Source organism: Moschus berezovskii, chromosome 5 (genome assembly GCF_049115385.1).
Source record: "Moschus berezovskii isolate FMDL1 chromosome 5, NW_MosBer_1.0, whole genome shotgun sequence".
NCBI classification, from domain to species: Eukaryota; Metazoa; Chordata; class Mammalia; order Artiodactyla; family Moschidae; genus Moschus; species Moschus berezovskii.
The window spans coordinates 98003458-98147636 of record NC_142464.1 but is presented as its reverse complement, the minus strand read 5'-3'; the positions used below and the strand labels follow the sequence as shown (position 1 = coordinate 98147636).

Sequence of the window (144179 nt, the reverse complement as noted above, 5' to 3'; positions counted from 1 at the left end):
ATCATAACAATAATATTAATAGTGGGGTTTTTTGCAATCTATCCTCCAGTCAAATGTGAGCTCCAGGAAAGCAGGGTCTTTTTGGGTAGGCCCAGCACATAGATCTACCTGCAATGTGGGAGACCTGGATTCGATCCGTGGGTTGGGAAGATTCCCTGGAGAAGAGATATGCTATCCATTCCAGTATTCATGGTCTTCCCTGGTGTCAGACAGTAAAGAATCTGCCTGCATGTGGGAAACCTGGATTCGAACCCTGGGCTGGGAAGATCCCCTGGAGGAGGGCATGGCAACCCACTCCAGTATACTTGTCTGGAAAATCCCCATGGACAAAAGAGCCTGTCAGGCTGCAGTCCATGGGTTCCCAAAGAGTAGGACAGGGCTAAGTGACTAAGCATAGCACAACACAGCACAGTTGCACACGCTGGAGGTCAATAACCATTTGTTGGGCTGAATGCACTTTTCTGTGGCCCTTGTAATAATGGTAACATAGTAGACATCATGTTGTAATTAACAGTTCCCAGAAGAGAAAATCAGGGACTTGATTACCACTGACTATTACAGCTATAAATGAATAACCTCTCCAAACCTCCCTTTGCTCATCACGGAGCAAATTGAGAGAGTTGGAGGTAGATTATTTTTTAAATCCCTTCCACTAGCAAGTGCTATCTCTCTCCATTTTCACTTAGGATAATTTAACACACCTTATCCCAGGGCATACAGACTTTCTTTGGTCATTGCATAGAACAGTATTTTTAATAGAAATGCTGTGGGAGTAATGATAGTGGACCCGGAAATGGTCACTGAGAATTCCTACTTCAAATCTACACACAGTAATTTGGACATACAGAATGCTCCATCAGTCCAGGACATTTGGGAAGGGATGTCCACAAGAAATGAATTCTTGATCTTTTAACATTTCATTTCTAGACCCTTTAGTCAGTTCAGTTCAATCGCTCAGTCGTGTCCGACTCTTTGCAACCCCATGAATCACAGCACGCCAGGCCTCCCTGTCTATCACCAACTCCCGGAGTTTACTCAAGCTCATGTCCAAGTCAGTGATGCCATCCAGCCATCTCGTCCTCTGTCGTCCCCTTCTCCTCCTGCCCCCAATCCCTCCCAGCATCAGAGTCTTTTCCAGTGAGTCAACTCTTCGCATGAGGTGGCCAAATTATTGGAGTTTCAGCTTTAGCATCAGTCCTTCCAATGAACACCCAGGATTGATCTCCTTTAGAATGGACAGGTTCGATGTCCTTGCAGTCCAAGGGACTCTCAGTTGGTGTCAAAAGAACCACCTTCACCAATAAGTTCATGAGGATAAATTCCTAGGACAAGCACTCTCTGCCACAAGAGCTGCCTGGATGGGTAAAATTAGAAAAATGAAAGCTAAGGAAAAAAATGGAGCCACTACATAGAGAGTGGTGCAGATGGAAGACAGAGGTCCCAGGGGGCAGAATGTTCATGCAGGGTGGCAGGTGGGACTAACTGACACTTGGAAACACATTGACCAACAATGGGCTCCAAAAGGACCTGGGGACTAGAGTTCTCCTATTGTAGATTACTTAACTTATTCTGGACATTTACTTTATTTTCATGAAACTTCCTTTTGATATTAATGGTCACTGTATTCTCACTTTAAGAAGTCAATGTTCAGATTCTATTAGTCATGAGGAGACAGTTTTTTGAGTTGGATTTTTAATATAATTTATTTATTCATTTATATTTTGATGGTCCGCACGGATCTTCTTTGCTGCAAGCTGGCTTTATCTAGTTCCGGCGAGCAGGGGCTTCTTCTCCCTTCAGTGGCTTCTCCTGTTCAGAACATGGGCTCTAGAGCACTAGGCTCAGTAGTTGGGGTGCACAGGTTTAGTTACTTCGGGGCATATGGAATCTTCCCAGACTAGGGATCAAACCCACATCCCCAGCATTGGCAGGTGGATTCTTAATCACTGGATCACCAGGGAATTCTTGAATCAGGTCTTGAGTAAAGCAATGTGGTTTCACCCTCAAGTGCCAGGCACCTCTGTTTCCAGGTTGAGATGATAACTACCATCCTTTAGCGAACCCTAGCTGCTCTGAGATGGGAAGGGGTGGTTGAGAAAGAACTAGAATGTCGGTGAAAACCTCCTGGTATTTTCATTCTGCCCCAGGACCTCTCTCACTCCTATCCCTGTTCACAGGGCCTTGGCCTTTCTGTGAAATAACCACTCCTTGCCCCTAGCTTGGAGGAAAATTGGAAGAGCTAGACTCTAAAAGAATGTCTTCCATAGCCTAGGCCAAAGAAAACCAGAAAACATTTGGCACAAAGACACTGCCTTCGAGAAATTTTTTTCCATGTAGTATTTGCATAAATTTGCCATGGACCTGCCACTTCAGTACAAAGGGCTAACAGCATAACCTTGAGTCTGATGGCATCCTGTTGCCCTTTGCAGCCAGGGTGAGACCATTTCACTTCTTGCTTCATTTCTCCTCCTCTTAGAGGACTCAAGGCTGCCAGATTTGATCAAAATTATATGTGTTACGAATGAGCAGGTTGAATTGTGCAACATTTCATTTGGCTAATATTTCAGTTTCTTGAGTCATAAGCCTGACAAGTAGCTACAGAACATGAAGCAGCATAAAGCAGCATATCCTGAGCTGGTGCTTGTAAGAAAGGAGTTTTAGCTAAAGGCTAAGTATAGCAGGCCCTCTTGGGACCACCGTCTGACTCCACAGCTTTATTCTAAGATGAAACTTCAGACCTTTGGAAACACGTCCTAAGACACATGATGAAGCAGTACCTCGTATGCAGTCTCCTCCTGTGCTAACTGTGAGTGTCTCTCAACAGGAAATGACAATAACTGTCAGCTTATTAATTCATGCAGTTTGATGTCTCTTTAAGTGATTCATGCAAGTTGAGAAATGAATTCCTACTGTTGAAATTCCAACACTTTAGAAACCGTTCAATGAACAAATATAAATTTGTTCTTTGTGTTAACAATGAAAAAACAGAAAAAGATTTTCTTAAAACCAAACAAATTGTCTTGACAAATGTCAGTGTATGATGGGTTAGGACCCTGAACCATCAATTAGTGGGTCTACAGTATGCTGCAGTTTTTTTCAAAGATCCATTGAGGATTCAAGACCGAAATTCTTCATTTTCCCAATCATGCCCCATTGTTCTATGCTATAATAAAATGACTTTAATTAAAATGTTATTCCATTAATTTTCCAAGAAATTATCCTTAAAAAAACATATGTTTACACTCCAGTGGAGATGTCTCATTTGGAAGTCTTAACCACTGAAACTGTACCCCAGTCCCTTCCTCAAAATTTCCCCTCCAATCTGGGTTCAAGGCACTGTAGTATGAAAACTGTGAGAAGAAAAATTATAAACTGAAAAAGCTTTTTCAAATATATAAAGCATTTAAAATGATAATAGCTGTTTTAAAAAACACAGGTCTTCCACTATTTCTTTTTTTTTTTTTTTAATTTTTTATTTCTAAAAAAGAATTTTATTAAAAAAGCACAAATGCAAAGATATGAACAGAGGAAAATTTATGCGTCGAACCTGGACTGGTCACTTATGATAATATCCAGAATTCCTTTTCACAACTCTTCTTCCAATCCAACACTCCCCATGGAAAGTTGCATATTATGCGCAACACTTTTTTTCCTGCCTTGATTACTCTAGCTTCTTGGTACACTCCTTAAAGACAAGGGTCATGATTATTCCTTTCTTTCTTCCCCAAAGGTCTGACCCAGATCCTGAGGCCTGGAACCCCCCTCACCCATTGATCTGTCTCCTCAGCCATAGTGTGAGCTCCAAGGCATGAGAGAATGTCTTAACAGTGGTTCTCAGAGCCCTGCTCAGAAACTTGATGTCTAACATATGCTTATAGTGTTGTTAAACTGAAAACATGTGGAGCCTCCACAACTGTGTTCGTATTGAGAGAAGCAGGGACAGCAAAGTCCTTGTTCTCATGGCCTAAATGTTAGTCTGACAAATGTCTGAAAAACACTACAAAAGAAATGCAAGAAGGGAATAGCTTAGGAGTCCAAGGTGGCTTCTACGCACTATTGGGGCACACACTTCTCTAAGGGTAGCAGTGTCACTATTGCTGACCCTCTGTTCACCTAGCTGCTCATCCCACTGAAGTCAGTTGAGGAAGTTCAGACACCTTCCTCTTATCTTTTCTCCCGTCACAAAGGCCCTTTGTCTTCTTGTACACCGTTCTCATACTCCTAGTGCTTCCCTCCCTGCTGAGCTCATGATCAACCCTTCATCTCTGGCTGTCTCTGGGATGAATCACAGAAGCGGGGAGGAAAACAAAGAGCCATGTGACCTGCAGGATAATCCGATCTGTTACACCGATCAGATCAACAATCTTCTGGGCTGTGTCCCTTTGTCATCTCAACCTGTATGAACTCAATAATAGGAGGAAAGGAATTTTAAAACCTCATTCTGCTACTGATGAGTTTTGTTTCAAATACATTGATTCTGAGGCACCTAAATGCATGCAGGAGAGAATGCTGTTCAGGTAGATTAAAACTTGGGCCTTAAAGTTCAGGTAGCACTTTTGACTTCCCAGGTGGCACTAGTGGTAAAGAACCTGCCTGCCAATGCAGGAGACTTAACAGATGTGGGTTCAATCCCTGGGTAGGGAAGATCTTCTGGAGAAGGGAATGGCAACCCACTCCAGTATTCTTGCGGAGAATCCCATGGACAGAGGAGCCTGGTGTGCTACTGTCCATGGGGTCGCACAGAGTTAGACATGACTGGAGTGAATTAGCATTCAAAGCTCAGAGGGAGGAAGTTAGCTCAGTTCCCCAGGACTCCTTAGGGAGAGAGATCAGAATCAACACCTCTCTGAATCACCAGAAGTCCAACCAGGACTCCAGAGTTCCCTGTTCAAAACCAGACAACTTGAGGAGACTTTTGCAAAATTTCATAGTTAATGGCTAAAAACCACATTAATAGTTATAAACAGGATTCTCTGATCCTCACTTTTGGCAGACCCTTCAAGGGCACACCCCTGAAGTCCCTTCTTCTCTGTCACAATACTTTTCTTTTTTCCCTCTATTTTTAAAATAATATAAAATTAAGTGGATAAGAATAAAAATCCCTAGCTTAAAATATTATTGAGAAAGTAAACATATGTGTAACCACCACCAACCAGATCAGGAAACAATACATTCCCAGCACCCTGAAAAAATCCTTTCCAATGCCAGCCTCTTGTCCTGCCCCTTCTGGTAACTACTTTCTGGTTTTTTTTGCCATGCATGCATTCCTAAACAATACAACTCATTTTGCCTGGTTCTGTACTTCGCCTAAATAGAGGCATACTGTTTGAATTTTTGTGCCTTGATTTTTTTGCTCCACAGTATATTTGTGTGATTCATTCATGACATTCCAGGCACTTATGGTGGATTTATTTTCTTTGCCATTAGTAGTTATGAACAGAAGCTCTATAGAGCTCGAATGAGCAGGCTTAAATTTCAGCTCTATCATTTTTAGATGTGTGAATTTGTGCAAATTCTTTCATCTCTTGGTACCTTTATTGTAAGTTACCTGGAGTTGCTTTTGAGGTATATATGGGTCAGGGGTCTCTCATAGGTAGACCTCCCTAGGAAACCCATTCCAGTGTTCTTGCCTGGGAAATCCCATGGACAGAGGAGCTTGGCAGGCTGCAGCCCATGGGGTCACAAGAGTTGGACCCAGACTTAATGACTAAACTACCACCACCACCCTAGGAAACAGATTCTAAGATAGTAATTTGCACATGTGTTGTTTATTGAGAATGCTTTCAGGGACAATATCCAGCCAAAAGTGAGGAAAGTAGGGTTGGACAAGGAAAAACTTGATTATAGAACAGATGCAGCAAAGGACCCAGCAGATTCCATGGGAAGCTGTAGATCTGGATTTGCCCTTTTTAAGATGCCCAATATTGATAGGTTTTTACTCCCACATCACCCAGACTTTGAAGATAGGCAACCCTCAGGAAGGGTCACAGCTTTGAACAAGGTATCTGCTTTAAGCCAAAGAAAATTCCTGAGGTGGGATTCTGCTTTGAGCTATCAGCTAGCAATACTCCTGGCAGCTGAAGGATTAGGGCTACCATCCTGAAGGGGAGATCTGGACAGACATCATAGCATCTAATATAGAGTCAACTTTAATTTTGCCCATGCAAATACTCAACTGTCCCAGCAGTTCTCTCCATGGATATGTAATACTACCTCTTTCTTATTAAGTGTTCATGCAGAAGTCAATTTCTGAGGTTGTGTTTTCAATTCTGTTCCATTGGTCAGTTATCTAATTATGATAGATCAGCACCAATACGTGCGTGGATAACTGACCAATAAAAAAGAAACAAAAGAAGACCTGATCTATTAGATATAAAGAGTTTCTATGCTGTTCCTGACCATTTGACAACCTCTCTCTCTCTCCTTCATGTACATAAAACATCTTCTCTTGTCTTGTTAACCTAGGATGACTAGTTCACCACTTAACCTTCAACACTAAACTGAAACATGATTTCTCCTCCAAAGGTTTTGTTAGTTTCAGGTCCTTCTTTCACTGTGATTCTTCATTGCCTCAAGAGATGCCTCATAGATTGTGTAGGTTCAAGTCATGACTCAAGTCCTATTGCTGTGTGATCTTAGATTAGTTATTTAACCTCTATATGCTTCAGTTTTCTCAAAACTTTCTATTATCATTCAACTTAAAATATTTTTTATATCACTATTTAGCTTTTATAATAGAGCTTGTGTTGTTCTTAGTTTCCATTTTAGATGACAAGGTTCTTCAGTGCTGGGGTTAAGGACCATTCACTCTCATCTCCTAACATATAGTTTCACCATATGGAAATGACAGAAATTTGAGACAGCACGTTTCATAATTTAGAATCCCAATAGCATATTTGCTTACCAGAATGGATAATCAAGGACATTCATACATAAGTCACTTGCTTCTGACAATAAAGCCCCAACACTGAAGAGTTTAGGTTAAAACCATAAAGTTAGCAATTTTTTCCTTAATCCAAAGCCCCATATCCTACCTATTCTTTTCCGCAAGTGAAGGACACCCCTCTCACCATCATCACTGCCTTATATGGAATCCCAGATTTCCCTGCAGACTAAGGGAAACTAATAAACTCAGGAATAAGAATAAAGAGAATGAGGAGAATGAAGGAGAAGAAGAAGAGGAGTAAGGAAAAGAGGAGAAAGGAAGGTGGAAGAAGGAGGAGGAGGAGGAGAAAGAGGAAGAGGAGGAAAGGGGGGAGGAAGGAGAGGAGGAAGACCAAAACTTGGAGAGAAATGAAACAAAAAGAAAATGTAAAATATGTTCCTATACCCTTCCCCATTAAACAACTTTTCTAAGATGATAAACAGGATATCACTTAATATTTCAATCTGATATGCTTTGGGCTATTTTTCTAAATAACTGTGCTACCCCCAGGAAAAAGAATAAACAAGTCCCAGAAATAAGGTTAACTATCTAGAAGATGAACTCCTTAGGACAATAAATGTTTGCCAAAGCAAACATTCTGCTTTTACCCTGGAAGTTCAGGAATTATATTTTTGACATTAAAAAAAAGTAGCTACCTGATCCCTGTTTTCAAGTATTGTACATCCAGAAACTTTGAAGTTCATATTTTAAAAACATGTCTGGATTTGTTCTGGTTTGAATTTGTGTTTTAACAGAAAGCTCAAACTTGGGACCATTTCAATAAGGGATATGTGTTAACTGTACCAGCCTGAAGAGACTAGAGATCTCTTCAAGAAAGTTAGCGATACCAAGGGAACATTTCATGCAAAGATCGGCACAATAAAGGACAGAAATGGTATGGACCTAACAGAAGCAGAAGATATTAAGAAGAGGTGGCAAGAATACACAGAAGAACTATACACAAATGATCTTCATGAACAAGATAACCATGATGGTGTGATCACTCACCTGGAGCCAGACATCCTAGAATGCAAAGTCAAGTGGGGCTTAGGAAGCATCACTATGAACAAAGCTAGTGGAGGTGATGGAATTCCAGTTGAGCTATTTCAAATCCTAACAGATGATACTGTTAACGTGCTGCCCTCAATTATGCCAACAAATTTGGAAAGCTCAGCAGTGGCCACAGGACTGGAAAAGGTCAGTTTTCAATCCAATCCCAAAGAAGGACAGTGCCAAAGAATGTTCAAACTGCTACACAATTGCACTCATCTCACACGCTAGCAAAGTAATGCTCAAAATTCTCCAAGCCAGGCTTCAACAGTACGTGAACTGTAAACTTCCAGATGTTCAAGCTGGTTTTAGAAAAGGCAAAGGAACCAGAGATCAAATTGCCAACATCTGCTGGATCATGGATAAAGCAAGAGAGTTCCAGAAAAACATCTATTTCTGCTGTATTGACTATGCCAAAGCCTTTGTGTGGATCACAACAAACTGTGGAAAATTCTTAAAGAGATGGGAATACCAGACCACCTGACCTGCCTCCTGAGTAATCTGTATGCAGGACAGGAAGCAACAGTTAGAACTGGACATGGAACAACAGACTGGTTCCAAATTGGGAAAGGAGTACATCAAGGCTGTATATTGACTACCCGCTTATTTAACTTATATGCAGAGTGAGTGAGTGAAAGTCACTCAGTCATGTCCGACTCTTTGCAACCCCATGGACTATACAGTCCGTGGAATTCTCCAGGCCAGAATACTGGAGTGGGTAGCCTTTCCTTTCTCCAGGGGATCTTCCCAACCCAAGAGTTGAACCCCTCTTTCCTGCCTTGCAGGAGGGAGTACATCATGAGAAATGCTGGGTTGGATAAAGCTCAAGCTGGAATCAAGACTGCCAGGAGAAATATCAATAAACTCAGATATGCAGATGGCACCACCCTATGGCAAAAAGCTAAGAGGAACTAAAGAACCTCTTGATGAAAGTGAAAGAAGAGAGTGAAAAGTTGGTTTAAAGCTCAACATTCAGAAAACTAAGATCATGGCATCTGGTCCCATCACTTCATGGCAAATAGATGGGGAAACGAAGGAAACAATGAGAGACTTTATTTGGGGGGGCTCCAAAACCACTGTAGATGGTGACTGCAGCCGTGAAATTAAAAGATGCTTCTTCCCTGGAAAAAAAGTTATGACCAACCTATGCTGCTGCTGCTAAGTCACTTCAGTCGTGTCCGACTCTGTGTGACCCCATAGACGGAAGCCCACCAGGCTCCCCCGTCCCTCGGATTCTCCAGGCAAGAACACTGGAGTGGGTTGCCATTTCCTTCTCCAATGTGTGAAAGTGGAAAGTGAAAAGTGAAAGTGAAGTCGCTCAGTCGTGTCCGACCCTTAGCGACCCCACGGACTGCAGCCTACCAGGCTCCTCCATCCATGGGATTTTCTAGGCAATAGTACTGGAGTGGCTTGCCATTGCCTTCTCCGGACCAACCTATACAGCATATTAAAAAGCAGAAATATTACTTTGCCAACAAAGGTCCATCTAATCAAAGCTATGGTTTTTCCAGTGGTCATGTATGGATGTGAGTGTTGGACTATAAAGAAAGCTGAGCACCGAAGAATTGATGCTTTTGAACTGTGATGTTGGAGAAGCCTCTTAAGAGTCCATTGTGCAAGGAGATCAACCAGTCCATCCTAAAGGAAATCAGTCCTCAATATTCATTGGAAGGACTAATGTTGAAGCTGAAACTCCAACACATTGGCCACCTTATGTGAAGAACTGACTCTTTGGAAAAGGCCTTGATGCTGGGAAAGATTGAAGGCAGGAGAAGAAGGGGACAACAGAGAATGAGATGGCTGGATGGCATCACCGACTTAATGGCCATGAGTTTGAGTGAACTCCGGGAGGCCTGGCGTGCTATGATTCATGGGGTTGCGAAGAGATGGACACGACTGAGTGACTGAACTGAACTGAACTAAGGAATAATAGAACCAACAAATTTCCTTCTTATTTCCAGAAATTTCTTTGGGAAAGTGGATTTGAAATAAAGTCAGTAAAGTTGAATTCATAGCTGTGTCCTTGCCAAGGCTACGGAAAGAGGACACAAAGCACGAGCTGACAGTGTTGTCCTCAAGGAAGGTCATGGGGCTCAAAAGTGAGTAGAGTCCAGGAAACTTAAGAGTCAAGGAGATATTTGGGTCTATTCACAAAGTCAAAAAGAATTGTTCCCTTTGTTATAAAGCTTATGTTGTGAACCCTGTGAATTAGGAGATTTTTCTTTCCCAGAACTCCCTTTGTCTTCATTCAAAGTACTATTACATGAGATCAACTCAGTGAAGCAGAAAATGTCTTTTCCTTTGGAGCTTAACCTCCTGTGGAGCTGTTATTTAGGTGATTCTATAACAAGGCTCAGGACCTCAGGAATGTCAGTAGGTCAGTAGGGTGTTAGGAAAGTAAGCTATACTGGCTACAGTCATGCAAGAACAAGCCTGGGGAGTTGGCTGTTGTTTTCCTCCAGACCCAAGTGAGAGAGTGCAGTGTTAACCCTGCCATGTGCAATTGGACTCCACAGTGAGTTTTAATGGCAAAACTCTAAGGATAAAGTGTCATACTGATGAAGTGAGTAACTGGAAAGACTTAAAATATCTGAGGACTTCAGAGTGTGCTGTATTTATTACTCTTCCTCAGCACACAACTATCTGAAGAGAAGATAATCAGGGCCAAGGTTCATATCAGTATGGTAATGGCCTTTCCAAGTGTGATGGGCTACTTCACAGGATTATTAGTCAATGGTTTATGCTCCCTGTGCTTTCTGTACTCTTGACTCAGGGAGGCTCCATGCTTATTTGTTCTAAAGCAGAAGTGGTCTAAAAACTAGCATTTTCTTCTCTTGGAAAAACCTGAAGTAATTAAAACAGTTATCCCAGCAATTCTGCTAGGGGGTGAGAAAGAGCAGTGTCTTTGAGGAGAGAGAGACCTGAGGATAGGAAAGAAGGCACATTATCCTAGACTAAGAAAAACAATAAGATTTGAATTTTGACTAGAAATGAGAACTCTGAATTTCTCTCTGATCCGGAGAGGTGACAGAACTCTGGAGAAATCTTCAATTTTATAGCTAGGAAAGTTAGATCGAGATTTGAAATTTCTGAATTGACAAAGACTTCTGTGTTCCCAGCATGAATCTCTGCACTTCACCAAACCATGTGGGCTTGTAAAATTGGCCTCTGGTAGATTTCAAGACCAGAGGAACATTCTCCAAATGTTTTCTTTTTCATATGTCTCCTGGGATCTTAGTCATATCTCGGAGGTGGGGTGGTAGAAGCCAAGGAGTCCCATTAATGACTGAAATTAAATCTCTTGCAATTCTGGGAGAATAAGGAATAAGGTCAGATTTAACATTATTTTTTAAGTGAATGTGAATTTTCCCATATACTTAAGTTTGTGGTGTAAGATTCATATTCTCTACACAGGTGTGACAATCAGAAAGTGCTTGCGAGAGAGTGGATAAGAGATGATTCTTAGTAAGGGAAGGTTGGGAACCCAGAATTTAAACTTAGGCTACTGATTTTGCTATGGGTATTAATCTTAAATGCATTAACCATAGAATTGAGCTAATGACCACTTCTTATCTCATAAATCTTTGCCTGTTATTCTAGGTGTGTTTTTACAACTTAAAAATTCCAAGCTCCAGTCTGCATGAGAACGTGTCAGTAAAGGGTTGCAGTTGATGTACATATATGAAAAACAGAAAGCTCTGTACAATCTGAGGATTTGCAAGGCTTAACAAATGACCTGTTGTGTTTTCTTTTATAATTGCATTTATTTATTGATTTTTTTTTTTTTTGGTCTGTGCCGGGTTTCCATTGTTGTGTGGACTTTTCTCTAGCTGTGGAGATTGGGGACTACTCTGTAGTTGGAGTATGTGGGTTTCTCATCACAGTGAGAAAGTAGTTTCAGCTCTTGGGCTCTAGAGCACAGCCTCAATAGTTGTGGCGCATGGGCTTAGTTGCTCAAGAGCATGTGGAATCTTCCTGGATCAGGGATTGAACCTGTGTCTCTTGTATTGGCAGGTAGATTCTTTACCACTGAGCCACCAGGGAAGCCCAACAGATGACTTATTTACATAAAATAATGTTGATCCGAACAAAACTTTATCATCAAATGATGAGGATACTCTTTAGTAATATGTGAATATAATATTTGATCTGTAGGGTTCTAAGAGTGCAAAACTGTCCTTCAAAGACAAAGCATGGGACTTCCCTGGTGCTCCAGAGGTTAAGATTTTGCCTTCCAATGCAGGGGGTGCAGGTTTTATCCCTGGTTGGGGAGATAAGATCCCATATATCTTGAGGTCAAAAAAACCAAAACATAAAACAGAAGCCATATTGTAACAAATTCAATAAATACTTTAAAAATCGTTTGCATAAAAAAAGAATTTTTAAGAATATTTTTAAAAAATGGGATGTTTAGGTACCATGAAGTTAGTAGAAAATGAAAATTTATCATTTTTTTTGTATTTTAAACATTAGACAAAATTTGTCAAAAGTGGTACTCTGAATTTTGAATCCAGAAACACCACCACCACATCCACCAACAAGGGAAATGTATATATACAGGCCAGACCTCTTTCTAAATTCCATATATGTTTATCCAACTGTTTCTTCGAAATCACCATTTGCACGCTTAAAAAGCATCTCAAGTACGGCATCTCCAAAATGAAACTCCCGTTCTCTCTCCTACATACAACCCTGACTCCCCTCGTGTTCCCTTTTCTGTCAGTAGCTAGTCCATTCTCTTGATGGCTCAAGCTAAAACTTGATTTTAGTCATCTCTGCTCCTCGTATCCTATGTCCACATTCAACCATCAAAAACTCCTCTCTGCTATTTAACATATATCTAAAATTCAACTACCTACTTCTCAGTTCCTCTCCTGCTGCCACTGAGGTCCAGGCCACTATCATCTCTCACTGGAAGCATGGCTATACCTCCTATTGGTTTATTTGGTGTGTCTACATCTTCCCTCCTACCCTTATATTCTGTTTTCAACTGAAAACCTATTTATTCTGAATGAATAAGAGAAACAAAGGATTCTGTTCACGTACAAGCCTCAGCCTGTTAGCTCAGTATCTCCAGCGGCTTCCCACCTCACTGCGATGCAAGTCAGAAGTCATGGTGGCTTTCAAGTTGCCATGTGATCTCCTCCTCCCACTCTCTGACCGTATCCTCTGCCATGTCTGTCCTTTGCTGCACATGCTCTATCTTCTTGCCCTGGCCTCCCTGCAGCTGCTGGCACATTCTAAGTGCCCCTCTGACCCAAAGTCTTCCTCACCTTTGCATCATCTTCCTTGTTTCCTTCTGTTCTCTGTGCGAATCTCCTTCTTCAGAGAAGTCTTCTAACTACACGTTAAGAAACAGCAACTCCACAGCACTCTCTATTTCTCCAACCTTTTCGTGGTATTTGACTTACTAATTTGCTTACTCTGTCAGTATTTTTTTTTTTCTTTTCAAATGAAGCAGTAAAATCATCAGGACTAAATAAACATTTAACAAAGAAACAGCCAATAAAGCTGTCAAAGAAGTGTCATGCTCCCTTACGTTCTCCATTTCTTTCCTTTTATCATCTATAAATCAGTCTGGTCTGTTTTCACTTATCCTGACATTGTTTTTTCTCCTACCGTCCACACCCAGACACTCCACTGGGCACTTCCTATGTGCAGTGGCTTATGAACTATTTACTTCTCTCAAATGTAAATTTGGTCCTTATAAATAGGCACAAGCATCTCTCTGTTCCATTATGTCTTCTAGTGTTTCTAAACCTGCACATTTATATAAAACACATATTATTTAATTATAGATTCCTTAGAATTGACTCATTAGAAAAGACTCTGATGCTGGGAAAGATTGAAGGCAGGAGGAGAAGGGGATGACAGAGGATGAGATGGTTGAATGGCATCACCGACTCGATGGACATGAGTTTGAGCAAGCTTCAGGAGTTGAGAATGGACAGGGAAGCCTGGCATGCTGCAGTCCATGGGGTCACAAAGAGTCGGATATGACTGAGCAACTGAACTGACTGACTTACATCTACTTTTGCCTTATGGAGAGAATACTATATCAAGTTCCACTGAATTGTATCTGTAAAGAGATTATATTGCTTCCAAATAAAATTTTAAATAATAGGAAAAAGTATAAAATATCTAACAATAAAGAGGAATTTCAATCTGTGTGGTTGTAGACAAATGTTCTCACACAGCTCCCCTCATTTAACAGATGAGGAAACAGAAGCAGAGCTTAAGTCCAAAGACCATAATTTTAGCAACAGAGGCAGGGCTAGCACAGTACAGTTGTGGAGTGATTTTCATTCAATCCTCTTTTGCTCTAGTAGATTACCTCGATATGGTTCAATTTCTAAAATCATTAATAGAAATATTTGCAAAGTTATCCTTCTAGCTTAAGAATTTTTCTTTCAAAGGGAAATTTTATTCCTAGTTGGATTATGTGAAGTTACGTCAATGAAAATTTTAATCCTAATTGGATTGTCTGAAATCACTTCTTCATTTTTTTATAGAAGTCTATAATTTCAAGACTTGACCTTTCATAAAAAATAAAATATACCAGCTCATAAATATAACTTTTAAAGGGCCATCACAGGTAGTCATATCATGCTGTTCGTTTTTAGTGTTTGGTTTCTACTGATTGTTCAGTGAGGTTACCCATCCCACACTCTTATATTTCAGTATCAAATATACACAAAATGCTCATAATGTGAAAATGCCTTTAATTCCCAAAGAATAATTCAGTATTGCAAACGTAAAATCAAACACTGCGTGGAGACAACAGCAAAGTAGCAGCTTTCACATTGAACATGTAAAGATGACAGTATCCACAAGACAGAAATGGCAAACTCAGCTCCAAATTGTAGACTAAAATGTATTTTGCTCATAAAAATGGTGCTGGTTGAAGCCCTACATCTTGCACAATACACTGCTGTCAGCTTTGAAAAAGTTGGAAACAAGAATTTGTATTCTGGTTTCTTGGTTATGTGCCTAGCCTCATTGCAGCATTCGTGGTTTTTAGGTTTGTGTTGATGTTTTTTTTTTTAATTGGACTATAATTGCTTTACAATATTGTTAGTTCCCTCTGTACAATGAAGTGAATCAGCTATTTGTTCACATATATCTCTTCCCTCTTGAACCTCCCTTCCACCCTTACCCATCCCACGTGTCTAGGTCATCACATAGCACTGAAAGGAACTCCCAGTGCCATACAGCAACTTCCCACTTGCTAGCTATTTTACATATGGTACTGTATATATGTCCAGGCTTCTCTCCCAATTCGTCCCATCCTCCCCTTCCCCCTCTGTGTCCTCATGTCCATTGATCACTTTCTATTTATGAGATGCTGGAGGTATGGAGATAAAAATGGTGAACTTTGCCTTCATGGGACCGTCTGCTTCTGAAGAAGTGAAAATCTCGTCTTTCCTGTAGAAAGACAGGAGGAGCTGTGCTCCTCCACAGCTTACTTAGTAAGCTTGCATGACATGTGTTCACAGAATTGAACCAAAGATAAGAACAAGCATAGTTAAGAAGAAAATAGCAAACAAGCTGTTGATAGCAAGTCCAGCAGACCTAGCCCAATCCCTAAGGTCCTTAGATCTTCTCTTGGTGTTTTTGGTTTCTCATAACTTTTTAAAAATAATACCCTGAATAGGGAATGAGAGAGTCTACCTCCTCCTCTGGGAGATATCGAAAGAGGCAAGGGAATGTTCCAATTTTAGACTATTAACATTCTGGCTTGAACTGAGTCAAAACAGTATTATGGAAACAAAGCTGTAATACACTAAAATAGTCTAGACTCCCTTTCGTACTGTTTACCACTGAGAAAAAAAAAAGGGATTAATAATGTGCTTCTTTCCTTCTTTTCTACCCAAGAATTATTAATGATAGGAGTCCACAGAGTGTCTAAGATGTTAGGACATATCTTGCAATCATTTCTGCTTTCTCATCCGGAAAGCTATCTTCCCACCCCCTAATTTCATTCATCAGTTTTCCTCTTCACCTCCTGCCCATGATCACTCCTAGGAGATGAGCTCAAAAACCTATCTGTCATTCACTCCCTAGGAATCCTCTGAGTTGGGAGGTTAGGAGCACCCCCTCCCCTCACCTCTGTAGCCCCTCACTCTGGTGCTTTGGGTCCAGTCAGCCCATCTCTGACACCTTTCCATGACCCTTCCGGTCCGAATGTTCACTCATGAAGATACTCAGTGTTCAAATGTTGTCAACCTCTTTCTCTAATAAAATATCATTTGAGATCCACACCATGTACTTAGTAGTGAATAAACTGTTCTCAATCTGATTTCGGTGTTGACCATCTGGTGATGTCCATGTGTAGAGTCTTCTCTTGTGTTGTTGGAAGAGGGTGTTTGCTATGACCAGTGCGTTCTCTTGACAAAACTCTATTAGCCTTTGCCCTGCTTCATTCCGTGCTCCAAGGCCAAATTTGCCTGTTACTCCAGGTGTTTCTTGACTTCCTACTTTTGCATTCCAGTCCCCTATAATGAAAAGGACATCTTTTTTGGATGTTCATTCTAAAAGGTCTTGTAGGTCTTCATAGAACCGTTCACTTCGGCTTCTTCAGCATTACTGGTTGGGGCATAGGCCTGGATTGAATGGTTTGCCTTGGAAATGAACAGAAATCATTCTGTCATTTTTAAGATTGCATCCAAGTACTGCATTTCGGACTCTTTTGTTGACCATGATGGCTACTCCATTTCTTCTAAGGGATTCCTGCCCACAGTAGTAGATATAATGGTCATCTGAGTTAAATTCACCCATTCCAGTCCATTTTAATTCACTGATTCCTAGGATGTCTATGTTCACTCTTGCCATCTCCTGTTTGACCACTTCCAATTTGCCTTGATTCATGGACCTAACATTCCAGGTTCCTATGCAATATTGCTCTTTACAGCATCGGACCTTGCTTCTATCACCGGTCACATCCACAACTGGGTACTGGTTTTGCTTTTGCTCCATCCCTTTATTCCTTCTAGAGTTACTTCTCCACTGATCTCCAGTAGCATACTGGGCACCTACCGACCTGGGGAATTCCTCATTCAGTATCCTATCATTTTGCCCTTTCTTACTGTTCATGGGGTTCTCAAGGCAAGTATACTGAAGTGATTTGCCATTCCCTTCTCCAGTACACCACATTCGGCTGTGGTCCATGTGATCAGATCGACTAGTTTCCTGTGATTATGATTTCAGTGTGTCTGCCCTCTGATGCCCCTTCACAATACCTACCGTCTTATCTGGGTTTCTCTTACCTTGGTCGTGGAAAATCTCTTCACAGCCGCTCCAGCAAAGTGCAGCCGCTGTACCTTACCTTTGACGAGGGGTATCTCCTCAAGGCCGCCCCTCCTGACCTTGAACGTGGAGTAGCTCCTCTCGGCCCTCCTGCACCCGCGCAGCCACTGCCTATTGGATGTGGGGCAGCTCCTCTCGGCCGCGCCTCTTTGCCTGGTCGGTTGCGCCAGGGCGGGTGTGTCTTGCGTCTGCACTGCCGGGGCCGGCGTCTCTCAAGTCATGCTCAAAATTCTCCAAGCCAGGCTTCAGCAATATGTGAACCGAGAACTCCCAGATGTTCAACCAGGTTTTAGAAAAGGCAGAGGCCCCAAGATCAAATTGCCAACATCCACTGGATCATGGAGAAAGCAAGAGAGTTCCAGAAAAACATCTATTTCTGCTTCATTGACTATGCCAAAGCCTTTGACTGTGTGGATCACAATAAACTGTGGAAAATTCTGAAAGAGATGGGAATACCAGACCACCTGACCTGCCTCTTGAGAAACCTGTATGCAGGTCAGGAAGCAGCAGTCAGAACTGGACATGGAACAATGGACTGGTTCCAAATAGGAAAAGGAGTACGTCAAGGCTATATATTGTCACGTTGCTTATTTAACTTATATGCAGAGTACATCATGAGGAACGCTGGGCTGGAAGAAGCACAAGCTGGAATCAAGATTACTGGGAGAAATATCAATAACCTCAGATATGCAGATGACACCACCCTTATGGCAGAAAGTGAAGAGGAACTCAAAAGCCTCTTGATGAAAGTGAAAGAGGAGAGTGAAAAGGTTGGCTTGAAGCTCAACATTCAGAAAACAAAGATCATGGCATCTGGTCCCATCACTTCATGGGAAATAGATGGAAAAACAGTGGAAAGAGTGTCAACTTTATTTTGGGGGGCTCCAAAATCACTGCAGATGCTGATTGCAGCCATGAAATTAAAAGACGCTTACTCCTTGGAAGGAAAGTTATGACCAACCTTGATAATATATTGAAGCAGAGACATTACTTTGCCAACCAAGGTCCGTCTAGTCAAGGCTATGGTTTTTCCCGTGGTCATGTATGGATGTGAGAGTTGGACTGTGAAGAAAGCTGATTGCCGAAGAATTGATGCTTTTGAACTGTGGTGTTGGAGAAGACTCTTGAGAGTCCCTTGTACTGCAAAGAGATCCAACCAGTCCATTCTAAAGGAGATCAATCCTGGGTGTTCATTGGAAGGACTGATGCTAAAGCTGAAGCTGCAATACTTTGGCCACCTCATGTGACGAGTTGACTCACTGGAAAAGACTCTGATACTGGGAAAGGTTGGGGGCGGGAGGAGAAGGGGACGACGGAGAATGAGATGGCTGGATGGCATCACCGACTCTGTGGACATGAGTTTGAGTGAACTCCGGGAGTTGGTGATGGACAGGGAGGCCTGGCGTGCTGTGATTCATGGGGTCGCGGAGAGTCGGACACGACTGAGCAACTGAACTGAACTGAAACTGTTCTCAACATTTGAGAATACTATAGTTCTAGAGGTTTGTGAATATTTACATTAAAATAGGTAAGATGGCTGTGTAGACAGATCTAGAACTTCTTTCTTACCACTCTCGCACACAGGCACACTTGACCCTGTTGCCTACACCTCTATTACTGAAAATCTCTTCCATTGGCTTCACCAGGATTAGATAATTCTGATTCTACTACTTATTCTCAGTTTATTTTGCAGGGTCCCCTTTCTCTTCCATGTTTTAAAACATTGCTACTTCTCTCTCAAGTCTTTTTCTTTTCATTAGAATTTCCTGTGCCCAAGTAGCAACAACCTATTTGTTAATAGCTCCTAACCTATATCTTCAAGACAGTCTTCTCACCTGAATTGAAGATCTGTGTGTCTACTGTCTTTTGGACACACCTACTCAGATGATTTATGGTCTACTCAAGTCAATCCCAAACTAATGCATCATCTCCCCACTGACAATGGATCTCCTCTTTTCTTGTTTGTAAAACAAACCACCAGCTACTTACTTATATAAGCAAATACACTAGACTCTCCCTGACTTGTCCTTCTCTCTTAATCCTCCAAATCCTATCAATAACCAAGACTGCTAATCCACTGCCATTTCATCTGTCTCATTTCAGTTCATTCGCTCAGTTGTGTCTGACTCTTTGCAGCCCCATGAATCACAGCATGCCCGGCCTCCCAGTATATCACCAACTCCCGGAGTTCACTCAAACTCATGCCCATCGAGTCGGTGATGCAATCCAGCCATATCGTCCTCTGTCACCCCCTTCTCCTCCTGCCCTCAATCCCTCCCAGATTCAGTCTTTTCCAGTGAGTCAACTTTTCGCATGAGGTGGCCAAAGTATTGGAGTTTCAGCTTTAGCATCAGTCCTTCCAATGAACACCCAGGATTGATCTCCTTTAGAATGGACTGGTTGGATCTCCTTGCAGTCCAAGGGACTCTCAAGAGTCTTATCCAGCACCACAGTTCAAAAGCATCAATTCTTTGGGGCTCAGCTTTCTTCACAGTCCAACTCTTACATCCATACATGACCACGGGAAAAACCATAGCCTTGACTAGACAGACCTTTGTTGGCAAAGTAATGTCTCTGCTTTTTAATATGCTATCTAGGTTGGTCATAACTTTCCTTCCAAGGAGTAAGCGTCTTTTAATTTCATGGCTGCAATCAGCATCTGCAGTGATTTTGGAGCCCCCAAAAATAAAGTCTGACGCTGTTTCCACTGTTTCTCCATCTATTTCCCATGAAGTGATGGGACCAGATGCCATGATCTTTGTTTTCTGAATGTTGAGCTTCAAGCCAACTTTTTCGCTCTCCTCTTTCACTTTCATCAAGAGGCTTTTTAGGTCCTGTTCACTTTCTGCCATGAGGGTGGTGTCATCTGCATATCTGAGGTTATTGATATTTCTCCCGGCAATCTTGATTCCAGCTTGTGCTTCTTCCAGCCAGCGTTCCTCATGATGTACTCTGCATATAAGTTAAATAAGCAAGGTGACAATATACAGCCTTGACATACTCCTTTTCCTATTTGGAACCAGTCTGTTGTTCCATGTCCAGTTCTAACTGTTGCTTCCTGACCTGCATACAGGTTTCTCAAGAGGCAGGTCAGGTGGTCTGGTATTCCCATCTCTTTCAGAATTTTCCACAGTTTATTGTGATCCACACAATCAAAGACTTAGGCATAGTCAATGAAGCAGAAATAGATTGTTTTTCTGGAACTCTCTTGCTTTCTCCATGATCCAGCGGATGTTGGCAATTTGATCTCTGGGGCCTCTGCCTTTTCTAAAACCTGCTTGAACATCTGGGAGTTCACGGTTTACATACTGCTGAAGCCTGGCTTGGAGATTTTTGAGCATGACTTTACTAGCGTGTGAGATGAGTGCAATTGTGTGGTAGTTTGAGCATTCTTTGGCATTGCGTTTCTTTGGGACTGGAATGAAAACTGAGTTTTCCAGTCCTGCGGCCACTGCTGAGTTTTCCAAATTTGCTGGCATATTGAGTGCAGCACTTTCACAGCATCATCTTTCAAGATTTGAAATAGCTCAACTGGAATTCCATCACCTCCACTAGCTTTGTTCGTAGTGATGCTTTCTAGGCCCACTTGACTTCACATTCCAAAATGTCTGGCTCTCGGTGTGTTATCACACCATCGTGATTATCTTGGTCCTGAAGATCTTTTTTGTACAATTCTTCTGTGTATTCTTGCCACCTCTTCTTAATATCTTCTGCTTCTGTTAGGTTCATACCATTTCTGCCCTTTATCGAGCCCATCTTCACATGAAATGTTCCCTTGGTATCTCTAATTTTCTTGAAGAGATCTCTAGTCTTTCCTATTCTGTTGTTTTCCTCTATTTCTTTGCATTGATCCCTGAGGAAGGCTTTCTTATCTCTCCTTGCTATTCTTTGGAACTCTGCATTCAGATGCTTATATCTTTCCTTTTCTCCTTTGTTTTTCACTTCTCTTCTTTCACAGCTGTTTGTAAGGCCTCCTCAGACAGCCATTTTGCTTTTTTGCATTTCTTTTCCATGGGGATGGTCTTGATCCCTGTCTCTTGTACAATGTCACGAACCTCCGTCCAGAGTTCATCAGGCACTCTATCTATCAGATCTAGTCCCTTAAATATATTTCTTACTTCCACTGTATAATCATAAGGGATTTGATTTAGGTCATATCTGAATGGTCTAGTGATTTTCCTTACTTTCTTCAATTTAAGTCTGAATTTGGTAATAAGGAGTTCATGATCTGAGCCACAGTCAGCTCCTCGTCTTGTTTTTGCTAACTGTATAGAGCTTCTCCATCTTTGGCTGCAAAGAATATAATCCATCTGATTTCAGTGTTGACCATCTGGTGATGTCCATGTGTAGAGTCTTCTCTTGTGTTGCTGGAAGAGGGTGTTTGCTATGACCAGTCGTTCTCTTGGCAAAACTCTATTAGCCTTTGCCCTGCTTCATTCCATGCTCCAAGGCCAAATTTGCCTGTTACTCCAGGTGTTTCTTGACTTCCTACTTTTGCATTCCAGTCCCCTATAATGAAAAGGACATCTTCTTTGGGTGTTAGTTCTAAAAGGTCTTGTAGGTCTTCATAGAACTGTTGAACTTCGACTTCTTCAGCATTATACGGACATATATGGAAGTCTTTTCTGAACATTCAAACTAATTTAACTCCCTTAATGTGAAATAATTCTTGTTCTCATTTATTTACTCTTTTTTGTCCTATCCCCTCCCAATCCCATGTAAACTCCAGTTGAGTGGAATTTGAGGGGCCTCGAATAGTCAGACACATTGTAGACTCTTTAAAAGAATGTGTGAAGTATTTTTGACCATTTTTTTCCCTCCCTTATCTTCCATCAGGGTAACTAAAGTATAAGGGGGGAAAAAGGCAGATGAATAAGAAAGAGATCAAGAAATAAGAGCCCCAAGGAAAATAGAACTGTTCTTCTAGATTCAGTATTTGACATGAAATGATGAGAAAAGAGATAAGTAAACTGTATTGGTGGTGCAGTGGTAAAAGAATCTGCCTGACAGTGCAGGAGACACAAGAAACGGGGTTTTGATTCTTAGGCAGAGAAAATTCCATGGAGTAGGAAATGGGAACCCACTCCAGTATTCCTGCCTGGAAAATCCCATGGACGGAGGAGCCTGGCAGGCTACAGTCCATGGGGTCACAAAGAATCAGACATAACTAAGCAACTGAGCACACACACGCACAAACTGTGTATCATGGATAGGCAGAGTTCAATGGAGTTTTATCTACTGATTTTGGTCAGTATGACTATTATGCAAATACTTATTTACCTTTATTGCAGGGGTATTATTTTCTACCACAGATTTTGGGTGGAGTATAACTATGCTTTGCAAAGATGTTAAGATCTTACATTTGAAAAAATGAAATCAAAACATTATTCACTCTATAACTATTGCCACACTGCCCAACTTCCTTCCTCCAGCTGCCATAAGAGTCTTTTCATTTGAAGTAACAAAAGTTTTTTCTATTTTAAAGGAAAATGAGAGAAAGAGAGGTGGAGATTTAGATGACCATCCATTGAACACTTTGCATATAAAGCAGGAATATAACTCATATATATTTGTGACCAAGACCTGCCAAAGGACTGGGGGATGTCTCATTCTTTTTCTGAAACATGTATTTGTTCTTTTTGAGTCATACATATTAAAAACTGGCCATTATAAGACTCTACTCCAAGTGATGAGTCAAAATCTTTTTCCTTTGTTTTTGAGTAGAGGTTTCTGTTTACCTAAGATGTGCCCTTTTCTCTGTAGGTAAATAACCGGCCAACATAAGTAGCAGTTTTGTTATCTCACTAGCCACAGCACACAAGAGAATAATGAACTCTGTTTAAAATCATTCTCTGAGACTGGTAGGAAAGAAGTTGGTCGTGTGTGCATGTTGAGTCACTCTTCTGCCTGCAGAAGACGTGAGAGAGGTGGGTTTGATCCCTGAGTTGGGAAGATCCCCTGGAGAAAGAAATGGCAACCTGCTCCAGTATTCTTGCCTGGAGAATGCCATGGACAAAGGAGCCTGGCAGACTACACTCCATGTGGTTGCAAAGAGTTGGACACGACTGAGCACAAACACAAGATACAAAGCTCGAAAAGCTTCTATAATTCTATCTAATGGTAAAGCAAATCAAGTCAAAAAAGACCTGAACAGTAAGAATAGTGAGAAAGAGAAGCAGTCACTTCTCTTTGTCTGAAATGAACACCACTAGCCTCAGCCTTGGGCTAAAGTATATCTACAGGTTTAATGAGCACTTATCTGTTGCCCCTAGAACTCCAGATTTTCTGGTCATGTATTTACTGCTCAAGAAAAGGGAAGATGTTTCTGGAATTGAAGCAATAACAGAAAACCATGAACAAAGTTGTCATGGAAAAAAAAATCCCAAGCTGAGAATCAGGAACCTTGTTCCTAAGCCTGTATCATGTCTGGTTTATTTAAAATGTCACTACCCTGTTGATCTCTATCCAACTCACCTGTCATACTATTTTCATAGCCCCAATAACCCATGATTTATAAATTTATCTAATATATTCATTGCTTTTCTTGTGTCCGTGACTAGAATGAAAACTCCCCAGGAGTAGGGATTCCAAATTGTCCATTGCTGTGTCCCAGCACCTATAACAGTGCCTGGCATATAGTAGGCACCTAAAAGACACTGTTAAGCAAATTAACTAAAGGCACATAATATATCTGATCATCCTTCAGAATAGGTAAAAGCATTGGACAGATGGAGAAATAAGTTGTCAAGGTTATTTTCTACTCCCTAGTTTTTCCTCTGCTCTCTCTTTCAAAGGCTTGATAATGGCTTCCTCTCAGGAGACAGTTATAGATTATGGACAATATGTAAGCTTATCTGTTTCTGACCTATAAATGACCATAAAACTGCAATTTTCCAAGAGGGACCATTTATAAGGCATGTTGTATACATTTAATTACCCTGATAACAAATCAATGACTATAGTTTAGGGATAGACCCTTGAGGGGTCAGTCAGTTCACCTGTCTGACTCTTTGTGAACCCATGAACTGCAGCACACCAGGCCTCCCTGTCCATCACCAACTCCCAAAGTTTACCCAAACTCATGTCCATTGAGTCAATGATGCCATCCAACCATCTCATCCTCTGTCATCCCCTTCTCCTCCTGCCTTCAGTTTTTCCCAGCATCAGGGTCTTTTCAAATGAGTCAGCTTTTCGCATCAGGTGGCCAAAGTATTAGAGTTTCAGCTTCAACATCAGTCTTCCCAGTGAACACCCAGGACTGATCTCCTTTAAGATGGACTGGTTGGATCTCCTTGCAGTCCAAGGGACTCTCCAACACCACAGTTCAAAAGCATCAATTCTTTGGTGCTCAGCTTTCTTTATAGTCTAACTCTCACATCCATACATTACTACTGGAAAAACCATAGCCTCGACTAGATGGACCTTTGTTGGCAAAGTAATGTCTCTGCTTCTTAATATGTGGTCTAGGTTGGTCATAACTTGAGGGGTAGGAATTGATACATAAGGTTCCCTACAACATATATGTGTATGTGTATGTGTCTGTTTGTGTATATACATATATATCTATATCTATCGATCTATTTATATTTCCAGCCTTGGTTTTGTTGATTTGGCTTAACTGCTCAGGTTCAGGAAACTTGTTTAAACTTTAAAAGTACTATAAAATCTAGTGATTATTTAGACAGTTTCCTCTTCCCCAACCTTTCCTGGAACCCCCTGCCAGCTGGCCTAAATGTTCAGTGCAATTTCCTATCTTGACAGGTCCTAAAGAGGATAGAGAGGAAAAAATAGAGAGGAAGAAGAAGAAAACGTTCATTTTCTCCTTCTTTCTCGGATTTGGATGTCAAGTCACTAACATTTCAGAAGCAAGGAGTTTTATTTTCCTGAGGGATCTTGGATAGAAGACATCCTCAAAGGAGATTTGTCTGATGTTTCATTGTATGTGTGGAAGTTGCTCAGCTGTGTCTGACTTTGCAACTCCATGGACTGTAGCTCGCCAGACTCCTGTGTCTATGGAATTCTCCAGCCAAGAATACTGGAGTGGGTTGCCATTTCTTTCTTCAGGGGATCTTCCCAACCCAGGGATTAAACCCAAGTCTCCAGCACTTCAGGCAGATTCTTTAGTATCTGAACCACCAGGGGAGCCCCTATTTCATTGAGTTCCAGCTTTGTATCGGAAATCATATCCTATTCAAATGATTTGAAATCATTGTTTCCATTTCCCCCACAAGTTTCTAGACAGCCTGTCATACTGGTCTGCTTAAATGTCCCATAAACATCTTGAGAACTTCCTTTCCCTGAATTAGACAATGGTGGAACTACACATACTTAATGTATCCTATGTTAGATAATACTTATGCCAAGAAAAACAAGTTAGCTTCTTGATCCAGGAAATACTCTTTTCTGGAAGTGAAGACTGAGAATCCAATTAGAAAGTTTGTTTATCAAGATTTAGCAGCTTCGCATCAGGTCAAGTCTTGCTTCAAGATCTGTGCCTCAGTATGCTCACCAATCCCTACCACCCCTCTCCTTGAAAAATCTACCTTAAAATCCCCCAGTCCAGGTCCTAAAATGCTATAGCTTTTCTGACTTAATGTAGTATATTTTGAGACATCCCTAAAACTGGGTAGTGTTCCAATGAACTTAACATTGCTTGATCAGCAGGTTTTTCTGGTTGAAATTTTGAGAATTGATGGTCAACATTTAAGTGCAATTTTTTGAATCTGACCTCATTATCTCCTCCACAAACTTGCTGTTTCTCCTTTGATGACATTAGAATCCACACAATATAGTCAACAAAAGACAGAATTATTGTTGACTATTCTCATTAACTCCCAATAACTAATCAATCTTAAAGTCCTAATCATTTTGTTTCTTAAATATTTCTCAACTTTCCCCTTTATTGCTTCTGTCTTCCACTCTTTTTTCCATCCCCATCCTGAGTTTTCTAAGCAATAATTACACCTTCCTGTCTGGAATGATTGCAGACTAGCATCTTGTGTGCTACTTAATGCCACAGATGCTGCTTAATTTTTTAATAATTTGTTAGTTATTTATTTTTGGCTATGCTGGGTCTTCATTGCTATGTGGGCCATCTAGAAACTTGTGGGGGAAATGGAAACAATGATTTCAAATCATTTGAATAGGATATGATTTCCGATACAAAGCTGGAACTCAATGAAATAGGGGCTCCCCTGGTGGTTCAGATACTAAAGAATCTGCCTGGAGTGCTGGAGACCCGAGTTTAATCTCTGGGTTGGGAAGATCCCCTGGAGAAAGAAATGGCAGCCCACTCCAGGGTTACTCCACATTGCTATGTGGGCTACGTGGGCTACTCTCTAGTTGTGGTGAGAGGGCTTCTCATTTCTGTGGCTTCTCTTGTTGCAGAGCACAGGCTCTAGAGCATAGGTTCAATAGTTGTGGCCCACAGGCTTAGTTTCTCCATGCCATGTGAGATCTTCCCAGATCAGGGAGAAAACCTGTGTCTCCTGAATTGGCAGGCAGATTATTTACCACTGAGCTACCAAGGAAGCCCCTCATAGATGTTGTTTAAATCTACATCTCCCAAGATGAGGGTTTGGGATTTCCCATCCCTTCACCTTCATCCACAGATGAAGAAACAGGATCCGCTGGGTACCCTCTCTCCTCCCTGAGTAATATATCCCCTCTTGGTTAGCAAATATGAGGGATTTTGCCTGGACCATCTTGGAAGGACGATGAGTTTGAAGCTCTGAAGATGCTTTTGATGGAAGATGATTTCGAAGGTGAAAGCTTTCATCTTCCCAGAGTTCAACATTCCTTCAGAGAAAGCAACAGGCTGTCACCCCACCAATTCTATAGTGGCAGGCAAGGAAATGTGCAAAAAAAAAAAAAAAAATGTGGTATTTATCTATTTACCATGTCAATGACATCATTTTATGGGCCATAATTTTTAACATTTTTACCAACCATTTGACATGTTATTGTCTTTTCTCTAAAACTGGCAAAGTGCCAAGTTGATGTCTCAAAATGGAAGCGTCTAGATCTTGGCTTACATAGTTCTCAGAAGAAAGAGCAACAACTGATAGCTTCAGTCACTTACCTACACAGGCAGCCCTGCTAGATGGCCTTGTCATCAACAAAATCTGAGCCCCACGTGAAGAATTCGCCAGTCCTGAGAACGCAGAAAACAATATCAGCTGCTTGTGGGCTGGGAGAGGAGCCCTCTGGACACCTCTCACCATTTAAAGATCTTCTTGCTGCCCTTAATGTTACATGTGTCTGCTCAGTCACTCAGTTGTGTCCGACTCTTTTCGACCCCATGGACTGTAGCCCTCCAGGCTCCTCGCTCCATGGGATTCTCCAGGCAAGAATACTGGAGTGAGTGAAAGTCACCCATTCGTGTCCGACTATTTGTGACCCCATGGACTGCACACTGCATTGAATTCCCCAGGCCAGAATACTGGAGTGGGGAGCCTGTCCCTTCAAGGGATCTTCCCAACCCAGGGATAGAACCCAGGTCTCCCACATTGCAGGCAGATTCTTTACCCTCTGAACCACAAGGGAAGCACAAGAATACTGGAGTAGATTGCTATTTCCTACTCTGGGGGATCTTCTTGACCCAAGGATTGAACCCAAATCTCCTGTGGCTCCTGCATTGGCGGGTGAACTCTTTGCCACTGAGCCACCTGGGAAGCCCAAGTGTTACATGCGTGCATGCATGCTAAGTCACTTCAGTTGTGTCCGACTGCAACCCTATGGACTGTAGCCTGCCAGGCTCTTCTGTCCATGGGATTCTCCAGGCAAGAATACTGGAGTGGGTTGCCATGCTCTCCTACAAGGAATCTTTGCAACCTAGGAATTGAACCCACATCTCTTACATCGCCTGCATTGGCAAGTGGGTTCTTTACCACTAGCACCACAGGAGAAGCTCAAGTGGTTATACAGTTCAGTGCTATTTTCAGTTTTATCATTAGGTCATCAGCACACTTGGGTATGGCTTACCATGAGTCAATGCTCAAGGTTTGTTTTTCTTTGTTTTGGGGAAGAGGTCCCTCTCAAGTCAGTAGATAACCATTTAAGAAGAAATAGGATTAAATTACATGAAGCTGAAGAAACTAACACAAATATACAACTAAAGCATCTTCTTATAAATAAACTGTTTATATTTAATAGTTAAATGCAGTCCCTCGGACAGCAACGAGTTCCAACCAGTCCATCCTAAAGGAGATCGGTCCTGAATGTTCATTGGAAGGACTGATATTGAAGCTGAAACTCCAATACTTAGGCCACTTGATGCAAAGAACTGACTCATTTGAAAAGACCCTGATGCTGGGAAAGATTGAAGGTGGGGCAAGAAGGGGATGACAGAGGATGAGATGGTTGGATGACATCACCGACTCAATGGACATGAGTTTGGGTGAACTCTGGGAGTTGGTGATGGACAGGGAGGCCTGGGGTGCTGCAGTCCATGGGGTCGCAAAGTGTTGGACACGACTGAGTGACTGAACTGAACTGAAATGCTAACGACAACCACACTTAACAAAACTTTATGAGATACATGTCATTATTAAATTAATTTTACTGATGAAGAAACAACAGATGAGTTTAAACACTTTCCTAAAGTCACATGACACCTAAATGGCAGAGCTTGGATCTAACCCTGAGCCTACATGCAGGATTCCCTAGTGGCTCAGACAGTAAAGATTCTGCCTGCAATGCAGGAGACCTGGGTTTGATCCCTGGGTCAGGAAAATCCCCTGGAGAAATAAATAGCAATCCACTCCAGTATTCTTGCCTGGAGAATTCCATGGACAGAGGAGCCTGGCAGGCTACAGTGCATGGGATTGCAAAAAGTCAGACATGACTGAGTGACTAACACTGTTTAGGTTAATGCCTATGATCAGTCAATGCATAACCATTTTTACCAGTTTGACAAAATGCATTCTGCAGAAAAGTTCTTCCGCAAGGTTCTCAATAAAAAGTTATTGCAGAGTCATTTAAATTACCTGAATTCATTGCAGTTCACCATTAACATTATCAAATAAAGACTTGAAGAGATCAGCTTAACTTAGTATTACATGCACTTTTATGGCTTACTTGGGCACAGAACACTCTTCTCCATAACCACCACTAACATCCCAGCAAACACACAGTTGCAGAAACACAAATCCACTGGGTGGCAAAGGATAGGATCCCAGGCTCCTTTCACATTTTTTCTGGTTCAGAAACAACATATCACAGAGGCTTGCTCCATATTTCCCAAGTGAGTCACAAAAACTCTTTCATGCAAATCTCTGAACATCTATGGCAGATTTGTGTATGTATATCTGTGTATATGTGTGCTCTTAAGTTTTACTGGGTTGGAAAATCCTCCAAGATAGATCAATCAAAGTCTTAGTGATAGGATCACTAAGCAAAGTGCTAGACATGGGTTGTAACTGCTCTGTGGCTTCCTAGTAATGGAAAAACAAAATTACAGGCAGTTGGCTGGCCTCTGAGGTCAGCGAAAATTTTCATAGGCAGGCAACTATGATAAAAATGGAATGAAATATTGTGTGTGTGCTAAGTTGCTTCAGCCATGTCCAACTCTTTGTGACCCCATGGACTGTAGCCCACCAGGCTTCCCTGTCCATGGAATTTTCCAGGCAAGAATACTGGGGTGGGTTGCCATGTCCTCCTCCAGGGGGAATGGAATACTATTCAGACACAAAAAATGAGGAAGTCTTGACGTTTGCAACAACATAAATGGACTTTGAAGGCATTATGCTAAGTAAAATAAGTCAGACAGGGAAAGGCAAATACTGTACAGTTTCACTTATATGTGTAACCTAAGAAAAGAACAACAATTAAAAATGAAGCAGATGTCAAACAAACAGAGCTCATGCACACAGATTGGTGGTTACCAGAGGCAGGGGGTTACAGAGTGGGTAAAATAGGAGAAGAGAGTTAAAAAGTACAAATTGCCAACTATAAAATGAAGTCATGGGAATATAATGTACAGCATAGGGACTATAGTTAATAATGTAGCGTATAGGTGAACATTGATCGGAGAATAGATCTTTGAAGTTTCATAGCAAGGTAAAAAACTTTTTAACTGTATATGGTGATGGATGTTAACTAGATTTATTGTGATGATCATTTCACAATATATACAAATATCTAATCATTATGTTGTACACCTGAAACTAATATAATGTTATATAAATTATATCCTACACCCATACGTACTTTTCGGTTGTTGAAATAACATGTACTTTCATACCACTTGGTGCATAGCCTCTGCTCTTGTTCTCTGAGTGCTTCCCAGCCATCCTGGAAGCCTGAGACATGCTGGAATTCCCCAGGATCCAGGAACTAAAAGGTTAATGGCCAGCACAGATGAGTTCCAAGCCCGTTCTTCTATATTTGGTTAGTGTCTTTACTAGTGACTGGGCTTCTCAGGTGGCACTAGCGCTCAAGAATCCACCTGCCAATGCAGAAGACATAAGAGGTGCGGGTTCAATCCCTGGTTCTGGAAGATCCCCTGGAAGAGGGCATGGCAACCCATTCCAGTATTCTTGCCTGGATAATTCCATGGACAGAGGGGCCTGGTGAGCTACAGTACTCGTGAAAACCAGCCAAATAAGTCCTATAAATCCTGTGCCCTCAAATCTTGCTCTTATTCAGACATAGGCATCAGTGAGGTTAAAATGTGATAAGCTGGCTCCCACCACTACTGATAACCCTTAGCTATACCTACCCATCTGGCTCAGTGGTAAAGAATCCACTGCAGGAGACGCAGGAGACATGGGTTCTATTCCTGAGTTGGGAAAATCCCCTAAGGGAGGGCATGGAAACCCACTCCAGTAGTCCTGCCTGGAGAATCCCAAGGACAGAGGAGCCTGGCAGGCTATAGTCCACAGGGTCACAAAGAGTTGGACACAACTGAAGTGACTTAGCCCACACACACACATACTACCAGTTGCTAAATATTTTTAGTATCAACCCTGCTCAAGATGTAAATTCTTTTTTGAAAAGTCTTTTGGGATCCAGAGGATGAAGTGATTAATTCCAATCCCGGAGATTTAGGAAGACTATGGAATGCAGTTGAAATGTGAGTTGAGTCTGTAAGTGACCAAAATAAAACCTTTCTTCTTCTATCTAGTCTGTTTTTTTGTTGTTGTTTTTTGCTTTGATGTTTCTAATTACCTCTATATTAATAAATAAAGCCATTACTTAGTTTTTAAAAAATCATGTATAAATAAAGAAAAGCAAAAAGTTCAACAGAAGTTCATCTTTGCCCTTCTAAAAATAAATACACCCTACAGACCTCAGAGAAACAATTTTTCAGACAGAATCCTTGCATCCATCATTGTATAGTGTTCAGGGCACACCCTTGTTCTTCCAAGTTGTGGGGAGTTTCAGTTTCTCAGCATGCAAATGAGATAATGAAAGTCCCATTGCAAAAGGTTGTTACGAATGTTAAGCAAGATGATGTATGTAAAGTGCTTAACTCAATGCCAGTACAAAGTAGATGCTCATTAAAGTCAGCTATTTTTTAAGATAAAGTAGTACTGCAGACATGTGGCCTCAAGCAAGTCACTTCCTCCTTCCAGGAACCCTCTGTCATGTGATGACAGTTTTCTCAATAGTTTCCATGGCCAATCAAAAAAGAAAACAACTTATGAAGCTATCTTCATTAGGTGGAAATAATATAAGAATATGGCAAGCAGCTAGTCTCAACCTGATTCACAGGTTCTGACAAGACAGGGTGGGTATTCAATTACTGAACCTTCTAGTCACAGGAGTAATAAAAATCACTTAAGGAAATACAAACTAGAATTCCCTGAATAAGCAGGTCTTGGTACTAATCAGAAGAGCTTTCTTCTCACCTTGTGTTATTTACCAATGTAGTGTCAAGTTGGCAACTGTCCTCAAATAATAGTAAAAGAGTAATGGCTAAATGTGTGAATTCTTACTAGACAGTCTCTGGGCTAAGCACTTTATTATATATTCTCAGATTTTATGATTACAGTAACTTAATGAAGTAGGTATTGTTTTATGCCAATTTTCCAGAAAACAGATCCTTACAGGGTGAAGGAATCAGTCTGAGTTTGCATATCAGTAATGCAGCATTGGAAGGACTGATGCTCAAGCTGAAACTCCAATACTTTGGCCACCTCATGCGACGAGTTGACTCACTGGAAAAGACCCTGATGTTGGGAGTGATTGGGGGCGGGAGGAGACGGGGACAACAGAGAATTAGATGGCTGGATGGCATCACCGACTCGATGGACACGAGTTTGAGTGAACTCCGGGAGTTGGTGATGGACAGGGAGGCCTGGAGTGCTGTGATTCATGGGGTCGCAAAGAGTCGGACACGACTGAGCGACTGAACTAAACAGAACTGAATGCAGCAGTGCTTTGACCTGATCATAGGAAGTCCAATTCCAGAGCCAGTACTTTTAATAACTCTTCTGCACTGTCTACCTGGGCCAAACCCACTGCCCTGCTGAAACATTTTGAGTCACCTACAAGAAACTGTGTACATGTGACATAGATGCAGCTTTTTGATGGCCAGAGTAACAACCAAAATGTTATTTCTTAAAACAGGACACACCGCTATGTTTCACCAACACTTTGCCCATATTGCGTAGTTTCCAGTGATCAGAAGCTCTTGTGTTACTTCAACAATGCCAACTGGATATTTCATTGGTTAAAATATATTCTAACTGCTTATGACCTGTTCATGAATGAGTCTTCTAACCCCTGCTGCTGTTGCTGCTAAGTCACTTCAGTCGTATCCAACTCTGTGTGACCCCATAGATGGAAGCCCACCAGGCTCCCCCGTCCCTGGGATTCTCCAGGCAAGAACACTGGAGTGGGTTGCCATTTCCTTCTCCAATGTGTGAAAGTGAAAAGTGAAAGGGAAGTCGCTCAGTCGTGTCCAACCCTTAGCGACCCCAGGGACTGCAGCCTACCAGGCTCCTCCATCCATGGGATTTTCCAGGCAAGAGTACTGGAGTGGCTTGACATTGCCTTCTCCTACATAGGGATTATTCCTCAAAACTGCAACCTCTGTCGTCAGTCAAACCATTAGTAATCCCAGGATTTCCTTTAGATGAAAGGTAATGATGAGGTTCAGTTCAGTTCAGTTCAGTTCAGTCGCTCAGTCGTGTCTGACTCTTTGCGACCCCGTGGACTGTAGCCTACCAGGCTTCTCCGTCCATGGGATTCTCCAGGCAAGAATACTGGAGTGGGTTACCATTTCCTTCTCCAGGGGATCTTCCCGACCCAGGGATCGAACCCGGGTCTCCCGCATTGGAGGCAGACGCTTTAACCTCTGAGCCACCAGGATATTAGGTGGGAAGATTATGTGATAAAGTAGTCAGATTAATGTACTGAAAACAATGGATTCAACCCTAGAATTTAACTGTCCTGAAACTAGGAGCTTTGTGACCGAATTGGTTATTTGTTTTGGCATAGTGAAGGACTTACCTCTAAATAGAATTTTTAAAATTTTGGAAACAGTCCATTTTATATTTGACACATATGTAGCGCTTCTGCATTGGGTATATGAAGAAATTAATAGAGAAAGTCTAAACCCTTGAAATTTCATATTTTAACCTTGAAAAAAAGAAACCATAGGAAAGATAATTAAAACAAAATGTTGTTGCAAAGTGGAGATCACAACCATCACCATACAGATTATTTTAGCACCTATCTCACATAGCAGATCAAATTTCTAAGTTGATGCCACTGGGGTACAGGCTCCATGTATAATTGCTAAAGTAGTTAGAGGTTTGCATTGGGATGGATACAAATGATGATAGTCTTACTTACTTACGCAGGGTTTTCTCTGTGGCAGACAGTGCTTTCATTTAATCTTCCGTACAGTCCTACGACATTGGGGAGGCAAGTGAGGCAATGAGGCTAAAAGAGATGCAGCAATTCACCTGAGGTCATAGAACTTGCGGAGAAGGTAATGGCAACCCACTCCAGTATTCTTGCCTGGAGAATCCTGTGGACGGAGGAGCCTGGTGGGCTGCTGTCCATAGGGTCGCACTGAGTCGGACACGACTGAAGCGACTTAGCAGCAGCAGCAGCACAGAACTTGCAGTTGACAGAGCTGGGATTTGAAGCTGGAAAATAATGGCTCTAGAATCTGAGATTGTCACCACCATACCTGGACTCAGTGTTACTCCTAAAAGGTCAGCTTGAAGCATAAGGCAACCACTACTCATAAGGAAACCTAGGGAGGAAGTTCGTGCTCTGGGAAGATTGCAAGAATTCCCCCAGACTGAGAATGATGGAAAAAGCATAAACCAACTGGTCAGAATGACCAGCCCTCATAGAACGGCCACATACAAAGAGAGAGGATAGGATGACCACCTAGGGGCGCCCCTATGTGCCAATGCCCCTCTGGCCCTGAGTGTTCATGTTTCAGAATAAAAGAAGGGAACCCGGCACACGTGAGCTCTCCTGAGCCTTCTCCCTACAGAATATAAGTGTTGCATCAAGTGACCAATGGGGACTGAAGACAAAGAAGTCACAGGTTTCTGTCTTCCAGAAAATTACATTCTAAAGTTCCTTATTGGAACCTACCCTTGAATCTCACTTCCTTCAGGCTTTCCTCATGTATCTGTAAGTATTTCATTTTCAAGAAATTTCTAGTATCACTTACACAGTGGTTCCGTCTTTTTCAAAGGAGAAATGAGCTCACTGTCCACATTAATATGTCAACTCATGAAAACCAGCCAAACAAGTTCTATAAATCCTGTGCCCTCAAACCTTGTTCTGATTCAGGCATAGGCATCAGTGATACTTAGGATATGATGAGCTGGCCCTCAGCATTACTGATAACCCTCAGGTGGCTCAGTGGTAAAGAATCTGCCTGCCAACGCAGGAGACATGGGAGACGTGGGTTCAGTTCCATCCCCTGGAGGAAAGCATAACAACCCACTCCCGTATTGTTACCTGGGAAATCCCCATGGACAGAGGAGACTAGCAGACTATAGTCCATGGGTCGCAAAGAGTCAGACACAACTTAGCAACTAAAAAACAACAACAACAAAGGACTCTGGGATCAATGTACAACAACAAACTTGAGACATAAATAGAGAGGGCTTTGCGCTACTAAAACAGTCTAAGCCCCACATCTGCTCTGTACATGCCAAGTAATGCTAATTCATGGGTTGACTCTGTCAACACCACTTGATATATTCACAATAAGCTGGAGGATCATCGCCAAGCTGAAGCATGGTAATTGGAAAATTAAGACGTATTCATTAATGCCAAGACAAGAACTTTGCCAAGTTAACTTTGCATGAAATCATTAATTTTGAGGTTACTCTCAACACAAAATTTATTGAACATCTACTATGAGCCAAGAAATGTGTCAACTTATTGGAATACTAAGACTAATCAGACACAGTCACTTCCAGTGAAGAACTTATAATACAGTATTAGTGGAAGCAACAAATGTCCATGATACATTAATGCAACAGAGGCAAAGTCTGTCCTCTTTCCTCTCTGATTTCAGTTTTTCATTGGTTGTTAACTTAGCAGTTGTTTATAAATAAAAACCTGTATGCAGGTCAAGAAGCAACAGTTAGAACTGGACATGGAACAACAGACTGGTTCCAAATTGGGAAAAAGGAGTATGTCAAGGCTGTATATTGTCACCCTGCTTATTTAACTTCTATGCAGAGGACATCATGCAAAATACCAGGTTGGATGAAGCACAAGTTGAAATTAACATTGTAGGGAAAAATATCAATAATCTCAGATATGCAGATGACACCACAATTACGGCAGAAAACAAAGAAGAACTAAAGAGCCTCTTGATGAAAGTGAAAGAGGAGAGTGAAAAAGCTGGCTTAAAACTCAACATTCAGAAAACAAAGATCATGGCATACAGTACCATCGCTTCATGGCAAATAGATGGACAGACAATGGAAACAATGGCAGACTTTATTTTGGGGGGCTCCAAAATCACTGCAGATGGTGACTGCAACCATGAAAATTAAAAGACCCTTGCTGCTTGGAAGAAAAGCTATGACAAACCTAGACAGCATATTAAAAAGCAGAGACACTACTTTGCCAACTGTCTAGTATAATATAGTCTAGTTTAGTCAAGGCTATGGTTTTTTCAGTAGTCATGTATGAATGTGAGAGTTGGACCATAAACAAAGCTGAGCACCAAAGAATTGATACTTTTGAACTGTGGTGTTGAAGAAGACCCTTGAGAGTCCCTTGGACTGCAAGGAGATCCAACCAGTCCATTCTAAAGGAAATTAATCCTGAATATTCATTGGGAGGACTGATTCTGAAGCTGAAGCTCCAGTATTTTGGCCACCTGATGTGAAGAGTCAGCTCATTGGAAAAGACCCTGATGCTAGGAAAGATTGAAGACAGGATAAGAAGGGAATAAGAGAGGACAAGATGGTGAGTCACTGAACAAAAAGTAAATAAAAATGCAATTTTGCTTTCTTAGTCTTAGATTTTGAAGAGAGCAACAATGATCATACTGTTTTTAATTTTTAGGTGAAAACTTTAAAAAGTTTTTTTCATGGCAATGCAATAAGAACTCTTTTACTAGAAACACAACTTCCAAGATACAAACTAAAGCCATTTTCATATAAAGAAATAAGTCATTTTGGAGATAACAAAATGATGATACCACATGGGCCAATTATTGTTTAGTCACTAAATCGTCTCCGACTCTTTGTGACCCCATGGACTGTAGTCCGCCAGGGTCCTCTGTCCATGCGAATTCCCAGCCAAGAATCCTGGAGTGGGTTGTCATTTCCTTCTCCAGGGGATCCTCCTGACCCCAGGGAGAAACCTAAACCTCCTGCATCTCCTGCTTTGGCAGGCAGATTCTTTACCACTGAGCCACCTAGGAAGCCCTCTTGATTTTTAGTTATTCATAAATTGTCTTCTTTAAAAACGTTTCAGAGCAAATTTCTGAAAGTGTCCATACTATGTCAAATACTTTTAGCAACTTTTTTTCCTGATAAAATTGTGAGTCATCTTGTACTGAAGACAGAGGTATGTTTTTTCACAAGTCAAAGTTATTTTAAGGAGGTTGGAGCAATTTGAAAGACCCTTAGAGAAAGAATAGCATTTTCCTACTGTGGATGAAGATGATGGTGACCTCTGAAGTAAAAGCAATTCCTGGGAGAAATGCATATCAGATCCAAAATGAGATACCATCTCACTCCTGTTACAATGCCATCATTAAAGAGACGAAAGGTAAGGCTGGAGAGGATGTGGAGAAAAGGAACCCAGATACCCTGTTGGTAGGAATGTAAATTGGCATAGACAAGATGGAAAACAATATGGAGGTTCCTCAAAAAATTTAAAAATAGAATTACCATATCATCCAGCGATGCCACTGCTGGTTATTTATCCAAAAAAAAAAACAAAGACACTAATTTGAAAAGATATATGTATACCAGTGTTCACTGCAGCATTATTTACCATAGCCAAAACATGGAAACAACCTAAGTATCCATCAAAAAATGAAAGGATAAAGAAAATACAGTGTACATGCATGCGTGCACACACAAATAATGCAATGTTATTCAGCCATGAAAAAGAAGAGAATCCTGCCGCTTGCGACAACATGGATGGAATTTGAGCACATTATGCTAAGTGCAGTAAGTCAAAGACAGATATTGCCTGGTATCACTCACACATTGAATCTTAAAAAAAAAAAAAATCATAGAAAAATAGAATGAGTTCGTGGTTACCAGAGGCAGGGGAAAGGGGTGTTGGAATTAGATGAAGGTCATCCAAAGGTACAAACTTCCAATTAAAAGACAAATATGCTTTAAGAACGTGAATTCCAACCCGATGACTACAGTTTGCACTGTTTCATGGTATTTTTGAAAGTTCTCATGAGTGTAGGTCCTAAAAGTTCTCATCAGAAGGGTAAAACATTGTAATTACATGAGGTGACAGATGTTAACTAAGCATATTGTGGTGATTATTTCACAATATATGTATGTCATCATTATGCTGTATAACATACAGTGATACATGTCAATGATAGCTCAATAAAACTGAAACAAGAAAAAAAGAAATTCCTGGAAAAGAGAAAGTGTCTTGGAAAAGGTTTCCTCCCCAGAATTGGGTGGTGGTGGAAAGAGAGCGGAAAACAAGCATCTTCGGGCCTGGTTACGCAGAGTGTGGTCCGGGAACCAGCAGCAATGGCATCACCTAAAAGTGGACTGGAAATGCAGAGGCTCAGGCCCCACCCAGGACCTACAGGACTAAACCTTTGGAGTTAAGGAGACCTCAGGTGATTCACACGCACATTACAACTTGAGAAGCAATAGCTGAGAGCAGTGATTCTCCAGCTTGACTGCACTTGGCATTTGCTGCAGAGTTTTATAAAAACACTGATGGTTGGGCCCAACTCCCAGAACTTCTGATTTCATTCTTCTGGAATAGGACTGGGAACCTGAGGTTTTTTGAAGTTCCCAAGTGATTATACTGTGCAGCCAGGCACAGCTTCAGTCTTCAGAGGGGGATAGTGGCATTCCAGCTTATTTGTTCTCAGTGACAATCTGCCTGCAATGCAGGAGACCTGGGTTGGATCCCTGGGTCAGAAAGATCGCCTGGAGAAGGGGTTGGGTACCCATTCTAATATCCTTGCCTGGAAAATTCCATGGACAGAGACACCTGACTGGCTACGTGGGGTGGCAAAGAGTCAGACACAACTGAGCAACTAATACTCACTTTCAGTAACAATAGGAAGGAAGTTTTCCAGTTTTAGACCTGAAGCCATGAGATCCTGTGATATAACAATACTTTATGATCAGATGTAAGATAGTCAACAAGAAGTCATAGAATTCTGAGTATAGACACACTTTATATAATAGATCTTTCCTTACAACTTACATGTTCAGGGAATCTTTATAAATAAGAATAATTTTGTGCTCTTTCTATCATTCACTGTACTAAACAATTCTTTTTTTAATTATTCCATAAACTCTTATAAAGAAAGTATTATTGTCCCTCTTTCACAGATTGGAAAACTGAGGGCTCAGAGATAAATGTTAGGGCATTTTCCAAGGTCACACTTCTGATAAACAGTGTTGTCAGGATTTAAGGACTGGTCTTTCTGTCTCTGGCCTTTCCAGGTGGTGCTAGTGGTAAAGAACCCAATTGCCAGTGCAGGAGACATAAGGGACATGAGTTTGATCCGTGGCTCAGGAAGATATTCTGGAGGAGGACATGTCAATCCATCCTAGTATTCTTGCCTGGAGAATGCCATGGACAGAGGAGCCTGGCTCGCTAGAGTCCACAGGGCCGCAAAGAGTTGAACATGACTGAGCACAATAGCACACAACTTTCTGTCTCCGAAGTGGATGTCTTTTCCCTTGATCCAATTGCTTCCATATACTGAAGCACAAGTCATATTCCAAATTCATCATTTGTCATTTCTGTAAATACATAAGATAGATCATTTGGAAAAACAAAGAGTTTTCTGAAGAAATCACCCTAATTTATCTACTTTATACTTTACAAAGTTTATATAAATTTTCCCAAGGGAGTGTAGTTCAAACTCCATCGTTAGCCCCTACATGGATGACTTTTAAGACAAATAACTAGAATAACTTCATCTTTCTCCCTGTTCTTCACTGTCCCCACCTCACCACTACCTTCAATGAAGATGCAATAAAGAGTTGCAAGCAAAAGAAATATTATTCCCATATGCATATATTCAGGCTTCCAATTGCTTTAGCCAAAGGAAGTAAGCAAGGAATAATCAAAACATTATTGCCCTGGATGGGTTTAGCAGGCCTCCTGTGGTGATTTTCCCTTCAAGAAACTAAGGAGACCCAGTAAGTTGCTGCTGGTACCCTGTATTCAAACAATTTCAGAATGAAATTTATGCTGCAAAGGAAACTCCTGATCATTAACACCTGGTGGGGTTTTGGGGTACCATTTATAGCACAATATACCACAATACATCGCTTCATCAGTATCAGACTGCTAGTCTCTGGATTAAAGAATTGAGTCTACTTGAATTAGTTAATTGATAAAATGTCCTAAAGATGGGAAGAAAAACCTCCAAAACATTCTGGGCAGATGGCAGGTATTCAAACAGATAAAAACAGTGCCTTAGAGAGGCCATCAAATGGCTACTTGACTTGCAAATATATTGTTGCTAGTATTAGAAATCAACAAGCACTATGCTAAGTGCTGTGTGTATGCATCTCTCCACTGAAAATTCACAACAGCTGTACAAGGAAGATTCCACTAATTTCATCTCACAAATGAAGGTGTCGAGGCAAGGAGTGGTTCAGCGACTTGCATAAAACCACATTGCTTGTAACTGTGGACCGAAGAACTGAACGGTTGCAGCCTAAGTAGTCTTCGTAGATGGCTCAAGTGCTAAAGAACCCAGCTGCAATGCAGGAGATGTAGGAGACCCAAGAGAGGCGGATTCGACCCTTGGGTGGGGAAGATCCCCTGGAGAAGGAAATGGCAACCCACTCCAATATGTTTGCCTGGGAAATCCCCTGGACAGGGAAGCTAACCGGGCTACAGACCATGGGGTCACAAATATTCTGACATGACTGAGCACGCACACTGTAGGCCAAGCTAAGTCTAGGCCCCATGTTTTTAGCCCAATACTGCCACTTATAGGTAAAATGAGATATTACTTCTAATGTGCTGAACTGTTCCGTCATGTCCGACTCTTTGCAAACCATTGGACTGTAGCCCACCAGGTTCTTCTGTCCATAGGGATTCTCTGGGCAAGAATATTAGAATGGGTTGCCATGCCCTCTTCCAGGAGATCTTCCCAACCCAGGGACTGAATGCAGGTCTCCCGAATTACAGGTGGATTCTCTACTGTCTGAGCCACCAGAGAAGCCCATGAATACTGGAGTGGGTAGCCTATCCCTTCTCTAGGGGATCTTCCCAACCCAGGAATTGAACTGGGGTCTCCTGCATTGCAGGCGGATTCTTTACCAGCTGAGTTACCAAGGAAGCCCGTCACGTCTAATAGGGAAATTAAATGCAAAGTCCTGGACAGACATGACCAGCATCCATTCCCTCTGTTCCCCCTACCCATGAAATCTCTGATTTTCTTTTAAGGAAATACCTGTCGTAAACATGTAGCAGTCACACAGTAAACATGATGTGAACGGGGATTTATCCTCTTCCGGGTCCAGGTGATGGTCAAGCAGCCTATTCTCATATCCATTGCAACTATGGTCAATGTATCTCAGTTCAATCTGCATGAAAGAACAGGAAATATCATTTGGTAAGGTGAGAAGTACCACTTTCTACCCTGGAAATGGACAAGGAAGTCTGTCCCTCTTTGTGATCAAGCATCTTTGTGACTGTGGGTGACATTCCAGCTTGGGATAAAGCCAGAATGAAGAGCAGTCTTAACCAAAACATATCCGATGTGGGATTGCCCTTTGACTTTCAGTTGCATGAGCCAATAAATCCACATTATTGTTCAAATCCCACTGACTCTGGTTTTCTGCAACTGAAAGCTCATCATTGATAAATAACCAGCACTGTCTACTTTGGTGTTTGAAATGATTTTAAATGAGGGATTTACTTTCTACATGCTATAGTATAAGGGCTTCCTTGTGCACATCTTCCTGGGGTAAAAGATACAGAATTCTCTCCAGATCCAAGCAGTGATCAGATCACTTTTATGCAGCTCATGTAAATTTTGTCATTTAAAATTCATTATGATAAGTTCATAAGAATAAAGGCGTTCATGCTGAGTCAATCATAGTACTATTCACCAACTTGTGTAATTATGTGAAATACACATTAAGTCAAACTCAAGGAAAACAAGCTTCATTTTCTGAGAATTTGGAGGAAAATGTTATCAGTCATAGGTACCTTTTAGTTGAAGGACAGGAAGCCATATTGAGAAATAAAACATGACCAAACAGATTGCTCCTCAGTTTGTTCAAAGCCATTTCCCCCATGAAATTTTCCTCTAGGAATTAACAAAACTTACATATATGGAGTATGACTCAGGCCCAACACTGACTTCACTTGTTGACAGCTGGAAATTTTGGCTCTCCCAGGTCAGTACCCTGACACAGCCCTTGCAGTCATGACAGACTACAACCCATGTCCAGTGTACATCTCCACACGCTTCCGCTCGGCCTTCCCTTCATGTCCCATGGATCTTTCTACTTACCTGCAGGGAGGTGGCTCAGAGGAAACCACAAAGTTTCAAAACACCTGACAAGCAAATGGCAAGACGTGCACCAGCCAAACAGAAACTGAACAGTCATCTCTCCATAAGCGTTTCTATGATAAATAAATAAATGCCACACTCATTTATCCAAACACTTGGGAAGGAGTAAGATTGTCAAGCATTTAACATTTTCTTGATCAAGAATACTGAAAGATTGAGCAATCAGGAGAGAAAATATTGTATAAATTAGAGACATTAGGGTTTCCCAGATGGCGCTAGTGATAAAGAACCTGCCTGCCAATGCAGGGGATGTAAGAGATGCAGGTTCCATCCCTGGGTCAGGAAGATCCCCTGGAGCAGGGCATGGCAACCCACTCCAGTGTTCTTGCCTGGGAAATCCCATGAACAGAGGAGCCTGGTGGGCTATGATCCAAAGAGTCCCAAAGAACCAGACACAACTGAAGAGGCTTAGCACACATGGAGAGGTGAGCCTGGAAAGCTGCTGCTGTTGATGCTATTTACTTACTAACTCATGTCCAACTCTTTTGCAACCCCATGGACTGTCGCAAAGGGGATCATCCTGACCCAGGGATTGAACCTAAGTCTCCTGAATTGGCAGGCATGTTCTTTACCACTGGGCCACCTGGGAAGCCCCAGCCTGGAAAGCTAGGGTAAGATAAATCAACCTTTGTCTGCAACGTTCTAGTCAAGTTAAGTTGAAATGATCAATAGGTGAAGTAAAGAAGGTGTCATGCCCTCCACTAGGAATCCACTGTGATTGAACAAGCAGTGTGTACTGCTCATTGTGTGAGAGAGAACTCACACCTTGGAGGGTGAACTCACAAGAAAATGGCATTCATTCGAAAGAATTTCTTTTAGATTTTGGGCTTGTGTTAGGTGATTTGGGGGAGGATTAGGAAGCAGGACTTTGCTTTAGGTTGGATGTTATTAGGAAGTGGGGCAATTCTATGATTAAAATGAGGTGAAGTTAAAGTCGCTCAGTTGTGTCCAACTCTTTGAGAGCCCATAAACCATACAGTCCATGGAATTCTCCAGGCCAGAATACTGGAGTGGGTAGCCGTTCCCTTCTCCAGGGGATCTTTTCCAATCCAGGGATCAAACCCAGGTCTCCCACATTGCAGGTGGATGACCAGCTGAGCTACCAAGGAAGCCCTAATTCTATGATAGGGTCTCTTAATAAATCCAGCCTAAACAGCGGAATGACTTGAGTTAAGCTAAAACAGTAACGAGTAAAGAAGCCGCAGGCACGCTCATCAGCCTGGATGGGGAATAGCTGATTATTTTTGTGGCTTAGTCCATGTTCATGGTTTAGTCTGTGCTCAGTTGTGGTTACGGCCTTGTTTGTGTCTGGGTCCATCAGGATCACAGAGCGGCTTGTCTGATGTCAGTGTTCTGTTAAATTGTTTATTTTAAAAGAAGGACATGAAGATCTCACTGGGAGTATGAGCCCAGCTCTTGGAATTTCAGGACAGATTTTCTCTTTCTTAACAATATGTGAGCTTTTCAGCAACAAACAATATAAAACACTTCTCCCTCATAAACATGAAACAGATCAAAAAAAGACCGAGAAGGAGATTTGTAAACCCAAAGTTATAATGTGAGTGAGAAGGAACTGGTTTCATCAAATTAACAGCAACTTTCAGCGGAGCAAACTGATAAAATCTCTCATCCTCATCACTCAAATTTGGATAAATTTTTAGACATCATCAACACAAAATTTCAAAATTAGCCAAATAAATTTTCTTTATGCCAAGAAAAACTGGGCAGAATTTTTAAGAATCCTCAAATACCCAAGCTGGAAATACTTGCAAGGTGTGAGCTGTACAGAACCATATATTTAGATGTATGCCCCTGTAAACTTTCATGGCCCTTTCGAAAAACAATTAGCCCATAGAAGTCAGGAGGTATAAAAATATACTTGTGCTTTGAGTTGTTAAGGCTGATCATAGGGATTTATTCTATGTAAATAATCTTTAAAAAGAGAAGAATTACATGCTTAAGATGTTACCATTAAACAACCAGTAAGAATTAAAATTTAATATATCCTAATTTCAAACAATAAGAGAAACTTTAAATTATCTAAGGCATAGCTTAAATGATAAGGCATAACTTAAATGATCATTACCGGGGCTGCAATGGTCCATCAGAGTTGTCCTGCTTCTAGTCCAATGGGTCTTTATATCTCTTTATCAGTCATTGAATGTGGGCAGGGCCAGGAAGGACATGACCTTGGGTGAGGTCAACTCTCCTCAGCAGGTCACCTCAGCAGCTGAGGCAATTGCTGAAGGGTCTGAGCTGAAGGCCGTCTGCTCACAATACTCCAGTGTCTGAGGCAATGAAGGAAAAACCAGGGCACAGCCATGTCCATTGCAGTCCACACCACACTGTTGGGATCCACTTGCTCACATACATACAAGGAACAGCTCTTCCATGAACCTTAAAATCTTTCTTCCTAGGGGATTGGGCAAGGAAATGAATGGAAAGAACTATGGTCCCCATCACTGCGACTAACATGGTCTCCCGCCTCCATTATCCATGGTTGCTGTTCAGTCGCTCAGTCATGTCTGACTCTTTGCAACCCCATGGCCCACAGCATGACAGGCTTCCCTGTCTTTCACCATCTCCTGGAGTTTGCTCAAACTCATGTCCATTGAGTCAGTGATGCCATCTAAACATCTCATCTTCTGTCATCCCCTTCTCCTCCTGCCTTCAATCTTTCCCAGCATCAGGATCTTTTCCAACAAGTCAGCTCTTCGCATCAGGTGGCCAAAGTATTGATATGAAAGCTTCAGCTTCATATCAATCCTTTCAATGAATATTCAGGGTTGATTTCCTTTAGGATTGACTGGTTTTATCTCCTTGTAGTCTGTTTTTAGCTGACATCTCTGCTTGTCTCAGAGGCTACCTGGTGATGTGATTCAGAAATCCATTCTCAAAAATACCTAAAGCCCTGACCACCAGGATCTTCTCAAGGCAGGATTACTATCTTTGTCTATTTTCCATGAAAACTGAGCCAAGAGGCACCTAAGTGGATCACCTGAGTTTGCTCCAGTGGTATGGGAGGCTGTAAAACACCACGTTCAATCAGAGGACACATTGCCAAAGGAAATGAAAGAGTCTGCCCGTGACCATGAGCTTCACTGGTACTCAGCACAGAGCCAGGCACCAAGAAAGCTTTCATCATCCTCAGCGAAGATGTGAAGGAGGAAAAGGAGCCTACTGTTCAGATGAAATTGCTTAGAGGGGTATGTGTGCGTTTGCGTGGGGGGTGGTATTTCATTTGAACCTGAAGCATAGCAGGTGCTCAATAAATATGATTTGAAAGAATTATGCACGTACATTTTGAAAAATAAGGAATTTGTAATCATTTACATTCTCCTTGCTATCTCCAAACAACACAGGAGCAGCTGATCTCTCACCATGAAGGAAGATGCTTATATACTACAGGATTCGGATTTTTTTTCTATTTCTATTATATTCCATTACATATTTTAGTTTTATATTTCTATTATGCTAATCCTTTGTGTTGGAGAAGACTCTTGAGAGTCCCTTATACTGCAAGGAGATCCAACCAGTCCATTCTAAAGGAGATCAATCCTTGATGTTCATTGGAGGGACTGATGCTAAAGCTGAAACTGCAATACTTTGGCCACCTCATGCGACGAGTTGATTCACTGGAAAAGACTCTGATGCTGGGAAAGGTTGGGGGCGGGAGGAGAAGGGGACGACGGAGGATGAGATGGCTGGATGGCATCACCGACTCTGTGGACATGAGTTTGAGTGTACTCCGGGAGTTGGTGATGGACAGGGAGGCCTGGCGTGCTGTGATTCATGGGGTCGCGGAGAGTCGGACACGACTGAGCGGCTGAACTGAACTGAACTGAACTGAACCCTCCTGCATTTGCCATTACAGTCTCCTATCTTCAGGCTGAAGAAGAGGATGATTACTATTTTTTCTGTGTCACAGATGAAAAAAAAATGAAAAGAGTAATAGCATGGACAGCACGATTAGTTACTTTAGCTGAAGTGGCAGCTTAGGCAAGTTTCTTAATCTGTGACCTCTGTAGTATAATAAAGCAGGCTGCTGGATATCATCTCCTTTCCATCCTTAGATTGACAGTTTTTTCATTAAATGAAAAGTGCATTTGTAGGAAATGGCAACCCACTCCACTGTTCTTGCCTGGAGAATCCCAGGGACGGGGGAGCCTGGTGGGCTTCCCTCTATGGGGTCACACAGAGTCGGACACGACTGAAGTGAGTTAGCAGCAGCAGCAATCACAAAAAGGTCTCAGTGTCTGCCACTAGAGGGCGCCACAACCCAATACTTGAGATGAGGTTGCTTCCAAGGCCACTGTCCTGCAGCCGCAGTGAGATACTGCACTGTATTACAATGCATCACTTTTTGCTGTAAAGTACTGCATTGAATTGCATCAGACTGTGTCTTGTGAATTAGATTTATATGGTATTTAATTCGACTGCCTTAGAGAAAGCCTTCTCTATTTGCTATTACATTTTAAAACTGATACCTATAATTCATGCCCATGATTGTCATGTTCTTAACAAAATCAGTGACTGAAACTGAAGTGCAAAAAGCATCATTCATTTCAGGAAATTTTTATCAGACTCATTTAGAAAGAGGAGGCATGTTCTAGTTGAAAGGGCATGGATGATGCAATCTATTTTGTGAACCACTGCCTCTTCAGAGCCTTCAAAATATTGCTTGCAGACAGTAGAAACTCAAGAACATATTTCAATGAATTAGACAAGGTTCTATTCCATGTGTGCTTTTATCATGGTGAACTTGGGCAAAATATTTAATCCAAGATTTCTCAGAGTGGGTACCCTAACTACCCATAGTTGAACCTGTTAGAAAATAGAAACAGCCTCACAGACCCAGAAAACAAACTTAGAGTTGCCAAAAGGGAAAGTGGGGGAGGGATAAATTATGAGTTTGAGATTAACAGATACATACAACATATATATTCATATATATATGTATATATAAGTTACTTTGCTGTACACCTGAAACTAGCACAAAATTGTAAATCAACTATACTGCAATAAAAAAAATATAAATTTTTAAAATAATTCTGTGAAGGAAATAAAGCAAGCAAGAAGGATGGGGAGTGCCAGCATGGGGGTGGGAGTGGAATTTTAAGTGAGGAATCTCTATGAAGGTAACAATTCAGCAAAAACTCAAGATAAGCCATATGCACGTCTCCTCTGGGGGACTGTATGTCGGGATAAAGGAAACAGCAACTGCAAACACTTTGAGTGATCATCAGGAAGGCCAGCATGGCTAGGAAAAAAAAAGTGTTGATTTTCCCTGGTATATAAATTTTCTCTTTTGATAAAGAACCCACCTGCCAGTCAGAAGACATAAGACACTTGGGTTGGATCCCTGGATTGGGCGATCTTCCAGAGAAGGAAGTGGCAATCTACTCCAGTATTCTTGCCTGGAGAATTCCATGGACAGAGGAGTCTGGTGGGCTACAGTCCACGGGGTCATAGTTCAACATGACTGAGCATGTGCAGAAACAATACACTTGTCAAAACTCATCCAATGGATCATCTAAGATTTGCACATTTCATTATACGTAAAAAAAGGGAATAGCGTTTGGTTTATACACAAATAATGAACTCTAATTAATCATGTTAATAATATTCACACAGAGGTATTTAGGGGTGAACAAGTTGATTTTTATAATTTATTTTAAATGGATTAAAACATAACATGATAAAGAATGAATAGATGGATGGGTGGATAAATAAATATACAATTTTTAAAGCAAGTATAGTAAAGGGTTGACTGCTAAATCCGTAGAGTGAGTACATAGATATTCACTGTAAAAGTCTCTCTACTTTTCTGTATATTTGAAATTTTTCATAACAAACTGATCAGTTCAAGTTTTCCTACCCCAGCACTGGTTCCAATGGAGATTTTGCTCGTGGGTTTCTGTTCTAGTAAGTCTTGATTCTCTGTCTCTTCAACTTTGTGGAAGTGGTTTGACGGTGACCTCACTTCTCTTACAGACCTAAGAAGAGTCGCTGCATTTTCAGCCTGATCAGTATTTTACTTGTTAGAACAAAGTGGTGATTTCCAAGCTCCTTAATCCTAAACAGAAACCAGAAGTCTCTACTTTATTCCGTAGATTTGTGACTGAGGCCATGAAGGGGAGGCGTGGTGGTGGCAGCTGAAGGGCCAGCTTCAGAGGGGGGACTTTCTGAGGCCTTGGACATGAACGGGACAGCTGGGGTTGGTGCCAGTGTGGCTGAGAGCAGTAACTGTCTCGTGCATCCGCTGACACATGCACCACATTGGAATCTCCACAGTGACGAAGTTGGAAACCTCAGGATGAAACCCTCAGGCTTCAGCCTCTTCCAAAGAAACCCAGCAGCAGTGGAACAGGGGTGACCTCGGATGGTTGTAGATGGAGGTCATGGAGAAGAAAATGGAGGACTCGGTTGAGATCCCTAGAGAAATCTAGAAGCCCTGAGATGGGATTTTTCTGGGACTGAGTTCTGGTGCTGTGTCGGTAGAGAACAAATCATAGTGAACCATGGGGTTATATTTACCCAGACTGACCCACAGCTTACCCTCACGAGTGTCCACATCTCCCTTGACTGAAGTTTCTGGGTTAAGACAAATTATTAGAGCAAAGAGAGTGAGGAACACAGCAGATTTCAGTGGCAGAAAAGAAAATGTGTTGAAGTTTGCAGTGTTAGCAAGCCCCAAGTAGGTCAGATAGTAACATGCTGCTGCTGCTGCTAAGTCGCTTCAGTCGTGTCTGACTCTATGCAACCCCATAAATGGCAGCCCACCAGGCTCCTCTGTCCCTGGGATTCTGGCAATGGGGTGGATTGCCATTTCCTTCTCCAATGCATGCGTGCATGCTCAGGCTCTTCAGCTGTGTCCAGCTCTGTGCAACTCCATGGACAGTAGCCCACCAGGCTCCTCTGTCCGTGGGATTTTCTAGGCAAGAATACTAGAGTGGGTTGCCATTTCCTTCTCTGAGTAACATGTGTAGAAAGCAAAACTGGTAATGTGTGTCCTGGAAGTACAGCCTGAATATCACTGAGCATGGGTGTCTGCAGACTCAAGTTCTCCAGCTTTATAAAGAATGGCAAAGAAACCAGACTCCAAGTGAGAGGTTGGCAGGAGCAAGTGCACCCTCTGGCTATAAAATTGCAACAGAAATGTGAGTCTCTGAGGTTCAGGTTCCAGGAAGATGTATCAATAGGAGCCTAAACATATGAATGCCAGTCCACTGCTTCTGATGACAACTGATGCGGATTTAGAGTGGGGTGGATGGGTGAGTTAATCCCTGCTTGTTCACTGGAGGCCTGGAAATACATGAGTCTCAGCCTACAACAGCTCAGCCTTCTACAAGCAAAGGTGACCACAGGACCTTGGTCTGGATGCAGGAAACTAAACTGTACACAGAATGAGGCAGTGGGTTCTCTGTTCCCACCCCTGCTGTCTCTCTACCTTTTCCGCAGACTTTAGCTTTGCTGGGCTGAGCATCACGGGACGGGGAAGTAGGACTGATATGGACTGCTGGACACACATGAAATTTAAAGAAGGAAGAGCTGCCCCCTAAATAACCCTCCTTCACTTATTTTCCCCTCATGACTCTTAAGAAACAATACTAGTCCCTAGAAGGATACTGTAGAAATGAAAACATTCTTCCCTTTGTCTATTGACCTTAATAGCTACAGTATTTGAAAACTCATTAAAATCAAAGCCTTTCTAACTGTATGGTGCTGGTGGTGGTTTAGTCACTAAGTTCTGCTCAACTCTTTTGTGAGCCCATGGACTGTAGCCCACCAGGCTATGCTGTCCATGGGATTTCTCAGGCAAGAATACTAGAGTGGGTTGCCATTTTCTTCTCCAAGAGATCTTCCCGACCTGGGGATTGAACCCTTGTCTCCTAGATTGGCAGATGGATTCTTTACCACTGAGCCACCAAAGAAGCTTGCATATAGGTATGTATGTGTCTATGTTTGCTTTCCTGGTGGTTCAGATGGTAAAGAATCTGCCTGCAATGAGAGAGAGCTTGGTTCGATCCCTGGGTCAGGAAGAGCCCATGAAGAAGGACATGGCAACCCACTCCAGTATTCTTGCCTGGAAAATCCCCTGGACAGAGGAGCCTGCTGCTGCTGCTGCTAAGTCACTTCAGTCGTGTCCGACTCTGTGTGACCCCATAGACGGAAGCCCACCAGGCTCCCCGGTCCCTGGGATTCTCCAGGCAAGAACACTGGAGTGGGTTGCCATTTCCTTCTCCAATGTGTGAAAGTGGAAAGTGAAAAGTGAAAGTGAAGTCGCTCAGTCATGTCTGACCCTTAGCGACCCCACAGACTGCAGCCTACCAGGCTCCTGCATCCATGGGATTTTCCAGGCAAGAGTACTGGAGTGGCTTGCCATTGCCTTCTCCGGGACAGAGGAGCCTGGTGGGTCTCAAAGAGTCGGACATGACTGAGTAACACGTTCAATTTCACTTTGTTGGAATGGGGAGGAGCTAAATTGGCAACTTCTTCAGGCATTAAAATAATAGCTAAAATGTACACATATGCATACTCTGTGCTAGGAACTGTTCTAAAGTCTTTGCACATTCACTCTGCTTACTCATTCAATCCTCACAACAATCCTATGAGGTAGATATAACTATTTTCATCATTGTCCCTGTCCCCAGATGAGGAAACCAGGGCAGAGAAGTCAAGAGTGGAAACCAGATTTGGATCCTGTTAGTCCCGCAGGCCCTGGGCCACAGGGGCTGTCATCCTGAGGTCCTTTTAAAAGGCACTGATGGGGTGAGTCTACCTAATTCCACAATTTGGTTCCACTGATGCTGCTAATGAGATTGTTCTGTGGTGGGGTTTCCTTGTTCAGAATGTGCTTGCAGGAACACGTTGGAAGACTGGAACCTTTGCCTGTGGCATAGAATGGGACAGATGAAGGGAATGGAATGTAACATTTCAAGACATGTTTGGGAAAAATATTTAGAACACGGAGCTTCTTTGACCTCTTCCCTCCTTCCTTTCAACTCTGCCTTTCGGATATTCCTCTTCTAACTGACAGGCATCTTACACAGCCCAAGACCACCAGAAAACACCCCACTTTCTCCCCAAAATACGGGTCTGCTGGGTAACCCAGGGACTAACATGCAATTGTCTTCTGGTGGCCCATCATCAAGTTCAGTCATGTCTCTTTTTCGACCCCAAGGAGTGTAGCCCACCAAGCTCCTCTGTCCATGGGACTTTCCAGGCAAGAATACTAGAGTGGGTTGCCATTTCCCCCTCCAGGGGATCTTCCCAACCCAGGGATCAAATCACGTCTCTCATGTCTCCTTCTTTGGCAGGGAGATATTTTTACCACTATCGCCACCTGGGAAGCCCCCACCCACCCCACATTGGCAGGTGGATTCTTTACCACTGAGCCACCTGGGAAACCCAAAATGTTAAAGGCATGGTTGATTTGACTTATGTGATTCAAGAAGTATCTTCCTTTCTGCAGCAATTACGTAATGATCATTGTAGCCAGCATCTAACTAGTAGCCGCTGCTGATGGGCCAGTATCATATGTTCTCACTAATCTATAAGACAATCCTCCACAGTAACAGCTCCGGTTCACAGACAGGGAGACTGAGGCTTCTGCATTCTCCTTGACTGTCTTGACTCCAGTGACCTTTGTTTTCTCAGTCATTTTTTGATTTTCCCTGTTCCTTCCTGCCCCAAATCTTTTTGTACATGCTGTTCCTTCTGACTATCACACTCTTCTCCCAATCCCCTTCAAATCATAGTACAGTTTAGAACTTATCTGTTTGTAATTATGCACTTTACTGTCATTTTAAAATAATGTCTGTGTCCCACTTGATACTCTGAAGTCCAAAAGAGCAGGAATTACAGGTGTTTTGCTCACCATCATATCCTCAGAAACTGGTGCAGTACCAGGGTCATGGTAGGAGTTCAATAACATAGATCACACTAATTAGTTTGCCCAAATTGGCAAGGCTAAGATTCAAACATAGTTCTGCCCTTGTGTACTGCCTTCCAGTGTATGCTTTATATTTTAATAAAAGAAATCAGCCCTAAATTAATAACCTAACAAGGCTTGCCGAGGAAAAGGATCCTGGCAGACAATGGCATGATCACAATTGCAAAACATCGGCCTTGGGCTGAATGACATTGCAAAGTCTTTCAACTTTTGAATTCTTGGAGACACCCTGTCCTTTCTACCTGTCTCTCGTGGTTATCTCTCCATCTGTATATCTGAGAATCTGTGGCTTTGGTTTGCACCACTCTTCTTGTCCCAGACAATCGAAGCTGCCTTCAGTCTAAGTCTGTCACTTGTAGATGTAAATATACATATATGCACATATAGATATATATACACATAGACATATAGGCATATATGTTTGTACTTTTGGAAAGGATTAAAATGATACTTGAGTCAAATTGGAAAAACTAAAACTTCAAACTAAGTTTCCTTCTAACTTTTTTTCATTAGCCACAGTCTACTTTCATTTTTCCTGTTGTAACTCCATCCTTCAGATATAAAATATAACTTCAGTCTTGGAAGCATCAGTTTTGAGATTTTTGCCCTCTCCTGTTCAGCTCAGTTCTGTCACTCAGTCGTGTCACTCAGTCTATCACTCTTTGCAAACCCATGGACTGTAACACGCCAGGCCTCCCTGTCCATTACCAATTCCTGGAGCTTGCTCAAACTCAAGTCTATCGAGCTGGTGATGCCATCCAACGATCTCATCCTCTGTCATCCCCTTCTCCTGCCTTCAATCTTTCCCAGGATCTGGGTCTTTTCCAATAAGTCAGTTCTTCACATCAGGTGGCCAAAGTACTGGAGTTTCAAGTTCAGCATCAGTCCTTCCAATGAATATTCAGGACTGATTTCCTTTAAGATTGATTAGTTTGATCTCCTTGCAGTCCAAGGGACTCTCAAGAATCTTCTCCAACCCCACAGTTCAAAAGTATCAATTCTTTGGAGCTCAGCTTTGTTTATAGTCCAACTCTCACATCCATACATGGCCACTGGTAAAACCATAGCTTTGACTAGACAGACCTTTGCTGGCAAAGTAATGTCTCTGCTTTTAAATATGCTGTCTAGGTTGGTCATAGTTTTTCTTCCAAGGAGCAAGCATCTTTTAATTTCATGGCTGTAGTCACCATCTGCAGTGATTTTGGAGCCCCCAAAAATAAAGTTTCTCATTGTTTCCATTGTTTCCCCATCTATTTGCCATGAAGTGATCAGACTGGATGCCATGATCTTAGATTTCTGAATATTGAATTTTAAACCAATAAAGAGCAGTAACAGCTGCCATATATTGAGCAACTACTATATGCAAGGCACAGGGCAGTTCACATACATCTCCGTATACAATATGACTCCACCTGAGGTCTCTATCAAGGTTTTCATTTCACATATCAGAAAACCAGGTCTCTAAGAGTTTAGCTGTCCAAGACGCGAATTTCATATATAGTAGAACCAGAGCTCAAATCACACTTGATCCCAGTGTCTCTGTGTTCACACAGAAAAATGGCCAGAACGTCTAATTCAAACCATCTCCAACAGCAGGGGCTGCTTGATCCTTATGAATAGTTAGGACAGACCACTTACCTTTCCCTTAATTTTCTCAAACTTCTTTTTCCTTTTCATTCTCCCCTCCTCTTACTCCTACAGAAAAAAAACTAAGAGCCCTGACTAAATAGTCACCCAGAAAATGTCTAAGGAACTAATTCTATATTATCTTGGGGAGAGAGAAAGATAAAAAGTAAGTATAGTTTATTAAATGCCTCCTTTGTGTCAAGTGTGTTTCAAATGCTAACCCATTTACAACAAAGCACAGAATATTATTCACATTTTGTAGGTGAAGGAGACTTGGAGAGGTTACAAAACTAAATCTCAGGTTTAGTTATGAGTCTTTTCCCTTTATAAACTTTTTCTGGACAATTTCATCCACGTTCATGCTAAAACATCAGCTAAATGTTGATTCCTCTTAAATCTAATAGGTGCTACCTATCTCCTATCTTTTGTTTCCAATCATCAATTCTTTTTTTTTTTTTTCCAGTTTCTGGACTCTTCCACTCTATACTCTTCAAAATTACTGAGGACCTCAAATAACGTGTGATTATGTGAAAGTGAAGTGATAGTCGTTCTGTCATGTCTGAGTCTTCGCAACCCCATGGACTGTAGCCCTCCAGGCTCCTCTGTCCATGGGATTCTTCAGGCAAGAGTACTGGATTGGATAGCCATTTCCTTCTCCAGGGGATCTTCCTGACCCAGGGATGGAACCCAGATCTCCTGCATTATGGGCAGATTCTTTACCATCTAAGCCGCCAGGGAAGCCCATTATATTTATTAATATTACCATATTAGAAATTTAAGACTGAGAAAACAATTTGAATTTGTCTTTAATTTATTTTAAACACAAACTGATTACATAAATCATATAACATATGGAAAATAACTATATTTTCCAAAACAGGAAAATGTATGCAAGAGAGTTCTGTTGTTTCACAGTTTGCAAATTTCTTTGATATCTAGCTTAATGGAAATTGTCTGGATTCTCATCTCTGTCTCTGCATTCAGTGTTATAATTTTGACAAAAATTGATATTCTACACATATATAGTTGGCATGAGGAGTATTTTAATAGTTTCTCTTTTAAATATTTAGGTAATCATATATATTCTTCTTTGATACTACACCAGAGTTCAACACATGGTGGTTTTTTTAAAGATTACTTGCAATGTGAAATGTGAAACCATATCTGTGAACTTTTGGTATGCAGATAAAATAAAGTCATCTGGTCTGTTTTGAACTTTGGATGGATCTTTCACCCATACAGATTTTGTGACATTATGTATTGGCCATTTGGAAAGTATTGCTTTCCTGACTTATGCAGATCTCCCAAACATTTCATTATGTAATATCAAAAATCACTCAACATCATTAATCATTAGGGCAATGCAAATTAAAACCACAATGAGATACCACTATATATCTAACTGAATGACTAAATTTAATAAGACTAACCATACCAAGTGTGGCTGAATATGTAGAACAATTAGGATTCTCACATGGACAGAATGGGGGGCAGGATTACAAACTCACCAGAGGATACTTCTGAGGATGATAGACATGGTCACTTTCTTGAGCGTGATGATGACTCCATCAGTTCAGTTCAGTTCAGTTCAGTCGCTCAGTCGTGTCCGACTCTCCGCGACCCCATGAATCACAGCACGCCAGGCCTCCCTGTCCATCACCAACTCCCGGAGTTCACTCAAACTCATGTCCACAGAGTCGGTGATGCCATCCAGCCATCTCATTCTCGGTCGTCCCCTTCTCCTCCCGCCCCCAGCCTTTCCTAGCATCAGAGTCTTTTCCAGTGAGTCAACTCGTTGCATGAGGTGGCCAAAGTATGGCAGTTTCAGCTTTAGCATCAGTCCTTCCAATGAACACCCAGGACTGATCTCCTTTAGAATGGACTGGTTGGATCTCCTTGCAGTCCAAGGGACTCTCAAGAGTCTTCTCCAACACCACAGCTCAAAAGCATCAATTCTTCGGTGATCAGCTTTCAATTTAATAAGTTTTGATATAGTGGTATACATATATCAAAACTTATTAAATTGCATGTTTTAACTATGTGCAGAATATTATATATCAACTATACTCAATAAAACTCAATATATAATAAAAAAAAATCTAACTCTCCAAACTGGAAGTTAAAGAAATGTACTAAGAATATTCCCTTCCCTTAACTTCCACATTGCATATGAAAAGTAACATAAACTTCACCTATGAAACCCATATAGCTATGAAGTTATCTCCATTATCACTGTCTTCACCTGCAAAGATAAGAGGATTGGTGGGTAATGTCTGATGCCTGATAGGAGTTCCATAAACATTTGTTGAATAAGAAGATAAATCTTCATCAGAACCTGCAGCCATTCCAAGTAAATGTGCAAGCTAAGCTCACTGTGATGACTGTACAGATGCCATTTCAAAACAAGCAACATTGTCTGAGTTGTAAGGAACAGATCAATACCTGTCTGTGAGTAGGAGTGACGGACTACAAGGGGCAGGAGAGAAATGTGTGAGGGACGGAAATATTCTCTGTCTTGATTGTAGTGGTGGTTACAGGGCGCGTGCATTCATCCAAACTCAAAGCTGTACACTTAAAATGGATACATTTTTGTACTATGTATAAAGTATACCTCAATAAAATTTAGTTAACTAGTCCTCTAGATTTCTGGGTTTGTTAGACCAACAGAAAATAAAGCAACAAAACCATAGAATATCAGATGTCAAAAGCAAAGACTATGAAGCTGTGGAAATTAGAAAAGAAATACATGGCCTAAATGACAGAGATTCAGGCATACTAATATTAATTCCAGATCAACATTCTATTCTAACTAATAAGCAGACCCTGATAGCTCAGTTGGTAAAGAATCCACCTGCCTGAGGCCCTGGTTTGATTCCTGGGTCGGGAAGATCAGCTGGAGAAGGGAAAGGCTACCCACTCCAGTGTTCTGGCCTGGAGAATTCCATGGAGTCCATGGGGTCGCAAAGAGTCAGACACAACTGACCAACTTTCACACAGAAAGTTCATAACGTTACTCAAGTGTTTAACCCAATTCTGTCAATATGCTGATTTATGTTACGTCACAAAAGTTAACCCCAAGAAGGATCCATTAGCATGAACAGGATATGCTCCACCAGCTGCATGTTGTGGCTGGGACAAACACAACTCAACTGTATCCTATTTTCTGAAATTACAAAAGCATCTATGCTTAGAGTGTATGAAGGAGTTGTTGTTGTTTAGTCGCTAAGTTGATCCAACTCTTTTGTGACCCCATGGACTGTAACCCCACCAGGTTCCTCTGTCCATGAGATTTCCCAGGCAAAAATACTGGAGTGGGTTGCCATTTCCTTCTCCAGGGTATCGTCCCCACCCAGGAATTAAACCTGTGTCTCCTACACTGGCAGAAGGATTCTTTACCACTGAGCCACTAGGGAAGCTTAGAATGTATGACACAGTAGCTGGAGTTATTAAGGGTGGGACAGAAAGCAATTGTGAGCCTTCTAAGAAAAACAATAGTAAAAATTCATAACATTTTTAAGTCAGTAATTATGCGTGACATATTTTAATGAAAAACTAAAAAAAAAAAATACATGTGCACTTTGTTACCCCCTCCCATCTATGACTACAAATTGCTAAATGTCATATTTAGAAATATACTCTCAGATTCTATTGAGTTTCTTCATTTTTTGTAAATAATTATCAGTTTTCAAAAGCAGTACTGTTTAGCATACTAGGATCCCAGCTGAGCTATTTCAAATCCTGAAGCAAATTTGGAAAACTCAGCAATGGCCACAGGACTGGAAAAGGTCAGTTTTCATTCCAATCCCAAAGAAAGGCAATGCCAAAGAATGTTCAAACTACTGCACAATTGCACTCATCTCAATGCTAGTAAAGTCATCCTCAAAATTCTCCAAGCCAGGCTTCAGCAATACATGAACTGTGAACTTCCAGATGTTCAAGCTGGTTTTAGAAAAGGCAGACGAACCAGAGATCAAATTGCCAACATCCGCTGGATCATCGAAAAAGCAAGAGAGTTCCAGAAAAACATCTATTTCTGCTTTATTGACTATGCCAAAGCCTTTGACTGTGTGGATCACAATAAACTGTGGACAATTCTGAAAGAGATGGGAATACCAGACCACCTGACCTGTCTCTTGAGAAACCTGTATGCAGGTCAGGAAGAAATAGTTAGAACTGGACATGGAACAACAGACTGGTTCAACATAGGAAAAGCAGTATGTCAAGGCTGTATATTGCCACCCTGCTTATTTAACTTATATGCAGAGTACATCATGAGAAATCCTGGGCTGGAAGAAGCACAAGCTGGAATCAAGATTGCCGGGAGAAATATCAATAACCTCAGATATGGAGATGACACCACCCTTATGGAATAAAATGAAGAGGAACTAGAAAGCCTCTTGATGAAAGTGAAAGAGGAGAGTGGAAAAGTTGGCTTAAAGCTCAACATTCAGAAAACTAAGATCACAGCATCCGGTTCCATCACTTCATGGGAAATGGATGGGGAAACAGTGGAAACAGTATCAGACTTTATTTTTCGGAGCTCCAGAATCACTGCAGATGGTGATTACAGCCATGAAATTACAAGACGCTTACTCCTTGGAAGGAAAGTTTTGACCAACCTAGATAGCATATTAAAAAGCAGAGACATTGCTTTGTCAACAAAGGTCCGTCTAGTCAAGGCTATGGTTTTTCCAGTGGTCATGTATGGATGTGAGAGTTGGACTGTGAAGAAAGCTGAGCCCCAAAGAATTGATGCTTTTGAACTGTGGTGTTGGAGAACACTCTTGAGATCCCTTGGACTGCAAGGAGATCCAACCAATCCACCCTAAAGGAGATCAGTCCTGGGTGTTCATTGGAAGGACTGATGTTAAAGCTGAAACTGAAATACTTTGGCCACCTGATGCGAAGAACTAACTCATTGGAAAAGACCCTGATGCTGGGGAGAATTGGGGGTGGGAGGAAAAGGGGACAACAGAGAATGAGATGGTTGGATGGCATCACCGACTCAATGGACATGAGTTTGGGTAAACTCTGGGAGTTGGTGATGGACAGGGAGGCCTGGCGTACTGGGATTCATGGGGTTGCAAAGAGTTGGACATGACTGAGCGACTGAACTGGACTGAACTGAAATCAGGGAGTATGATTCCTCCAACTCTGTTCTTACACCTCAAAATTGCTTTTGTTATTTGGGATATTTTGTGTTTCCATAAATTTAAAAATTAATTTTTCCAGTTATGTGAAAAATGTCATTGGCATTTTGATATAGATTTTGTTGAATCTGTAGATTTCCTTAACATTTTAGCAATGTTAATTCTTTCAGTCCATGTTGGTAAGGATGTGGAGAAAAGGAAACACTTGTACATTGTTGCTGGGACTATAAATTGGTGGATCCACTGTGGATTATAGTACAGAGGTTTCTCAAAAAACCAAAAATAGAACTACCATGTGTGCATGCTCAGTCACTTAAGTCATGTCCAACTCTTTGCAGGCCTATGAACTGTAGTCTTCCAGGCTCTTCTGTCCATGGGATTCTCCAGGAATGAACACTGGAGTGGGTTGCCATGTCCTTCTCCAGGGGATCTTCCCTGACCCAGGGATCAAATCCACATCTCTTGCATTGCAAGTGGATTCTTTACCCACTGAGCCACTTGGAAAGCCCAGAACTACAATGCATGCATGCATGTTAAGTGACTTCAGTCATGTCCATTTCTTTGTGACCCTATGGACTGAAGCCCACCAGGCTCCTCTGTCCATGGGATTCTTTACCCAGACTACCATAAGATCCAGCAATTCCACTGCTAGGTATATATCCAAAAGAAACAAAAAATACAAAAACTTGAAAAAATATATGCACTCCAATCTTTATATTAATAGAAGCATTATTTAAATTACCAAGATATGGAAGAAACCTTAAATGTCTATCAACAGATGAAATTATAAAGAAAGTGTGGTATATATACATGATAGAATGTTACTCAGCCATAAAAAAGAATAAAATTTTACCATTTGCAACAACGTGAATGGACTTGGAGGGCATTATGCTAAGTGAAATACATCAGACCCCAAAAGACAAATACTGTGTGATATCATTCATATATGGAATCTAAAAAATACAACAAACTAGTGAATATAACACAATGAAGCAATTGCATATAGAGAATGCTTCTCTATCTAGAAACAATCTATGTAGAGAACAAAGTAGTGGCTACTAGAAGAAGGACGGGAAGCAGGGGTGGGGAATGGGAGGTACAAACTACTGGGTCAAGGTTGTAGCGTACAACACAGGGACTATAGTCAATATTTTGAAATAACTGTAAATGGAAAGTAACCTTTAAAAGTTGTATAAAAACTTTTAAATAAAGAATATACTTGCTAAAAAAAAAAAACCCTGTGCCTTTTACTTCTTGAAATCTATCAAACACGTTTATGCCCTTCGTTTCTTTCTGTCACTGAATTTTGAAAGTATATGCACTTTGAAATCTTTTCTCTTCTGTGGCAGAGAAGACTGAATGGAGTCCATCTCAGTGTTGAAGATTCTAGTTCCTTGAGGGCAGAGATTGTCTTATTTAACTTTGTAAGACCTTCTCTGCACCTAACCTGACACAAAATAATTTTTCCTTTTCTGTTTTTTGAAAAGAAATAACAGACTGCGTTTGGCAGAAATCAACACAATACTGTAAAGCAATTATCCTTCAATTAAAAGTAAATAAACTTAGAAAAAAGAAAGACAGACTGCTACAAGCAGTGCTTCATTCAGATGTGTCTGGAGTCTTGAAAGTATGAATTCCTTACCTTCTTCTGCAAACGAACCTTGAGAGCTTCTTGTGTAATTCCAGCAAGGAACCACAGATACTCATATACCCTTGACCAAAGAATGGTCCACCTATGTAGGGGAAGACCATCCTCTTTGACCCAAGGGAGCACGCAGGGCAGGAAGGACATTCATGGAGGTGTGAAGGAGGAAAGTGACACTGCCTAGCCAGCCAGGTCAGTTAAATCGAACCTTGTGATCAGTGGGGTGACAGATGTCCCATCCAGATTGATCTTACATCCTAGTAATTTTTCAAAATGTGACTAAAGCGAATGCCTTCCCCTGGCCATTACACTACTTGGAAACAGTCCCTATTGACAATTTAAAAACTGTCTATCAGAGGAGAAAGCAAATGCACTCGGAATGGAACTTATTTCATCACTTCTCAATTAATATAATGTTTTTCATTGTTCAAATTGTAAAAGCAGTTGTGTGGCAATTATTCTCATGATTAGGACAAACTGCAGTCTGATTCAAAAGTCAATATAGGTACAAAACATACAGCAACTACAGAAGGGTGAGACTTTTTAAAAATTAAACAACTATATATAAGTTTTAAAATGACCTGTACATCAATAACAGCATTGATTTAATTAAAGCTTTAGGGGGATTTTAGAAGGGAATTTCTCCTCCCTCGTCTTATTTTTTCAATATATTTTAAAGTCAATGTTTTAAAATATTTGTTTTCGTTAAAAAAAACAATTAAATGTTTCTTAATTTAACAGGAAATGATGGTTTATTCTTCAAGTTCAAGATAAATGTTGGGGTTTTTCCCTGAGAATTAATATTATAATTGTAAATTATTAAGATCTCTACAGCAAAATTCCCAGATGTAAAGTATATTTATTTCAAGCTTTTCATATTGGAAAAGTAATTTTTCATGTTGTCTTGTGACAACATGTTGTCTTGTGGCTTCCTTATTAAGGCAATTCCTAGTTAGGTTTTTATTGGGAATCCCCTACTTGTTTGGAGCTAATTTGCTTCCTTTTTTCTAAATGTCATTTAGTGCATAACCTTGGCTTTTAGTGCGTAACCTTGGCTTCCAGTGCAGCCTCAGAAACCGAACAAGCCAATGAAACAGACTGGTATGAGTGGCCCATAGCAACTGGGTCACAGTGTTAAATTTGTCACAGGCAATTTGTTGTTTTGTTTCTTTCTTTCAGTTGCGTTCTGTTCCGTTCAGTCGCTCAGTCGTGTCCGACTCTTTGCGACCCCGTCGGCTGTAGCCTACCAGGCTTCTCCGTCCATGGGATTCTCCAGGCAAGAATACTGGAGTGGGTTACCATCTCCTTCTCCAGCGGATCTTCCCGACCCAGGGATCGAACCCGGGTCTCCCGCATTGGGGGCAGACGCTTTAACCTCTGAGCCACCAGAGAAGCCCAACAATCATCTCTAAATATCTTTCAGGAGTGCTTAAGTGAGATACAGAAATGACCCAATCTAATTATACCCACATCTCTTTCTTGTCCTCTTTCTGTTCTATTTCTATGGGTGATTGCATCCTGGCAGCAGAATTATATTAAGAACACATTGTGATCCTAGTATTTCTCTCACTTTCCAACCGTTAATATACTATTGTATACACATGTTCATGTATGTGTTCATTTGTGTGTGTGTGTGAGGAAACCACACCAGATATATCAGTTAGATTATGCTCGAAAGCATACCACCCCAAAACTTAGTGGCTTAATACAATAGCTATTAAAATAGCTCATAGTTCTGTGGGTTGGTAATTTGGGCTGGGCTCAGCTAGGTAGTTCTGCTGTTCTCAGTTGGACCCCATTATGGGTCTTCAGTCAACTGCAGGTTAGCTTAGTGGCTCTGCTTTTAGACTGTTGGCTGGGGTGATAAAGGAACAGAGAGAGTCAAGGGTCTTGCATCATCCTACAGGCTGGCCCAGACTTGTTCACATGGTTATTCAGAACTCCAAGAGCAGTGAGAGGGTATGTCCCAGTGCACAACAGATCTTCAAGCCTCTGCTTTTATCACTGAGAACTGACCCACTGACCAAAGCAAAGTCATATGGCCAATGCCAGAACCAATGTAAGAAAGTCCTTCCAAGGGATTAAAAGAGGCAGGAACAAATCAGTGCCCTAAAAGAAAGCACCAAACAAGAAAATTATGTAGTTTTAGGATCCTTTATCCCCGAGACCAGAAGTCACTGATTGCTATTATGGATGGCATCACCAACTCAATGGGCATGAGTTTGAGCAAGCTCTGGGAGATGGTGAAGGTCAGGGAAGCCTGGTGTACTGCAGACCATGGGGCTGCAGAGTTGGACATGACTGAGCAACTGAACAACAACCTGCTGGCCTGGGAGAAAAGAATCACTTCAAATCAGGAAAAACTATGACCTATATTTATTTACTCAACTCATATTTATTGCTGTTTTTCAGTTGCTAGTCATGTCAGACTCTTTTCAGTCCCATGAACTACAGCATGCCAGGCTCCCTTGTCCGTCACTGTCTCCCAGAGTTTGCTCAAATTCATGTCCATTGAGTTGGTGATGCTATACAACCATCTCATCCTCTGCCACTGCTTTCTCCTTTGACCTTCCATCTTTCCCAGCATCAGAGTCTTTCCAATGAGTCGGCTCTTCACATCAGGTGGTCAAAGTATTGAAGCTTCAGCATCAGTTCTATGAATATTCAGCGTTGATTTTATTTAGGATTGACTGGTTTTATCTCCTTGGAGTCCAAAGGACTCTCAAGAGTCCCCTCCAACACCACAGACTGACAACATCAATTCTTCAGCGTTCAGCCTTCTTTATAGTCCAACTCCCATGTCCATACATGACTACTGGAAAAGCCATAACTATGAGTATTACTGACCTTTGTTGGCAAAGCAAAGTCTCTGTGCTTTTTTGTCATAGCTTTCCTTCCATGGAGCAAGCCTGTTTTAATTTCATGGTAACTACAGTCACCGTCCACAGTGATTTGGAGCCCAAGAAAATAAAATCTGTCACTGCTTCCACTTTTTCCCCTTCTATTCGCCATGAAGTGATGAGACCGGATGCCATGATCTTCATATTTTTAACTTTCAGCTCAAGCCAGCTTTTCACTCTCTTTCACCTTCACCAAGTGGTTCTTTAGTTCCTTTTCACTTTCTGCCACTAGAGTGGTATCATCCGCATATCTGACGCTATTGGTATTTCTCCCAGCAATCTTGATTCCAGCTTGTGCTTCATCCAGACCAGCATTTCGCATGATGTACTCCGTATATAAATTAAATCAGCAGGGTGATAATATACATCCTTGTCGTACTCCTTTCCCAATTTGGAACCAGTCCGTTGTTCCAGTTCTGGTTCTAACTCTTACTTCTTGATCCACATACAGGATTCTCAGGAGACAAGTAAGTCTGGTATTCCATCTCTTTAAGAATTTTCCACAGTTTGTTGTGATCCACACAGTCAAAGGCTTTCAGTTCAGTTCAGTCACTCAGTCGTGTCCAACTCTCTGTGACCCCGTGGACTGCAGCATACCAAGCTTCCCTGTCCATCACCAAATCCCAGAGCTTGCTCAAACTCATGTCCATCGAGTCAGTGATGCCATCCAACCATCTCATCCTCTGTCATCCCCTTCTCCTCCATATTCAATCTTTCCCAGCATCAAGGTCTTTTCCAATGAGTCAGTTCTTTGCATCAGGTGGCCAAAGTATTGGAGTTTCAGCTTCAGCTTCAGTCCTTCCAATGCATATTCAGGACTGATTTCCTTTAGGATGGACTGGTTGGATCTCCTTGCAGTCCAGGGGATTCTCAAGAGTGTTCTCCAACACCACAGTTCAAAAGCATCAATTCTTTGGCACTCAGCTTTCTTTAGAGTCCAACTCTCACATCCATACACGACTACTGGAAAAACCATAACTTTGACTAGATAGACCTTTATTGGCAAAGTAATGTCTCTGTTTTTAATATGCTGTCTAGGTTGGTCATAGTTTTAGTGTAGTCAATGAGGCAGAAATAGATGTTTTTTTTCTGAAATTCCCTTGCTTTATTTATGATCCAACGGATGTTGGCAATTTGATCTTGGTTCTTCTGCCTTTTCTAATCCCACCTCGTACATCTGGAAATTCTCAGTTCTTATACTGCTGAAGGTTAGCTTGAAGGATTTTAAGCATAAGCTTACTGCCATGTAAAGAGAGCACAATTCTATCGTAATTTGAACAATCTTTGGCATTGCGTTTCTCTGGGATTAGAATGAAACTGACCTTTTCCAGTCCCGTGACCACTGCTGAGTTTTCCAAATTTGCTGACATATTGTTTCTTAAGCTTTTGCCATGGCCCTGGCATTGTTGTATACACTGAGGACAGAACGGTGGATCTAGAAGTCAAGGTCCCTATTCTCTTTGAGCTTATGTCTTAATGAGGAGAGATATAAAATAAACAGGTCATCCAAAGCAATAAATACAAATTCAATAATAAACAGAAAATAAAATTCATTCATATAGTGATGATTTCCACTAATGCAACAAAACAGGTGACTCTTATATAGAAAGACTGGAAGATTTATTTAAATAGAGTGGTCATGGGAAGCCTCTCTGAGAAGCAACATTTGAGAAAAAAACAAAATCAAAAAATGCAAAGAAAGAAGCCATGACAAGGGCAGAGCTTTCTTGGCAGAGACAATACCAAGTTCAAAGGCAATGATGCAGGAAGTAGCTTAGTCTGTTCTGGGAACAAAAATCAAACCAGGACAGCAAGAAAGAGTCAGTACTAAGGAAGCAGAGAATTATAAGTTCAAAGACATAGGGAAGAACAAGGTCATGTGGACCTTGGAGGTCATAGGAAGAAGCTCAGATGTAGATTTTATTGCAGATTTAGGAGACAACCAGCAGGAAAGTTTTCAGCAAAGGAGATGAGAGGCAGCAATGTTTTTTGTTTTGTCTTTTGTTTCTAGAAGATTACACTGGCAATAGGTGGAGAATGGACTATTGTGGAACAAGAGTGGAGGCAACTCTCTGCCTCACTGAGGAGACCATGCATAGTATCTGAGCAAGAATCAAATCTGCTGCTTAATCTAAGGGGTAGTGGAGATGCAGAGACTAAGATATAACTTCAGGACTTGCTGGGAGGGGAAGGACGGAAAGAAAAGAATCGAGTGACTGTTAAACATTTGGCCTAAAGAAATAGACTAATGGATACAGAGAAGAAACTAGCGGTTACTGGTGGGTAGAGGACAAGATGTAGGTGGGGGATTAAGAAGTACAAACTACTACCTATAAAATAAATAAGCTACAAGATGTATTATATAGCACAGGGAATATAGCCAATATTTTATAATAACCTTAGATAGAGTATAATCTATAAAAATTTTAATCACTATGTTGTATACCTGGAATTAATATAATATTGAAAATTGACCCAATTAAATATATCAATAAGTAAATAAGTGAATAAATAAATAAAACTTTGACCTGAGTAACCACGAAACTGCTAGTCACTATGCTAGGATTCAGGGATAAAATAGATCATAAGACATAGCTCTTCCCCTTCTAGAGTTTACAATCTATAACTATTTACTAAATGTTACTTGGCTAATAGCTAATAGTTTAAAAAATCAATTTAGACTTAAATTTCACAATTGTTAACATCATAAAATCCAGATGGGTTAAAATGTTAAATTTAATAAATAATATCTAAATAAACTAAAAGAAAAAATATATATATACATACTTTAAGGATGGGAAAGCTTTTTAACACAGTGTGTGTACTCAGTCACCCAGTCATGTCCGATTGCAGCCCCATGGACTGTAACCTGCCAGGCTCCTCTGTCCATGGAATTTTCCAGGCAAGAATCCTGGAGTGTGTTGCCATTTCCTTCTCATTTTCCCAACCTAGGGATGGAACCTCCATTTCTCGCATCTCCTGCATTGGCAGGAGGATTCTTTACCACTGGACTACCTGGGAAGCCCCTTTTAACACTGAGGTGTAAGCAATAAAGGAAAATATTAATAGATTGACTGTTTAAAATTTTAAACTTTTGTTAAGTTAAAAATCTACCATAAAATTAAAATGCAAACAGTAGTGGGAAATATAGCCACAGCATATTCGATAACATGCTGATGTGATTAATATAGAAAGAGTTCTTAGAAATCAATACAGAAAAAATGACCAAAGAGAATAATAAACAAAAAGCAAATACAGGGTCGGTCTAAAAATGGGTTCAATCTTACAGGTTATCAATAACATACATAGCCAAAATAGGATATGAATTTTTTAAAACCTTTCCAATTGATGTACTGTGTGTTAAGTTGCTTCAGTTGTGTCTGACTCTTTGCAACCCTATGGACTGTAGCCTTCCAGGCTCCTCTGTCCATGCGATTCTCCAGGTAAGAATACTGGACTGGGTTTCCGTGCCCTTCTCCAGGGGAATCTTTCCAATCCAAGGATCGAACCTGCATTTCTTACGTCTCCTGTGTTGGCAGGTGGGTTCTTTACCACTAGCATCAACTGTGAAGTTCAAATTTGTAAATGTTTTAAAATAAAAGTAATCCAAAAGTTAGTTCGGGAGAATAAAATTGACACTTGAGAGAAATTCTTCAAATATGTACATTACCTTTCACCTGGCAACTTCATTTTTTGAAACGTCTAAAAGGTATAATCATGGTTGTGTGTAACTACATACAAACATTTTCTGCAGCATTGTTTATGCTAACATAAATATCCCACAATAGAGATCTGATTAAGTAAATAATGGTATATCCATATGGTGTAATACAGGGCAGCTAGTTAAAGATCACATTGCAGAAAAAAAAAGCTGACATGTGGTAAATTGTTTATAATACATTCAATGTGATAAAAGTAGACTATAAAATAATAAACCAAGTGTAATAGCATTTTGATAAATATCCATAGAGAAAGTGTATCAATAGTGACATTTACTAAATTGTTCTTGGTAACTATATTTCAGAGATGGAATTGTGATTTTTTTCTTCTACATGTCTGTGCTTTTCAAATTTTTCACATTGCACAAGTAAAATTATGGAATTTTATATTATAAAATAAAAATTTTATATTTGTAAAAGATTAAGTACTCCAAAACAAAAAGAATCACTGAAACTAGCAAAAGGAAACCAGTTGAAACCAGTCATCAGACCAAAGTCTTCAGGGATGGTTGCAGATAAAAAAGACAGAACAAGGTTTCTCTGATACTGATAGTAAACAAATGTAGACAATAGGAGTGCAGCATGGATTTGGAAAAAGATGTTCTGGAGCCTAGGATCTGTGGACTCTGCAGTTCCTGTTAGTTGTCATTCAACGGTCAGTCCATACCAGCAGTCAGTCACACAAGAGGGTTTGGAGAGCGAACACGGCCATCAGACTGAGATCCACGGGTAATACCAGGTCACACTGTCCTCATATATGAAGTTGTAGAAGCTTTTATTGTGATCCAGTAAGCCCACATGCCTGATTCTGTTCCGCTCATTAAACTAGCCCAAAGAATGGTCAGTTTCAACATCCCTGGTCTCCACACACCAAAAGTTAACTAGATAAACTGTCTGATCTTTTGAACACAGAGAATCCTTGAAGTATTAATACTATATCAAACTTGTAACCTGCAAATCAGAGTAATGCTCAGTTAAATTGACATTTGCAAATATAGGAAACCAGAAATCAACTCTGTCTTCTGAACTCATTGTAGGAATTATATTCAATTGCTTTTGAGGTCTCTGAGATTTACACTTGTAAAATAACCTTTTTTTCCCCATTATCAAAGTGCTTTACATGGGAAACAAATAAAGTACCAATGATACCAAAAAGTACATTTGTGCATGTGTAAATGAAAGCATTATTTCCAGAGTGTTTACTCTGAGTGTGTCTAAGTCTTTGGTACCTTTGGCGGGGGGGTGGTGGGGGGTAGGGAGGAGGAGTCAGATTTTATTAATTTAAATAAATATAAAAAGTTTTGGTATTTGGTAGTTTTCAAAGAGGGAACTCTTTTTTTAAAATAATTTATTTATTTATTTAAAATTTTATAATTTTGGCTGTGCTGGGTCTTCATTACTTCCCTGGTGGCTCAGATGGTAAAGAGTCTGCCTGCAATGTGGGAGACCCAGGTTCGATCCCTGGGTTGGTAAGATCTTCTGGAGAAGGAAATGGCAACCCAGTCCAGTATTCTTGGCTGGAAAATCCCATGGACAGAGGAGCTTGGCGGGCTGCAGTCCATGGGGTCTTCCTTGCTGCTAGGGCTTTTTCTGTCTGCGGGTAGCGGAGGCTACTCTCTAGTTGCACTGCGCCGGCTTCTCATTGCGGTGGCTCCACTGGAGCACCGTCCCTAGGGCTCCTGGGCTTCAGTGCTTTGTGACACACAGGCTCAGGAGCTGTGGCTCCCAGGCTCTGGAGCACAGGCTCAATATTGTGGCACAGAGGCTTTGTTGTTCCCCAGCATGTTGGATCTTCTGCAATCAGATATCAGACTCACATCTCCTGCATTGACAGGCCAATTCTTTATCACTGAGCCACCCCTCTTTTTAACTGTCAGTTCCTTTATCCATTCCTTTCTTTTTGAGATATAACTGACATATAATATTATATTCGCTTCAGGTGTATAAAATAATGATTCAATATTTGCATATACTGTGAAATCATCACCATAATAAGTCTAGTTAATTAGACTTGTGTCCTTTTTAAAATCAGAGGTATTGCGGGATAGCAGCTTCCAAACACAATTCTCTGCTGCTGCTGCTAAGTCACTTCAGTCGTGTCTGACTCTGTGTGACCCCATAGACAGAAGCCCACCAGGCTCTCCCGTCCCTGGGATTCTCCAGGCAAGAACACTGGAGTGGGTTGCCATTTCCTTCTCCCATGTGTGAAAGTGAAGTCGCTCAGTCGTGTCCGACCCTTAGTGACCCCACGGACTGCAGCCTACCAGGCTCCTCCATCCATGGGATTTTCTAGGCAAGAGTACTGGAGTGGCTTGCCATTGCCTTCTCCGCAGAATTCTCTAGTTAGTGACTAAATTACTACTCATTGCCTCCTGTATACTTTTACTACAGTAGTTTTCAAAATCAGATGTTCACCAGATTCTTCTGTGAGGCTGATTTAAAAATACCTGTCACCTGCCCCAAACCTACTAGATCAAAGTCTCATAGATGGTGAGACCCTTGGAGTCTAGCAAGATACAGAAGCGTCTCTGGTTCCCTAGAAAGTGTGAGAACCACTGTTCTGTGTGATTAGCTGCCTTTTCCAAAAGGAAGTGGCAATAAAAACAAGGGGGTATATTTCAGAAATTTCTAATTAAAAGACAATTTTTTTAAAAAATGACATGAATGATGACATTCCATCCTCGTTGATGTCTTTTCTTAAAGAAGACTGTTTCTCTGCAGACCAGAGAGGAGAGACTAGAATGCGTCCAGTTCAGAGGGCAAAGCCTCCGCCGATTCACTGGTCAATTCAGCTGTCCTCAAGATGTGTGACAGGACACAGAGGAGTGTGCCTGTCAGCTGCTGCGAAGAAAGTAAACACTCCCAACATGCACTGAGGCGCAGGGAGTGGCTCAGGTTCCGAACACTTCCCTGCTGCGGCGACAGGGAGTAATAATTAACAGCTTCTTGGGCTGGGTGATCGTCGGAAGGGCACTGCCAGGCGCAGAGGGAGCCGCACGCGGCGGGAGCCCTGCCGCCCCTCCTCCTGCACCGGCTCCGAGCTCACCTCCACCTCCCGGACAGGTGAGCGAGCGCTGGCTCTCCCGCGATGATCAGCGTTTGTGACTGAGCACAGGAACAAACTTTCCGGGGCAGGTTCGGCTCCACAACTAAGGTAAAAATGTCTCCTCGTATTCCACACCGTAGCAGGTGAAAAATGGGAGTAGGGGGTGAAAAATCCACTCCCTGAGGTCAAGTTGAGGGCAAGTTGTTAGAAAGCAAAATCCATGCCAGGTTTGAAGGTGTGCGTGTATCAGAGCAGCCTGAAACCCGGACATACTTTTCCTTTTGAATTTTACAAAACACACCTTCCTGATCAAGGTAAGTAAGCATGGGAGGGAGACGGGGCGGGGGACAGGGAAGGGCTTGAAGCTAAGTGTGGTGCCAATCTCCCCTCAATTTTTAATAGGGAGTGATCTCATGTTCTTTACCTGAAATTGTAATTTTTACCAGGAAAAGATACTAGACTCTTGCAGGACTTACTGCTTCCTCTGAATATTCTTAGATTTGCAATGTTGCATTCAACCAGCGGACTCAGATGGTCTTTTAAATTGAGGGTTCAGCTAAACTTTTATTATTTTCCACAAATCAAAAGAGACTTCTCTCCTACCAAAAAAAAAAAAGTTAAAAAGGATTTCTGATACAATTCAGGACTGCACCAAACAATGAAAGAATAATCATAATTAAATAGGAATTCGTGAGTTAAGGATCCAATTCTGAAGCAGGAGAGCTTTAGGTTCAAATCTTGCGTTTGTCACTTACTGGTTTGTCCTTTCCTTATCAAATGACTTAACCTAGCCAAGCCTCAGTTCATCATCTATAAAATAGGCATCATAAGAGGATGTTCCAATAGGGCTTTGGTGGGAATTAAACACTGGGCAAGCCTTCTATAAATAGCTATAAATAATTAGCATTAAGAAATTAACAGCTCTGCCAAAGTGTCCATTCAAGCAGTGTGAGCTGAGTTGGTGAGACCAGACAGTATAAGGGTACTGGAGTTGAACTGGTTTCCAGTGAGTGAGTCCAGGATACGTGAGCAGATGGCAAGTAGGCAAAGCATTACCTCTGAGAAACAATGAAATTATCTGGCTTCTTGCCACTTTTCAAATAGAGGTTGTGGTGGCCAGTTCAAACTTTTTGCTTTGCTCAGTCATTTTTATTTTGAAGAAGTCAGACTTTCGTTAATCTGTTATTTCCAACTGGAGAAGGGAATGGCCACCACTCCAATATTCTTGCCTGGAGAATTCCATGGACAGAGGAACCTAGCGGGCTTTACAGTTCATGGGGTTGCAAAAAGTCAGACATGACTGAGCGACTAACAATATTAGAAACTATAATTTTTAATAAGAGAGAAACAGTCAATCCTATGTGTGGAATCCATCGATTTTGAGGTTTATTTATAAAAGAGACTGCCCCTGAATAACGTTGATAAAATTAGACCATATACTCCATGTTCTTATATTGTAACACATATTGTATTGGTCACAGTAAAGTGACACAGACTTTTATTTGTGTATAGACAGGAAACATGAAACATAAAAAATATGATGCCTGTGTTTTGTTGGTCTTTACCACCTAAGCTTAAATTATAAGAAAGTGAACTTACTTTATGAATTTTTATTTAAAGGGTACTTTTGTTATTAATAATATTACTAATAAGTTTATTAATGTGGATAACTTTGAGGTAGGAATAAACTTAGTAGGTGTGACTAACAAAGTAATTCTATTGATGACATTTTATCTCTTTATTAATATAAAACATTTAAATATTTTGCAATTGATCTTAGGTTAGTATTATCATTGTTTTAATGAATTCTGCCCTCAAATTGCAGAGTTGAAAATCTGCACTGTATTTTTTTTTTCTTGAGAGGGGAAAGTAACTTTTTTATCCAGTTTTATTGAGATATAACTGACATTTAGCACTGTATGAATTTAAGTTGTACAACTTATATATTCATGAAATGCTCCATCATCTCACATAGATATAAAATTAAAGAAATAGAAGGAAACTTTTAACTGATGAGAACTCTTAAGATTTACTCTTTTAACAACTTTCGTATAGCTCAGTTGGTAAAGAATTCGCCTACAGTGCAGGAGACCTCAGTTCGATTTCTGGGTAGGGAAGATTCCCTGGAGTAAGGAAATGCTACCCGTTCCAGTATTCTGGCCTAGAGAATTCCATGGACTCTATAGTTTGCAAAGAGTCAGACACGACTGAGCGACTTTCACTTTCATGTATAGCATACTTATTTATCTTATTTGTGGCTCTGGGGTCTTTATTGCTGTGTGGGCTTTTCTCTGGTAGCGGCAAGCAGAGGCCACTCTCTAGTTGTGTGCACAAGCTTCTCACAAGCTTGTCTTGTTGCAACCCCGGGCTCTGGAGCACAGGCTCAATAGTTGTGGGCTTATTTGTTCAGAGGAATGTGAGATCTTCCTGGATCAGGGATCAAACCATAACTCCTGCCTTGGAAGGTGGATTCTTGACCACTAAGCCACCAGGGAAGCCCTATCAGCGTTGGTTATATTTATCATGTTGTATATTACATCCCTAGTACTAAATTTATCTTATAATTGCAAGTTCTACCTTTTGATACTTTTGTATGATTCCCTCCTGCCCCCCTTATAATTGGATATTGACTGGAGAATTGGAAATAGAATTCTAAATCTAACTAAACTGAACTGTACCACATTACTGCTATCTGAGGTGTGATTGCATTTAGTGTAGTTTAACTAAAAACTTGCAAAATAATGCAATCTATTTCTAATAAGTTATAGTACCAGTGTTCACTAAACATTTTTCAAAAAAGAAATATGCCTTTATGCTAAATAAATATTTTTAGAATTTAAACAAGTCATTTGACTTTTTATTTCATAATAGGAATATATCTAAATAACAAACAGTAGCCCCAACTAAAACAAATCTATTAACCAACCATATTTGAGATTAATTTATTTAGTCATATAAACAGGTATAAATCTTCCTAAAGTTTATTTTAGTATATAAATGTATTTCTACTATTTCTAATGTCTATAAAATTTTGTGATAAACTATTAAATGTTTTGGTCAATCAGAAGAGAGAAGTAACCAGCAGTGATTAAAACAAATTAACTTTTCTGGCTGCGTTTAAAATAATGTAACATATGTATAATATATATGTAATTTAAGGTTTCATATTTGATACTTATCTTAACTTCCTTAAATAAGAGATATCCTATACTTTTCATTGAAATAGAAATCTAATGCTGTCAATTTATTTATGCAGATTCTTTGATCAAAAGGCAGTCAGGGAATTTAAGATTGATAGAGATATGTGGGCTTTATATAAAAGTTTAGATTTTTAAAAACAAGTCGAGTAAAGGTCAATTGAAAGTACAACCTCTGCAAAAGAACTTTGAATGCTCTCCTTTTCACTAAAGTCTGGACTTAGAGAAGATCGGGATCTGCTGCAAAAATTAGTCTTTTAACTATCAGGTATAGTGATTTCATCATTTCATAACATCGTCTCTAGTACCAAATGGACCAGTACTACTGCTTTCAGTAGTTGAATGTGAAGGTGTCTCCTTCTTAAGGGATGAGGGTGTTATCTTAGTAGCAGAGATGGTTGAAGGACATTTCCATCATCATCCCAGAGTCTAGTACATGGAGCTCGAGAGGAAAAAGGGATATTCTTTTGCAGTCAAATAATGAACAGGAAAAATGAGCCATGGTCCCTGTAAAGTCAACCTTAGAATTTCCTCTTGGAAACCTAGACGAAGCAGAGAATCTGGAGCTGAGTCATGACAACAATTCCAGAAGATGTTGTCGGCAGACTGAGTAGCTCCCTCCCAGACTAAGCGGTGGCAAGGTACTTTGGATCTTGAAGTGGCTTCAAACTAGTTCACCTCTCCTACTGCTCCTGCTTTTTTCACCTCCCTGAGGGCACTTTGGGGAGAGTGGAACACCCAGGGTTAGCACTGGGTAAATGTGCAATAGCATACTAATGGCTTGGCATTTCAAATTTGATTCCACTGGTGATGGGATGGGATGGTCATATAAAAATCTGGTTGCTTGATCCACATTCTGTTTAATCCTGTCTTAAAGACTATAATACATTTTTACTTGTACCTCAAAACAAACATTCCCTAACTGAAATCAATATCACCTGATAAAGTGATAATATGTATAGTCCAACACTCAACTTTTACCATCTCTGCAAATGAAGCACATTCCTTAGAAAAAATATGGTGCCAAGTATTTCCCAGAACCCATATTTTTCTTGACTTTTTTCCTGTTTTCTAAGAATTGGGTAACGGTTAGAATTACAGATGTTTTGTTTCCTTGAAGTAATATAATAGTAAATGGCTCTGTTTTTCTGTACTATAAGGTTCCAGGTCAGAGCTTAGAGAAAACAGCTTTATTTTAGAGCTAAATGCATAGTTGTAACTTTCCATTGTTTCTTCAGGCCAAAATAATATTTAAAACAAAATCCTCCATGTGTACAGCCTTTAATATAATTTTACTTCATAATTGAAATACAGTCTTGCTATTCTAATGTGATACTCTCTAGTCCCTTTTTTTAAAGCAATTTTTATAATGCGTGTTCTGGAGTAAGAAATGGCAACCAGCTCCAGTATTCTTGTCTGGAAAATTCCATGAACAGAGCAGTCTGGCAGGCTACAGTCCATGGGGTTGCAAAGAGTCTGACACGACTTAGCGACTGAGCACGCACATCACATACTGAACATAGAGATATTCTTTGGTTTATATTAATATATGTTTTCTCTACATACTTGCATATATACATTCACTCTAGGAATCAAAAAATAAAATAAACCATCACCTTGTTCTGAAGGAAACTAGGTAAAATAAAATATGATTAGGGAGAGAAAGCGATAAGTAATTAGAAAGCCTCAGATGTTTTGCTGTGAAAGTTCAAAGGAGAAATTCTCTTCGGCTAGAGGACCTGGGGAGTTAACACATGTATTTTTCTAGCTCATTGTAAAATTATGACTGCTCTGACATTTCCTGCACACAATGGCCTCAGGAATCAAGGGCTGCAGATAGAGATACAAATATAGGCTATGCTTCCTGGCTTAGCACGATAGCAGGCACAGAGAAGGAACTCATGAAATATTTGTTGATATACAAAGGAGCAAACCAAGTTTTCTACTTTTAAACAAGTATCCATTTAATTAATCCATGCTTGAACCTGGGCAGGTACTTTAAATGACTGGTCCTTTTGGCGTTTTATTTGGGCTTCACCTCATATCCTTCGGCCTCATTCTAGTAACTGGCCAGTTCAGGCAAGTCCACATCTATGCAGGATGCAGAGCGGGAAGAGGTAAACCACTTCAGATGCTCTCAGATGCTTCCCATCCTCAGCATTGTCCATATATGGGTGCTGACTTATCCTGCTTTCTCAGGGTCTTCATCCCTGCTGCCTGCTCAGACTGATTCTATCTTCCTGGTCTTCTCTCTTCCCTGTTGTGCCTCCAAGGTCTATTTTAGCCATGACTGACCTAGTACTTCCAGGACTGTTTATTTCTCCAATTTAATTACTTGCTTATTTAATTCTATATTGAGCTGTACTCTATGTGGACAAAATTTTAAAATAGATGGCCAAACATTGAATACGTGATCTTATTTCTTACACAATCAAAGTCAATAAGCTCTGACTCCAAGATGGGAGAGCCTGTAAGATTACCTCTCCTAGTAAAACACTTAGATTTTTAACAACTACCTTCCTCCTCAAGTCATAGTTTGTGCTTAGTCGCTCAGTCGTGTCCAGCTCTTTTTGACCCCATGGAATGCAGCCCACCAGACTACTCTGCCCATGGGGATTCTCCAGGCAAGAATACTAGAGTGGGTTGTCATGCCCTCCTCCAGGGGATATTCCCAACCCAGTGTTCGAACCCAGGTCTCCCACATTGCAGGCAGATTCTTTACTGTCTGAGCCATCAGGAAAGCCCAAAGTCATAGTTTATGCTCTACCAAAATAATTGTGAGCATTCAAAGTAACACCCTTAGGCTTCTAGGCCTGTAATTTTTCTTTTTTTTTTTTTTTCATAAATCTTTCTGCTGATTTAATCATAACCCCTGGTTATCCTCCACCTAAGCCTTTTGAGGAAACTAGCTCAGACCCTTAAATCTACCAAGTCTTTGTAATTTAGAGTTTATTCACAAGGGCACTACCAGGTTTTAATTTACAATGAATCATGGTTAATTGGAGTGGAAAGGGGAAACTGAATTCATAGATCTATTTCTCACTTTAGCAATTAATAATAAGCTGGGACTTTTATCAAATCACCTTTTTACCTTTCAAGTATTTCAATTGTTTGAGTATTTTGCTTAGCCAACTTTTGGATTCAGTCAATATTATTTCCTATTCAATTAGCTTATAATGCTTATAAAGAAAAATGTTACCCTGTTTTCATTTTCTTTCACAAATTTCATTCAACGGTCCTTCTTTCTACAGAATAATGAAAGGACTTTTGAATTCTTTTTTGTTTTGAAATTTAATTACATCTTCTGAAGCTAGCTACAATTTGCTTCAGCACAGGTCATGAGTGACGATATAATTACATCTCAATTGTTTGCTATCTTTAATGATACTTTAGCTAATGTTTTTATGAATACAAACAGAGTGGGGACCAATCAGGAAGCCATTGCAATGATTCTTCAGCCCATCAGTCAATTTGCCTTTGTACTTCAGTTCAAAATATCTCCAACTTCCAGTCCTACCTAAAATACCATGTTAACTATGAAGTCAAGAAAAGTTTTATTAGTAGTGGTCAGTCCTTTGGATCACAGGTACAGCTTGACATTTAGTCAGTCACTAACTAAATATTATCTAAATTCCTTTTATGTTCTAGGCAAAATTCTAAGAAGTGGATGTGTATGAGTAAGCAAACAAATAAACAAAAGCCCATATCCTAAAAAGTTCATGTTGCAGTTGGGAAGACAGTCAATGTAACTAAATAAAATCCTTTCAGATACTGATGCATTACCTAGATGAAAATATGATAATTAGATTACCTGGAAGAAGGGATAAATAGAAAAGAGAGGATGGCTGAGGACAGACTATTAGGACAATGATATGAATAATATGATAATGACTGAGAGTTGCTTAGGGGAAGTCTCTGACAGGGACCAGCACGATGGGAAAGTCTGAGGTCAAGAACTCCAAGGAGGAAGAGCAGCAAGTTCAAACCCCTGAGGCAGGAATGAGCTAAGGGAGTGATTAAAAACCAGAAAGAATGCCAGTGTAGATGAAATGTAATCAATGAGAGAAGTAATAAACAGAATGAATACTGAATTGATTGACAGGACCTTGGGGTCATCATAAGGAGGTTCTATTTTATTCATAGTTCATTCTTGGAAGTCTTTACAAGGTTTTAACCATGAAATGACAAGATCTGATTTGCTCTTGAAAATCATCATCCTGGATGCCCTGTGGAGAATGGAATATGCGTCACAATGTAGGTGCAGGGAAACCAGTCTGAAGGCTGATGCAATAATCCAGGAGGAAGATGGTGGTGGTTGGCTCAGAGTGGCTGCACTGTAAATGGAAGCTGTTGAGTTACCTGTTGGAGGTACCAATAGGACTTACTTTTGGATTGGAATCTGGTTATGAAGAGGAAAAATAAAACTGAGTTTTAGTTTTGGTGTCCTGTAGGATGGGTGGGAAAGAATTGTAGAGGAGGGAATTCTGGAGTATGGGAGAAAGTCAGTGGTTCTGGTTTGGCCATGTTGGCCTTGAGATGCCCTGGATGGACATCCAACTAGAGATTAAGTAAGTATACTTTGGCCACCTCATGCGACGAGTTGACTCACTGGAAAAGACTCTGATGCTGGGAAGGATTGGGGACGGGAGGAGAAGGGGATGACAGAGAATGAGATGGCTGGATGGCATCACCGACTCGATGGACATGAGTTTGAGTGAACTCCGAGAGTTGGTGATGGACAGGGAGGCCTGACGTGCTGTGATTCATGGGGTCGCAAAGAGTTGGACACGACTGGGAGACTGAACTGAACTGAACTGAACATAAATCTGGAGTCGGCAGAGAGGCTGGGCTGGAGCTGGATTAGATTACCTGGAAGAAAGTGTAGATAGAAAGGAGAGGGTGGTTGAGGACAGACTATCAGAACAAACCAGCGTTTTGTGATCATATAAAGGAGGAACCAGCAGAGGAGACTAAATAGCTGAGACATGTGGAAGAGCCAGGAACTAAAGTAAGGTTGTTGTGGTTGCTGCTTTGTCTCAAAGTTTCCAAAAACAGTGTTTCAAAAGGAGAGAACAACCAACTTTATCGATTGCTCCTGAAAGACAGAGAAAATGAATCACTTGGAAAGATACAGGGCGATGGAATGTGAAAGGAGAGGTACAGGAGAAGTAAAAGTATAGAAGTAAAAGAATACATGCTCAATAATGGTAAATAATTTGGATCCAGGAGGGAGAAGGTAGTGTTTGACTACTGGGGTTGTGGGGGGGTGGCAGGTGGGGGGAAGAATCTCACTAGGAAGCCCCAGTAACTCTTTTTGTGGATGATGTAATGACAAAATCTAGGGTCAAAACTCAGGTTTTAGAAGCAAGAGCAAAGGCTTTACAACTAATCAGCCCAGACCAAATTTTGTGACTGACTAACTGGGATTTGTTGAGCTCATGGAGCATGCTGTTTCCGTCCCAAGGCAGCCTAAAATGCCCTTGTAGCTTCTGACCTACACAGTTAATTTGACAGGTTGGCTAAGCTTCTGTCTCTTTCAGCACGAGTCCTCCATGAAATTCCCTTCCAATGACGTGCTATGAAAGAGGGTGATGTTTCCAACTAGAGGAGCGCCAGTCATAGGAGGACACGATTAGAAAATGAGATAAGGTATAAAATGATCATGGCAATACCAGTGGGAAGCAGAGAGTGACATCACAGCAGTGTAGAAAACAGGCCATGGGGAGACTGATATGGTCCCTTCTGAGCAGAGACCAGAAGGAAGTAGAGATCTGAATCTGCAGAGATGAGGGAAAGGGGAATGGTGAGAAGAGACTGGATGATACGTGACTCCATTCAACTACAAAGCCTGGTATTAAAGAAAGTTTAGTGTTGAGTGTGGAAAGGTAGGTTTCGGTGGAAATACAGAAAGCCAGAAAGTCAGGTTAGGGGACTTGAGCTGTATTTGTGAAGAATGAGATCTCAGGAATATCTGATAGCAAGATGATGTGATGATCAAAATGGCAAAAGCATAAAGGGAAACTAGTCATTAGAGACAATTATAATATGCCTGGTGGGACATGCTCATAGCTTTCCAATTTATATAATTTCAAAGTAACAATGTGCTTTAAGGAAAGTATGCATCAGGGATGGATTCTATGAAATCTCTTTTCTTCTTTTCCTTTTTTTTTTTTTTTGACTGCAGTATGTGTGTTAGTTGCTCAGTCATGTCCAACTCTTTGTGACCCCATGGACTGTAGCCCACCAGGCTCCTCTGTCCATGGAATTCTCCAGGCAAGAATACTGGAGTGGGTTGCCATTTCCTTCTCCAGGGATCTTTCTGACCCTGGGTTCGAACCCAGATCTCCTGCATTGCAGGCGGATTCTTTACCATCTGAGCCACCAGGGAAGCTATTCTCTTGGAAAAAGAAAACATGAAATGTCTTCCACACACCTTATCCCAGCCAGAATGACCTACTTTAGAATCACCTCCCCTTCTTTTTTAAAATTTAAGAAAAAAAAAAGGAATTTTTCTCACCAGCCTATCTTTTTATTCTGGCTATAGCCCCTATGATTCGGTAGGCTTGAAGCAATGGTAAATAAATATTCAATTTCTGCAAAAGGGAATGACTAGAAAACATTATACAAAATCTCTGGCCACACCCTAATGCCATCTATGTGAAGACATAAAGGAGGTTATTATTCATATCTGACCACAGTTTCCAGAGCCTGAGGGAAATTTGAAGGATATTATGTCACACTTAATTAACCCCATGAGTCAAAACTTGATTTTGGCTGCCTGGCAACTTGAAACTGTGTTTGTGGAATGGGACAGGGTTCAGTCAGTTTGAATTCAATTGCTGGAATGAAAGGAATATGTTCTCTTGCACAATCATACCGAAGAGAATCCTTTCTAGAAATACTCCAAAAACAGACTTACCACACTAGCTGATCTTTCTCTGCCTTGGGTCAATTTTTGTAGTTCTTCAATTTATATAGTTTTCATAGCTTCATAGTTTTCAGTTTGCACATCTCCAGACGTGGCTCGAGAATTTCTTCTCTACTTTAAGTAGCTTGTGTTCTCATATTGTTCCCCAAATTTCAACGATTGCAAAATGCCTCTTTTTGGATCAGATAAGCCTTTGGGAATTTAATATCTTTTTAAAGAAAATAACACTTGGCTGCTATATAAACAGAACTTTAAAACTAGAGTGATGTTTTCACAAGTCTCTAGAAATTTTACGTAAAAATATAACAATAAGATATTTAATTTTTTTTTCCAAAAATATCTGGAAATTTTACAAAACCTAAAACCAACAAGACTTCTGAAATATTATTTCAACCAGGCAGAATTCCTCAAGGAGCTTCTCTTTTTTTTTCCTTTTTATACTTCTCAATAAAGCATAAGCTCTGCATCAAGAAACAGCTGGTTCAAACACCCTGAGCCCATCCGTGCATTTGTGAAGAGATGGAGCAGGAGGATGACTTTTAAATCACTGAAACCTGGTAGCATCAGAACTGTGGATAAATTGGAAAAATGAAGAAAATTCTTCTCATGTATTCCAAATCAAATACTAAAAATTCAGAGTAGGGTTCCTTACAACGGGAGTTATGCCAAATTTAGACATATTGGTGGATACATTCATTACTGGGAGCATAGCTAAGTACAGCCATCAACTGGAAAGTGACTGTCAGCACAACTTTGATCCAGGATCTCACTTACACATTGGCAAAGCATTAGCGTTTACCATGGGCCAACATTGTAGTTTGTATGGTCCTTTGTTTCCAGCCCCCTGTTCTACCTTTCTCTCTTCCCATTTCTCTGTCACACAGTTAGTTTCTCAAATTGATCACCAAGGGGAACTCTGTATGTCAAGCCAAGTATTTATGACTCATCTACTGTTTCCTCGTATGCCCTCTTTATCATCTTTCTTTAGTGGGTCAAAATAAAATTATATGTTCCTCTTCCTTTACTGGCTACACTGGTGGCTCAGCTGGTAGAGAACCCGCCTGCAATGCAGGAGACCTGGGTTCAATCCCTGGGTTGGGAAGATCCCCTGGAGAAGGGAAAGGCTCCTCACTCCAGTATTCTGGCCTGGAGAATTCCATGGACTGTATGGTCCCTGAGGTCACAAAGAGTCAGACACAGCTGAGCAACTTTCACTTCACTTCACTTTCTTTACTAATATTTCCCATAGAGTAAATGAAGAATATAATTTTCAATTTAAAATAAGAAATGGTTATCAAAAGAGGATAAAAATTGATTTTTTCTGAAAAGCACATACTGAGTAATAAGAATGGAATGAAACACCTCAATATCTTAAAGCTTATATGGAGGTGGTGGAGAGGAGTGGAAGGGACAGAAAAAACATATTATTACTTGTTCCCAAAACAAATTATTCTGTGAAAAGTGGGTTTACAAGATGCTATTTAATATCCACTCAAAGTGAGTTGTAGTTAAAAACTCTGAACTCTAAGTTTATTTTCTTAAAATTGAAGATTTTGGAGAACATTTTACTTATCCTCAATATTAATTCCCTTAGATGTAGGAAAAAGAGATCTTTGAAAAAAAAATCTTAAAATGGACAAATTTGTAGAAAATCGACAATATTTAATCTATATAACCTTTTTGCAAACTTCAAAAACAATATTCGTGAAAAGGAAAAATGGGAAACAAGCATATTCAGACCTTGCTTCAAATGATTGGTTCCACTACTTACTGTCTGAAATGGAAATAATAGTGCCCCTACCTTGCTAGGAAGGCCTGAGGAGTAAATGAGATACTACCTATCAAATGCTCACACACAGAGTGTGAGATTCAAAGCAGACAAATGGTAAAAAGTCTGTTTACTTCCCTCTCCAGTCTAACCTTCACGCCCACATACACAAAACACTACTTAAAAACTGCCCCCAGAATATTTTTACACACTAAGGACACAACAATTTCAATTTAAGCTAGAGACAAATTTATGAATGTATCCAGGAACATACCATTAATATTATCCTAATGTCTTAGGGTAGCCTCAGATGATCTCAGAAAGGGGCAGAAGAAGACTATGATGGCTCACGAGTCCTCTTCTTGGATCTTCATCAATGAAAGGACATTCATCACCGGGTAACTATACACCTACAGCTATACACTTTATATATTATTCTGGTCATCAGTCATCTGTGGGTTATACCTTATGTATATTATGCATTATGTCATTCTGTCGTTTGAAAACTTCAGCTGTACTGAAAAAAACTGGAAAATGACATCATTACATTTTCTAACTATTCTCATTTTTCTATAAAAAAGAACTCAGTGATATATATTATAAAAATTATGTGAGGGCTTTGTAAAATATTTCAGAACATATGAGATAAACAGTGTCTAAATTTGGTTTTTCCATAGGAATTATAATAAAGTCTAAATGTATATCAATAAAAAAGTATGACATGTGATCCAAAAGGTCAATTATACGAATCATCAGTTGAGACTTTGAATAACAAATTAAGTAAATATGTTCCTGAAGACTGCAAAGCCATAACCTATTGTGGAGAAATCATTCTATTTCATAAGTAGTGGTCTAATTTCACCAAAAGCTAAATTTTTATGTTAATAGTTGGCACAGTTCTCAGGAGCAGCTTTAAGTAAAAGATCTCTAAGATTCATCATAAGTGATGTATCAAAGTATTAGCCCACAGGCCTGAAGCAGACTTTCCTGTCCTACCCTGTCCTTCCCTTCCTTGCTCTTCAGGACACACTTCATTTTTTACTGTTTCCCTCTTGATGTTAGGTTATGTAATAGATGACCAGTAGCTATGGCTACTAGTAAATAGTAGTACAGCAAATAGTATATATCATGCTAGTTTAGCCATAATAGAGTAGGAATTTGAAAACTTTAAGAGTAAAGATAAAAATGAACCTGACTGAGCTGTAAGCAGAAGCTGAATAAGAGAAAAACACAAAAGTAAGAAAAAAAAAAAAAGTTGCCCTGAAATATGACCCATGTCTTACAGGGAAGAGAAACAAAGCCAAATAAATGCTAAAGTAGTATAAATGGTGCAGGACTGCACAATGGGAAAGCAGAGAACAAGTATGGTCAAGATGGAATCGAAGCCACAGGTGGAGGATGAGCAAGAAATGTAAGAGATGGGAAGAAGGCAGAACGCAAAAGACAGAGAATTCACTCATTCATTCCTCAGATACTCGTTAACTGCTCCCTGTGAACAGGTACTCTTGTGGACCCTGAGAGTTCAGGAATGAGTGAAACAAACCCTTACCCTCATGGACATGCTAAGTCACTCAGTCATGTCCAGCTCTTTGCGACCCCATGGACTGTAGCCCACCAAGCTCCTCCATCCATGGGATTCACCAGGCAAGAATACTGGAGTTGCTATTCCTCCTCCAGGGGATCTGCCCGACCCAGCGATCAAACCCACATCTCCTGCAGTGTCAGTCAGTCAGTCAGCCAATTCCGTTGCTCAGTCATGTCCGACTCTTTTTGACCCTGTGGTCTGCAGCACACCAGGCCTCCCTGTCCAGCACCAACTCCCGGAGTTTACTCAAATTCATCTCCATCGAGTCGGTGATGCCATCCAACCATCTCATCCTCTGTCATCCCCTTCTCCTCCTGCCTTCAATCTTTCCCAGTATCAGAGTCCTTTCCAGTGAGTCAGTTCTTCCTGTCAGGTGGCCAAAGTATGGAAGTTCCAGCTTCAGCATCAGTCCTTCCAGTGAATATTCAGGACTGATTTCCTTCAGGATGGACTGGTTGTATCTCCTTGAAGTCCAAGGGACTCTCAAGAGTCTTCTCCAACACTCCGGTTCAAAAGCATCAATTCTTCAGTGCTCAGCTTTCTTTATAGTTCAACTCTCATATCCATACCTGACTATTGGAAAAACCATACCCTTGACTAGACAGACCTTTGTTGGCAAAGTAAACACTCTGCTTTTATTAATGTCTCAGCATATTAATGCTGTCTAGATTGGTCATAGCTTTTCTTCCAAGGAGCAAGCATCTTTAATTTCATGGCTTCAGTCACCATCTACAGTGATTTTGGAGCCAAAAAAAAAATAGTGTCTCTGTATTTCCATTGTTTCCCCATCTATTTGCCATGGAGTGATGGGACCAGATGCCATGGTCTTAGTTTTCTGAATGTTGAGCTTTAAGCCAAATTTTTCAGTCTCCTCTTTCACTTTCATCAAGAGGCTCTTTAGTTCCTCTTCACTTTCTGCCATAAGGGTGGTGTCATCTCCATATCTGAGGTTATTGAAATTTCTCCCGGCAATCTTGATTCCAGCTTCTGCTTCATCAAGCCCAGCGTTTCTCATGATGTACTCTGCATATAAGTTAAATAAGCAGAGTGACAACATACAGCCTTGATGTACTCATTTCCTGATTTGGAACCAGTCTGTTCCATGTCCAGTTCTAACTGTTGCTTCCTGACCTGCATATAGGTTTCTCAAGAGGCAGGTCAGGTGGTCTGGTATTCCCATCTCTTTCAGAATTTTCCACAGTTTGTGGTGATCCACACAGTGAAAGGCTTTGGCATAGTCAATAAAACAAAAGTAGATGTTTTTATGGAACTCTCTTGCTTTTTCAATGATCCAGCAGATGTTACCAATTTGATCTCTGGTTCCTCTGCCTTTTCTAAAACCAGCTTGAGCATCTGGAAGTTCACGATTCATGTACTGTTGAAGCCTGGCTTGGAGAATTTTGTGCATTACTTTACTAGCGTGTGAGATGAGTGCAATTGTGCGGTACTTTGAGCATTCTTTGGCATTGCCTTTCTTTGGGAATGAAGTGAAAACTGACCTTTTCCAGTCCTGTGGCCACTGCTGAGTTTTCCAAATTTGCTGGCATATTGAGTGCAGCACTTTCACACATCAGCTTTTAGGATTTGAAATAGCTCAACTGGAATCCCATCACCTCCACAAGCTTTGTTCGTAGTGATGCTTCCTAAGACCTACTTGACTTCACATTCCAGGATGTCTGGCTCTAGGTGAGTGATCACACCATCGTGATTATCTTGGTCATGAAGATCTTTTTTGTATAGTTTTTTCTGTGTATTCTTCCCACCTCTTTTTAATATCTTCTGCTTCTGTTAGGTCCATACCATTTCTGTCCTTTATCGAGCTATCTTTGCATGAAATATTCCCTTAGTATCTCTAATTTTCTTGAAGAAATCTCTAGTCTTTCCCATTCTATTTTTTTTCCTCTATTTCTTTGCACTGATCCCTGAGGAAGGCTTTCTTATCTCTCCTTGCTATTCTTTGGAATGCTGCATTCAAATGGGTATATTTTTCCTTTTCTCCTTTGCTTTTCACTTCTTTTCTTTTCACAGCTATTTGTAAGACTTCCTCAGACAACCATTTTGCATTTTTGCATTTCCTTTTCTTGGGGATGTTCTTGATCTCTATCTCCTGTACAATGTCATGAACTTCTGTCCATAGTTCTTGAGGCACTCTGTCTATCAGACCTAATCCCTTGAATCTATTTCTCACTTCCACTGTATAATCAAAAGGATTTGATTTAGGTCATACCTAAATAGTCTAGTGGTTTTCCCTACTTTCTTCAATTTAAGTCTGAATTTGGCAATAAGGAGTTCATGATCTGAGCCACAGTCAGCTCCCAGTCTTGTTTTTGCTGACTGTGTAGAGCTTCTCTGTCTTTGGCTGCAAAGAATATAATCAATCTGATTTCAGTGTTGACCATCTGGTGATGGCCAACACTGTAGTCTTCTCTTGTGTTGCTGGAAGAGGATGTTTGCTATGACCAGTGCGTTCTCTTGGCAAAACTCTATTAGCCTTTGCCCTGCTTCATTCCGTGCTCCAAGGCCAAATTTGCCAGTTACTCCAGGTGTTTTTTGACTTCCTACTTTTGCATTCCAGTCCCCTGTAATGAAAAGGACATCTTTTTTGGGTGTTAGGTCTAAAAGGTCTTGTAGGTCTTCATAGAACTGTTCAACTTCAGCTTCTTCAGCATTACTGGTCAGGGCATATACTTGGATTACTGTGATATTGGATGGTTTACCTTGAAAACGAACAGAGATCATTCTGTCGTTTTTGAGATTGCATCCAAGTACTGCATTTCAGACTCTTTTGTTGACCATGATGGCTACTCCATTTCTTCTAAGGGATTCCTGCCCACAGTAGTAGATATAACGGTCATCTGAGTTAAATTCACCCAGTCCAGTCCATTTTAGTTCACTAATTCATAAAATGCTGACATTCACTCTTGCTGTCTCCTATTTGACCACTTCCCATTTTCCTTGATTCATGAACCTAACATTCCAGGTTCCTATGCAATATTGCTCTTTACAGCATCAGACTTTTCTTCCATCACCAGTCACACTCACAACTGGGCGTTGTTGCTTTGACTCTGTCTCTTCATTCTTTCTGGAGATATTTTTCCACTGATCTCCAGTAGCATATTGGGCACCTACTGACCTGGGGAGTTCGTCTTTCAGTGTCCTATCTTTTTGCCTTTTCATACTGTTCCTTGGGTTCTCAAGGCAAGAATACTGAAGTGATTTGCCATTCCCTTCTCCAGTGGACCACATTTTGTCAGAACTCTCCACCATGACCCATCTGTCTTGGGTGGCCCTACATGGCATGGCTCATAGTTTCCTTGAGTTAGACAAGGCTGTGGTCCATGTGACCAGATTGGTTAGTTTTCTGTGATTGCATTGTCAGGGAGGTTCTTTACTGCTTGCACCATGTGGGAAGCCCCTACCCTCATGGGACTGCCTCCTAAAAATGGGAAACAGTCAACGTGTATAATAAGTGTTAAACTACATGCACTATGAGATGCTGAAAGATACGAAGAATAAAAATAAAGCTGGAAAGGGAGTAATGATCACTGGGGTGGAGATCAGTGAGTTATGATTTCATATAAGATGGCCAGGAAAGGCCTCAGGGAGGAGGTAGCCTTGGGAGAAAAGGCTGAAGGAGGTGAGTGAATAAGCTGTGTTGGTATCTAGCTGGGAGGCTTCCAGGAAAGGGGATGCTAAGTTCACAGCCCTGAGGCAGTTACATGCCTGTAAGAGTGGAGGAAGCCAGTGTGGAGAGTGAAATAGGAAGGACAGTAGGAGAAGGTGAGGCCAGAGATACAATGGGGCCAGAATATGTAGGGCCTCATAGGCCATTGGGACTTTGTCTTTCCCACCATTGAAGAATATTGAGTACATGAGTTCCTGGATCAGTTTGGTTGCTCTGTTAAGGACAGACTAAAGAGGAGACAAGAGTAGGAGCAGAGAAACTATTGAGAAACTTGGAGTCCATGGTAGAGGTGATAGTGGCTTGGACCATGGTGACAGTGGCAGAGATGGGGGGGAAACAGTCAGATTCTGGGTATATTTTGAAGGGAAGGACAATAGAAAATCCTGAAGGATTAGATTAGGGTATGAGAATAATTAAGGATGATACCAAAGATTGGGTCTAGAAGGATGGAGTGCACACTTTCTGACATTATAAAGACTACAAGAGGACCACGTTTGCGGTAGAAGATGAGTTCAGTCCTAAACATGTTACTTTTGAGAATGACTAATATCACCAAGGGAATAAGTATGAACAGCCTGAAGGAGGCTGGGAAATTCCATGGACAGAGGAGCCTGGTGGGCTACAGTTCATGGGGTCGCAAAATGCAAAGAGTGAAATGAAGTAGGAAAAGTAGGAAACAAGAAGGCAAGGCATTGGATGAAAAGTGGGCAGAAGGAATGTGGACACAGAACGGAGAGGAGGAACAGCAATATAGTGGATATGTATATAAAGCTCTCCTTTGGGATGTCAGTGTAGCTAACATTTTGATGGAGATACAAGAAGGAAGTTGAGGAAATGGGAAATTGCAATGAGAGACAAAGTAAGCTTTAAAATAAGTGCAGATGACTGATGATGAAAGGGAGAGACGGTAACATCTGTATAAAACCAAAGGTGAGAGAGACAGAAAGATCCTAAAGAGAAGTAAGATGGACATTGTTGAAAGTACCTGAAAGATGACAGTTTGGGAAAAGAAAGGGTGGTAACAGGATGTGAGTGATCTGCAGGAGAAGCAGGAAGCAAATGAGATTCAGGACAGAGAGGGGATAGAGAAGATGAGAGATGCTGTGAACAAAAGGGAAGAAGCTCACAAGAGGGTGGGCAGACCAGGGTAAGAGCCCCCGGATAGCCCCAAGAAAGCCCCCAGCAACATGTGCCTCCTCCCCTCAGAATTACAGAAGCAACAAAGGTGTCTCCAAAGACATAGCCCTGGGTCTGCACCACTGTTTCTTTGTGCATAAATGCCTTCCATGCAGCGTAAGTTTAAAGAACCAGGAAAACACAGTTACCACATCAGGAGAGAAGTTTCAAGAAGAAACATTACACAGCATAAGAGAAGAATGTGCAAACCCACGTGCATATTTTCCTGTTATTCAACTCTGCCTAACTCAGGTTACTCTGTGAAATCCCGATTCTTACCCCCCAACCAAGCCAGGGCATTACTAAATGACACCTGGGGCCGCCTCTCAGTCTGAAACTACAGTAATTTTCTTCTCATTTTCTTCAGCTAATCAGCTGCTCTTCAACTCCTGAATTCCCGAGGAAGCAAGGTCCTTTCTCACTCACGCCTTTAGATTTACCCTGTTGTTTAGTTGCCGAGTCATCTGACTCTTTTGCGACCTCATGAACTGTAGCCCACCAGGCTCCTCTGCCCATGGAATTTCCCGGGCAAGAATACTAGAATGGGTTGCCATTTCCTTCTCCAGGGGATCTTCCCGACCTGGGGATCAAACCCACATCTCCTGCAGGTGGATACTTTACCGCTGAGCCACCAGGGAAGCCCAGAATCCTTGTCATGAGATTAAAATACTCTCTAAACAGGCACCACCTAACCCAAATAGCAATCCAAAGTCCCTTTCTGCATTTACTGGCGTCTCTTTGAACTAGGACCTCTCTTCCTCTATAAAACCTCAAGACAAATGTCATAGAGAAGCCCCAGTGGCCTCCCTAACTCATATCTGCTCCAAGGGGCAGTCCCGTTCTTCCCAGTCCTGCTATTTGTACACATGTGTTTCTCTTTATTCTCAGCCTTGAATCATCTGTTTCTCTAGAACAGCTTCCTTCCACCATGAAACTCTTTGTTCTGTTCTAAATTGATGTATGTCAATCTCATTTGTATCTTAATGATAACTTCTCCTCCTGGACATCCTGTTCCTTTTATTCATCTGTCTAATCACAGTATGACCATCAAGAATTTCACTGAAATTAACACCTATTCCATACGCTTGTGGTCACCAGGTCAACTTTTGGTTCCTTTATAATATATTAGTTTCCCATTCTCAGTTCCTTACTTTTTTCATTAAATCCTCCCTGAACTGCATTAAGACTTTAATTAGCCCATTAATTACTTCTGTATTTGTTCTTTTAAAATACTTCCTGATTATGGAAGTATGATTATCTTATAAATTATTGATTTTATATATTTATTTCATAAACTGATAAAATATAGAAACATATAGACTGAAAGAATAAAAATTATCCATAATTTTACTACTCAAAAAAACAATAGTTTAATTTTGTCATGTTCCTCATCTGCTAAGGATTCTATTTTATACAGCTGAGATTATACTGTATCTTGTTTTACACACCTGGCATTATCAATATTTCTCCATACAATTAAAATAATCTTCCTGAAGATGATTTTAATGGCATTATATCACTCAACAGCATATAATATGTTGTAATATAATCATTCCTTTCATTTTGACCCTCAAGATGGCTCCAATATTTTGAATACACTAGGACTAGTTCACACAGAAGTAGAATTCCTGAATCAAAGTATACAAGTAAATCTAACATTATTGTTACAGATTAGCTTTCTAAAAATGCTTGATGAGCCTTCTCTCCCACCAACAGCTTAAGGCTTTCTGGCTTGTCTCATAATAGATGCTTGGTTTCCCAAGGTAGAACGTAAACCCTTTAAAGGTAAGACCTAGTATCTTTTGCATCCTCTTTCCCAAGATGAGATACCTAGATGACTTTGATACATGAGATGATTTTAGGTTAAGCGTAAATAATTGCTTTTTATTTAAACAATGGAAAATATTAGAAAAATATAATTAGCACATGAAATCTTTGATTCCACAAACATTATTTCTCAGGACAAATAAAAGCTTACTTAAACAGAGAGTCTATGGGGTCACACAGAGTTGGACACGACTTAAGTGACTTAGCAGCAGCAGTAGCAGCAAACAGAGAATCAGCTAAGCAACTTAGTTGGGTGTCAGTCACTCACAACCACAGAGTTCTAACAATAAAAAATACCTATCCTGAAGCACGTGCTATCAGAACACACTCACTTTATAATGTATTATATTTTTAAATTTTATTCTTCAAATAAGACTGAAAATTTAAGAGGAAAGGGTGGTGCTTCATATATAGTTCTGAAAATATGAACTCAGTAAATAATACATGATTGTTGAGTAAATGTGTAAAAAGAAGTCAACTAGAAAAATATTAAGTGTCTACAGATGATACTTGGGAGCTGGTCAAACTCATAAAAGCAGTACACGAGTAATTATTTTGAACAGCACAGCCATAGCCCTCAGCTGGAATGGAGCAATCGTTTCCCCATAAAGTAGCTTTAAAGTCAGCATTTTGTAATTTTCTTAATCTCTGAAAGTACTTTTATAAATACATTCTAATAATTAGGAATATAAGAGATAAAGAAAACTAACCATAGTTGAGAAGTTATATGCACTCCCATTTTATAATTGGCCTATAACCAAGTGTGGGCTTTCTATGTGGCTGAGTGGTAAAGAATCCACCTGGTAATGCAGGAGACACAAGAGACTCAGGTTTGATCCCTGGGTCAGGAAGATCCCCTGGAGTAGGAAATGACAACCTGCTCCAGTATTATTGCCCTGGAAAATTCCATGGACGGAGGAGCCTGGTGAGCTACAGTCCAGGGGGTTGCAAAAAGTCGGATGCGACCGAGCAACTAAGCACAGGTCATGATGAAATATGTCACAATGAAACTGCATATTTGGGGGAGGATATTTCTGAAGAAGTGTCTGGATTTCTGCTGCTGCTGCTGCTAAGTCACTTCAGTCGTGTCCGACTCTGTGTGACCCCATAGACGGAAGCCCACCAGGCTCCCCGTCCCTGGGATTCTCCAGGCAAGAACACTGGAGTGGGTTGCCATTTCCTTCTCCAATGTGTGGAAGTGGAAAGTGAAAAGTGAAAGTGAAGTCGCTCAGTCGTGTCCGACCCTTAGTGACCCCACGGACTGCAGCCTACCAGGCTCCTCCATCCATGGGATTTTCTAGGCAATAGTACTGGAGTGGCTTGCCATTGCCTTCTCTGGATTTCTAGTGACCTTTATTTTGCATCGTATTTTAAATTGACTAAATTAAAGACTTGCAGTTTATCTTCTATAGGCTAGAGCCCCTTTCAGGCCCTGCTGCTGCTGCTGCTAAGTCGCTTCAGTTGTGTCCGACTCTGTGCAACCCCATAGACGGCAGCCGACCAGGCTTCTCCGTCCCTGGGATTCTCCAGGCAATAACACTGGAGTGGGCTGCCATTTCCTTCTCCAATGTGTGAAAGTGAAAAGTGAAAGTGAAGTCACTCAGTCGTGTCCAACTAGTAGCGACCCCATGGACTGCAGCCCACCAGGCTCCTCTGTCCATGTGATTTTCTAGGCAAGAGTACTGGAGTGGCTTGCCATTGCCTTCTCTGTTTCAGGCCCTAGAATCCATGTATTATTGGCATTCTAGATGGTAAAGTAACATAGCCTTTACACAAATGCCAGACGAGAAAACAGTGTTTCTCAAAATGTAGTCATGGGTCACTTGCCTCCTGATTAAGACATTTTTTAACAATGCAAATGCTGTGGTCCACCCCAGTGTTAATCAGGTGACTTTGATGCAGTACTGAAGTCTAGAAACTACAGCTTAGAGGAGGAAAGGATTAAAGTTTGAGAATTTTTGGACACCTGAAATAAATTTCTGGAATTCAGGAAAATCTTTACAAAATAGTCTCCAGAAATTATAGTGATACGACTGATTACCTACAACATCCAACTTGTCATAAACCTGACAAACACCTCCATTCATTTCTTCACTTAAGTAGTTATTCAACTCCCACTCTGCAACAGGCATTGTTCTGGCAAACAAGGCAAGAATCACCAAATTATTAAGGGATGTTTATTTTCATGCAGAGAAATACATGAACGATGAAGACTAATAGAAAAAAAAGTCCTTAATGAAAAATTTGCTTTCAGCAGATTTCATGAGAACTATTTCACTATCTGTGAAATAAGAGGTCTTGATTTAATAGCACAGTAAGCAATATAACATTTACATCTTAGTACTGGATAAGAATTCTCTGAGTTTGAAAACTTCCCTGAGTGAAGGGCGTTGGCAGAAGTTAACTTCATGCTCAAGTAACTAAGGTTCCAGCTGGTATTTCCTTGCCTAGGGTTATCGCTGCTCTGTTGTTTCACCTGGTAAATATTCTAAGTGAGCTGAGTTGTTTAAAACAAAGTGGTTCCATATGGTTGCTTTCAAAGTGCTTTCACTTCAGGTCCTAGGCTGAAATCTGGGCATTTTAGGGGTGAGCAAATGCCTATCCTAAATTTGAAAAAAGATGTTCAAATCCACTTTTAGGATATAGATCAGATTTCACCCTCAGAACTTGTTAGATTTTTCCCCTCCTACTTAGGAACTGAATACAAACCCTTGCAGGCTGCAGCTCTTCCAAAAGCGGTCACAAGGCATGTGTGCATTCCTGTCCTTACCAACTAACTTTAATTAGCATGATGTAATAAATTTAAGCAGAAAGTACATCATTCCAAACAGTTTCTTTTTCCAAGGGTGTTAGCCGGCACCGTTTGCTGAAACAAAGGAACCAGCCACCTACACCTCTGAGCACAAGTTCAGCACAAAGGGCTGGTGTTCCTGAGGCTGCCTCCTACCTGGCCAGCAGAGCCAGAGGGCCATGTTTGCCCAGGTCTCGTGGCCAGAGTCTTCTCTGGATCAAAGGAACTGGAACAAACACTGCGAGCCCCAGCGTGCCCTGTGCTAGGTGTTAAAGAGTGGGTACCATTGGACTTTGTCTTTAAGAAAGTGAAAGAGAGCCCTCCCTAATATATTTTTCTAGGAGTGAGGATTTTAAAATGAGCCAAGAAAAAAGTTTGAGACTATAGGTAGGGCCATCTCCTTTAAAACTGGAGAATATCTTTTCTGTGTGGGAGTTTTCTTCTTTTTTTTAAATTTATGTAAAAAATTTCCATTATTCATGTTTCAGTTCAGTTCAGTTCAGTCGCCCAGTCGTGTCCAACTCTTTGCGACCCCATGAATCACAGCACGCCAGGCCTCCCTGTCCATCACCAACTCCCGGAGTTCACTCAAACTCATGTCCATCGAGTCGGTGATGCCATCCAGCCATCTCACTCTCTGTCGTCCCCTTCTCCACCCGCCCCCAGTCCCACCCAGCATCAGAGTCTTTTCCAGTGAGTCAACTCGTCGCATGAGGTGGCCAAAGTATTGCAGTTTCAGCTTTAGCATCAGTCCTTCCAATGTTTGGTGGCCTAGTAAAAATATATTTTTATTAAGAGAAACTGGATATCACAGTTTCACAAAAAGGTCAATAATGACACTCCTAGACATTCAGCTTTATATCAGATACTTTTCAATGAGTATATATTGTTAACAGTCATTGAGCATACCAAGACGATTGTTGTTCGCAATAATGTTTATCTACTCCACATTTTACTATTTGATCACTTTGGTCCATTTTAAAGCAAGATCATCTGTCTGCCCAATACACACTGAATATGCTTCAATAGACAGTCTGATGAAGTCAAAATTCAAAGACTCTAAAAATAGATGACACAGAGTTTGAATTTCTGGTCATGTTAGCTCTGCTGGAAAAAGATCATTCCTCTCTAGGGTTTCTCCAGGACACCAGTTTGATCCCTTGTCCAGGAAGTTCCCACATGCCCACAACTTCTGAGGCTGCATTCTGGAGCCCAAGAGCCACAACTACTGAGCCCACATACAATGAGAAGCCCACATACTGCAACTTGAGAAAAGGCCCCAAGAGCTGCAACTACAGAGTCCACACGCAGCCACTACTGAAGCCCAAGTGCCCTAGGGCCCATGCTCTACAAGAGAAGCCACCGCAATGAGAAACCTGTGCGCTGAGACTGGGGAGTAGCCCCAACTCTCCGCAACTAGAGAGAAGCCTGTGAGCAGCAACAAAGACCCAGTGCAGCCAAAAATTAATTAATTAGTTAATTAATATGAAAAATTGTTCTTCTTTAAAAGCTGATCAAGATTCAGCTTTCCATGTTTTATTCCCTAAGCAAATAATTACTAAGAGCACACCGTGAGCCAGATGCTGTACTAGAAGCTTAGAAGCTGGGGTAGCAATTCTGAATGAAAAAGACCAGAGCCCTGCTTTCATGGAGGTTTTAGTCTGAAGCTACAAATCTCCAACTTTTGAGCCTTCATCAGATTCACTGGAGGGCCTGGTAAAATAAAGATCGCTGGGCCTCATTCCCAGAGTCCCTAATTCAGAAGATTTGGGGTGTCTCAGGGGTTAAGAATCTACCTGCCAATGCAGGAGATGCAGGAGACGTAGGTTCGATCCCTGGGTCAGGAAGATCCCCCGGAGGAGGTAATAACAACCCGCTTCAGTATTCTTCCCTGGAAAATCCCATGGACAGAGGAGCCTGACGGGTCATAGTCCATGGGGTCGCAAAGAGTCACACATGACTGAGCACACATGCGTGAGCATTTGCACATATGACAGGTGCCCAGGTGGTACAGATGTTACTGCTCTCAGAATCACAGTGAGAACCACAGCTCTAAAAGCCTGATTCAGAAGCCGAAGAACCCTTATACTCTGAGAGAATAAGGATCTAGTGTAAGCAGGGAAGGCCAGAGATCTGAAGGAGGATCAAGCTAACAAGTTTAAGGAAATCAATGGGAGACCACTCCTGATACAGGGGGCCAGCCCAACATCCTCAAGCCCAGAGAGAGCACAGAGTTCCAGCAAGTCAGAGTTCCCAGAGTGGTTGAGGTGCAGAACCCAAGGAAAAGCATCTTTGTCAAAGAAGCTTAAAGAGGAAGAGAGACCAAGCAGGACCTGCTGTGATGAAGATTTGAGGTTTTTATACCAAGAGCAGTGGAGAGATATTTAAGGATGTTCGGCAAAGCAGATGATTTGCTTACATGTGTTCTACATAATCTGGATAGAATGTGGGAGTAGATGGAAGATGCCCAGAATAGAAACAATGAGGTTGCTTAATATATATATATTTTTTTTCCAATATAAGGAGAATCTGTGGTCATATTCGTGGTGGCATTATTGAAGAGCCATAGGAGCCTGTGGCTCAGGAGAGTCCTCTCTCGGTCTTTAGTTCAAGCTTGCGTAGGTGGCCCCAAGGATCACTGACCCCTTGCTGTGTATCAGATACTCTAGTGACAGTCCTGATGATCCAAGTCGCTGAAAGACATATCAGTAAAAATAATTGAAAGTCTTCATTCACTGAAAAGATAGATTATTTCCTCATCTCAAGGGAACAGGGACATCAGACTGTGAAGTCAAGGTAGTGATCGTTGTGTATGTGGTCAGTCGTGTCCAACTCTTTGCAACCCCATGGACTATGGTCTGCTAGGCTCCCCTGTCCGTGGGATATTTCAGATAAGAATTCTGGAGTGCGTTGCCATTTCCTCCTCCAGGGGATCTTCCCAACTCAGGGATCAAACCTGCGTCTCCTGCATCTCCCGCATTGGCAGGCAGATTCTTCACCACTGAGCAACCTAGGAAGCCCAATAAGTACAAAATTCCCCTGCTGTTCATACACAAAGGGTGTCCTTTCACAGTCAGCCTGCAACTGCTCCAATCATGACGGGTATTGTGTGGCACACTTGTGTTTACTTTTTAACTGGCTCTTAAAAAAAAATCTATGGGGCATGTATTAGAAAGACTTGAAAGTTTAAATCATGGAAAAATGAGAAGCAAGATCCAACCAGAAACTAGATACCAACCTCAGTCTTCATTCCCTCATTGCTACACCCAGCCCCACAGCAAGTCCCATCAGCTCCACATCCAACATCCAACCACCTCTCACCATCCAGTCCAAGCGATCACTATCTCCTGCCAGGACGACTACAACAGCCTCCTAATCAGGCTGCCAGCTACCATTTCCTGGGCCTACAATCCATTCTCCCAGCAGACCTTCTGGGAGTAGTCACAGCATCCTGCTTGAACCCTTCAAAGTTTCCTATCACAGATTCCTTGTCATAAGGAGTCTCTAAGGCGCAGTGCAGTTTGGCCTGAAGAACGTTTACAACCTCATCTTGAGTCACTCTTCCTTTGTCTCCTTCAAATATGCCAAGTTTAGTCCTTCACACAGGATACGGCACTGGCATCTCTTGCTTTGGACCCTCTCTTTGACTCTTCACATGGCTGGCTTCTTCCCACTATTCAGGTGTCAGTTTAATATTTCAGGCCTTCTGATCACCTTTTCTAAAATGCCCTCTTTCATGTGCTGCTGCTTCACAGGGTGATATTTTATTGTTCCTATACCTCTTAGGAAAGGAAATGAAGTCACTCAGTCGTGTCCAACTCTATGCAACCCCATGGACTGTAGCACACCAGGTTCCTCTGTCCATGGGATTTTCCAGGCAACAGTACTGGAGTGAACTGCCATTTCCTTCTCCAGGGGATCTTCCCGACCCAGGGATCAAACCCGGGTCTCCTACATTGTAGACAGACACTTTACCATCTGAGCCACCGGGGAAATCCTCTTAGTCATATGTAAAATCAGCATATTTCTTTATTTGTTCTTTTTTTAATCTTCCTTCTCCAGAAAGTAATTCCCATCACTGCAGGGGCCCCATCGGTTTAAATATTGCAGTCTTCCTAGCACCTGTTATTTTGTCTGTTACATAGTAATCCTCCAATAAATTTGTGTTGATGATGAGTGAGTTTGGGAGTATCAGTCTCAAGGAACTAAATTAGGACTTTAGTATTTTGGTTTGACGTGTGTGTGTGTGTGTGTGTGTGTGCGCCTGACTCTTTGCAACTCCATGGACTGTAGCTGGCCAGGCTCCTCTGTCTGTGGAATTCTCCAGGCAAGAATACTGGAATGGGTTGCCATACCCTTCTCCAGGGGATCTTCCCAACCTAGGAATCAAATACGGGTCTCCTGAGTTGCAGGCTGATTCTTTACTGTTGGAGCCACCAGGAAAGCCCTTTAGTGTGATGGATGTTACCCTCAAACACTGTTTCATACCTAATGGTAGAGTGATTATCTACATCAGGGCTTCTTTCCACTTTAATGTGCATGCAGACTTTCCTGGGGATCTTTGTTAAATTACAGACTGTGATTTCTAACAAGATGCCTCTCATGTGTTCAGACAATATTTGGATAGACAAAGTTACCCTTAAGTCTTGTGATAGCTAGAATAATGGTCTCCCAACGATGTCTACTCCTTAATCCCTTGAAACCATGAATGTTTTTCATTACATTACAAAAGGGAATTAAGGTTGCTGATGGAACGGCAACCTTAGCTGTCAATGGCAGCTAATCAATTGACCTTAAGTTTGGGGGATTATCCAGATGGGCTCAATGTAATCATGTGCTGTGTGCTAAATCACTTCAGTTGTGTCTTTGAGACCCCATGGACTGTAGCCTTCCAGGATCCTCTATCCACGGGGATTCTCCAGGCAAGAATACTGGAGTGGGTTGCCCTCCTCCAGGGGATCTTCCTGACCCAGGGATCAAACCCCCATCTCCTGCATTGGCAGGTGGATTCTTAACCACTAGTGCCACCTAGAAAGCCACAGTCCTTAAATGTGGGAGGGGAGAGAGTTATGTGAGAAGATTCTGTGTCAGAGTGATGGAGTAGGAAGGACTGTGTGCATTGCTGGCTTTGAAGATGGATGGAAAGAGAGCCGAAAGACAACGAATGTGGGCAGGCTGTGAAAACTGCAGAAAGCAACGGAACGCATTCTCCACCCCGAGGGCCTTCAGAAGAAATACAGCCCCGCAGACACCTTTGTTATAGCCAGTGAGACCAGCTTTTGGCCTGTGGAGCTGTCAGATAATATGTCTGTGTTGTTTAAAGCCACTAAGTTTGCTGCAGTTTGTTTCAGCAGCCATAGGAAACTACAACAAACCTCCTCCCAGAGAATGTCTGTGGGGATGGCGTCCTCTGCCCTCTTACCTCAGTAACAGAGGAGGAGGGGCAGAAGTGTTAGTAGTGGGACTTCCAGGGCAGTCTAGTGGTTAAGACTGCACTTCTAATGCAAAGAATATGCATTCAATCTCTGGTTGGAGAACTAAGCGTTTTTTAATCACTAAGTCGTGTCTGATTCTTCTGCAACCCCATGGACTGTAGCCCACCAGGTTCCTCTCTCTGTGGAATTCTCCAGGCAAAAATACTGGAGTGGGTTACCGTTTCCTTCTCCAGGGATCTTCCCAACCCAGGGATTGAAACCACATCTCCTGCATTTTCAGGGAGATTCTTTACCACCAAGCCACCTAGGAAGCCTGCTGTGTGGTGTGGCAAAAAAAAGTTAGTGGTCTGATTATATGTGACTATCTTAGTTTCAGTCAGAATGACCACCTATTTCAACCTGCCATCTGCCACCCTTCCCCTTCCTCAGCACCCTGAGCTCTAAAAGACTGAATCTCAAAGTGTGGTCTCTGGATTAGCAGCATCAGAATCATCTGGGAGCATGTTAGAAGTGCAAATTCTCAGGATACACCCCAGACTAACTCAATAAGAAACTCTGGAGATGCCGCTCACATTCCGTTCCAACAAGCACTCCAGGCAACTCTGATGCCAGCTTCGATTTTAGAACCATTTCTCTAACAGAGTACATACACCACCTCTCCTGTTAGCCACACATTCAAAGGCACACAATTTTTCTGTAGTTTTCAAACAGTATTTTCCTGGGCACTAAATGTTTCTTTGTTCTCTCCTAAATGATCAGCTGCAACAAGAAGCAGACTATTTCATCAAAGGAGAGGTAGTTTCAAGTCCCTACTTTGGGTTAGAATAGAAATCTAAATAAAATAAAATAAAATCTATTATTCCACATAGTAAAAAATAAATAAATAAAAATCAGTAGTGATTTGTAACTTGTGTCGGGGCAAGGAGTTAGAGACCATACTTCTCTGTGTTTCAGGCCAGAAAAGGAGATGATAGAGCAAAGACTTCACTCTTTCTTCCCTGTCCACACACTGCTCAGGCTGCCCCTAGGAAGTCAGCTGCACATGTTAATAGAAACTGAGGTCTGACGCAGAAGCAGTTCATTACAGCCACCCACTGGAATAGTATACAACGATTTTTTTTAAAATTTTTTTCAGAAGCATCTTCAGAAGCCAAACCATAGAAGGAAAGGGAGCAGATATGTGTCTTCCTTTATCTGAGGTTGTTAGAAAACAAGCTAATGTGTTAAAATATCAAATACTTATAAAGGTGTGTGTTAGTTCACTCAGTTGTGTCCGACTCTTTCCTTCCCCAGGGACTGTAGCCGCCAGGTTGCTCTTTTCATGGGATTCTCCAGGCAAGAATACTGGAGTAGGTAGCCATTCCCTTCTGCAGGGTTTCTTCCTGACCCAGGTCTCCTGCATTACAAACAGATTCTTCACTGTCTGAATCATCAGGGACGCCTAACTTAAAAAGGGGTTCTCTTCAGAATCAGATGTCACCTCTAAAACACTTTTCCTGTCTTCCTCAGAAGCACAAGCGTTTTAATAAATGATACTGTCCTTCTTCGCCGCTCCCTTTTAATTCTCTCTTCCGTGTCATATCCGCATCTGGTGACATTGTTCTGAGTAGTTCTAGCCCCTCTCTTTAGCAGTGAACTTTTCAAACATTTGGGGTGTTTTTGTTTTGTGCCAACCCACTAGCCATCAGTCACATCAAATTTCTTTTTAAAATTGTGAAATTATACCTTAATCTTTAGTCCTTCTGTTCTCAACTGATTTCTAGGAGGAGTTAAGGACCTGAGAGAAGCAGACTCCAGGGCCTCTGTTTACAGGGGTAATTTGAGATGATGAATACCCCCAAAAGTCACAAAATGGCTAAGAAAACAACCAGAGTGAGTGCTCAGTCGCTTCAGTCGTGCCTGACTCTTTGTGACCCCATGGACTGGAGCCACCAGGCTCCTCTGTCCATGGGATTCTCCAGGCAAGAATACTGGAGTGGGTTGCCATGTCCTTCTCCAGGGGATCTTCCCAACCCAGGTATTGAACCTATCTCCTGCGGCTCCTGCATTGCAGGCAGTCGAGCCACCAGGGAAGCCCCAGAGGTAAGATCCATCTGGTTATATTACCTTATTGATTAGGTGACTAATGGATTGCAGGAAGCTCCCAGGTCCTTTTTATTATCAGTTGTCAGCACTGATAATAGAGTTAGAGTCTTAAGACAGAACTGCCAGGAAGAACAAGACAAGCCACAGTCACCATTCTCCCAACCACCGGCAGTAATTAATGATACTTGAGCAGAGTTGTGAGGGATGTCAGAAAGGGCAGCGCTTCAAAGGAAGTCAGGAGAGTTCAATTCGGGGCTTCCTGATCATTTTGGTTTTGCATTTTTACTTCAATCGATGGCGTACCTCTCCCCAGCCTCTCAGTATTCAAATGATGGAACCCAATCCTTTCATTTGCAATGGAAATGAATAGCCTACTTTGAGAACTGAGGAAAGTCTCTAAGCAAAGGTTGAAAAGCAGCCTTTTGTCCTCATCTTCTGAGCCAGGAGATGAGGTCAAAGGCAAAAAGAACTGGAGCCGGGCTGCTTATTGAGCAAAAGACTGAAGGAGTTTGAAATTTTAATTTTGGGATTCGAGCTGAGGGTAAAGAAGGATAAAGGAAGTTAAGAGAATCTTGCTACTTCTTGCAGATGTCAGGACCATGGAATGATGGTTTGTTTGTCTTGGCAAAGAGCTTAATGTTAAGGCTTTACTTTTATGAAAATATCGACTGTATTATGTACTTACTATATGGAGTCTTGAAAACATATAGAACTACAATACATAAAATTTTAAAAATCCAACCTTAATTCCCAGAAAATGATCAATTTGTTATTTTATATGTTCATTATGTTGTTTATAAAAATCACTATGAATTAAGTTTTAAACTCAGTTTTTTGACACTGACATTAAATTGTTAACCTCATTGCTGAAATGTAACATTATGAACAAAATTTGGTGGAAGGGGATGACTAAATCTGTAAGAGAGCAAGCTAGCATGTTTATTCTGCTTTAATTTTTCATCTCTTGAAGGCACTGTTTCGAATGTTCTAGGTTCCTGCTCTTAAACATGGCAACACACGAGGCAGGATGCCAGCTCTAGTGCTGATGTCACTGTGTTGTTCAGTGGCTGCCTGGCCGGGATCCTGAATATTTTTCAACACGTCTCCAAAAGGCAGAAATAACACAAACTAAGGAAGCATTCAGTTCAGTTCAGTTCAGTCTCTCAGTCGTGTCCCACTCTCTGCGACCCCATGAATCACAGCACGCCAGGCCTCCCTGTCCATCACCAACTCCCGGAGTTCACTCAAACTCATGTCCACAGAGTCGGTGATGCCATCCAGCCATCTCCAAATACGCCTGTGGTGACTACATGGGATTGTATTTTCCACTGAAGTTTATTTTGTGTCATGTGGCAGGCTCTGAAATTTGTGTTGGGCTACCACATGCAAGAGTATTTCTGGTTTGCCTTTGTCCACATTATAGGAATCACTTGGTAAAGAATGAGATGGGGTTTTTTGATTTCCAGGAAGAGGGTTGGAGATCCACTAATTATGCTGCAAATCATCCCTAAAAGGAGAGAGAACTCACAACTAAAATTTGACTTGCATTCTATCTGTGGATGGAGGGCACAACTCACTTCCACCCATCATGCTGTCCAGTGTCAATATTTATTACAGTTTATAAAATTAAATACAAAGTGTTTCTTCTGGCAAACCAAATAGCGTGATAAGATTGAGGAACTCCTTTCCTGCTCAGTCCATTATTCATGACAAACGTCAGAATGTGGGTAATTCCCATCTGCTGAGGAGATACCATTCAGACCACAAAGTGCAAAGTACAACTAAGCATTTTACAGTCAGCTCTGGATCCACTATTACTCATTAAAACTGAGCCAGGAGCCTTAAAGGAACAGAGACCTTCAGAGGGACAGGAGCCTTGGCCTCATTTCCTCTATACCGGTCACCCCCATGTTAAGTCTCTCCCTGGTGAGCACTTATCCGGGAGCTTTAATGACTAACTCTGGGTGTCCATCTGCATCTAACAGGGTCCTCTCTCTGCTGCTGTCATGCACAGTACCAGCTTGGGTGCTGGGAAAGCTTATGATTCTATGTGTTCATTTAGTTAGAAGTCCAGTTTATGTGGAGGCTTGTTATTCCTTAGTTTTGTAAAAACACTATTCATGTTATATACTGTGTAGTAGTGTTTTTTTTTTTAATCCTTGTGATACATTATGATACAGTATTCTATGTTTGAAAAACCAAGATTTTCTTAGAAAATCAATTTAGATATCACACATAAAGTAATGGGCTTCCCTGGTGACTCAGGGGTAAGGAATCCTCCTGTCAATGCAGGAGGCATATGTTCGATCCCTGGTTTGGGAAGATTCGCCTGGAGGAGGAAATGGCAACCCACTCTAGTATTCCTGCCTGAGAAATCCCATGGACAGAGGAGTTACAGTCCATGGGGTCACAGAAGAGTCGGACACAACTTAGCAACTATACCACCACCATGAAACGTATATAGGTTATTGTACCATGTCAACTTTTTGAGTGTCCCTGTGCCTTCTAGATGTGACAGATTTATAAGCTGAGAAGACTGGCTAGGAAATCCATTTCTTATCACCCCTTTAATAGTTTTGTTAAGGCGACTGAACAGTTGCTAAACAGTCTGGTCTAGTCTGGGTGGAGAATTCTTTGGGGCTGAGAGGAAAAGGTACATAAATTATTTTTTCCCTTTTTTATGAGGCAGGGAAATCCATCAGTTCAGTTCAGTTCAGTCACTCAGTTGTGTCCAACTCTTAGCGACCCCATGTCAGGCCTCCCTGTCCATCACCAGCTCCCGGAGTTTACTCAAACTCGTGGCTATCGAGTCAGTGATGCCATCCAACCATCTCATCCTCTGTCTTCCCCTTCACCTCCTGCCCTCAATCTTTCCTAGCATCAGTCTTTTCCAATGAGTCAGCTCTTCACATCAGATGGCCAAAGTACTGCAGTTTCAGCTTCAACATCAATACCCACTCCTTCTAATGAACATCCAGGACTGATCTCCTTTCGGATGGACTGGTTGGATCTCCTTGCAGTCCAAGGGACTCTCAAGAGTCTTCTCCAACACCACAGTTGAAAAGCATCAATTCTTCAGTGCTCAGCTTTCTTTATAGTCCAACTCTCACATCCATACATGACTACTGGAAAAACCATAGACTTGAGGTCCACAGGTAATATTTAAGTTAAATCCTAAAGAATATGTTGCAATTGCTATTGACAAGTCACCATATATATTAAATCAGTGCCCCCTTTCCTGGCTAGGCCTGGTTATCCTGCTTAGATAACACTTTAGTGATCATCTTTGGATTTCTTAAACCAAATAATTCCTATACCATTTTTAGGTCTCTTCTAAACTTCAGAGTCTTCTGTATACAAGGTACATTTGATCACCTTTCTATAGAACTTAGCCTTGACCCTTCACCCCAATGCCATTGCAGTGGTTCCACTCATCTTGCTGCCTTCATGTTTTTACCCTGAAATCTGGATGGCTCAGTGGATAAAGCGGAGAAGGCAATGGCAAGCCACTCCAGTACTATTGCCTAGAAAATCCCATGGATGGAGGAGCCTGGTAGGCTGCAGTCCATGGGGTCGCTGGGGGTCGAACACGACTGAGCGACTTCGCTTTCACTTTTCACTTTTACACATTGGAGAAGGAAATGGCAACCCACTCCAGTGTTCTTGCCTGGAGAATCCCAGGGAAGGGGGAGCCTGGTGGGCTTCCATCTATGGGGTCACACAGAGTCGGACACGACTGAAGTGACTTAGCAGCAGCAGCAGCAGTGGATAAAGAATCTGCTTATAATGCAGAAGACACAGGAGATGCGGGTTCCACTCCTGGGTCAGAAAGATCCCTTGGAGAAGGATATGACAACCCACTCCAGGATTCTTGCCTGGGAAATCACATGCACAGAGGAGCCTGGCAGGCTATAGCCCATGGGGTTGCAAAAAGCCGGACATGACTGAGCGAAAGTCCAGTTAATCTACCCCATCTGCCATAAGTTCCCTAGTGGCTCTTAGGTGGATCATAGCTTTCTCTACGTGAAAGCTCCAGTAACTGCCCATTCTCTGCGGGGTGAATTCTAAACTTCTTTAAAAAGTTTACAAGCTTCTTACCTGCTTCTTCATCACTTACCATACCCCATTCTAAATGTCCTATTCTCAGAATCAACTTTCTGAGCTTTCTTCACAAAAGCTATGGAAATATCTAGAAGGTCCCTGTTAATACTTTCTTTGCCTGGTAAGCTCCTCACACTCTTCTTGCTTATTCCTTTGCCTCCAAAGTGCAAAACAGGCAGCACCAGTTCCTTGAAGCTCTCACTCGTCCTCAGAGTATGACTGAGACCTCTTTATTCTGTTCACACAGCAAGTGTATGAATGAATTAGGACAGGTCTTCTCTTAGAGGACAAAATTTGAACCATTCATCAGATAAAAAATGATTAATTTGACAATAATTTCTTCAGTTCCTTGTGGCCTGGTTGCCCAAAAAAGTTGAATTAGAATGTTGTAGGCTATATTGTATCCCCAGTATTGTATTAGGTCCATTGTTTCATCAGGTACATAAGCTAATCATCTTTAAAAAGTCCCTCAGGTAAGGTCCACAGGATAAAAACGTGATGAGGTTTTAATATTTGGAATGCATTCACCGTTGCCAAAGCTGTTCACCTAACTTCTGAATTTTCTAATTCCTCACTTTATTGCACCATTAACTTACCCAGTTTTATCCCAACATTATTCTACCAAACTCTTCCCTTCTTCTGCATGCCAAAATCCTTCAAAGTGCCATTGTGGCATCAGAAAGATCCTGCCTGTGGTGAGGAAAATATGTAAGATATCTGTGGTCTTCAGTTACCTTGTGTTACACATAGTTTATAGGTTGACCAAATACCTCAGTAAAGGGTCAGATAATATGTATTTTAGGCTTCGTGGACTTATATGGTTTGTGTCACAATCACTCAGCTCTGCAATTATAGAAGGAGAGCAGTGACAGACAATTAGCAAACAAATTAGTGTAGCTGTATTCCAATAAAATTTATTTATAAAAACTGGTGTCCTGGGAACCAGTTTGCTGAATCCTTGGGTCATATGGAGACTTATTTCTGTGGAGAAAGATTTAGTCTGGTTCTTTTCAGGTATAGAAACATTTTCCAAAGAGCTTGCTCCCAGAGAATAATCTTTCTAATTAAACATGGTCCTGAGGTAAATACTTTGAAGGATATGTGTACCATTCCTTATCATGTAGTTTTATCAGAAACAGAAGCTGAGGGAACAAGATTATATAAAAATTCATTTGCTTGTATTACAATTCTCACAGTTTAGCGTATCAGGATTTGCATCCCAAGTGAACTGGAAATTTCCATATGCCACCCTGGCACCATAATGAAAGCTATAAAAGTGTTCATTCTCTTTACCAGTATGTTAGTTTTTAGGAACTATCCCACAGCAATGACTTCAATGAAATAAAATCCCTTGTGTGCTCAGTGATATTTAAAACAGAAATATCTGTCAACACTAGAATTCTAAAGTAAGCCAGTTGGGAAATGGTACAATAGCATAAAGTAATTCTGCAGAAAATGTTTGTGGTGTTTGTGTGGAGTATAATGATCCTCGGAAATAGGTACATTAAAAATTACAAATGAGAAAAGTCAAATGGAAAGTATGTTTACATGATCTCAAACATAAAAATCAATATACATGAATTCTGTCAATCAGTATACATAAGAGTCTACCATGAGCAAGGCTATGCTCTAATCACTGGGAAGACAGCAATGAATAAAACAAACCAAAATCCCTGCCCTCATGGAGCCAGGATTCTTATGGGAGGGAGACAGATGTTAAAGATCAAAGGGATTTTAGCAATTACTACACCTGAAAATTTAATATCATGAGCTATCTCCCCCCTAAAACTGATGATATAAAAGAACTTTTCACCCTTTGATATGTTTCATTTTATTTTCTGAATAATATTTTTTCTGATCATTTCATTCGACCAGTATTTGTTGAGTTCTTACTGTTTGCCACGCTCTCTTCCAGGCACATGAAATATAGCATGAACAAAATATAAAATCATGCTTATTCTCTTGGAGCTACAGTCTAGTGGAGGAGATAGAATGTTAGATAAATAAGTAGAATATATACAAGGTTAGATGGTGACCAAGGGGCAGAGGTAAGGAGGAAAGCAAGATATAAATGTTGGGAGAAGGCAAATTTTCAGATTTGGTTATAAGGAAGGACTCTTTGAGAAGGTGACTTTGGAGGAAATAGTTAAAGAAAATGAATGCAGGACAGTGTGATAGCAGGCTGGAGGTCATTCTGGATAAAAGTTCAGCAGTGCAAAGGCTCTGGAGTGAGAATGTACCTGGAGTACTCAAGGAACATCAAGGAGGCCAGCGGCTAGCGTGCAGTAAGTTTAGGAGAGAGAAGCAGAAATGAGGTGGAAGGTGTAACATGAACCAGATCAAAGCTGGCCTTTGAAGCTGTTGGAAGGGTATTGACTTTTATTGCAATAATGAGAAATATTAAAGAGTTCTGAGCAAAGGAGAGAAGCTATTGGGTTTACATTAAAATGACTCCTGCTGTTGAGAATAGACAACAAGTACAGGGAGGCTTTTAAGAGATTGCTGCCATAAGCCAGGTGAGAGAAGGTAGCTTAAACCAACAGGCTGACAGAGGCCAGAGAAGGAGGTGAATGAGACAAACATCTTGAGCCATAGTGGCCCAAAGAGAAGGATGGAGGTGTGGCGGGAACCAATGTTCCCACTGCCAGAGCCTACCTGCCACAAAGGTGAGATGCTTGGGAGCAACGATGGCTCCTGAACCGGTGCTGTGCCCACTCTCCCCGCCCTACCCCCCCGCCCCACCCCCTCCGGAGTGGGAAGCACAAGGTCAGGCACATACTAGTTGATGGACTTAAGTTGATTAAATCGTTGTAAAACAAAAAAGAAAATGTGAAACAAAATCTACTTTTTGGCTGCCTCCTGCTACAGAATACTCTCCTCACTGCTTTGTCTGGAGTTATTTTCCATCCTTTGGTTATTTATTTTTCTCTTATGAAAATATTTTTATTTTAGTTGCTAGCTGTCAAAATAAAACTAACTCAAAATTAAAAAAAAAAAAAAAACTGGAAGACCTTGACAACAGAGATGACAGTAGGAAAAAAAACATAAAGTCATCTCAAATCCTACTTACTACCTACACTACAAATATATTGGTGTATATACTCCAGAATTGGTTTCTGTTTTTTTTTTTTTTTTTGGTTGAGTCACATGGCTTGTGGCATCTTAGTTCCCCAACCAGGTATCGAACCTGGGCCCTCAGCAGTGAAAACCTGGAGAATTCTCTTTTACTCTAGAATTTTAGACAAAGAATATTTTTAAATGTCAGTTTGTTACTGTCAGATAAAGAGAATCTATACTTAAATCATGTGGGAAATGACTCCTTCCTTGTTTATCAAGAAAATCTTTCAAAACAGCACATAAATTAGCACAGATTGTATATGCAAAACTATGTGTCTATGGGTTTTTTCCCCCACATAGGGAAGCCAAAGCTTTCATCAGGATCAAAGGGTACTTTCATCATTTCAAAGGATACTGTGACTTAAATAGGTTGAGAACCACTGCTTTAGGTTTTATATTCAATTCAAACTTTTGCAGCCAGTCATTTCTTCATTACAGAAAATATAGAAGAACTTTTAACAAATCAAATTCAACTTGGAAGTTTTTCGTACTTATCTTCACCAAGGGAAAATAACCATCTAAAGGTCAGATTTTGTTTGTTTTACTTTGGTTATTCATTTATGAATTAACACCTTCAACATTTGGTGATGTCCTAAGAAGGTTTCAGCTTTTGATGACTTTCATTAAAATGACAGAATAGTAAAGATTCCATTGAACCATTTCATTCTATCTCATACCTTTATGAGTTGAAAGCATCATTATTGCCTTTTACCATTAAAGAGTCTAAGACTGATTGTAAGTGAATGTAATTTATTTTTCAGGGAACAACTTAATTCTTTACTGAAGACCTATAACATCTTTTACAGGAACCAGAAAAATCTGCATATTTTATATGGACAGGTAAGCTCATCAAACAATGCAATACAGTTTGAAAGTGAAAGTCGTTCAGTCCGACTCTTTGCGACTATACCCCATGGAATTCTCCAGGCCAGAATACTGGAGTGGGTAACCTATCCTTCTCCAGAGCATCTTCCTGACCCAGGAATCGAACTGGGGTCTCCTGCATTGCAGGTGGATTCTTTACCAGCTGAGCTACCAGGGAAACCCCAAAACTATAAGTTTTCTGAGGGTAGGCTATATCTGCTGGATTGCCAGCCAGCACCCAGGAAGGTTTCTGGCACATGAATGTGTGTGTTAGTCATTCAGTCATGCTGTTTTGTGATCCCCGTGACTGTAGCCCGCCAGGCTTCCCTGTCCATGCAATTCTTCAGGCAGGAATACTGGAGTGGGTAAGCCATTTTCTTCTCCAGAGGATATTCCTGGCCCAAGGATCAAATCTGGGTCTCGTGCATTGCAGGCAGATTCTTTACCAGCTGAGCCACCAAAGAAGATTGAGTCACAGGAAAAAAAAAATTCCGCAAAAGTACAGAGAAGTCAGGATAAGTTAGAGTCCGTAATACAAATGGTCTGGGAAAAACAGGTGAATAATTTTAGTTTTAGACTATACTGAAAATCCTAGTCCTGAAACATCTGTAAATTTCGAAGTATTTTTTGGAATGGGCAAACATTTAAAGTAACTTCAATGACATATTTACTTTCTACTTTATAAACAGAGTATGAATATCTTTTGAACAGCAATTCCACTAGAACTCTATGTTACAAATAATTCAGCAAAGTCCTGAATCTAGCAAGCATTTTTAAGGATGCAACTGTTAGGCTACTGTCCCAAGTGACCTTAGATTTTCTTTAATACGTTATTTTCCACAGGTCTCCCCACTCAGTCTTGTATCCTAATGGGACTCACTTCACATTTTAATAATATCTTCCTGGTCCTAAGCGACATTAGAACTGTCTACCTATGTTTAGATCTTCAGATGTGATGGTACAGCACTGACTTTATGCCTCCCTTGCCGTTTGGGACAGAAGGAAATTTATAAGCCTCTTTGGCCTTTGCTAGTGAGCCAAAATGATTTAGTTTGATCAGACATTTCAATTCCCCTCCCAAATGTAATTTTCTACGGAAGAAGGAAGTAGCTAATCCTTTTATAAAGAAATGGGCCTAAGTTTTCTAAATGGCCTAATTTAAAATTATTTCAATATTGTCCTACATCTTAGATCAGTAAAATGCATAACTGTAAAAATATAAACTTTAGGAAAAGATCAAAACTTTAACGAAATTATTTTAGATTGTAATTCAATAGTTTCCATGTTTCCTTTAGGAAAATTTTGAACTTCAGTGTGACAAGCATATGAATTAAGGCATGTCCTTTCTATTCTGTGAATTAGTGCTCAATGTACAAAAGTCATTTGATTTTTTAAAATAAAGTCTTGTGTCTTACATAATTTTTTAAACTGCATAAATTAAAGTATATGGTGAGAATATCAGACTGCTTAATCTTCATCTTTACTTGCTGACAATAAAATTAAAATCCAGAATTTTCCAAGTCTCTGACTTAGTTGTAGTGATGGACACGGTTCAAAAGGGCAGTGCATGGAATAACATCAGCTTTCTTAATCTCTGATTAATTAACGCAATGTCTATTGATTGTTTACAGCACAGCAGACACTGTTCTAAAAACTAGAGACAACAATGAATAAACGAGAGAATGTCCTTACATTTTAGCAGATAGAAAAAAAACAAAAAAGTAAATTGTGTGTTAGAGGTGAACAGGCAGTGGAGGATAGCAAATCAGGGAAAAGGGCTCAGGAATCTAAGTGGATGGATAAAAAAGAATATTTGACCAAAGACTGAAAGATGTCAGGGTGCTAATCTTGCAGAAGTCTGTGGGACATGCATTCTGGGTACAGGCAGCAGTCTAAATCAAGGTCCTGAGCCTGGCTGGTGTAACTGAGGAACAGTTACAGCTGGTGTAACTGAGGAACACTGGGGAAGCCAGTGCGCCAGGAACCTCATGAGAATGGACTGGTAGAGAATAAGGAAGCTAGAGAGCTGAGAAGGAGAGGGAGCTAGAGCATGTGGGGTCTTGTAGATCACTGTGAAGACTTCAGCTTGTGCGTGAATTGAGATGAGAAGCCCCTGAGGTGCTGAGATATGATCTAAAGATTCATTTTAAAAGGATCTCTCTAGCTTAGTAGCATACACAGAGGGACAAGAGAAGAATGAGGTAGGCCACAGAGACAAATAATCTGGCAAACAATGACAATGGCATAGACCAGATTTGTGGTAGTACACATGGTGAGCATAGCCATATCAAGGATATATTTTTAAGGTCAAGCTAATCAGATTGGCTAATGTATTGGATTTGGAGATGTTCAGAATGAAAGAAAGATTAATGGTGACTGTAACAATGTTGATCTGAGCCACTGGAAGAATGGGAGTGATATTTAACAAGATGGGGAAGGCCGGGAAAACAAAATGTTTAGGAGAGAAATTTCAAGAGTTAACTAAGATCATATTAAATTTGACATCAAGTTTGAAAGCTGAAGTTTAGGGGAAAGGTTAAGGTTTGGGCTGGAGATCTAAAATTGAGAGCTACCAGTTTAGAGATGGCATGTAAAGATCATTGAGGTCACCAAGGATATCGGTGTAGATCTACATGAGAAAAGGCCTAATGATTGAGCAATGAGACTACAGAAGTGTAACCAAGCCTTCAGGGATAATTTATGTAGTTCATTTCAAAAGAGATGTTTTCTGAAATTAAAAAATATTCTCATATTCCTTATATGAGAAAACCTCATTGTCTGATTATAGTTGGAGTATTTCTTCTTGAAAGCAAAAATTAGATAACCTCAGATCAGTTATTCTATGAGTTTTTGATATAAGGGATTCATGGAAGTATAATTAGGCCAAGGAAAGTTGTCATACATCAATAACTAACATGGAGGCCCTGCATCATATACTGCCATTTCAGAGAGCAAATTGTGTTTGGTTATTAAGAACTGGGGCTTCCCTGGTGGCTCAGAGGTAAAGAATCTGCCTGCAATGCAGGAAGACCTGAGTTTGATCCCTGGTTCATTCCCTTGGAGGAGGTCATCGCCACCCACTCCAATCTTCTTGCTTGGAGAATACCCATGGACAGAGGAGCCTGGTGGGCTGCAGTCCATAGGATCGCAAGGAGTTGGACAGAACTGAGAGACTAAGCACAGCACACAGCACATTAAGAACTGATAAGTGGCTGACCTCACAATAATCTGAAATGTGGACTCAAAAGTGGGAAAAAGAGCAAAACTTTGTTTCAGGAGTGACTCCAAAGTAGGTTTATCAGCCAAAGAAATAATAAGCAACACATTTACTAAGCACTTTAAATATCGGCCCCTATGATTCGGGGACTGTTATAATTTAATTCTTCAGAAGAAGCAGCCCAGGTTTAAAGGTGTTTGACATTTTATCCAAAAGCATACAGCTAAGAAGTAGCAGAGTCACACTTCAAACACAGGGCTATCTGATTCTGCCGTCTAGAGTCTTCATTACACATTCAAATAGGAACTGAGTCACTTATGTTTTCTAATAATTGATTTTTCATAATAACAAGTAGCTATTGGATGTTATAGTAGTTATTGAATAGATGAAATATCTTTCTATTTTTCAAATTTATTATAATAATATAACTCTAATAAGAGACTTTTGCATATGCAAGAGAGAAATGGATTAGAAAATGCATTCTATGTGAATGTGCTTAGATATTAATATTTACATTCAGAGAAGAAGTAAGTGTTCAATCCTGTTTACTAGTTTTTCTTTGTTTGCATGTAATTTCCTTCTTTTATTATATTTCCAACTTAAAAGAGATTAAGTGCTATTGATTTTTTCAAAAATATTATGTCAAGCATTTTACACTTTTTTATATACATTATTTCACTTTTTCTGCATAATAAGTGTGTGAGCTGAATTTTTCCTCTTCAGAAATGAGAAAACAACCACTAAACTGATCAGTGCTGTTCATATTTCTACCGTAGTACAGATTTTAATTGTGCTTTAATTTTAAGCTAAATAGAATTCGAGAATTAAACTTTCACTTAATTGAAGAATCTAGAGTTCAGAAAACATTTTAGCATAATGTGCCCTCTGGTGGGCATGTCATCACCATTATGACTTACTTTGCTGGTTGTCACTGTTTTTAAAAATAAAAGAATGTTTCAGAAATAGGATTGTTCTGTAGATAATTTTAAAAGCCAAATAATCCCACCTGGGAATTTTTTTTTACCTGTCAGGATGTCTTACAGACTTAATTTCTACACTTTCAGTTAAAACATTTACCTTCTATAAATAATACAAAAGCAATGTTTGAGATGGTTGGCTTCTTCCCTAGACTGAAGATGGTAAGCTGATTGTTGAAGGAACGTTGGACATTTTCTGGGGAGTAAAACGGCCTATCCAGCTGAAAATACAAGATGAGAAACAAATCCCTTCTTTCAGCGTGCTGGAGTCACCAGAAGCTTTTTCCAAAAGGTGAGCTAGCTTTCATGGTTTTACTTCCTTAGAAAATGATCTTCATAATTATCTTTCTTGTGTGCACTCTTGAAGATAAAAGCTGTAAAGCTTATATCCAACCTCATTTAATCCCCCAGCAACTCTAGAAAGTAGGTGTTCAGAAACCAGGGCTCTGAGAGGTTAGGTGGTTTGCCATCTAACTGGATGGTAACCAGTTACCAACAGATGGTAACTGGTAACCAGCAGAGCTGGACTGGACCTCAGGTCTGTGGGCACAAGAGTCTGTGCCCTTGACCTCTCTGCTGTAGTCCTTCTCTTCTGGGAGCCTGCATTCTTTTGCTAGAATAGATAAGAGATACAGGCAAGATTTCATTAGCCCTATGCTTATCAGCAAAAAGGAGGATGAAATTTAAATTTCCCCTTTTCATGGAACAAAGGGCTTTTCCTGCTTTCTGGAAAGGAGACTTATGTACCATCTGATTGCTGTGTCCTTTTAAATAGGATCAGGACACAGTACAGGTGAAGTACAATACATGCTCGAAACAGTTCCCTGTGCAGGTTTATGCAACTGTACCTTGAAGACATAAGTAGTTGATAGATATTTTCATTATCCTTTACAATGTTTAGGCTTCCCTGGTAGCTCAGACAGTAAAGAATTTGCCTGCAATACAGGGGACCCAAGTTCTATCCCTGTGTTGGGATGATCTCCTGGAGAAGGGAATGGTAACCTACTCCAGTATTCTTACTTGAAGAACATCAAGTCAGAGGAGCCTGGCGGGCTACAGTCTTCAGGATTGCAATGAATTGGATACGACTGACCAACTAACACACATATAAATCTTGTTTTCTTCTTCCCTCCCTCCCTTTCTACCTTCATTTTCAATCGTTGGCTTTCTAATGCTTCTTTCTTTTATATATTCATGGAGATATCAGTCCTTCTCTTCCATGCATAACTAGATGAGCTGGAGTTCCAGCAGGACAGAGGATAGAAAAAGAGCAGCCAGGACTTTTTCCTCAGTCTGACCTTTGGCCATAACCAAGGTGATACCATATCACCTTCAGGGAAGCCCTACTTTTTCCTTGGAGAGACACAGAAGTCCCACCAGTTGCACCTTGCCAGTCTTTCTCAAATGTTATGCTCCCATAATTCTGAACATTTTGTAATTGCCTACACATGTCATGTAGTCTCTTACTTCCCTGACTCTGCCAAGAAACCTACCTGCTTCTCAATATCCTACTTGCTAGACTCTTCAACCCGTCTTTTAAGATTCAGGTCGGTAACATTTTCTCCAGAAAGCCTTTTCTGACCCTTCAGTCTGTAGTAGGTGCACTGACAACTTTTCTATGTCACTTTCAGAGCACACTGTTAATTGAATTGTCATATACGTGCCTCCCCCTCTAGTCTATGAGCTCCTCATGGGTAAGGAGCATGCCTTACTCATCTTTATCCCCACGCTCAGCAGTGAGCCAGCACAAAGACAGGACTCAAAATATAGTATTGAATGAAACCCTCAGAATCCTGGTGGTTAAATACCTCTGCTCTGCTGTGTGAACTTTCTCTCCATCTACCACTTCTGATTAGTGTCCCATCCAAGCTATCAAAGGACAAAGAGTCCAGCACTTTTGAAACAGCAGAAGAGAAACCACAGACTTAGACAACCTGATGAAATCCTGTATCCTTCACTTTCAGGTACTAAGTGATTGATGGGCTGGTGGTTCTAAATGACTAGGAACATCATTTAAAAGTAGAAATTACCCTGGGTCCTACTTTTAGGAAACTATATGAGATATGAATTTGGCAAAATTAGCTATCATTCTTCATATTGCCTAAGAACTCATTGCAAAGTTCTCTGAGCAGTCAGCTCCTTTTGATGCATTTTAATTAGTTGAATCATGAAAACTTAATTAGTATGAGACATTAAGGGGAGATGTGAAGGAAATGCAGTAAGCTACCTAAATTATCACATTAAGCTATCATGATTTTGAATATGCATCCCAAGATATATTTTTTAATTTTCCAAATTAAAATTCAAAACACTTATTCCTAGAAACCCTGAACTTGAGGATGAGTTTCAAGAGCCCAAGTAGACAAGGTATATTAATGCCTTTCCATATTCTATGGAAGATTATAAATGAATATTCTCATGAGTTGCCTTCCTTAAAATCCATTTGCCTTTTTCATTATTTATCAGAATAATGCTGTGAACCAAAGATAAATTATCTCCTTTAGGGACTTCCCTGGCAGTCTGGTGGTTAAGACTCTGCGCTTCCTATGCAGGGGGCATGGGTTCAATCCCGGCTGGGGAACTACTATCCCATATGCTGTGTGGCGTGACCAGAAAAAAAAAAAATCTATGTCTTTTTGTTTCAAGTTGAGAAAGACTATCCTTGAAAACTTTGCTTGCTCTTTACCACAGTAATGCAACTTACTGGGAGAATATTTGAAGTGCATATTTGCAGGATATCAGATTTTTCTGGTGAGTAAAAATTGTCAGAAAATGACCCCACTCCTATCCCACAAAAGAGCAAGATTAGATTCAATTGATTCTATTGTGATTAATTATCCAAGAAGCCTTTGTGAGAACCAGCTGAACAGTTAGCCAGAATATGCAGCACAATTTGGAATAGCTGTTCCTTGACCTCTTGTTCCCTAGTGGGATGCAGTCCCACCTAAAGTATTATGTGTGTGTGAGTGCTGAGTCACTCAGTTGTGTCCAACTCTTTGTGACCCTATGGACCACAGCCCACCAGGCTCCTCTGTCCATAGGATTCTCCAGGCAAGAATACTGGAGTGGGTTGCCATGTCCTCCTCCAGGGGATCTTCCTGACCCAGGGATCGAACCTGTGTCTCTTAAGTCTCTTCCATTTGCAGGCAGGTTCCTTACCACTAGCACCGCCTTGGAAGTCCCTAAAGTATTACACTTTGTTTCAATTCAGTTCTAGACACCCTCACTCTGGTTGCCATCCTTTCGGTGGTATTATTTAAATTTTGAATCTTGAGTGAAATTGTGTAAGGAATTGGACTATCACTACTCACTCCCTAAGAATTTTCATTGCTCACTTTCCCATACTGGGTTTCTGTGGGCAGAACTTACACCTCTGTTCTCTCAGATTCACAGACTTAATATCTCCAGTGGTTGGATGTGGTACAAAAGATGTGAAAGTTGTGTACTCAGCTGCAGGAAGGGCTATAATCTTTTCTTTCAACTCACTTTGGAGGGAATAAAGCTACTTTGTTTACATTATCTTTGAAATGAGTCACACTTAATCAGCTTAATGGGAGTGGTAACAATTTAAAAATGAATCAGTTTGAGCTGTGACCACTTGTGATCCTTTATGGAAACACTTCCGTGGGCAGTACTTTGATATCTCATAACTTGTCCAAGTATTTTGTTTTGGAAGTTTTTTGTAAAACAACCTGACTGAGGTTATGTTTGCTGGCACCAGTTTCCCTTTCTGTTTTCAATGTCTTTCCAAAGTGTGCTTTGACATGCTTTGGACAAGTCATGGCAGAATGGCGTAAAGAGCAGAAACTGGACAGATGTCCATCGATAGTGTTTTTCCTTTCTTACCATGTGGGTAGAGAAGTGACCACATTCAATTTGTCTATCAGATTTTGACCTTTTTATTTTGCAGCTCATTAGAATACTTCCCACAGTTTAAATTTGCTAATGGTATATATCCTGAAACTTGGTCAGAACAAGGCTGACATGCCCATGCTTGGACAACTTAAACGATCTGATGTTACACAGAGGCTAATAGAGTTTTGCCAAGAGAATACACTGGTCAGAGCAAACACCCTCTTTCAACAACAAAAGAGAAGACTCTACACATGGACATAACCAGATGGTCAACACCGAAATCAGATTGATTATATTCTTTGCAGCCAAAGATGGATAAGTTCTATACAGTTAGCAAAAACAAGACCAGGAGCTGACTGTGGCTCATTTCACGAACTCCTTATTACCACATTCAGACTTAAATTGAAGAAAGTAGGGAAAACCACTAGACCATTCAGATATGACCTAAATCAAATCCCTTATGATTATACAGTGGAAGTGACAAATATATTTAAGGGACTAGATCTGATAGAGTGCCTGATGAACTCTGGGCGGAGGTTTGTGACATTGTACGGGAGACAGGGACCAAGACCATCCCCATGGAAAAGAAATGAAAAAAAGCAAAATGGCTGTCTGAGGAGGCCTTACAAATAGCTGTGAAAAGAAGAGAAGCAAAAAGCAAAGGAGAAAAGGAAAGATATAAGCATCTGAATGCAGAGTTCCAAAGAATAGCAAGGAGAGATAAGAAAGCCTTCCTCAGTGATCAATGCAAAGAAATAGAGGAAAACAACAGAATAGGAAAGACTAGAGAGCTCTTCAAGAAAATTAGAGATACCAGGGGAACATTTCATGCAAAGATGGGCTCGATAAAGGAAGAAATGGTATGAACCTAACAGAAGCAGAAGATATTAAGAAGAGGTGGCAAGAATACACAGAAGAACTGTACAAAAAAGATCTTCATGACCAAGATAATCACGATGGTGTGATCACTGACCTAGAGCCAGACATCTTGGAATGTGAAGTCAAGTGGGCCTTAAAAAGCATCACTACGAACAAAGCTAGTGGAGGTGATAGAATTCCAGTTGAATTATTTCAAATCCTGGAAGATGATGCTGTGAAAGTGCTGAACTCAATATGCCAGCAAATTTGGAAAACGCAGCAGTGGCCACAGGACTGGAAAAGGTCAGTCTTCATTTCAATCCCAAAGAAAGGCAATGCCAAAGAATGATCAAACTACCGCACAATTGCACTCACACATGCTAGCAATGTAACGCTCAAAATTCTCCAAGTCAGGCTTCAGCAATACATGAACTGTGAACTTTCAGATGTTCAAGCTGGTTTTAGAAAAGGCAGAGGCACTAGAGATCAAATTGCCAACATCCGCTGGATCATAGAGAAAGCAAGAGAGTTCCAGAAAAACATCTATTTCTGTTTCGTTGACTACGCCAAAGCCTTTGACTGTGTGGATCACAATAACCTGTGGAAAATTCTGAAAGAGATGGGAATACCAGACCACCTGACCTGCCTCTTGAGAAACCAGTATGCAGGTCAGGAAGCAACAGTTAGAACTGGACATGGAACAACAGACTGGTTCCAAATAGGAAAAGGAGTACGTCAAGGTTGTATATTGTCACCCTGCTTATTTAACTTATTTGCAGAGTGCATCATGAGGAACGCTGGGCTGGAAGAAGCACAAGCTGGAATCAAGATTGCCGGGAGAAATATCAATAACCTCAGATATGCAGATGACACCACCCTTATGGCAGAAAGTGAAGAGGAACTCAAAAACCTCTTGATGAAAGTGAAAGAGGAGAGTGAAAAGGTTGGCTTGAAGCTCAACATTCAGAAAACGAAGATCATGGCATCTGGTCCCATCACTTCATGGGAAATAGATGGGGAGACAGTGGAACAGTGTCAGACTTTATTTTTTTGGACTCCAAAATCACTGCAGATGCTGATTGCAGCCATGAAATTAAAAGACGCTTGCTCCTTGGAAGGAAAGTTATGACCAACCTAGATAGCATATTAAAAAGCAGAGACATTACTTTGCCAACAAAGGTCCATCTAGTTGAGGCTATGGTTTTTCCCGTGGTCATGTATGGATGTGAGAGTTGGACTGTGAAGAAAGCTGATCGCCAAAGAATTGATGTTTTTGAACTCTGGTGTTGAAGACTCTTGAGAGTCCCTTGTACTGCAAGGAGATCCAACCAGTCCATTCTAAAGGAGATCAATCCTGGGTGTTCATTGGAAGGACTGATGCTAAAGCTGAAATTCCAATACTTTGGCCACCTCGTGCGAAGAGTTGACTCACTGGAAAAGACTCTGAATCTGGGAGTTATTGGGGGTGGGAGGAGAAGGGGATGACAGAGAATGAGATGGCTGGATGGTGTCACTGGCTCAATGGAGGTGGGTTTGAGTGAGTTCCGGGAGTTGGAGGCCTGGCATGCTGTGATTCATGGGGTCGCAAAGAGTCGGACACAACTGAGCGACTGAACTGAACTGAAAGTTCCACCAGTTTTCTTTAGAAAACTTTGGGTCACTGCATTCAAACTTAGTCATGTGCACAAGTATATATGGAGACACTTCCAATTACATACTCTAGAGCTGAAAAGGGATAGGCTGGGGTTGGTAATCTGGGGGTGGAGGTGCTTGTTTTTGTTAATATGGTATAGAAGAAAAGCGGCCAAACACTGGCTACATTAAGCCATGTTTGTTCCTCTGTATTTGTGTGACATCACTGGGCTGAGAGAAGGTGAGGACAGCTGTCAGGTTGGGTAGGACGACCGAGAATTTATAGCACATCACGGTTCTGGCATGCTTGGGCTCTCTTGTCTTCCCCCACGGGAGACAGCATTGGGTTGCTTTGACTCTTCGGTTTCTATTTTCACTGTTATTCTGTTTCTTTCCATGATTAACCCACTCCAGTATTCTTGCCTGGAGAATTCCATGGGCAGAGGAGCCTGGTAGGCTACAGTCCGCAGGATCTCAAAGAGTTGGACACAACTGAGCGACTAACACTCACTTTCAACACTCTCTATGATAATCACATCCGCCTTTTTAAATTAATCTTCTATACATTGATAATTTTGTCTATCAAAATAATAACTAGAAAAGGGAACCTTCCTATACTGCTGGTGGGATTGTACATTGGTACAGCCACTATGGAGAACAGTATGGAATTTCCTTAAAAAACTAAAAACAGAGCCTCTATATGATCCTGCAATCCCACTTCTGAGCATATATCTGGAAAAGATGAAAACAATAATTTGAAAAGATGCATGCACCCCAGTGTTCAGAGCAACTCTATTTACAATAGCCAAGACCTGGAAGCAACCTAAATGTCTGTTGACAAATGAATGAAGATGATGTAGTATATATATACATACAATGGAATATTATTCATCCATAAAAAGAATGAAATAATTTCACTTACAGGAACATGGATGGACTTGAAGAATATCACACTACATGAAGTCAAAGGCAAATATCACAAATATCATTTACATGTGGAATCTTAAAAATGACGCAAGTAAACTTATTTATGGAACAGAAACAGATGCAGAAAACAAACTTTTGGCTACCAAATGGAATAGTGCAGAGAGGGATAAATTAGGAGTTTGGGATTAACAGATACACACTGCTGCTGCTAAGTCACTTCAGTCGTGTCCGACTCTGTGTGACCCCATAGACGGAAGCCCACCAGGCTCCCCCGTCCCTGGGATTCTCCAGGCAAGAACACTGGAGTGGGTTGCCAGTTTCTTCTCCAATGTGTGAAAGTGAAAAGTGAAAGTGAAGTCGCTCAGTCGTGTCCGACCCCCAGCGACCCCACAGACTGCAGCCTACCAGGCTCCTCCATCCATGGGATTTTCTAGGCAATAGTACTGGAATGGCTTGCCATTGCCTTCTCCGCAGATACACACTATTGTATGTAAAATAGATAAACAAGGACCTACCATATATGTTGGAAGGACTGATGCTAAAGCTGAAACTCCAATACTTTGGCCACCTCATGCGATGAGTTGACTCACTGGAAAAGACTCTGATGCTGGGAAAGGTTGGGGGCGGGAGGAGAAGGAGAAGACGGAGAATGAGATGGCTGGATGGCATCACCGACTCGATGGACATGAGTTTGAGTGAACTCCGGGAGTTGGTGATGGACAGGGAGGCCTGGCATGCTGTGATTCATGGGGTCGCGGAGAGTCGGACACGACTGAGTGACTGAACTGAACTGAACTGAACCATATAGCACAGGGAATTATATTCATATCATCTAACAACTTATAATGGAAAAGAATCTGAGAAAGAAATATATATACATATACACCCAGTCCATTCTAAGGGAGTTCGATCCTGGGTGTTCATTGGAAGGACTGATGCTAAAGCTGACACTGCAATACTTTGGCTACCTCATGCGACGAGTTGACTCACTGGAAAAGACTCTGATGCTGGGAAGGGTTGGGGGCGGGAGGAGAAGGGGACGACCGAGGATGAGATGGCTGGATGGCATCAACGACTCTGTGGACTTGAGTCTGAGTGAGTTCCGGGAGTTGGTGATGGACAGGGAGGCCTGGCGTGCTGTGATTCATGGGGTCGCGGAGAGTCAGACACGACTGAGCGACTGAACTGAACTGATACACACGTATATCTTAACCACTTTGCTGTACACTTAAAACATTGTAAATGAGCTATACTTCAATTTAAAAAAAGTAAAAGGAAGAATAACTAGGGTCTGAGTCAAGGCCAGAATTGTTCTCCTTTGAGTTAAAGTTACTAAGTAAAGTTATTGGACTTCTAGGATATTTGTTTTGACTGGCTATATCCTAGATGGTAGAGCTTAATGGAAAATTAATAAACCAGTATATTAGGATTATCTTATCTGTATCACAAGGCTATTGTTGTGAGACTCAAATGATATAGAAGTTGTAAAAAGACTTCAAAGGAATTCAAAGGTCAAAGAAGAAAAGGATCATGTTTATTCGTATTTACCACCATTCGCATGAATAAGCACTTATGTTGTTGTTGCTACCAGTGACATTTGGGTAGAATTGTCACAAACTCCCTACAGGTGAATATTTTTTGGCCATAAGGAAAACAAACATTGGAAGAGACTTAGTAAGAGCTAAGACTAGTCCCAGATACAAAAGTTATCTATTAACCTAGAGAGATCTAGGAATACCTTGGATCCCTAATGGCTCCAGACCCATCATGAAATAGATATAGATGATGGGGACTGTAATGAGGATGACAATGAAGATGAAGATGACCATGGTTGTTTTTTAACACATATTGGGTGCTTACTGTGTACTGGGCTCTTTTTCAAGGATTTTACATAAATTAACTCTTTTAATCTTCTCAACAGTCCTGTCCTACCTCACTCTATGTTCATCCCCATTTTACAGGTGAGAATACTAATGCACAGAGAAAATAAGTAACTTATTTAAAGCCAGAAAGAAAATAAAAAATGAGCCTTGGTCCAACTGGCAAAGATAAGCAGTTGCCCAGTTTTATTTATTCTGGCCTTTAGAATGCACTGCAAATTAATAGTATACTTTATAAGTCATGATGTCCCAGAAAAGGAATCTTTCCCAGAGTTTTTCCTGCTTTATAAATTGCATTCTTTGTAGTGCTCAAAGGTCTTAAAGATAGGTTTTATATCTTATTATACTGGAATCACTTTACCTTAAAATGCTTTGAATACAATAGGAGCTCAATGTAAGCTAGAATACACACTTTTGTATCTAAACTCACTGAAGAGCATAGTGAGGTATCTGTATAAGAATGGATTCTGTTGGTTTCTACACATTCCGTACATTTTATAGAATCTATGCAATTTTGTGTTTCAGTATGTAATTAAAATATTGTGTCAGAACATGCTAAGAATCAGTACAAGAATTAATTAAAATGCATGTTGACTACTCTGGTATAGATATAGTTTTAATAATATAAAAATTGTTATAATTTAGGCTGGTGTATCTACCCACAATGGTCCATGGTACTATATTAATACTGTAAATCTGGAAACCATCATAGGCCCTTTGATAAATAGAATTGATATCACTTACACAATTTATTACTTTTCAGGGGAATGACACGCTGGGGAGAATTTGATGATCTTTATCGCATTAGTGACTTGGACAGGGATCAGATTCCAGTGTCTGGAGGAACAGGTTCCCAGGAAGGTCAGTATCAAACTCTTATTAATGAGGAGACTTTTTAAGCTAATATAATGCATAAATCCTAAATGTTTCTCTGAAATAAAACATTTTATATACCATTACTTATTAAACTCTCATATTTTAAAAATGTGTCTTAGGAGCATACCAACTTAAGTCACTATAGTGCTCATATGATGTTTAAGACACTTACTTTGCTATATAAAAGCATTATTTTAAAAAAGTGTATTAAGTCACTTAGCTTTATTAGATTAGGGAGAACTAATGGTTTGAATAAAGTTTTTCATACATAAAATTTTTCAATATTTCCCCCCAAGGATTAGAATCATTTATAACACTCAGTAGTTTTTTATGTTAAGACCAAGCCCTTCAGGTTGAGTTCTACATCTTTTGAGAAGCTAAACATTTTAGTTAATATGACCTGGCTTCTCAGAGGCATATATGCTGGGTTTGCTATATTTGATAGGGTTGTTTTAAGCATTTATATGGCTGAGTTGCTCTGCTGTGTACCTTAAATTATCACAACATTGTTAATTGGCTATATTCCAATATAAAATAACAAGTTTAAAACAAGAGAGAGAAATCTACTTAAACATCAAGTGAGTTCATATCAAATTTGACAAACCAATGGAAAATGCCAGTTCCTATGACCTGTGACATCAGTAATCATAACAATGATGATATAATACTATTAGTTTTCTGTCATTTACTGAGACAGGCATGCTATCTTGTATTTTACATGGATTTTCATTTTTGTATGGTATATAGAGGTCTAAGGAGGAGCTGATGGCTGAGACTGGAGTGGGGTTCACATTTGTGGAATGGTGATATTACCAAGCTGATTTCAGAGTGAACAAGGGTATCGTGCTGGCATTATTTTCATGAAGCTACCAGCAACTTCCAATGTATAACTAATTTTTTTCAAAGCATTCTCAATTCATCCCCTCTACTGTCCTTTAACAACTCATATTCTGTAACAAACATGATGCTCCTTCCAGGACCCCCTTATTTTTGTCTTATGGCCTTTTGTCATCTTTTATATGATGGTCCTTATATTAATAATTAATCCATTGACAACACTCATTTCAACACAGGGGAATCCCAATATCTTGCCACCAAAGATACAATAAAAATCTATTTGTATTTAGCACCACTGCTCGAGAAAAATGAAACATCACTTGCTTATACTCTAACTACAATTAAATTAAAATTCCAAGGTAAAATGGAACACAAGTGTCACCAGATGGCCCTATTCTTAAACAAGATCATTGTTATTTTCTGTTTAAAAGAATTTTAGTCCATTGCTTAGCCACATAATTACTTATTAATACTAATCCATCCATGATGCAAAGAGATGAGCAGCTAAATTATATGGGTTTATAACCTTTATTCTTCCCAGACTATTTATCTTATCACAGTAGCACTCTGAAGCCTCATGCAAACAAAGAGCCTGAATCCCCATTACTCTACAGAACTATGAGTGAAGCAACCCTGGTGAGGAAAAGGATGAAGCCTCCGATGATGGACAGAAAAGACAGACAGAAGCATAGGGCCTCTATTAATGGACATTTTTATAACCATGAAGTGAGTTACAATTCCATTAATGTCATTTAAAAGAATGCTGTCTATTGTGCTAACAATATCACTGTATTGAATTTACAATTCAAACTTACAATACTATCAGATGTACTACTGCTATTATTACTGGGTACTCTCTGTTTATTTGGCATGAAATTGTTTTGCTCGATTATCTCATTACTCACTAAAACATAATCATATGAAGTAGATACTATTATTTTCCCTATTTTACATATGAGTTAACTGAGGTTCACAGCTGTTGTTCAGTCACTCTGTCATATCCAACTCTGCGACCCCATGGACTACAACATGCCAGGTTTCCCTATCCTTCACCATCTCCCAGAGTTTGCTCAAATTCATGTTTATTGAGTCAGTGATGCCATCCAACCATTTCATCCTCTGTTGTCCCCTTCCCCTCCTGCCTTCAATCTTTCCCAGCATTAGGGTCTTTTCTAATGAGTTGGCTCTTTGCATCAGGTGGCCAAAGTGTTGGAGCTTTAGCATCAGCCCTTCCAATGAATATTAAGGGTGATTTCAGGATTGATTGACTGCTTTGATCACCTCAGATTCACAGAAATTCACAGAGGTTATACAATTTGTCTCAGGTCACACTGCTTTTAAGTACCAACTCTGAACTCAAATCCAGCTTTGTCTGATGCCAGAACCCAAGTTCTTAACCAGCATGATTGGTGAACCCTAAGTTGCAGACCCCACGATACACACTGGAAATATACAGATGGCTCAGCTGGTGCCTTTGTCAGCATGGAGCTCAGCGCTTGGGCAAAGAAACCAATACATCCATAAATGTCATTAGAATCATGTAAGTGCTACAAACGATATTGGTTCAAAGTACATTCAAACATTAAATTTGAAATAAAAGGTTTAAGTCAGTTATAGCCCTATTTATTCTGATCAGTTGAATTTCTAATTCCAGGTCTTACACGTATAATATACATATCACTTTTTCAGTTCAGTTCAGTCGCTCAGTCGTGTCTGACTCTCCGCGACCCCATGAATCACAGCACGCCAGGCCTCCCTGTCCATCACCAACTCCTGAAGTTCACTCAAACTCATGTCCATCGAGTCGGTGAAGCCATTCAGCCATCTCATCCTCTGTCGTCCCCTTCTCCTCCCGCCCCCAATCCTTCCCAGCATCAGAGTCTTTTCCAGTGAGTCAACTCGTCACATGAGGTGGCCAAAGTATTGGAGTCAAGTGCAATTATAGTTTATATAATTTGTATTCTGTTTTTTTCACTTAATATGTTTTGAACTTAATTGTGCTTTTCTGTAATATTCATAAGACATTTAATTTGGCTGAAGGTAGGAAAAGATCAGTGTTTTCTAGAACTCAAATTTTTTATGTCATGTATTTTAGCAATCATTCATCCATTCATTTAATAAATACTTTGAAACCACTCACTCTATGTGAGGCACCATTTTAAGCTCTTTCATACAAAATATTAATTCACTCATCATAAGCTTTTTCCTTAGAAAGCTTTCTACCTTTTCCCTTCTTCCTCCCTTGGAAGGCTATCCATATGTCCCTTTGGAGACTGGTGGGGAGAAATCTCCCTTGTGAATTTTTGGTTCAAATTAGACATGTTTCTGCCTCAAGAATTTCCTCCCTGGCCAGAACATGGTATTGACAGTCCCGTACAGATATGCAACTACCGATAGTCCCAGTTTCTTCCCTTCAGAGTTATGCTATATGTCATCAGCATATGTAGGGTGGTTTGTGTTAAGAAAGGCTGTGAAAGCCACATATTTCCAAATGGGCAGCTTCCAGATTGGGCTGCAGTACTAAGAATGAAATTGGCACTAGGTTGGCAGCACAGTATCATAATTAAAATTCTTCGTCTTTGCAGTTTGATGACTTGATTGCAAATTCTTGCTGAGCAAATAAAAAATCTCAATCTCTTAGCTTTCATCCTTCATTCTTTACAAGGCTGTTCATGAGATTAAGTGGAATGAGGTGAATTTAGCACTTAGCCTAGTGTCTGCACAAAAGAAGAACTCAGTTTACATTAGTGTCATTGCTGTTGATTGAAAGAGATCAAGTGAAACTAAAGATATTTCATATAAATGTCTTTCACTACAGTATAATAACTGGCAGAAAATGAAACCCCAAAGCACCTTATCAATGCGTATGCAATGACGGGCATCTAGGAATTTAAGTTGAAATAGTTGGAAGATATGTTTTTATATCATGAAAGTTCTTAATAATGCCAATATTGACTAGCACACTTATTAGAGGCTTAGATTGGGATACATAGTCCCAACAGAATACTTCCAAGACCCCCAGTGGATGCCTGAACCCAAGGATAGTACTGAATTCTATACATACTATGTTTTTTCCTATACATATATTCCTATGATAAAGTTTAGCTTATAAATTAGGTAAAATAAGAGATTAACAACAATATCTAACAATAAAGTAGAATAATTATAATAATGTACCGTAAAAATGTTATGTGGATGTGGTCTTTTCCTCCCTCTCTCTCAAAATATCTTATAGTACTGAATTCAACTTTATAAGAGCAGGAGATGATAAAATGCCTATGATGTGATAAGATTAAGTGAGGTAAATGATGTAGGCATTGTGATGCAGCATTAGGCTACTAACAGCCTTCTGACAATATATCAGGAGGATCATCTGCTTCAGATGATCCTGGACCATCAGGCTGTGATGAGGTTGATAGATGTCTGTCAGAAACAGACATCGTCAATGGGTGGGTATCTTGGGGCAGGGTGAAGTAGGATGGTGCAAGATTTTATCATGCTACTCAGAATGGCTTCCCTGGTGGCTCAGATGGTAAAGAATCTGCCTGAAATGCAGGAGATCCAGGTTCAATCTCTGGGTCAGAAAGATCCCCTAGAGAAGGGAACAGCAACCTACTCCAGTATTGTTGCCCAGAGAATCCTATGGACAGAGGACTCTGGTGGGCTACAGTCCATGAAATTGCAGAGTTGGACACTACTGAACAACTAACACTTTCAACATACTTTCTGAATGCCACACAGGGACTTCCCTTGCAGTCCAGTGGTTAAGACTTCACCTTCCAATGCAGGGGGTGTGAGTTCGATCCCTAGTTAAGTAGCTAATATCCCACATGCCTGTGTCAAAAAAATAAAAATAAAACAGAAACAATATTATAACAAAGTCAATAAAGACTTTAAAAGTGGTCCATATAAAAAAAAATAAAAAAAAAAACAGCACACAATTTAAAGTGTGTGAATTATTTCTGGAATTTTCCATTTAATTTTTTCATCTCTCTGAGGATTTTATTTTAAAATAGGAATAAAATTATGAGTAAAAAATGTATGGTTATATGTTTCTTATAATTTTTGGTGCATTACTAATCCCCAAAAGGGATGCATCAAACTTATTGGATCATGGCAGCTGTTTACCAAATTTTATCTAAAGGGCCGACTATTGATTAGAGCAATTTGTGGGAAACATTGTTCTAAATATTCAGTTAGCAGCACTTTTACCCAAATCTTCAGTTGAGATATAAGCTGAATCACATGAAATTGCCAACGTTGGACCATTTCTGACCAACTGAAAAGGAATGATTTCATATGGTTCAAATGAAAACAATTTAGAACAATTAACTCCCTAACAGGAGGGAATTTTAAAATCTTAAATTACAGTAAAGAATGATATGATTATCTGATGAAAATATTTCAAACTCTAAAATCAATATAAAGCTGCTTAAAGGCATACATAGTACTCAACAACCAAAACAAAGTAAAAATAAGAAAGCAAAATTTTAAACTCATGATCTTGGGGTTTTTGTGCAAAAGAAGGCCAGATTCAAGAGACAGACTCTTTCTAGTTTGTCACATATGTCCTTAAAATTACAAAAATCTTTTTTTTTTTCTTCTAGACGTCAATTTTCACTCCAGCTTTTGGATCAGAAACTAAGGTCAGAGTAAACAGTAATATGAGAACTGAAGAAGTAATAAAGCAAATTCTCCAAAAATTTAAGGTACTCTTTATCAGTGAACTGAACTATAAATATCTTGTGTATAATTTAATTGTAAACACATAAATGGATTTTTCTGAAAAAGACGTATAAGCATGTATATCTAAGTTAAATATTCAGTTCCAAAAAATTCTTTCCTATATAAAGTTGACCCTTGAAAAACACCTGTTTGAACGCCATGGGTCTATTTAAATATGGATTTTTTGTTAACTTTTTATTGTATATTGGGATATAGCCAATTAACAATGTTGTGATAGTTTCAGGTAAACAGCAAAGGGACTCAGTCATACATATTCATATACATGGATTTTTTTTCAATGCATAACATCTGTTTGAACGCCCATGGGTCTATTTAAATATGGATTTTTTGTTAACTTTTTATTGTGTATTGGGATATAGCCAATTAACAATGTTGTGATAGTTTCAGGTAAACAGCAAAGGGACTCAGTCATACATAGTCATATACATGGATTGTTTTTCAATGCATATATTACTGTTTACAATACATGGTTGGTTGAATTCATGAATGCAGTCCCGAGAGTTCAAAAGGCCAACTGAGGGACTAGAGTATACGTGGATTTTGGTATCGACAGCAGATAACATATTTGGTAACTGCACTGAGAAATTACCTTATCCCCAAGGAGCAGAGAAGATTTTATATCTGAAAGTGAAAAATTAAAGTGAAAAAACAGATACATAATCTGGGGTCTGGTTGGCTTAGAAAACACTAACAAAGAATTCACGTCTGTTCATTGTTTTCCACTGACAGATTGAAAATAGTGCCCAGGATTTTGCACTTTACATTATTTTTGCAACAGGAGGTAAGAAAACTCGGTTATTCTTACGTGACTGCAATGTGTTGTCATTTCCTGCCCATTAATAAGGCAGAAAAGCAGTTGACCTTTTTCTGCGGAAGAAAGGGAGGGAGGGAAGAAAGAAAGAAGAGAGGTAGAGTGTTTTAGATTATTCATCCTTCACAGTTTCAAAGGAAGACAACCTACGAATAAGGGGTCCTAGAAGAGCTTATAACACAAAAGACTTTGCTTGTTGGCCAGGTATTAAACTATCTGAATGGTGATCAAAGAGCCCTGGAGAATAGGTGGAAGATTCCCAGGAATTGTAGGCATTTCAGTTGTTGATCTTTGTACTCCTTTCTTTTTCACTTTCCCTTATCATTCTAGCTTTTACTCGAGTCATCACTGCATACCGTTACTCCCTGATGTCATCGTTACCTCTTTCTTAGCACAGTGTCTGACACGTTGTGGGAGTGTTCCCTCTTCCTCAGTAGAGAAAAATGTGCAGAACTATGTGGTGGGGGTACAAGTTAGCATCAGGACCTTGGGAAGAGACTGTGTATGGGGTGCTAAGAGCAAAGAGTAAAAGATGGATTAGAGAAACCCTAAGGCAATATTGAAATGAAATTTTTGAAAGCCTTAAAATAGAAAACCCAGAAATAAAGGCTTGCACCTATTGTCAATTAATCTATGACAAAGGAGGCAAGACTACACAATGTTGGAGACAGTCTCTTCAACAAATGGTGCTGGGGAAAAGGGACAGTTAAATGTAAAAAAAAAAGAAAAAAGTTAGATCATTCTTTAACTCCATATACAAAAATAAGCTTAAAATGGATTTAAGACCTAAATGTGAGATTGCATACTATAAAACTCTTAGAGGAAAACATAGGCAGAAAACTCTCTGACATAAATCACAGCAATATCTTTTTCAATCTGTCTTCCAGAATATTGGAAATAAAAACAAAAATAAACAGTGGGACCTACTTAAACTCAGAAGTTTTTTCACAGCAAAGAAAACAATAAACAAAACAAAACTATAGCCCACTGATTGCGAGAAAATATTTGCAAATGATGCGAATGATGCGGGATTAGCCTCCAAAAATCACAAACAGCTCATGATACTTAACAGCATCGAAACAAACAGCCCACTCAAAAAACGGGCAGAGAACCTAAACAGACATTCTTCCAAAGAAGACATACAGACAACCAACAGGCACATGAAAAGATGTTCAACATCGTTAATTATTAAACAAATGCAAATCAAAACTACAATGAGATATCACCTCACACCAGCCAGAATGGCCATCATTAAAACTGATTTTAAATTTTGAAGTTAAATTACAGAAATGACTCAGGTTGTAATTTAAGTGTCTGATCATTTGAGCCAGAAATTGAATAAATAAAATAATACATTTTGATCCAGAGCAACTATAAGAAAATGGAAATTGGATATCCAAACATATACAAAATTGAAGTCCTTATAAATTGAAAGCTTAAATATAAGGAATATATATATATAAATTTTTTAAAGTTCTGAGTGTGTGTGTGTATTCATTCTGGTTGTTTAGGAGAAAACTACAAGATAAAAATGCTGGACTGTATAAAATGTAAAAGATACAAACAAAAAATTATGAAGACTATCAGATGAAAGATTAATACCTACAGTATCAAAAGTTCTTGCAAAGTGATAATGAAAAGGCAACCAGTCCAATAAAAATACAAAGAAGTATGATAAAAACAGTTCAGAGAATAACAAAATAACCTGTAAATATTTTTAGGAAACTCTAAAACTTAAGGGAATGCAAGTATTAAAAGAAATGCAAAGGTCAAGGCCACGTATATTCAACCCACAATGCCGTATTATCTTTTATCTGATTCTACCTACTGGCTGGCATGGATAAGAGTAAAAGAGTATGTTCATGCAATTCTGGTGAAGATCTGACTCCTACTTTCTTCAAACTCATTTTAGAAATATTTATTGAAACAGTATAAATATTCCTTAGCCCAGGAAATACACTGGTGAGAATCTGTTTCACAAAAATCAAAGAACTTACAGATTTATGTGCAAGGTTATTTATAATGATAGAAAGCTAAAGGCAAAGTTACCGATCATAGAAGAATGATTTAATACATTATTAATATGCAGCTATTAAATGAAATGCGTTAGATCTGTACCAGTTGAATGGAGGGAACTTTACAATACATATTAATTAAAAGTGAAACATGCCTATAAAGGTATAGAGTGTGATTTCATTTTTTTGAAAGAATTATAAATCCATATTTAAATATGTGGTTTATATGAGTATATGATTAGGGAGAAAGGTATGGAAAGATAAATACCAAGCCATTAACATTGATTGCTTGGTTAGGGGATTGGGGAGATACAGAAAAGACAATGGGAAGGAAAAAAGCATAAAAGAAAAAAAGCAAAAAATAGACTTTGATTTAAAAAGTGTGTACAATAAAAATAGCACGTGTGATATGACCACTTTTATGTATTGTCTGTGTGCGTGTACCTAAAGAGACATGCAGAGGAGTGTCCTCTCAAAGTGAAATGCTGCTTATCTCAGAGTTCTGGGATTCCAGGGAATTTTTACTTTCTGCCTTGTCCTTTTCCTCATAATTGCAACAGTGTATAAGGGTTTTTAGCTTTATTGATGAATAATTAGGATAATTGACAAATATAATTGAATATATTTAAAGTGTACAACATGATTTGATATACATATACACTGTGGACTGATAGCCATGATCAAGATAATCAACACATCTATGAGCTCACGTAGTTAACTTTTTTTTTCTTGGGCTAAGAATGCTTTAGATCTACTCTCAGAAACTTTCAAGTGTACATTAGGTCCTCAGAATTTGTTCTTCTAATAACTGAAAATTTGTACCCTTTGACCTACATAAATTCCTTTTACAACATGCATATTATTTTATAACTTCCTCTCACAACATGCATATTATTTTAAAATCAGAAAAAAGAAGCCTATTTTTACTATAAAACTACAGTTCTTTACATTTTACCTGTGAAAATCACTTTTCTTATACATTTCTTATACATGAAATCCAGAACTGAAGGTAATCATAACTAAGACTTTTTTAGGGACTAAGAATAGAGAAAAGAATGGAGCATAGAGCACCTATTTGGGTAGTAATGTGGAAAATCAATTAGTGTACTTTTAAAACCTTTTATCTGCGAAGACCATGATCTGTAACAGTGTTTCTCAAATTGTGGCACACTTCAGAATGACCTGGAAAGTTCATTTAAAATACAAATTCTCAAGCCCCTCCAGATCTGAGGACAGTCTGGGAATACATATTTCTAATAATTATCCCAGGTGACCATGAGGTAAGAAACATTGTTTTATATTAGCAAGCACAAAACAAATGAAGGATGCAGACCCAGTTAAGATAGGATGTAAAGTTCAAAAGAGGATTCTGCCATACGACCCACCAATCCCACTGCTGGGCATACACAGTGAGGAAACAAGACTTGAAAGAGACTCTTGTACCCTAGTATTCATCACAGCACTATTTACAGTGGCTAGGATGTGGAAGCAACCTAGATGTCCATCAGCAGACGAATGGGTAAGAAAGTTGTGGTACATATACACAATGGAATATTACTCAGCTATTAAAAAGAATGCATTTGAATCAGTTCTAATGAGTTGGATGAAACTGGAGCCTATTATACAGTGTGAATTAAGTCAGAAAGAAAAATACTAATACAGTATATTTGCACATATATATGGAATTTTAAAAGATGGTAATGATGACCCTATATATGAGACAGCAAAAGAGACACATATATAAAGAACAGACTTTTGGACTCTGTGGGAGAAGGAGAGGGTGGGATGATTTGGGAGAATGGCATTGAAACGAATGCCAGTCCAGGTTCGATGCATGATACAGGATGCTCAGGGCTGGTGTACTGGGATGAACCAGAGGGATGGGATGGGGAGGGAGGTGGGAGGGGGTTTCAAGATGGGGAACACATGTACACCCGGGGCGGATTCATGTCAATGTATGGCAAAACCATACAATATTGTAAAGTAATTAGCCTCCAATTAAAATAAATAAATTTTTTAAAAGACATGTATATTACCATATGTTAAATAGATGACCAGTCCAAGTTTAATGCGTGAAACAGCTTACTCAAAGCCGATGCACTGGGACAACCCAGAGGGATGGGCTGGGGAGGGAGGTGGGAGGGGGGTTCAGGATGGGGGACACATGTACACCCATGGCTGATTCATGTCCATGTATGGCAAAAACCACCACAATATTGCCTTCAATTAAAATAAATTAATTAATTTTTTAAAAAGAGGGTTCTGGTGGGTTAATGAGAGGCGCTGGATTATCAAGGTTCCCCTTGATAATCATAGAGGAAATGGTTATCTTCAGAAATCATAGAGGAATTAAAGCAGCAAACACTGTCTCTGTAATGAATCATGTCACTTGTGGGGAAGCTGGGCTTCTCAGTTCTGGACCCTGTCTTGCATTTTTTTTCCTAGAGAAGTCTAGTCCAGGGGACAAGAACAGTTCTGACCCTTGGAACTTTTAAAAGCCCGAAGAAACACATGATACCAGAGAGGGGACTAACTGGTCTACCTTTTCCCCATCAGTCTACTTCAACAGAACAGACAGTTCTTTAACCGTATAAGTCAGACGGTGTCACACCTCTTCTCAGATCCTCCGATGGTCTCCCTTCTCACAGCAAAGTCAGAATCTGTGCTGGCCCCATTACCTCTTCTCTTCATCACTTAATAGCCCTCGCTTCATCTCCATACCAGCCCCCTTGTTCCCTAGCTGCTCTTCGACATCTTTAGGCATGCGCTGACCTCATGGGTGCTCAATTTACTTACTTATTCTTTTGACACACACTTCCCCTCAATGGCTTCATGATTCCTCTCTCATCTCCCTCAGGTCTTCGCTCAAATATCACATCTTCGGTGAGGCCTTCCTCAGCCATTTTATCAATAATTTAAAACTTTTCGCTTGCATACACATATGTACACACATGCACACTTTCTACCCCCTTCCTTGAGTAATTTTCCCCCTGAATACTTATCACTATATATGATAGGTTTTATTGCTGTATCTTCCTTATCACCATCCTCTCCATGAGTGTAAGGTCCATGAGAGAAGTGATTTTACTCTGCTTTCTTCTATAGTGTGCCGAGCACAGATAACAAGGCCTGGTACATAGGAAGAACTCAAAAATTATTTGAGGAAGGATGGAGGAAAGAAAATGATTGTAAGGGCGCTGTGTCCTGCTCATGCTTCATTCCAATAAAAATGAAATCACAGATGTGAAACTGCTTAGGCAAAAAATTAGAAATATTTTGTGGTAGAAGTGTTTATAACTTTTGGAAATTTGAAGTTCTGGGAATATACCAAATTGGAAGTTATTTTCTTTCTCATGTCATTATTATGGCTGAATGGATGAAGCCAATAGATGAATGAAATAATAAAAAATACTCCTAATGTAAATAACAATTCAGAATATATTTTTAAAGAAAATCCAAAGATTGGATGTGGGGTGAGAGGGAAATGAAGAATTGAAGATAACTACAAAGTTTTGGATCTGACCTACTAGAAGGATAGAATTACATTAATGGAACTAGGAAAGATCAATAAATATTTATTGAATGAATGTTTTTAGGTTTTGCAAAGGCATAAATGGGATGGCAGATTTGTCTGAACATCCAAACCAAAGGCAAGGTTAGAATTCTGAGATCGAAAGTCAAATCCCAAAGGATAGCAAGAGAAAGTCTATTTTTAGTTCATCTAAAGGTTTTAATTTCAACTTGCTTTTTCGAGTGAGTAAAACAATTCCTGTTCGTTATAGATTTTACAAAGTAAGTAGAAGAAGCGAAATGAATGGACAGACTATGTTCCTTTTTTTCTCTAGGATGGCCTCCTGACTGTAGCTGATTCTTATTTTCATTTGTAGAGCAGAAACGGCTAAAGAAGACAGACATTCCGCTGCTGCATAGACTCCTACAGGGACCGTCCAAAACAAATGCTCGCATTTTCCTCATGGATAAAGATGCAGAAGAAATTAGCAGTGATGTACGGATGCCATTGCCCTGAATCTGTCTTTGAGCTCTCCTGACCCAGTACCTCTCACACAAATGCTCTACCTTTTTGTTTTTTCTTTCAGGTGGCTCAGTATATTAACTTTCATTTTTCTCTCCTGGAATCCATCCTTCAAAGATTAAATGAAGAAGAAAAAAGAGAGATTCAAAGAACAATAGCAAAGTAAGTAAAAGCTTGTACACTGGGTGCTTGGTTCTTTAGTAGGTTCAATGCACGAAATGTGTCCAATGGTTAATACTCTTTTTCTCCTATTTTCAGATTCAGTACAGAAAAGGCAATCATATTGAAATATCTTCGAAGTAAACGGGTAATAAAAACAGAGACAACAGTTTAGCAGTACATGTCACTATTGCTAAGACACTTCAACAAAATTAGAAGGTTTTAGTACTATTTCAGTGCATAAACTCTATACTCGCATTAAAAAAAAAATGTGAACTTGAATCTATAGGAAATTGAATCTAAGGCTTGTCTCTCTTTGAAGTGAAGAGGTTAGGTAGGATCCACAGTTGGACTGAAAGAAACTTGAATTTAGTTTCAGTAACTAAAATAAGCTCGGATACTATGTATTCCAAATAATTTTTAGAGTAAAACACTGAGTGAACTTGAATTTAAATGGTATCTTAAGATACCATGTAGCTTAAGCTTATTTAACTTCAACTGTCAAGAGAACTATCATCAGCTAGCTCTCAGAAATGATTCAGAAGCAATTGCTTCCAGCTTTTGAAATAAAATATCAGCACATTATTATCCCACCAAGAAATCTGATGGTGATGGTATTTCACAGTTTCTTAAACTCTAGCCTTTTCATAAAACCTAGGGGTGTCTTTCAGTCCTTTGAGCCATCTATAACATCAGAGCTACCTGTCCTTTGGGACAGAAAATATTATGGACTCTGTTAAATCCAAATCATAATTCTCTCAACCCAAGCCCTTCTTTTATTCTCCCTCTGTTTTACTGATGAATTTCAAAAGTGTTCTTAAGATTTTTCTTAAGTCAATTGAACTAGTTTTCTTTATTTTTCCAAATAAACATATCACAGAGATTTAATGTATTTCATCAGCTAGCCTAAGACTTGATCCACGATAACCATTTGTTGCTGAATGAATACAGAAGGTAATGCGAAGCTGTGGGATCTGAAGTTGGGCAGGAAATCTCGAGCTCTGTTCTTTTTCTCCAAAATAACTCATTCTACAAGACAGGGCTCAGGGTCCTTCAAGTCCACTTCACCAGTCTGAAAAAACACTGAGAATGCCACAAGTATCACCTGTGATTTTACTTATGAACTCTGTATTAAAATGGAGATTTATGCAGCTTTTTTCCATTCTACTACTACTTCTATTTGCATTCCTCATAAACATGGGACTCAATGGACTCACCGACTCAATGGACATGAATTTGAGTAAACTCCAGGAGTTGGGGATGGACAGGGAGGCCTGGCATGCTACAGTCCATGGGGTCGCAAGAAGTCGGACACAACTGAGTGACTGAACTGAACTGAATAAGCATTGGATTAAATTGATTGTATTACACATACTATAGGATAAGGTTGAGTGTAGTAAACCCAGTTGGAAGATCAGTTATCAAAATATGAAACATGTTTAAGACAAAGTATTACTTCCCAATGTCACCAAATCCCAAACTGGATAAAAGTAAAAGTGTGCTATGAACTTTTCAGTCCTAGGAAATCTCCTTTATTGAATAAGACAGTGGCATGCATCTTTATCCTTTTATCTATGAGTTAATAAGAAAGTCTCAACTCAGTAAAACAAAGCAAATGTAGTGGTTAAAACTCAGTATACTTATTTAAAGTAGTCTCAAGTATCTGCCATAAACATGACAGAAGATTCATCTTTAATATCTTGAAAGTCTACAAAATGGAAAAAAATAATAATAAGAAGAAAGACACATGGTTTGAAAAGTAAAATTGCAGAAGAGAAAAATGCAAATAGCTACTGTGGGAAAAGTTGTATCTTAATAGTGATCAGTGGTATTAGTCTGGGTCTAATGAGGAGACAGAAACCACACAGTCATTTAAATGGGGTTATAATTTAATATAAAGGTCTATTTAGCTGTGAATATGAGAGTAACTATAAAAATGGAAAGGGAACTCTAAAGGGTACCCTAGTCTGAGGAAGAATACCCAACTAAGGAAAAGCTTGGAGTAAGGAGTTGAAATCCTCTGAAGAAGGAGTGACTGCAGCCCATTGCCTAGAGGAAACGTCCTCTGCTCCCAGGACACCGCAGGGTCACAGCCATAGGATGAGAAGGAACAACCCTCTGGAGTGTGGATCCAGTGGGCAAGTTAGCACAGGGGCTTCTCTGTGGGCACAAGGCCAGTTCACACAGCGTCGGTGTCTGGAGGGCTGCAGGAAACAAAGTCTGGAGAACAGGTAAGCTGAGGCTGAGGGGTAGGCACCCAGATGAAGCCAGGGGCGCTGCTGCCCGTGCTGCTGGGACTGTGAGCTGCGGGAACCGTCTCTGCGGGAACCATCTCTGCAGGAACCTAGCACAACTCTATGTATGCCGTGGGCTGTGGCATCTTTGAGGCTGCTTGGGACAGAGATGGGGCAAGTGCTTACTAGATGGTCAGCCCCACAGCGCACTTTCTGGGAGCGAGCACCAAGGTGAAGGTGTGGAGAGTAATGATCTGAGTTAGAGCAAAGGACTGTAAGGGGCTCCAGGCTGTGCCACCACAAACCAAATCAAGAGCTGCAAAAGGGGTTGCGGGAGCAAATGCTAAAGAAAGCTGTACCCCACAGGCAACTAGCGCTGAAGAAACCATTCTGGGAGGAGCCCCGGAGGAAGAAATTCAGCTTCCCGGGAACCTGGCATGCCAGCCCCTACGAACCAGGAAAGACCTGCTTCCTCCTACAGTTCTTCTCTAGCGCCCTCTACTGGCGAAGCATGATATCACGTAGGCTGCAAAGGAAGCGTATTTCAATGCTCTCTCCTGCTGCAGCCGGGACCCCAGTAAAGCCTAGCCTGAAAATAAATAAATAATGGTTTCCACGTCCAGTTTCACAGAGTCAACAACAAAAAGTGAATTTGTAACAGAGAGGCAATAAAATAACTGGTATGTCAACAAAATGCAAAGTAAGAAAGGGAAATTGGTCTATTAAAAAGATGAAAAAATGATAATATTAAATACTCAACAAATTACAGTGAGATGTACTGTACTCAGTACTTAGACTACTGGCCTTCCATCACGGCTCAGTGGCAAAAAAAAATCTGCCTACTAACGTAGGAGACCTGGGTTTGATCCTTGGGTTGGGATCCCCTGGAGAAGGAAATGGCAACCCACTCCACTATTCTTGCCTGGGAAATTCCATGGACAGAGGAACCTGGTGGGCTACAGTCCATGGGGTCATAAAAAGAGTCGGACATGACTTAGCGACTAAACAACAAAAGAGATACAAATGAATATAACTTTCCTTGAGAGCAAATTTAGTAGTAAGTTGACCCTATAATTTTACTTGTAGGATCTTATATGAAAATAATCAGATGTACAAAGACACTATATAAAGATGACTATTATTCATTGTGATAAAAGGAAGTAAATAACCTAATGTTCAAAAATAGAAAAAAATATTAAAGAAGGAAAAACATTTACCCATAGATTGTAATGCATCTTAGAATTGTTTTCTAATAAATTTTAAGTATAAGAGTAAATTCTCCTTATGTTAAGATCATAATATAGATATAGATATCCAAAAGTTTACTTTCTATAAGATAATATAGATGTTTTTATAGGTATATATACTATTATAGTATATATACATGTATGTATTTTTTTTGTAAATTTTATTAGAAAACTGAAATTTACAATGTGTTTATATCACTCACTGAGTACATGGCATTTAAAAACAACATCATTACTGAAAGATAACAAAAATACAGTCTTAATACCTACGGGATATGGAAAACATTATCCACTGAGGCCTTAAATGTAGTAGACTTTACATAACAAGGAAAAGCAATGAGTATACATGTATGTATTTATTATATATACTACAAACCAAAAGCATGTTAAATGTGGTTATAACTGGTTTGTAGAATAAAGTATGGGTGATTCATATTTTTCATATTTGTTTATCTTATTAAATAATCTATAATGAACATGTATTACTTTTTAAACCAGGAAATAGAAAATGTATGATTAAAAAGTTACCAACAAAAAAGTAGCAAGTACATGCAATCACAGAGTTCTACTAGATGCAAAAAAAAGGCAAATAAACTATTCAAGTGAGACATTAACATCACTGCAGTGGTAGTTTTGAATATGTCTGTAAAGGCTTTGATACTCTGCCTTTCAAGAGACAGAGTCTCATCCTCCTCACCTTGCCAATGGGCTGGACTTGGTGACTCACTTTTAAGGAACAGAGGAGAGCAGAAGTGCCAGGCTGTCGCTTGGGGAGACTGGGTCATAAAAGTCACCGCGGTATTCTCCTTGCTTCTTCTCTTGGATTGCTTGCTTGGGGGGTGCCAACTGCCACATCCAGAGTATCCCTGGGGAAAGGCCTATCTGACAGGAACCAAGTCCTTCTGCCAAAAGCCAGCAAAGAATTGAGGTGTCCCCTCCACAGTCCACAGCCGTGTGAGTGGGCCATCAACTCACCCCAGTAAAGCTTTCAGATGACTGCAGCCCTGTCTAAGAGCTTGCCTACAACCTCATGAGAGACCTGAGCCAAAACAAAAAGAAAAAACCAGCTAAACCACAACCTGGATTCCTGATCCTCAGAAAATGTGTGAGATACAAAATGTTTGTTGTAATATCCTGCTGCATTTTAGGATAAGTTGTTACACAACAATAGATAACTGATATAATTTCTGAGACAAAAATCTGTTCATTTCAGAGACATCTTTCTGTCATACAAGAATATAAGCTTTTGTAACAGAACTATTCATCTTTGTTTTAAATGGTCCAAATATTTCACTACCAGTTACATATTAGTTCAAATTCAGTTCTAGATAATGTTAAACTTATTAATGGTAGAGGTCCTATCACATTCATCTCTGTATAGTTTACTGTATTTAATATTGTGATGTGCTCAATCAATCCAAGAACTGAATAAATTAATGAATGAATAAAAGAATGAGTGAATAAATTGTCAAAAATATTTTTATAAAATCCTTTTTTAAAATCCCCTGTAAGTATGCTTCCTTTTTCACAAATCTGATCTAGTAGCTAAAAATATATAGAAACTTTTCAAATGGTTATTCTCTAATATGGTGGTGTATTTTATTATCTTTTGGCAGGATGAAATATACAGTTAGGCAGTGTTACTATGGAATTTTGTTTAGGGTTGTTCCACATGGCTTCAAGCACTTAAGGAGAAAGAACTACATTTGCAAGGCAGTTGATGAGGTGGAAAAGATGGCAGATGTATCTATTATATTGAGATATCTACATGTGAAAGGAAAGAAAGGAATAGGATGCAATTCAAGAGGGCAAAACCCTTCAACAGCATCCATTTGTCTTTTAAATAATAGCGAACCTATTAGACTGAGACATTTGAAACTGTCCATATTTGGCCGACAAAGGCAACAATTTCATATTGTTCAAACTAGCCTCACTTAGCATTTGTCAAGCACTATTTTAAGTGCCTTCCCTAGTTCAACTAATTTAACATTCATTACACTTCCAAGAGGAAATTAACCTTAAATCCAACTGTAAAGATGAGGAAAGTAAGTCATGGAGAGGTTAGGAGGTTTGTCAAACTCTTTAGTAGAAGACCAAGACTCCAGAATCCTTGGTTCTACAGCTCCAGAATTCACACTATTAATCACAAGAGTATAGCAGTTCAGTTCATTCACTCAGTCGTGTCCGATTGTTTGCGAGCCCATGAACCGCAGCACACCGGGCCTCCCTGTCCATCAGCAACTCCCGGAGTCTATCCAAACCCATGTCCATCGAGTCGGTGATGCCATCCAACCATCTCATCCTCTGTCGTCCCCTTCTCCTCCTGCCCTCAATCTTTCCCAGCATCAGGGTCTTTTCAAATGAGTCAGCTCTTCATATCAGGTGGCCAAAGTATTGCAGTTTCAGCTTCAACACCAGTCCTACCAATGAACACCCAGGATTGATCTTTAGAATGGACTGGTTGGATCTCCTTGCAGTCCAAGGGACTCTCAAGAGTCTTCTCCAACACCACAGTTCAAAAGCATCAATTCTTCAGCAATCAGCCTTCTTCATAGTCCAACTCTCACATCCATACATGACCACGGGAAAAACCATAGCCTTGACTAGATGGACCTTGGTTGGCAAAGTAATGTCTCTGCTTTTTAATATACTATCTAGGTTGGTCATAACTTTCCTTCCAAGGAGTGAGCTTCTTTTAATTTCATGGCTGCAATCAGCATCTGCAGTGATTTTGGAGTCCAAAAAAATAAAGTCTGACACTGTCTCCACTGTTTTTCCATCTATTTCCCATGAAGTGATGGGACCACATGCCATGATCTTTGTTTTCTGAATGTTGAGCTTCAAGCCAACCTTTTCACTCTCCTCTTTCACTTTCATCAAGAGGCTTTTGAGTTCCTCTTTACTTTCTGCCATAAGGGTGGTGTCATCTGCGTATCTGAGGTGATTGATATTTCTCCAAACAATCTTGATTCCAGCTTGTGCTTCTTCCAGCCCAGCGTTCCTCATGATGTACTCTGCATAGAAGTTAAATAAGCAGGGTGACAATATACAGCCTTGACGTACTCCTTTTCCTATTTGGAACCAATCTGTTGTTCCATGTACAGTTCTGACTGTTGCTTCCTGACCTGCATACAGATTTCTCAAGAGGCAGGTCAGGTGATCTGGTATTCCCATCTCTTTCAGAATGTTCCACAGTTTATTGTGATCCACACAGTCAAAGGCTTTGGCATAGTCAATGAAGCAGAAATAGATGGTTTTCTGGAACTCTCTTGCTTTCTCCATGATCCAGCGGATGTTGGCAATTTGATCTCTGGTTCCTCTGCCTTTTCTTCAAATGGCAGTCTGTCTGTCTTCATTTGTAGTAAAAAAATAATAATACCTACTTCATTATACAGTTGTAGAAGTTACAGGAATAATACATTTAAAGGTTGACACTTTGCATGTAAGAAGTGTATGATAAATACTAGCTATTGTTATAACTAGGATTCCCTGGTGCCTCAGACAGTAAAGAATCTACTGGCAATGTGGGAGTCCTGTGTTCAATCCCTGGGTCAGGAAGAACCCCTGGAGAAGGGAATGGGTACCGCAGTACTCTGCCTGGAGAATTCCATGGATGGAGGAGCCTGGCAGTTTACAGTCCATGGGTTCACAAAGAGTTGGATATGACTGCTCTACTAATACTTTTCATTGTTGTAACTAAGCTACAATGTATTCCCACCCAGCATTGTAACCTAGGCTTTCACTGAGTCTTACTACTTTACTCTCGTCTTAAAACTCACCATGTATATTTTCTAGTCATTGGCCAGGGTCACTCCTTCCGTGAACTTTCCTGGTCTCTGGGGTAATGTGTGATCTCAAACCCCTGGGTTCTAGCTTATCAATTAGTTCTGTTCTTGTGACTGGAAATGTGAAATCTGCCCATTATTACAATTCCTCATGTCATTTGAAAAGACCCTGATGCTGGGAAAGATTGAGAGCAGGAGAAGGGGATGACAGAGGATGAGATGGTTGGACGGCATCACTGACTCGATGGACATGGGTTTGGGTAGACTCCGGGAGTTGCTGATGGACAGGGAGGCCTGGTGTGCTGCGGTTCATGGGGTCGCAAAGAGTCGGACACGACTGAAAGACTGAACTGAACTAAACATGTGATTATATCTTGTTTAAATTCATTAGTGATCTGGTCATATCATATTCATATCACTCCCTGCAATACCTAGCACAGTTTATTGAATATAATAGATACTTCAATGTTTTTGGATTTAATTTTCTAATATATATATGAACACATTGAAGTTACTGGAGTGAAGAAAAGCTGAAATCAAGTATAGAGCACTGAAAAGAGCGTTAAATATTTTCTCTAATCAAAATCGTTCATTTAGTAAGCACTAAAATATCACTGCTTTTTTTTTTTTTACTTCATTACACACAAAAAAAATCTGGAAAACTAAGTCCAAAGAATAAGCTATTTATGTCTTTCTCCCAGGAGTTCTGGGGAAAAAAACTGCTGATACACATCATTATTGAAAGTTCAAGTTAATATGAATATATTGGGATTCCTTGGTGACAGTGTCAGCATCACATATCTAGGGTAAAGATGAACGAGAATACTGTTACGAAAGTAACTTTCTTACAAAACCATTTCATTCAACTCATCAATAATCATTTTCAGTAGTGGTATGGATAGAAGCCCTAAGTGGCACTTTGGATTTTTTCATTCCAGAAACCCAGCAGCCAGGTCCTGGTTTGATGTGGCATGTGGCAGTCCATTATATCCACCT

General features: G+C 40.4%; 1 protein-coding gene and 1 long non-coding RNA gene across 3 annotated transcripts; one reads left to right on the top strand and one right to left on the bottom strand.

Annotated features, from left to right (window-relative positions):
• Positions 1 to 39180: 39180 nt before the first annotated feature.
• LOC129562112 (uncharacterized) lies at positions 39181 to 42548 on the bottom strand. Its single transcript, XR_008687109.2, has 3 exons — positions 42435 to 42548; positions 41367 to 41499; positions 39181 to 39696 (listed from the first exon to the last, which is right to left on the bottom strand). It is a non-coding gene; the product is annotated as an uncharacterized LOC129562112 (long non-coding RNA).
• A 27812-nt stretch (positions 42549 to 70360) lies between these two features.
• Positions 70361 to 140492, top strand: RASSF6 (Ras association domain family member 6). Of its 2 annotated transcripts, none has more exons than XM_088836386.1 (11): positions 70361 to 70552; positions 82728 to 82826; positions 108992 to 109070; positions 113441 to 113580; positions 123204 to 123301; positions 124695 to 124879; positions 128761 to 128862; positions 129629 to 129680; positions 135613 to 135731; positions 135823 to 135920; positions 136017 to 140492. In XM_088836386.1, the coding sequence occupies exons 2-11, from the start codon at positions 82768 to 82770 to the stop codon at positions 136090 to 136092; spliced, it is 1008 nt and encodes a 335-aa protein (XP_088692512.1). In that variant the 5' UTR covers positions 70361 to 70552; positions 82728 to 82767; the 3' UTR covers positions 136093 to 140492. The 2 variants fall into 2 exon arrangements, with proteins under 2 accessions (XP_088692512.1, XP_055290396.1); XM_055434421.2 differs by having other exon boundaries at positions 70362 to 70643.
• The last annotated feature ends 3687 nt before the right edge of the window (positions 140493 to 144179 follow it).

Coding starts and splice junctions, on each gene's coding strand:
- RASSF6 (XM_088836386.1), top strand. CDS start 82,768: ATGATGGCTCACGAGTCCTCTTCTTGGATCTTCATCAATGAAAGGACA. Junction 124,880..128,760: donor GACATTTTTATAACCATGAA/GTGAGTTACAAT, acceptor TTTTTCTTCTAG/ACGTCAATTTTCACTCCAGC. Junction 135,732..135,822: donor CAGAAGAAATTAGCAGTGAT/GTACGGATGCCA, acceptor TTTTTCTTTCAG/GTGGCTCAGTATATTAACTT.